Source organism: Sarcophilus harrisii, chromosome 1, assembly GCF_902635505.1.
Source record: "Sarcophilus harrisii chromosome 1, mSarHar1.11, whole genome shotgun sequence".
Taxonomy (NCBI): Eukaryota; Metazoa; Chordata; class Mammalia; order Dasyuromorphia; family Dasyuridae; genus Sarcophilus; species Sarcophilus harrisii.
The window spans coordinates 503,479,976-503,619,537 of record NC_045426.1 but is presented as its reverse complement, the minus strand read 5'-3'; the positions used below and the strand labels follow the sequence as shown (position 1 = coordinate 503,619,537).

Genomic DNA, 139,562 nt, shown 5'->3' with positions numbered 1-139,562 from the left:
AAGGGCTGCCACAAACATTCTTGCACATACAGGTCCCTTTCCCTTCTTTAAGATCTCTTTGGGGTATAAGCCCAGTAGTAATACTGCTGGATCAAAGAATATGCACAATTCCAGATTGCTCTCCAGAATGGCTGAATCAGTTCACAACTCCACCAACAATGTATTAGTGTTCCAGTTTTCCTACATCTCTTCCAACATTTGTCACTGTCTTTTCCTGTCATCTTAGCCAAGCTGAGAGGTGTACAGTGGCACCTCAGAGTTGTCTCAATCTGCATTTTCTGATCAATAGTGATTTTGAGCATCTTTTCATATGACTAGAAATGGTTTCAATTTCTTCATCTGAAAATTATTCCATATCTTATAAATTTGAGTCAATTCTCTCTATATTTTAGAAACGAGGCCTTAATCAGAACCCTTGAAAGTAAAAAAAAAACTGCACTTTTATTTTTTCCTGTCCTACAATGTATTTGCAAATGCTACTAATATCTATGTAAGTGGTAATTAATCTTAGATTGCATTCATTATTATTACAAGCAGCACCACAAGCCAATATTTATTAGCTGTTTTAGTAGTTAGGGTATGAGGGTCTATAAAGACCATGATACAGAGTTCCTTCCTTCAAAGGACTTACAGTCTAGCTGAATTTATCTCACAGAAGAAGCAAACAATGAACTTTACAGACAACAAGTGTAATAGAAGCTACAAGAGAGCAGATAGCTGGCTGAAAGGAAAAAGGGTAGATAGATGCAAAAAGGAGAAAGGGCTCCCCAATAGCTAAATTGTAGCTCAGTCCTGCCCTGGTTTCTCAAAGCAAGACATTTCTCTAAAGGACAAGTCATTTTATAACTTTATAAACGGACAGGGTAGTAGGCTTCTGTCTGATCAACATAAATGTTACAGTCAAGTGCTTTATTGCTTTTGAAGCTACTGTCACAACAGGACTGATATATTGGAAGCTGATAATGTCACTGTATTCTTCCTTCTTCTTATCCTCTTTGTCGGGATTAGTTCCTCAAATATATAACAGTGGTTCTCAAAGTGTAGTCCAAAGAATTGTTGGGGTCTCTGAAACCCTTTCAGAGGATCTACAAATTCAAAATTAGTTTTTATTTCTAATATAGTAAATAGCTATAAATATAACTCATGTGAACAAAAACTCTTTGAACAGATCGGCGATAGTTTTTTTTTTTTTTTTTAACACTATGAAGATATTGAGAACAAAGGTTTGAGAACCACTGCATTAGGCTCTTCAACCAACTAAAGTCTGAGATCCTTTGTTAAATAAAAGGGGCCTGAACCCTTTTTGGAGCCTTTTCAGGTTTATATCCACACCAGGTTCTACTAAACTATTGAAGAGAGCCTTTCTTGGGATTCCATAAAGACTTTTTTTTTCAAGGTGGAAGATCTTTAAATCTTCCCTGTTCTTTTGAGAGTGGTAGGATGTCGGGTTAATAGGGAAAACAGTTTCTTGCGAATGTATTCATAGTTACCATTTTTCATTCATGTTTGAGTCTTTGTGACCCTGTGGGTTATAATTTGCCAATGCGGTCCATGGGATTTTCTTGGCAAAGACACTGGAGTGTTTTGTCATTTTCTTCTCTAGCGGATTAAGGCAAACAGAAATTAAATGATTTGTCTCAAGTTATATAGCTAGTAAGAGTACTAGACCACATTTAAATTCAAGTCTTCCTAATTCTAGGCCCAGTACTCTATCCCTTAAATCATCTATCTTCCCAGTGTATTGGAAGAATTGACTCATGATAATAAGCTAGAATTTATATAGCATTTTAAAATTTGCAAAGTGACTTACAAATATCATCATTTTTTTATTAAAGCTTTTTATTTTCAAAACATAGCATGGATAATTTTTCAACACTGACCCTTGCAAAACCTTGTGTTCCAATTCTCCCCCTCTCCCCTTCCCTAGATGGCAAGTAATCCAATATATGTTAAACATATCATCACATTTTTAATCTTCAAAATAACCCTGGGAAAAGTACTATTATCATCCCCATTTTACAGATAAGAAAATTGAGAAAAATAGAAGGTTAATTGATACCCAGGATTACACAGTTAGCCATTGAGGCTAGATTTGAACTTAAGGTTTCTTAAGTCAAAGCTCTGTGCTCCCTCTATCCATCCACTGCACCACCTATCTGCCTGTGAGGGTCTTTTCTGTAGAGTATGTGAAATAAGATCTACCTAATACAAATTCACGTGGAGGCTTGTTGAGCCTATTTCTGGAAATACACAAGGGAAGGACCCTTTCCCTCTAATTCAGAGTATGAGCAGGTACTTTGTAGTGATTTCCTGCATTGTGGTGAAAAGCCTTTTGATTGGCATCTGAGCCAGAATGGACTATGCATACAAAAGCATCTGAACAAATAAGTTCTCTGTCTCTGTCTGAAACTGTCTCTCTGTCTTTGGCTCTATTTCTCTCTGTATGTCTTTCTCTGTCTTTGTCTCTATGTTTCTGTTTCTGTCTGTTTCTATCTTTCTGTCTGTCTCTTTCTCTTCTCTCGGTGTCTCTCTGTCTCTGTGTCTTTGTCTTTGTCCCTGTGTGTGTGTGTGTCTCTCTCTCTGTGTGTCTGTCTTTCTGTCTGTCTCTCTCCTCTCTCCTGTTTGTCTGCCTCATTCTGTCTATCTCTGTCTCTCATTTCTCTGTCTCTCTCTTTCTGTCTCTGTCTCTCTCTCTGTACTCTCACTACTCACTCCTCCCTCTCTCTCCCTCACCCCCTCTTTCCCTTTCCCCCTCCCTCTCCCCTCCCCTCTGTTTTCTTCTTTCTCTCCTTCCTTTTCTTCCTCCCTCTCTTCCTCTCTCTATTTCTCTCCCTCTGTCTCTCTCTCTATCCTCTCCCCAGCAAACAATGTTGGAAGAAAAAGAAGAAGCAGCAACATCAGAAGTGTGAGCCACTGACTGCCATACCTCCTAACCCAGACATCATGTGCCTATAAAATCAAAGTGCCTCTATTTGTTTGTTTCTGTTGTGTTTCATTCCCTTTTTACTGGAGGTGAAGAAATATAAGGAGATGGAGTAATCAAAGTTGTGACCTTGTGAGCTTCAAAGTGCTATTATGGATCAGTCTTTTCTGCAACCAGAGCCAGGACTGGCTTGACCCAATTGTGAAGTGACTCAACCTAGAAAACCAAGACACAGAGTCATATGAGCAAGGGGGCAACTATAGTCCATCAGCTATACTACTCCTGAAGTGAAGGAAGTGGCAATGTTTTCCAGCAACCACTTTAGGTTTGAGCCTACTCCTTCAGAGACTATGATGGTGGAAGATAGTACATGTCATTTTTGTCATCCTTGGATTTCTACTTTATCATCTTAGTAAACATTCCTCTGCAAAAGTTTATTCTTTTTTATTGTTTAAATGATATTGGAGAGATATTTCCTGTTGATTGATATTGGGTGGGGGATATCAGATAATTTATGATAATATTGATACTAATAGTCCCCTTCTCACAGCCCCTTGGGATTGCTCCTAGAGCCCAAGGAGAGAACAATAGCTAACCTTGCTCTGGAGACTGTACTTGCTAATCCAAATATGGGATGGGAAAATGAGCCCAAAGTACATGCCATTCAAGCAAAATAATAGCTATTGGTTTGGGTTTTTTTCAGATTCAAAAGCTTCCCGTTTCTTTATTTTTTCTTTCCCTATCTCCAGTCTCCAGAGAAGAATGTCAAGTGGGAAACAGATATTAAATAGCCTCTCTTTTTGCTGATTATATTCTGGAGGCAGGACACTGAGTCTTCTGGATGATAAACATTTTTCACCTTAATCCCACACATTTAAAAAAAATATGTTTTTTAAGACTAGCAGAGATAAAAGGGAATACAATGGTGCAATATGGTATAGTGAATAGAACTATTTCTTCTCAACCAGGAAAATTTGTGTTCAATCCTAACACTTAATGGTTATGTGAGCCTCAGCAAGCCATTTGTCTCCTTAGAGCTTTAAACCAGAAACATAAAATACAGGGCTGGGGATAACATGCAAGTATGTAATACCTCTGAGTGCTGCCAATCCAGATGAAAATGTAACTGGGAAATATTTAACAAAATAAATTAAAATATAACTAAAATGGATAATACTAATATCTGACTTTCTAAATCCTCTTCCTAAGTTTGAATCCGGCCTTACACTTGTGTGTTCCTGGGCATGCTATTTGACCCTGTTTGCCTCAGTTCCTCATCTCAAAAATAAGCTTTAATGACTCCAGGATTTTTATCAAGAAAACCTCAAATGGGATCACGAAGAGTTGGACATGCATGAAAAACAATGAAACCGTAACAATAGCACACAATTAACTATGTTTCAAGGAAGTACAAAGAAGGGTACTTTCAAGAGAAAGTTCTATGAGAAATTTGAATTTTGAGGAAGTTTGAGGCCAAGATAATTTGTAAATAGAGGTGGAATCAGACTTCACAGAGGTGATGGCACCCATGAAACACTGTGCACTGTGAAACACATCACCCCTCCTCCAGAAACCGCTTTCTCCCCCAAATCCCCAAAGTCGCATTAGGGGGTCTCATTAGGTGACCTTACTTACTTACTTTCTCTGCCATTAGCTCAATCAGGTACCTGTTACCTTATAATAGTTCTTGATCCTCTTGGACTGGAGGAATTGATCACTCCTTCAATCTTATTTTGCAGAGGTTTGAAAGATCATGAGAATGGTAAAGATAGGAGAAAATGTTTAGTTCTTCACCCTGGTCACATTGCATATGTTTTGTACCCAAATAAATGTAAATTCCTTGAAGGCAGCTGTTTCATTTCTGTGTTGAATTCCCAGTGCCCTGCACATAGTAGGCATTTAATAAATACTTGTTGCTAATGAGGAGGGGTGTTTTTACTGGATTTAACCATTAAGAAGATCATTAATGAATTTCCTGAGGGTTAACTCTTTCATGGGAATTACTGTCTTGTCCCACATCATCACCTAAATTAATTACTCTTTATGAAGGCACACCAGAAAAGGGATCTGGTGAAATCTCCCTAGTTGGCCCTGTAATGGGGGCTTCTCCAGGGACCAAAAGCTTGCTAAATGTTGTTTCCATCTCACTGCAACACAAAGGAAGGGTCAGCTGTCTGTACCAGCACCGGCGACTGGCCACATTACCCGGGCAACATGACACAGAGCAGGCTGGCTCGGTACTCCCCTAGGCCAGACTGCCAGTTTCCATAGCAACATGACACTTAGCCTTCCAACGCAGGCAGAATCTGGGCCTGCTTTCTAGATTGCCTTAATGGGGAGGGAGGGTCAAGCAGCTGCAAGGGCTGCAGTAGGGGATGGGCTGAATGCAAGAAAGGGATACTGGGCAAAATGACGTCACTAAGCACTTTGGGAAGGGGTTAGAGGATAGGAAGCAGGTGTGGGAGTCATGAGAGAAAAGGAATTTTAAAGAAGAGAAAAAATTATAATGTTGAAGAGAAATTGATTTTTATGTTATTTTGGAACCTGCATTGACTGAGATTTTTCTTTATTCCAAGAGGAAAATTCTGGTAATTCTCCTGTTCAAAATCCTCAATAACTCACCCTTTTCTCCTTGTTGAAGTACCTGATAATCACATACTGCTGTAATATTTGCAAAGGGTTTTATATATGTTATTTTATTTGAGCCTCATAATAAGCATTTGAAGTGGGTGCTATAGATACTGTAACCCTTTTTTCATAGATGAGAAAACTGAAGCACAAAGCACCCCATAAAGACATGTGTATAGCTACACAACTGATAAGAATCAGGAGCCAGGTTTAAACTAGGAATTAACAACCCCCAGTCTTGAATTCTGTTATTCCAAGCTACTTCTCATCCATCTTAGCACCTTGCACTTGACTGAATTGAGTTGAACAAAAAAAGAATGAATGAATGAATGATTGAATGAATGAATGAAGGAAGGAAGGAAGCAAGGAAGCAAGGAAAGAAGGAAGGAAAGAAGGAAGGAATGAATGAAGGAAGGAAGGAAGGAAGGAAGGAAAGAAGGAAGGAAGGAAAGGAAAGGAAAGAATAGTCATCAAAGCCTTTTAAAAAAATTCTTAGAGGAGACAAAAAGTCAGAAAGAATCACATATTAGTAGGACAGCTTTAAAAGACACATGTTGAATTTATGTATTTTAAGGGCACATGTTGAATTTATTATGTATTTTAAATGAAGAAAAGAAGAAAGAAAAATAGGAAGAAAGAAAGGAAGGAAAAAAGAAAGGAAGGGAGGAAGGAAAGAAGCAAAGAAATAAGAAGGTATAAATAAATAAAAGGAAGAAAAAAAGAAAAATGATCAAATTAAGTAAGCATTATACACAGAAGAGCTTGTTTTCAGGTGTCAGCTAGAGGTAACAATTGAGTGGAAAGCAGTCTAGATTTTAAAGAGAGTGCTGAATTTGATTAGAAAATCTGGGTTCAAATCATGACTTGTCATTTAACTACTTGTGTATTCAGGCAAATTATCACTTAACCTCTTTGGCATTTAATTTCCTCATCTGTAAAAAGAGAAGATGGACTCTAATTTCCTCTCCATTTCTAAATCTATAATCTTACAGCAATTCTGAGCCCCAAGACCTTATCATGGAGAAGCCAGGAAAAAACTATAATATAACTCATTCACAGTAGACCGGAGAAATAAGGTGGGAGTCTCAACTGATTAGGAAGCAAATAAGAGGAGTCTTGGACAAAACTAGGATTGTATTTGAAATTGAACCTTGCTAACATTGCTCTGTGGCAAAGGAGAATAAGAAAACTAAAAATTTTATATCAAAAGACAAACTGAACGAGAGATTTCTACATAGCTTGAAATTAGGATAATAGAATCATATTTTCCCCCTCTTTTTACCATGTATAATAATGAATTTTATTTAAATGGATATTGACAATAGCCAACAAATGTTTTATTAAAAAAAGATATAAATAGGAAAACTATGAAATAGTCTTAATTTTAGAAAAAATTAAGAAATAGAGGGGAGATATTAGATTCTTCAGATTGTCTTGGTTTTATTAAATTTTACCCTTTGTGGCAAGATTGTCTGTGACTTTCTTCAATGTTTAGCTCAGTTATCTTTTTTTTTTTCCTACAAGGAGTCTTTTATGATCCTCTTAATTGTTAGCTTTCTCCCTTCTAAAATCGTTTTATATTTATTTATCTCTTTATAAATATGCCCCAAAAGGATGTAAGTTTCTTAACAGCAAGACTGTTCAGGGTTTTTTTTCTTGTACATCCAATTTCTTGAACATAGAAGAAAGTGTTTAATAAATGCTTACTGAGTAGGATTGATTACGCGCTGGAAATTCTAATGAGTTTAGGGATCACACATATCTTTAGGTAACTGACAAAAGAATTCAGGAGACAATTAAAAAATAAGAGCACTATCCACTTGTAGGCCTTCTAGTCTTACAAATATGACTACTTAGAGTACAAAGGGATGATAAGAGTCAGCAGTTAGTGTAATCTAATAGCTGCCATACAATATCAAGAAGATAAAGGAAGAAAGGCCCCTAGTATTTTGGTAGAATATATTGGAAAACAGAACAAGTGCTATTCCAGATGAGAGGGCATGGACTAGTTTCTCATCTGGACTACTGGAGAAAATACATACTTGAAGGTGATCACAGATATATCCAAGTACTTAAAGTACAGGTGGTGACATTCATCAGTCATTCTAATAGAAATTTCAGCTGACCTGGAAGGTCTCATCTATACGTCACAAAGGATCATATTTAAAAAAAAAAGCTCTGGAGAAAAGTAGAGTCAACTCTTGACTAAGTATCAGTTAATATTTGATTTGAGTACAAATATATCTCTTTTAAATTCAATAAATTAAATTAATTTTAAGTATATATATATATATATATACATATATGTATATATATATATACCCATACTCCCCATCCCCAATGCTAGAACTCTTCTTTTCTGTTTACATTTTTAATTTACAAAAATCTATTTTCTCTCGTTCTCTTTCTTAATTAAAAGAAAAAGAAAATTCTTATAATAAATTTGTATGATCAAGCAAAACAAATTTTCTCATCAGCCATGATGAAAAAAAAAAGTTTCATTGTATGCTTTGAGTCCATCATCTCTTTAAGAAGAGATGGTAGTTTATATCAGGTCTCTGGAATCATGGTTGATCTTTCCATTAATCAGACTGTTAAAATCTTTCAAATGGGTGTTATCATCGCATATATTAGAACTCTCCCTTGGTGTTTTTTTCTGATATAGGTTATACATGTACAATAATTTAAAAAATCTTTCCATATTAGTCATGTTGTGAAAAAAAATCAGAAAAGAGGAAAACCACAAGAAAAAACAAAGTTAAAGTAGTATGTTTCAATCTCCATTCAGTCTTCATAGTTCTTTCTCTGAATGCAGATGACATTTTCTATCCCATCTATTGGAACTGTCTTGGTCACTGTATTGCTGAAAAGAGCTAAGTCTATCACAGTTGATCATCACATAATCTTGCTGTTACTATATACAATTTTCTCCTGTTTCTGTCACTCCACATCAGTTCATGTAGGTTTTTCCAGTTTTTTCCTTAAATCAGCCTCCTTATCATTTTTTAAAGAACAATAGTATTCCATTATAATTCCTATACCATAACTTATTCAGCCATTACCCAATTGATGGGCATTCACTCAATTTCCAATTTCTTGACACTACAAAAAAGAGCTGCTATAAATGTTTTTGCATATATAAGTCCCTTTCCCTTCTTTAAAATCTCTTTGAGATACAGACCCAGTAACAACACTACTGGATCAAAGGGTATGCACAGATTTATAGAGCTTTGGGTATAGTAGAACTCTTCTTTGTAACAAAGAAAAATAGTCAAGAATACCAACTAGAAACTTCCCATCTAACATATCTGGCATTTATACTAGATTAAAAAGGGTCTTTATATTTATTTTGTCTTTTCGCATTGTGTATTTACATATTGTCGTCAGCATATTCTTTATTCTTCTGGTTCTGCTTTAATCTGCACTGGTTCATGAAGTGTTTTTTTTTTTTTTTCTGAATTCTTCATTTCTTACAGGACAAAAATTTTCAATTATATTCCCATGACACAATTTGCCAAATTATTTCCTAATTCATGGATGTAAATTATTTTTCTAATGAGCTGAATTAAAAAAAAAAAAGCTCATACTGTATATTCTTTCCAGAGCAGTATGAGTGTTATTGTTTGCAAAATCCTGAACTAATACAAATAAATTCTTATTGCCAGATTGGACCAACTAGGGAAGCCATTAACCATATATGACTCTTCTAAAGAGTTCTGTTGAATCTTATTGACCATAATATAAAAACATTGCCTTTGAGTTCCTCTAGGACTTACAAAAATCAGTGATAACTAAAGGGAGGTAGAGTTTGTGCCTTTATTCAAACAGATTTTACAAATATCCTCAGAAATGTTACTAGAGATTTTGCAGTGACTGTGCAATAATAGACATTTAGGAATGTAGAAGGCATCCTTACCTTTCAGAACTGACTCTCCCCAAACTCTTTGAGATTAGTATAAAATACAGGGGGAGGGAGGGGAGAGGAAACACTAGTTTGGGGGTCAGAAACACTACTTTAAAAGATTTAGAATTGGAAGATATCTCAAGTGCAGCTAAATGATGCAGTAGATAGAATGTCTCTGGAGTCAGGAGACCCTGAGTTCAAATCCACCCTCAGATATTTAACACTTCCCAACTGTGTGATCCTGGGTAAATCACTTCACCCCTATTGCACCACAAAAGGAAAAAAATATATAAAAAAGAAAAAAAAAAAGAAGATAAAGATTTACCCAAAGAAAGTCAGAATTTACATTCAGTTTCTCTGACAATGACACTATCATTCTACAAAATAGGGATAGTACTACTGGCTTTAACCCCCTCATAGATCCATTGGAAGGAAAGAGCTCTGAAATACTCTATGCAAATAGTGGCTTTTATTATAATACTTAAAAGCAGCAGCCAGATATTTTCACGAAATAAAATTATTTCCTAAGTGGTGCTTAGGCATTAATAAAACGGTACAACATAGCTGATTGATTTTTTTTTTTTTTTATCAAATGTTATTATTAAAGACAGCATGGAGTCCTAGAAAGGGCACTCACCATTCTGGGAATAAAGAGACCTGAATCCTATGAAGCAAGTAATAACATTCATTAAATGTCTGCCATGTGCCAGTCACTGTACTCGGCACTAGGGATACAAAGATAGCAGTTATGTAGTTTCTACTGTAAAGAAACTTACTGTCTTTCAGGGGAGAGAGTATATACATATATAGACATATGCAAAAAAATCCCAAAATAAATACTAGGAACTTCTGAAGGAAGGCACCAGCAGCTGCGGGGAATGGAAGAGTTTCATATAAAAGGCAGTGCCTCAACTCTGCCTGTGGCAGAGATGTCTGATGCAGTCCTTTTTCGTTTCTTTTAATATCTCAAGGGAGCCAATTTGACAATCAGCTTCTTGTGTGTTAATCCTCATTCTCACTGTTTTCCATTAAATATGATGCTCTGGATGGCTCCTGAGGTCCCTTTCTTCTCTAAAATTTTATGATTCTGCAATTGTACTGCTAGTCTAGTTCCTTTCTCATCTTCTAAATTGCTTTTACAGAACTTTTTTGTTTATTAGTAATCATTGATAAAACACTACAACCAACCTAACCCCAAAATTCATCTTTCCACTGCTCAATGAGTTAATTATAATTCTTCAGTAAAGTTCAACCTTTTATTTACATTGATGGAATGAATGTAAGTTTCATAAGCCTAGTTAAGTCCGGCTCTTCAGAATCAATACCTGATTCAATACCAATATAGGTATTCAATAGCAATACAGATTGAATGCCAATCAGGTATTGATGCTAGAAATGTTGAAAGTATGTTTGAAATTTTATATATTCTAAAAATATCTAAAAATACTATTTATATGGACTATGCCTTTGACCATGCATTATTTATCATATTAGTTGAAAAAAAATTTCATTAAAAATTTATAATAGCTTTTTTTTTTTCAAAATACATGCAAAGATAATTTTCAACATTCATCCTTGAAAAAACTGTTCCAATTTTTTCTTGCTCCCTCTCCACCTCTCCCCTCCTGGCAACACGCAATCCAATATTGATAGGTTAAACATGTTCAATTCCTCTAAATAAAAACCATTTTTAAATTTCAAAGATCTTAATGTATAAATAATTTAGAAAAGATTCTAAAATGAATACACATGAACTGCAGTGAACAGGACGGCCTAATATTTTCATTAGTACTATAGCACCATCTAATGGACAGCTGATTTATCACATGTTTAAGACAAGATTTTCCCCTTATTATTATGACATTTCAAATATAATTCTTTCAAAATTTAAAAAGTAAAATAGATATTCTTGGACCAGATAATACTGCCTTGGTCTCTTTATTATTTTAAAGGTAATTTTAATTTACAAATTCATTACCTAAAACTTTTATTAGCTATTTTTAAATATTCTTGACTATATATTGTATACCCAAATATATTTTTAGGAACAACTATAGAAATTTAAAATATAATCAGTTATGTCTATATAAAGCTGTACTAATGGTTTATTTGGTTATATAAGGTAAAAATTTTAATAATTTAATTTTTAAAGTACAGTAATAGCTTTTAGAATTGTATGTGGTACAGCTAGAACACTATCAGGACTCAGGAAAACCCAGCTTCAAATCCTGCCTCAGGATTTACTTACTAAGTTAAGAATAACTTAGCCTCTGATGCTTTAAGTTTCTCCACTTAGAAAAATAAGAATAACAAATATCACTGACTTCCCAAGGTTGTTATAAAGTTAAAAATCAGATAATATTTGCAAATATATATTTGTCAGCCTCAAAGCACTACAAAAATGAGGTGTCAATGTAACTGGGAAATATTTAACACAATAAATAAAAATACAATAAAATACCAATATTATTAATAGGGATCTCTCATTCCTATTAGAATAATTGTCACAATGGATAAAATATTGGAGTTGGAATCAGGAAAATGTGGGTTCAAATGCCATGTCTGAGATTTTGTACCAGTGTGAAGCCAGGCAAGAAACTTTTAGGAGATCCAAAGCTAACCTCATCGATTCCCATCCTCACCAAACTTTTCCTTACCTTAACTACTCTATTTTGTTTGTGGTACCAACCATTCTCTAAGTTTTAAACCTTGAAATCAGTTTTTATACTTTCCTCACATCTACTACATTCAATTTGTTGCTCTCAGAACCTCTTCTCTGAACTCTTAATTCCTGATTTCTATTTCTATTTCTCTTCCTCTTTTTGCTTTTTCTCCATCCTATTTTACTTATTGTAATCCTCTTCAGTGTCTTCTCATATGATCACGGCATTCAAAATCATCTGAACTGGCCATCTCTTTTTTTTAAAGAGAGAAAACGTTTTGTAATGTTAACTGATCTATTAAGAAAGTCTAACATTATATGCTGTGTTCCACTCTCTTAAGCCCTCGCCTTTGCCAAGGTTGGGGAGAGGGAGGTCTCTTTTTACCAAACTACTTTTCAAGACCCAGCTGAAAACTTGCTTCCTATATGAAGTATGGTGTGTTTTATCAGAAGTAATGAATTTGGACTCTGCTCAGCTTACAACAAACATGACTTTAAGTCATTTCTTTTCTTTAGACCTCAGTTTCCTCATCTGTAAAAGAAGGGATTGATCTATGTAGACATTTCCAGCTCTAAATCTAGTCTGCAATAATTTATCTCCAAATTCTTGCCTCTTTAAGATTTAAAATGAATTTGAGAATCCCTTTCAGCTCAGAATCCTATAGTCCTTATTGACAATTCTACTCAATGGATTTATTACTCTACCAAATACTGCCTCACATCCCAGAAAGCTTAGAGTGATATATTCCTTTATTAAAAAATCTCCTGGGAATGAAACTCCTTTATATGGAGTAGAACTATCTGTGATGTGCAGCCACATTAAAAAAAGAAATCCTTTAGGTACCCAAAGCTCCAAATCCATCTTTCCTTCTTCTGTAACACCCATACAAAGTAACAAAGATGGAATAACTGGTTATTCTTTACCTGAAATTTGTAGAATAATTATATATGTACATATATGTGTGTATACATAGGCCTTTATACTCTGCAAAGTGTTTCCCTAGCAATATTACCTTGAGATAGCTAGTGCAAGCATTATTATTTTCAATTTACAGATGAAGAAACTAAAGTGCCTAGAAGGTAAATGATTTGCCCATGATAACTCGGGAAGAGATAATTGAGGAAGCATTCAAACACCTAACTATTATGGTCTAGTGTCTTTACACTAAAGTGTTATGTCACTAGAAAGTTGGAATTTGGTTCTCTGAACTGTAACTGTGGGATCAAAAGGCCAGATTCAGAGATGTAAGGGACTTTAGAGATCATCATATCTGATCTTTTAATTTTATGGATCAAAAAACTGAGGCCAGAGATTAAGTTATTTGCATATTTAAGTGTCTGAGGGGTGGAACTGGTGTTCTTGTGATCCCAGGATCATAGAATTAAGGATAGACAAGTTCTTGGAGCCACTTCATTTCAGCTCAAGAAATACAATGCTGGACTTCATGACAGGAAGACATCTTCCGAGTTTAAATCTTGCCTCAGACACTTAATATCTGTGTGATCATGGACAAGTCACTTCACCATGTTTGCTTCAATTTCCTCATCTGTAAAAATGAACTGCAGAAGAAAATGGCAAAGCACTCCAGTATCTTTGCCAAGAAAACCCCAAATGGGTTCATAAAGAATTATACTTGACTGAAACAATTGATCATACACTATTAGTATTATTAATAATAATTAGAATGGTGGACTGAGTTAGGGGTCCTATTTTAATTGCTGCCCAACTATTAGTAAAATCCTATCATAATATTTTAGGCCAAAGATATCTTAACCAATTTATACAGTGCTTTTTTGTTTGTTTGCAAATACTTCTTTAAATAATAAAGCTTTTGGATGAGTGGACACAATGGTCATTGTTTTAAAAAAAAAAAAAAACCCAACTTAACAGAAGGAAAAAAAGTGGTAGTTAAACCTCACGTGGTAGGCTTGGGGAACACCAGGCACTTCTCTATTAAACCCTGCTTCACACATTTAACCACTTAAGAAAAATTACTCATCTTCCAAAACTCCAATTGACCAAAACAAAATTATACAAAAATAACCAGAAGTCTAAAGTAAGAAAAGGATTGGGATGTGGAAATTCTAGATTCTCCCTTTCTGTTTCCCTTTTTAAATTTTTTAATTATTATTTTTTTAATCTTGCTAAGTAATTACAGGTACTGAACAGGTAATTTCTTCCCTAGTTCCTTGAATTCAGAATTCCACTCCATTTTGTGTTGCTCTGTCTTGTTTCAATGATATAGAGCAAGATCCCTTCATACAGAGTACTCCATGGTGTACTCCCTTTTCCTGACTCCTTTTGTGTGTCGTCCTCTTCTTTAGATTATTCTAAGCTCTCTGAGAATGGGGGCTTTTATTAACTGTATTCTTATGATTTAGCACAATGCCTGGCAACTTAATGTTTATTGAATTGGATTAGATTGCATTCCCTGGCAGCAAAATGTAATCCAAGGATCCAGTGCTGGTTTCTATTGCATTTTCTGAAATTCTAGTTCCTCCTCTTCACCGAGATAATGAAGAAGTAGCTTCTGCCCACTACATTAGAATTACTGCATGTTTCAATGAGATCATAGTACAGATAATACTAAAAATAAAGTGTAAATTATAAGGTTCTACAAAGTACTTCATATATCTTATTTGAGCTTCACAATGACCTGTAATATTAGCAGTACCTGTGAAAATTCTTGAGAATTATAAATAACTATGTAAGTACAAACTATTGTTATTGTTAAAAGTAAATCTAAAAAAAAAAAAAAAAATCTCCAGAAAAAAAAAAAAAAAACCTTCAAATTTGAGCACATCAAAGAGCAAAACATAAGTAGAAAAAGCACCAGACTGAGTTTCAGTCCTACTTCTGTCATCAATTACTTTTGTTGACCATGGATACATCAGTAGAGTTCTCTGTCATTTTTCTTATATGTAAAATTAAAGGAATGGACTAACAATTCCTGACTTCCCTCCCATCTCAATCATTCTAAAATTTTATAATCTTGTAGTGAGAATTTTTACTTTTTAGCTTGCCATTTTTTTTTTTTTGGAGTTGCCAGTAAGTCAGCAAATAGACAAAAAGCAGAAATACAGACCAAATGATCACAAGCAAAATGAGTAAGTCATATAATTATTTGACGCTTGAATAAAAGGATGGCATTCTATGACTTGCAGCAGTTTGGCACCATTATATTTTCTGTTCTAGACTTTACTGGTGTAGGAAACTTTCAAGAGGAAGCTCTTTTTACTACTGCAAATTAACATATCCTCAACTCTTCTCTCTCCTTACTCCATATATATAATCTGTTGTTAGCGCTTGTCATTACTATCTCTACATCTTTTACAACTGTCCCCTTTTCTTCAGTTACACAATCACTAATGTAGTTCAGGTCCTGCTCAATTGGACTATTGAATTAGCTTCTTAATTAATCTCTTGGTCTTGTCTCCCCCCACTTAAATCCATTCTCAAAACTGCCAAAATGATTTTACTAGAGTTCCAAGTCTGACCACATCACTTCCCTACCCAGTGAACTACAATGACTATTACTTTTAGGATCAAATGTAAACTCTGGCATTAAAAGACTTTTGCAATCTGGTCCCAACTTACCTTTCCAGGCCAATTACATATTATGTTCCTTCATATCCATAAGAGTCTAACCAAACAGCTCACTTTACAGTCCTCTGCATGGCCCCCCTAGTTTTCACCTCTAGACCATCATCCTGTCCTTCATGCTCGGAAAACCCTTCCTCTAAGAATCTCTAGTTTCCTTCGAGGCTCAATTCAAGTGCTGCCTTTGAAATGAAACCTCTCTTGATCTTCCTAACTTATTAAGTGTCTGCTATGTATCAAGCACCATGCAAAGTTCTTGGGATACAAAACTACATATCTATTTACAGTGACTACTACTCAGTAGCATTATAACTGCAACTTATAAAAAAGCTAAGTCACTAAGAAACTAATTTAAAATGATTAGATCAGGGATATGGAGCCAGGATATGTGAGAAATAGGACTTGAATAGGAATTTAGCTGGGAATTGAAAGAATTCAGAAAAGCAAGGAGGCAAAGGTGAGGATTATACTGAATAGGAAAAGGTGACAGGGTCAGATCTGTGCTTTAGGAAAATCTCTTGTCTACAGAGAAGATGACTAGCATGAGAACAGTCTTGTGGAGAGCTGATCTACCAGCAGGCTGCTGCAACAGACCTGGCACAAGGAGATAAGGGCTTGTATTAGGGTGGTAGCAGAACGTGGAGGTGGTACATTATTGGGTGATAGCAAAATCAAGAGTATGACTCTATGTTGAGTAGAATAAATTATGGAAAATGAAGAACTGAAATGTTAAAGTACAGAGGGAGTATTATATACATGTAAGTCCCATAGTATAAGAGTCAGAATTGGAGGATAGAGTGGAGTACTGAATTCATTGAGGAAGGACTTTGAGTGGTAGATGTGAACTGCATGAACCTCAAAGAAAGTAATTGAGTGATGATTGAGGAGAATGAGGAATAAGAAATAGGCAAAGTATTCCAACACCCACCCCTCTCCCCAAGTTGACCTGTGAGTCAAAGTATAATCAATGATAGAGAAGTTGACCAAGGAGGCTGCCATGTCATCAAGAGGAAGCCAGGTCTTCGTGTGAACCAGATGTTAAGAATAGGAAAGAAATAAGAAGAAAGAAACCAGAAGGCACAGCATTTGGTAGATTTTTGACACTCTGGGGAAAGGAAAATTTGAGGGAGATAGGAAAGGAGTCAGTAGTGGGAAGTGAAATTTGGATGCTGGGCCTGCAGGGATTCAGAATCATTGGGATAGGAAAGATATGGCCAGGTAGGAGTTATTAATAATCAAGTGAAAAATTCAAGAAGACCTTCAAAGTCAATAGCATTACCATCTTGGGGTGGACAATTGGCAGGAACAAGAACTTAGAGCATGAGTGGTCATAATTCTTCTTCCCTGAGGAGGGAGACTAGGATGGAAACTGGACAAAAATTGCCCTCTTATCCTTTCTTTGGGAGCAGGAGACAGGTATGATTGAATGACGGTTTTCCACAGGAGACTAGAAATAGGCAAATGTGATGGGACACACGTCTCTCGTTTCTTTGTATTCTGTACAAGATATAATTACCAGGAGCTAGTATCCAAGCCTCAGCTTTGGATTCAGGCTGGTGGTTTGTTACTTAATGGTTATGCAGGGTATTGTTGAAAGGAAGCTGGATGCAGAGGACCTGTGACTGAATTCCAGTTCTGCAAGTTGTGTAACCATGGGCACAAATCACTTCGCTCTGGGTTCGTCTTCTCATAATAAATATGAGTTTTGAATATTGTAAGTTACTATATTGTAGGAGGAAGAGCAAACAGACCAATGTGACTAGCATGTATATTAAGGCTTTAAAATTTGAAAAGTGTGTATTGTTTAATTTAATCCTCACTATAACCCAGTGAGATTGATGTGAGACAGACTTCCCCATTTTACAGATGAGGAAATTTAGGCTGAGAGGTTGTGATTTGCACAGGGTTGGTGTCTGAGACACGATTCAAATTCAGGTCTTCCTTGAAAGTTCAGCACCACACCACCTCCTTCAAGCCCTACAACTGGACCACAATAGACAGGAAGCTGAATAACTTGTAAGAAATGTGTAAAAGTAAGAAATCAGGCTGAGAAGAACTTCCAATACTAGGTAGAAGTTTATAGTTGATCCTAGAGGTAATAGGGAAGCCCTAGATATTTAGAGGGAGGAAGAGATACGAGTCAGGTCAGCCTTTTAGTAAGTCACTTTGAGAGTCATGCATGAGGAGAGTTGAGGTGGGAAGATTAATTAGGAGGAGACTGTTGCAATAGCCCAGGTTATAAGTCAGAAGGGCTGACGTGGCTTAAGTAAAAGGGATAGAAATCTGATCAGTGTTGTGGAGAAGAATGAGACAAAATTTGGCAAATGACTCAAACATGGTTGAGAGTGAAAAGTCAAGGATGACACCAGGATGACACCGAGGTGTCAGTCAACAAGCATTTATTAAGTCCCTATGTACAAGGCAGTTTACTAGCTGGGGTGGGGTCACAAAGACAAATGAAATAGTTCCTGCCCCCAAGAGCTTACATTCTACAGAGAAAGAGGGAGAGGACATGATATGTACACATATAAGAACAGATAAAACACGCAAAATAAATACACGACCTTTTGGGGGAGAAGGCATTGGCAATGGGGTGATGAGAAAAGCCTTAGAGAAGGTGGTACTTGAGATGAGCTTTAAAGGAAATCAGAGATTCTTAAGCACAGAGCTGAAGAGCGAATGCATTCCAGGCACAAGGCAGACAATCTGTGCAAAGGCATAGAAACAGGAAATGGGGTGTTGTGTGTAAGGGCAGCAAGAGTGTACGAAGGGGAGTAATAACTATAATGAGGCTGGGGAAGTGGGTCGGAACTAGAAGAGATGGTTGACCACCAAGGTGATTCCTTTTTCAACCAAAGATTCTCTAAAGTGGCTGTTTGTAAAGTTTATTTATATAGAAAAGGAGTATTCGATGCAATTACAGATATTTGGAAGTATCATACAAACAGAAGAAACATACATCTATATCTTTCCTAGGAATAATATTTTTCTGTATAAAACATTTAAAGTACAAAATCTATTCTTCATAAAGGATATTTTCTTAGCCATCACTATATCTATCTATCTATCTATCTTCTAATAAACACAAATAATGGCAGCAATTCCATTGTCATTCATAAATACAAAATTTTATTTGGACTTCATTAGTTTAGAAAGACCACAATGCTTTTCAATGCCACGACATTCAAGACACTCAAAGTTATTCAAATATGTTACTACTTATTTACTTTAACTAAACAAAGTGCAGCTTAATAAAAGATATACCAAAGATAGAGTTCACAAATTCATTATCAGACTCCCCCACCCTGTTGACTTCCCCCAAAAATAGAGTACAATATATGCTGGACAGAACATAAGCTTCACTTTTTTTTTTTTTTTTTAAAAAAAAGCTTTTTTTATTTATTTGTGTCTACCATTAAAAAGAACCAAGATATCAGGCAAATACATGTATGTTCCTTGATATAAGAAAGGTATCTTCAAAAAATTCCTTTAAACAGGATTTGCTTAGGACAACAGAGTTATTTTAACATCTGTACTAGTTTCAAATACATTTCTTTTTACTTGATTTCTGTGGCGTATAGTGTACAGTCTGTTCATTAAGAAACTATGACAGCAATATTGCTGTCTTAAGTCTAAGTCAAGCCCAATATCTCTAAGTCTAGTGATATACTATCATTATTAACATACTATTAATAAATATTTTTTAAAGGATGGAAATCATATGTATTTTTGCTTTGCTGCAGAACCATTCCAATGCTACAAAGATGCTACAGCTGAAAAAGTCTTTTGAATAAAGGAAAAAAAAAAACATGACTTATGGAAGCTTTATTCAAAAAATTCTTCAGTTTTTACAAATTTATCTTTAAAATAGTTAGCAAAGCACCAAATACTCTCTTCATACCAGAATAATTTCTGCCATTTTAATATAATTGACAATAACTATTAAAACATTTATTTGAAGTATTATAGATTTCACTTCTCCCACTCCTTTATATCAGGAGTACTGCAGTTTCTCCCCAGTGCCTACACAATATTTATAACACTGAGATAATGAAGAAAATATACAAATGTATGTGTGTGTGTGTGAAATGTGTAACATAGTTAAATCCTACACAGGATTAAATATTTGCATATTTACAGATTAGTGTGTAGCTCTGACTTGGATAACAAAGTGCGACACGAAATTGTCAAAATGATTGTAGTGCAGAGTCGAACAGATACTCTTTCCCTTCCCAAAAATCTTTATATTTTATTATGTTCCTAAGAAGCAAATCAACAGCAACGGACATGTGGTCTTGGTGGAGGCAGTTCTGGTGGTATTTCTGGTTCTGGTTGTAAGGAAAGGATACTGTTGGATAATTCATTCCTTAAAACATCCAGAGGCATCTATAAGACCAGAGGAAAAGAATGCTTAAATATTTAAGAAAGTTCTCTTTAAATACAGTTTTTCAAATAGTAGAAATTAAACAGAAGTGAAAATCACTAATTCCCAAATAAATAAGAGCTGCTTTATAACCCCAAACAAGATCTGTTACTCCCACTGACCCTGCCCTTTACAGTGTGCAAAATGACTATGAGAAACTCAGCTTCACAACAAATTAAAGCCCATTTGGTTCATTACTCTGGGGGCAAAAGTTAAGAGCAGCTTCAATTACTTTTTGGATTAACTGAAAAATTTTGTAAAATCATAAAAGAAAGATTATTTGGTACACTGGTAAAGAAAGAAACTACACCGCATTGGTTTGGCTTATAATCGCTACACTTCCACTGTCAATTCCCTGTGGGATGAAAATTACTTTAGGGTCTTGAAGGCCATCCTAGTGTAATGCCCACTCTGATAGTTCCATAGTCATTATTAAATCTGAGCGACAGGCCTGGTCTGTGCTGAGGATAAATCTAGTGACACATGGACAGTGTCATTACCAGGAAATTAACAAAATGAGACACATGAAAAATACACCAACAATGCATTAGTGTCCCAGTTTTCCTACATATCCTCCAACATTTATCATTTCAGATCATATTAACTAATTGAGAAGTATTAAGTAGTACCCTCAGTTGTTTTAATTTGCATTTCTCTAATTAATCAAATTCTCTAATCTAATCTAGTAATTTTTTCATATGATTATAAGATGGCTTTAATTTCATCATCTGAAAATTGTCTATTCATATTCTTTGACCATTTATCAACTGGGGAATGACTTGTATTATTATAAATTTGACACATTTCTTTATATATTTTTAGAAACGAGACCTTTATCAGAAACATTGACTGTAAATTTTTTTCGCAGCTTTGTATTTCCCTTTTAATCTTGCTTGTGTGCATAATATTCTTTAAAAAAAATCAAAAATGATAGAAAGATGAGCATCACTTTATGAAGACTGAATAATTAAGAAATCTAAAGATCATACTTTAATGAGATACTGTGTGATGAATCCTTTTCAATTCAAGTAAGGAAAAAAAGGGAGGATATATAACTTGGTAGCTTTTATCATGTCTGGTTATTCTATTAAAATATCAATATTCCAAGCACTCATAGAAATGTGTTACATATTAATTCTGACCTGCACTGTAAATTCTTATTTGGTCTAAGTGGCTCAAGGGCTACATCTTCAGTGATATTTAAAGTACAGATCAATGACAATAGTTTCATATGATATTTGGTTCTGATCATTGAAAACAACTATGGGAATTTTAATTTTCACATTAAAGTCATGACAAAGAGTAAAGTTAAGGTTTCATATCCAATTGTGAATAACAAAAAACAAATGAACAAACAATAACCAAAAAAACGTACCTTTTTCAGAATATCATCAACAAGTTTTAGAAATATCTCATCCACATTAAAATTATCCTTGGCACTTGCTTCACAGAATCTCATCCCAGTTATCTGTTGTGCAAACTAATGCAAAGAGATTTTTAAAAAACATTAAAAACCTAAATTCTTAATTGTTGGCAGCAACATGATACATTTATGCTTTAACATTAGTTCATGTATTACTTAGCTGCATGATCATGGATACATAATTCATTTAAAGCTTTTATAACTTAATTCCTCATTTGTAAAATAAGGTTAAACTTTTTCTAAAATTTTTACATACTAAGCAAAAACAAATGCTGATATTCTAAAGAGTAAAAATTTTCATTAAATTAAACATAAATATAAAGTCATAAAAGCCCGAATAGCTTAGAATGGGTTAGAAAAGAAGTTTAAGAAAGCATGACCAAAGTAAAATTTCTTCAAAATATGTTAAGGACCTATAAAAATATTTTAAATGAAAGGCCAAGTAATATAAAACTAGTATCATAAATATTCTGTATGCTAAAGCAATATTTTTTCCATCTCTAGATGAATTTAAGTGACTAGATATAAGGGAAAATCAATGATAAAAGCTGAATATAATACTGCTAAATTAAAGCTCCAATTTATTTTAATCCTTTTGAGTTCATGCCCCTGAGAACTTTGCCCATTCTCTTACCTTTTCACCTTGCTGTCTAGTGATTTCTCTATCAGTTTCACAGTCCAACTTATTTCCAACTAATAAGAGTTCTGCATCTTCTGAGGCATACTATAGAATTAAAACAAAATAACTTTTTGTACCTGGAGATATATGACTTTTCTACCAAACAATGGTTAAAATCTTGTAATTTAAATTTTAGAAATGTAAAAAAGTTTTGTTTTGTTTTGTTTTCAGAGAAAAAATTTAAAGTCTATGGATTTAAGTCCTTTGTTATAGAGAGACTTTTTGGTTCTGAAAATTCCAAATATACTGAGCATTTTTCTTTTTTGTTTCGATTATGAAAATGTGTGACTACAGCTAGATTATACAATGATCAATTCTGATGTCTCTGGCTCTTTTCAGCAACGAGGTGATTCCAATAGTCTTTGATGAAGAGCCATCTGTACCCAAAGAGAGGACTGTGGAATCTGAGGGTGGATCACAACATTCACTTTTTTTGTTATTGCTTGCCTGCATTTTGTTTTGTCTCATTTTTTCCTTTTTGATCTAATTTTTCTTTTGTGGCATGATAATTGTAGAAATATGTATATTTATATGTTTAACACATATTGTATATTTATACATATATTGTATATGTTTAACATATACTGGATTACTTGCCATCTAGGGGAAGTGATTGGGGGGGGGGGAAGGAGGGAGAAAAAAAATTTGGAACACAAGGTTTACAAGGGTGAATGTTGAAAATTATCTGTGCATATGTACTGAAAATAAAAACCTTTAATTAAAAAAATACAAATAAAAAATAAAAACGTGTGACTAAGGAACTCTTCCCCAAGTATGTGTGTGTGTGTTGTGGCTTTAGTACAAAACAAAAGCAGCCAATGAAGTGGGTGCATACTAGTCTCCCAGGATAATGACTAACTGCCTAGGTATGCCTAAAGTGACATTACCGACAGACTATTTTGCCAGAGAAGCAGACAGCCAGCTATTTCTGTTGGATACAAGAGGAGAATAAAGAGACTTCTTTTGCTTTGTTTTGTTTTATTTTTAAGAAAGCATATATTAATTAATAGTATGCTCACTAAAATGAACAGGACATGTATTATCTTACTTTACACTACAGGTATGTGTAAAATATGTAGAATGGATGAAAGCTGACCTTAACAGGGTCAGGAACCATGATTTTTTTGGTATTCAGCAACTTTAATCCTACACAGGGGTTTGCTGATCTTCAATAGTGCAGGAAGTACTCACAGAGGAAACCACCTATATTGGTGAAATCACCATTTTGGACTCCCACCACTTCAACTATATTTAGAACACATAATTATAGTTCATTTTTTAAAGAACTCTAAGCATTTTTTTGTGGAGTGATGGTGGCTAAAGGAAATAAGGTAAAAAACCAAACATCAACTTATTATTAAACTTTTATCTTTAGAAAGCTAGAGTTTTTTTGGTGGAGGATAGGGATTATATATAATTATAAAACTTTTTATCTTTAAAGGACAGAGCCACATAGTTAATTTATATTCTTTTATGAGAAATATATAAAACCTACCTTATCAATCATTTTCATCCATTTAGGTAGATCATCAAATGTCTCTTTCTTTGTAATATCGTACACTAATATGATTCCCTTGGCACTTCTGTAATAAGCTGAGGTAATGCTGTTGAATCTCTCCTGACCTGCTGTGTCCCTAGGAAAGAACAATAAAATAGGTACAACGATTCTACAGCTCATAAGGTATGAACAAAATAAGATCCTCTATATTTGGTATAAATTCTATATACCAAAATCTATATGGTGGGAGGGTATATAAAGTGTAACATTTCTTCTTAACAGTTATGGTCAACAAAAAAAGGCAGAAAAGTCCTCAGAAAGTGAGTGATGAAAAGTTATCAACTAAAGTAGAAGAGGCACATTTTAAAAAAAAAGTATATTTAGAATGGGATGATCTATGAACAAAGAGCAACAATATATTTGGAGTGAATTTTTTCTTCTTAAAGGCATAAAATTCAATGATATTGATGCTATGTCACATTGAAACATGAATGCAGGATCAAAGCAAAATTAAATAAATGAATGAAACTTTCACAAAAATATACTGAAAATAAATTTTAAAAAATCAAAACACAGCTTAAGAGACAATGTAAAAATAATAGCACAAGTAATTGAAAACAATGTAATTTGATCACATACAAGGAATACAGGTATATACAAAAAATGTGAATTTCACCGAGTACAAAGAATGCTTCATTTTTATCCCGATATCTCCAGTGTCTGACAGATAACAGAAATGTCATAAATGCTTGTTGACTGATTATTAATTTCCTTTTTACTATCGAGGATTTTTTCAAAAAACTGTTTTAAGATACTGAATGCAGGACCAAAAAATATGTCAGCATGTGTCAACCACCATCAACATAATTACAATAACAGCATATATAATTTAAAATTTTAAAAAATACACTCCCTGTCATCCAGTTGATAGCTTTACAATGCTGTAGGGCCCCTTAATACAAAGGCTAGTTTGTGGTTTCTATGATCTTTCTTAGGCATTTTTGAGGATATTTTTATTTTATTAGAATTTTTGTAATGTCAAGTGTCATACATCCTTCATTGAAAGAGTGTAAATGTAAGGATTTCTCTCTAGAGAATATATTCATGCATTCACAATATATCCTAAACTATTTTAATATCTGAGACCTATTTCCTCTTGTTATGATCTTTGTGTACTGGAAGGTTACTCCCCTCAGCCTTATCGAATCTGAGTTAGGACTTGAAAGTAGAATTCTAAGGAAAAAAGTTGTATATCAGTGCCTCAATCCTCTTTAAACCTCACTTAAAAGAACAACTAATAACCATCCTCTTGGCAATGTGGAAGCAAAGCTCCCTGGGAATACTCATAACCCACAATAATCAATTACTATCCTGTAAACCTAGACCTCAGTTGTCTGTACAGAACATCCTTTAATAAATCTCATTTGAACACCTAGTCTTTCTCTTTTCTCCTTCCCTAGTGAGTCCTTTGCAGAGGCCTTTGCTGCTAAATGAAGGAACTGAAGCGAGTAGGAAAAAATCGATCAGTCTCCTGATTTTAAAATTTCTTAAAAAAAAAAAAAAAAACCACACATTTGAAGGTTTATTTAAAGTGCTTCAGTGACTAATCCCAATTTAAATGTTTTTACTATGAGGATGCAAAATGATGGTTTAACATAGTTATTGACTCAGTTTATATAAAGAGATGCCTAAATGAGTTTTGTTCAGAGGATCACAAACTTTTCTCTAGAAGGCACAAAGGTGATTTACAGAAGGATGGTGAGGAAATGATTAAATTGGTAACTGACTTCAAGACTTATTTTTCTTGAAACCTCAACATAAAAGAAATCTTTCACTTATATTAATGAGTGTTCAATGATCAAGCAAATTGGCTATGCTTCTTGTTCCTTCAAAAGTATCTATTCATGTAAACAAAAAGTGATTTGCTGACATACCTATTTTTGAGTAGAGAAATGGTACTGATCCAAGTGAAGTTATAGATTGGGTGGCCAGAAAAAGCAATCCTAAAATTTCAATCATGTTAACAGAGTCCTTTATTGTGGAAACTGTGCTATAGGAGAGGTTAGTTATTTTTCTCTTATTCCCAAAACACAGAAATGGGGTAAAGGGGAAAAAACAAACAAACAAAAAAACAGCCTGGGAGTAAAGTCTGGAAGCTGCTTGAGCTCTTCCACAATTTCCCTCGAAAACCACAGGAAACCAAGCCTGAACAGGTTGAACTGTTCTGAGTTCAACAGAAACTGAGAGAATGAAACTACTCTCTAGCTCAAGATAGATTGTAAAAACTTCAAGAAAGGTCAGTCTCACTGGGGTAAAAAATATGTTCAGCCCAGCTCAGACAGACTTTGGGAAAGCAAGGGAGAGAGAGTCTTAATGTCAGCAAATCAGCAACTGAGACCCTCAGTCCTGGCTCAGTAGAGGAGCAAATCAGTAGAGCAGCTTCCAGTACCAGCTTAGAAAGCAAAATCTGGAAAACCAGGCTGTTTCCTGAAAAGAACAGGCAAATCTACAACCTGCAAATACAAGGGTCTTCTGTGCTCAAAGCCAAGATTCAGAAGCTTGGGACAGCACTCTATTTACCTCAGGAATGAGCTCCACCATAAAAATAAAGAAAGACAAAATACCAAAAGAAAAGGAAAGAAAATGAGCAAGAAACGAAAACAACCTTAACCATAGAAAACTGTTATAGTGATAGATCAAAACATAAACTGGGAAGAAGACAGAATGTCCACAAAAAAAATCTCCAGGATATGAATTAGTTTCAAGTCCAAAGAGGCTTCTTGGAAGTGCTCATAAAAGACTTTAAAAGGCATATAAGAGAGGTAGAAGAAAAAATGAGAAAAGAATTGAGAGGCATGCATGAGAGAGTCAACAGCTTGGAATAGGAAGAAAAAACCTAACTAAAGAAAACAATTCTTTAAAAAAATACAATTGGCCAAATGAAAAAAAAAAAAAAAAATCCACTGAAGGACTGAAGGAAACAATACCTTCAAAAGTAGAATTAACTAAATAGAAAGAAATATAAAAGGTAAGAAAATCACACATTAAAAACTGGAATGGAGCAAATGGAAGCTATTGATTCTATGAGACAGCAAGGATCAGTTAAACAAACTAAAGAAGAATGAAAAAAAATGAAGAAAATGTGAAATACCTCATGGGAAAAACAGCTGACTTGGAAAATTGAACCAGAAGAAACAATTTAAAAATTATTGGCCTATTTGAAGGCCATGACCGAAAAAACAGTCTAGACAGTATTCTTCAAGAGATCATTAAGTAAAACTGTCCCAATATTCTAGAAACAGAAGGAGAAATACTCATTGAAAGAATCCAGAGATCACCTCTGGAAAGAGATCCCACAAGGAAAACCCCAAGGAACATTGTTATAAAACTCCAAAACTATAATCGCAAGGAAAAAATACTGCAAGCTACCAGACAAAAACAATTCAAATGTCAAAATGCAATAGTCAGGGTTATCCAGGATCTGGCAGCTTCTACAATAAAGAGGGCCTGGAATACCATATTCCGGAAGACAAAGGAGTTAGGGTTACAACTAAGAATTAACTACTAAGTGAGCATCATCTTTTAGGGGAGGCGATGAAGTTTCAATGAAGTAAGAGACTTGCAATCATTTCTATTGAAAAAATGAAAACATAACAGAAAATTTAATCTACAAACATAGGACTCATGAGAAGCATAAAGTTTGTAAAAAAGGGGAAAAAATATATATTATTCAAAAGTTAAATAGTTTACAACCCTAGATGAGAAAATGTTATCTGTAACTCTTGAAAATTGTATCTGTCTCTGGGGCAGAGAGAGAGAGAGAGAGAGAGAGAGAGAGAGTGATTATGAATGGACTATGATGTAATGGCATCCACGAAAAAGATATTAAGGGGTGGAAAAAGGTCTGTACTGGAAAAAGGGGAAAGGGGGAGTGTAACACGACAAATTAAATCACATGAAGAGGTGCAAAAGACCTATTACAATTGAGGGAAAGAAGGGAAGGGGATGGGGGGGGGGGATAAGGGGAGGGAAGCACAAGTTTAAGAATAAAGGAAAAAACGTATACCATAGTTGAAATTTAGCATTGCAATATTTGTGGGCAAAAAAAAAAAAAAATAAAAATTAGAAAAGAAAATAAATAAAGTAGGAAATACTATACTACACGGCCTTATTTTTTGTTTCCAAATAATCACTCTGTGACAAACCAGGGTGTGTCTTTGGTCAAGTCACTTAAATTCAGAACACTAGATAACTAGCATACTAAGACTCTCAGTGTCAGGGGCTTGTGACCCTCATTGACAGATGAAGAACAGGCTACCTTTAAGGACTATCCAACTGTTTCATACAAACGAGGCTCATCTCTTAGTCTGGAAGGTCCCCTAAACTGGGAAAAGGTTATACTTCCTATACAATTCAAAGAACAAAGCAGCTAATCTTTTTAATATATCTTTTAATTCATACTTTTCACTAACTTAGATAAACTGGATGAAAACTAACATTTTTTTCTTCTTGACTAGGCCCTATACTAGTCCTTTAGTCTTTTCAGTAGGGTTTGACTCTGTAATCCCATGTGGGATTTTCTTGGCATTTTCTTCCCTAGTTCATTTTACAGTTGAGGGCACTGAGGCAAACAGTGACTTGCTTGGGGTCACACAGCTAGTAAGTGTGTGAGGCAGGGTTTGAACTCGGGAGGATAAGTCTTCCGGACTCCAGGACTGACACCACCCAAGGGAAAAGCAGAATATGTGCAAATGAGTTTTACCTTACATGAAGAATACCTACATTCAGATAACATAAAAATCACCGAGTAAATGAAAGATGTTAAGTTTTCATTAAAGCTAAAATGGGCTTTAATTTTTGGTGAGGAATTATCCAAATTTTGGTACAAACTGGAAAAATCATTGCTGGCTTGTCAGAAGATCTACTGTGTTCTAGAGTTGTAAGATGATAAATGGTAGAGAAATCCCAGGAAGGGAAGAACTAATGCAGACAATATTTTGATGGACTTCAAAAGGATTAGGAATCTTAAATACAATAAACTAATTTCCTACTTTTTGAATATGAATATCTTATTAATTTCTACTGACATAAGTATTATGTATATTTTTCAATAACAGCTCACCTTTACTACAGAGCTTCTAATTCACAATTCATAGAATATAATTTATCTTGCTCATTATAGCCATAGAAGATAATTCCTGATTTTACAGATAAAAACACCTGATACCCAGAGAGATAAAGTGACTTAAGATCATATTACTAGTCAATGACAAGGCCAGGATTTAAATAAACACAGAACTTCCAAATATCTCAGTGATCTCACTAAAGACAATGTTCTGGACCTACGGTCCACAAACCTCTAAGGAATCTCCGTGGATAAGACTTCAGAAGGTCTACAAATTTGAATAAGAAAAAAATTTTAAAAAAAAAGTTGGGATTTTGTGAATGACCCTATAATAGCAGTGTCTTAAATATCAGTGAGTGCAACAGGCTTTTATTCCAAAATGATTTATCTCCCATAAAATGAAATTCAGTATAAAGGTCTTCTCAGTATCTAGCCAAAGTTTTATTTTACTTTGTAGAGTACCAAAAGATAATCATTAGAAAGTAATCTTACAGAGGTAAGTAATTATAGTGGTAAGTAAATAGTGTTGCCTTAGTACATTGGGACAATTTAAAGGATCTGATTAATATCCACTACGAATTAAAAAAAAAAAAGTTCCTTTTAAAATATTAAGCATATTATGTAATACAAATAGTGTCTTAGGCTGCAGTCACCAAAATAAGGAAGTACCTACAATGATTAATCAAATCAATCTTTAAGATTTATTATAAGAATTCTAATATTCAAAAGATCTTTTCACAAGACTCAAACTCATTCATATCATCAAAAATACTTAAGATACCCATCTGGGTGTTATGTTTTGTAATTGCTGTACAAAATAAGTTTTTAAAACGTAGCCTTTTACTTTAGAAATGCTTATAGAAAAAATAATTGATGCAGGAAAACTATTTTATTTTATTTTTACTGTTTTTGGATTCTTTCATTAAAAAAGTAGAATTTAAATCTTTCCTAGTTTTCCCTCTTAATAAGGTGTTTTTAAAAAATAGTATTTTCAAATATTACTTTTTTTAAAAGAATGATGATTCACAAATCAAAATTTCTTTGGACATGATATAACTCCATAAGATATTTTAAACAAAAATTTGAGGTTTTATAATTTAAAACAACAACAACAATAAAGTGAGCTTGAGATATCTACAAATGACCCTTCCCCCAAGAAAAAGTATTACCTCAGACAACTCCAGGATGCCACTGACAAGCAATGCTGGCTCTGCTGTAGCTATGTCCCAAACAGGGACACAGATGAAGAATGAAGACATGCCACTAACATTCAAGCATTAGGTGACCGATGATGCCAAAGATGAAGCAGCAATTAACGCAGATGGAAGCAAACAAACACATGATGTGACAAACAGAGTTGAGGTTGACCTGCCAAGAGGAGTTAGTAAGCTGAGTATACTGCATCTATGTCATTAAAAATAAAATGGCGTAACAGAAAATCTCAATGGTGTCTTTTTTAAACCACCACTAGATTTCATTTCCCTTTTCTTTTCCACAAAAGAACTTTCAGCGCTAGATGTAATTTCAAATGCCATCTGTGCATCAAGCAATGTTAAAAGTTAAAGAAAAGCCAGTTAGTTGTTTAAAAGATAGCAGGAGAGCTGGTTTATTCTTTCATCATAGGTGCAATTTAAGTTATACTAAAATATTATAATATCAAAGAATATGACATTAAAATTAAAGGGTAAAAAGTTTTCCTGAGACTGGATTCTAGCTGTCTAATCTACACAAATGGGATTTTTAAATACAATGAAGCAACATCAAAATTATGGTCTGAAGGGTTACTTACATATGACTCACTGCAAAACACCCATGCTATATCATTCAAAGGTGCCTCTTCTTCCTAGGGACAATTTTCTCTTTCTTTTTAACTGACCCGATTTGGCTTTAAACATTGGGATTTTCCTTAGAAAGTACTTCAAAATGTTACATAAATACCAAATAAATAACATTTTAAAGGTCAACATTTGAACTATTTTATGGATGGCATTTTTATTATGCATGTCAAAGAAATAAAATAAGGAACTAACAAATGCTGCCTCTTTATTATAGTAGTTTTCACCTTCCTAAATTGCCTTATTCTTACAAATAATTTCCTTACAGAAAGTCAAAAGTGGTGAATGCTGTCTTATCTGACTAAATTATTTTTTTCAAAAGGTTGTCTCATTTTATAATAATGATGATAATGAAGATTATGATGCCTTAATTTGCATGACACTTTACAGTTTAAAGTACTTAACAGAATTTTGTTAAAGAAACTGAACTAAGAGAAATATTGCCGAGTCACATGACTAAATATAACCAGGTAGAATGCTACTTACTCCTGAGTCCAGTACTTTTACTGTCCAGTGCTCTCTAGGTTAATTCTCTATATTTTCACACTTAAAGTATGTTAGGCCACTTTTACAATGTTAGTTATTGCTTCTTATACTTCTAAGGAAGTAAGAAGCAATCTAAATTCTTTATGTTTTGAAATGAGGTAACAAGAAAATGGAAGTACAGAAAACCAGCTTAGAACAGTTTAATTTTATTAGACAAGCATGGATCCATGTTAAAAACAACCATAGCAACAACACACACATATACACAAACATTGCTAGATGCATAGGTGCACACCGTTTTACTTACCAGATTTGTAATCTAATTTTCTTTCCCCTTAACTCTACTGTTTTGATTTTAAAATCAACACCTATAAATAAAACAGAGTAAAGAGGAAAAAATAAGAGGCCAAAACAACAAAAAGAAAACTTAAAATAATAAAAACACCACATTTCTCTATTTTATATGTACAATCCTATTCATAGTAAAATGTGAAAGTCCAATAATCATGTCATTATAATATTAAAGGGAGACAGAGGAATGGTACTGGTCTATAATCTATTTTTCCCCCAACTTTGGTACAAAATTCAGTTGTAAAATTCACCATGCTTGATATCTTATGAATTATTCCTCATTTATTATTCTATATTATATCATTTCCTAGTATCAAAGATGCAGCTTCATTAAAAAATACATATAACATATACCTAAATTAATAAAGTTATGGGCTTATGAAGTATATTATAGAATGTTATTAACTCATGAAAATATTTCCTTCAAGGAACACACCAAGTATACTTGGCTCCATCTAAAGTTAACTGGTTCTTTGAAATTATGGTATCAAATAAAGTGATAGTTCCTCATAAATACTTATATAGATGGGTAGGGGCCAGTCTCTATTGTTATAGAGAATTCCTGATGGAGCTATGTGGCACACTGGACCTGAAGTCAGGAATATCCAAATTCAAATCTAGCCTAAGACATATTTATAGCTGTATGATCCTTATCTTTCTGCCTCAATTTCCTCAACTATAAAACTAGGATTAATAATAGTACCTACCTTCCCAGGGTTACTATAAGGATCAAATGAGATATTAGTAAAGCATTTAGCACATCGAAGGTACTTAATAAATGCTTATTCCTTCCTCTGTCTTCTGGTAAGAAACTTCTACTACTAAAGTAAGTGTGTACTTTCTCTGCAACTGACACTCTTAGTTGTTTAGAGATGTTAAGTGACTTGCCCAGAGTCAAACAGCTAGGAAGTGTTAAGTGTCTGAGAGTGAATTTGAACTCAGATCCTCCTGATTCCAGGGCTGGTGCTATGCCATCTAGCTGGTTTGATTTTTTTTTTTTAATCAACTGTTCAAATACAAGATAAAGGAGTGGCTTGGTCAGTTTAATCTGGAGAAAAAAAAAGATCTAAGTTTTATTGAATTGCAAGTGCCACATGTATCCTCTGTAAGGTGATGCAGTAGCCAAGAAAATAGATGCCACTTTGGTTTTGTTGAATTCAGAGAGAAAGAATGTGCATGGGCAGAAGTTCTATCACATCTGGAATACTGTGCTTAGTTCTGCATGGGGCCTTTTAGGAAAGACATTTATAAACTGGAGAGAATACAGAGAAAGGATACCAGAATGGTTCAAGACCTCAACAAGATGTGGCTCTCTAGGGAAATAGGGACAGTTAGCTTTAAGAAGACAAGGTTAGGACAGTGAGGTAGCACGTTTGATAAAGGCCCTGGAGTCGGGAGAACCTGAATTCAAATCTGAACTCAGACCTTGATTTAGTCCCAGTTGCCTTGGGCGAAAAAAGAACAGACTTAGGGAGAAGACATAACAACTGTCTTCAAAGGCTATACCTTGTGAAAAAAGGTAAAGACTTGTTTTATTTGTCCCCAGAATGTATAGAGAGGGAAAATGGGTGTCAAAGAGCTTGTTGATTTAGGCTTGTTAGCTTTTTGAAAATTAGAACTGTCCAGTGCTCACCACTGTTCTCACTAAAGTTTTCAGATAAAGCTAAGGTGATTATTTGTTAGGTATATTGCAGAATGGAATCTTATTAAGGTACAGGAATGGGCTCTGAAGCCCATTCCAATTCTCAGATTCTGATTTTGTATATATAAAAGATTCAGGATAGAGGTTGCAAATTGACAGACAGATATATGAAAGGAAAGAAAGTTTGTCTGATGTATTGAGATAAGTTTAAAGGAGTAGTCTAATCAAAAAAAAAAAAAAGAGAGAGAGAGAGAGAGGTTGGGAAAGTTTGCTTTAGAAGCCTAGAGAAAAAACTTTACCTCCTTAAGGAAACAATTCGATGTCTAATAGGATAACAGCCCATGGATGAATTTGGCTCAATGCATACTAAGTTCACTAATTCCATTATCCTAGTTCAACAAGAAGGAAAAAATGATTTGTCAGTTCCAACTAAATAGTTTTATGTGGGGAAAAAAACAAACCAAACCAATGTCAATAAAAGAAAGCAGTTAAGCTTAAATATTGAGATATTTAAAAATTAACCTCTATAATTTGTAGAATCAAGTACATTAAAAAAACTGCTCTCAAAACTTATTAATGATTTCTTAACTGCCAAATCTACTGTACTTTTCTCAGTTCTCATTCTTTCTAACCCCTCTGCATCCCCTGAAATTACTGATTACCCTCCCTCTTTTCCTTAATTTCCTTTTCTCTAAATTTTTGTGATTCTACTCTCCTCTGGTTCTCTTCCCATTTGGCTGACCACTCTTCCCCAATCCCCTTTGCTGGATCTTCATCCAGGTTATGCTCATTAATCATGTGTGTCCCTCAAGGCTCTGTCCTGGGTCCTCTTCTTTTCTCTCTTAATATTATGGCACTTGGTGATCTCATTGCTTCACATGTATTCAATTATCATCTCTATTCAAAGAAAGTTGGTATGTAAGTTACTTTTGGGAAATCAGAAAGCACTTTTCTCCAAAAATAAAAAGCAATTAGATTTGTATAATAGTTATTTACCCTAATGGGTCAGATGCAAGATAACATAGTATACATAAAAAGCATAGGAAATTTAAGTATAAGAGTAGAGAATCTAACCAATATGCAAAATGAAGATTCTATAGTAAAATACCTTGAAAAGTCCAATTTAGAATGCCAGAAACTTATCTTTGCTTCCTTTTCGTACCAGAGAGGGGCACAGTGAATAATTCTAGGTTGTCAATCAATAAACATAAATTGAAATAAATTGAAAATAACTAACTCAGAAGAAAGAGTAAGGGGGATTAGGAAAGGATTCCTGTAGAAAGAGGGATTTTAGCTGGGTCTTGAAATAAGCCAGGAGACGGGGACGAAGGAGGACATTCCAGGGATAGGGAGCAGGCAATTGAAGTTGGGAAGAGTAGTGTCTTGTTTGAGGAAGATAAAGGAAGCCAGTATCACTGAACTGAATGTAAGGTGTTTTGAGTGTATGTGGATGTATATGGCATGGGAAGACTAAAAGGTGGGAGGAGGGAGGAAGATTATGAAGGGCTCTGAATAGCAAACAGAAGATTTTATATTGGATCATGGAAGGAAAAGTACAGTTTATTAAACAAGAGAAGTGACATGGTCAGATCTGCCCCTCAATAAGATCAATTTAACAGTTAAGGAGAGGATGAACAAAAGTGAGGAGAGACTAGGCAAACAGACCAACCAGCAGAGAATCTAGGTGGAGGTGATGAAGGCCTGTACCAGGATAGTGACAATGCCAGAGGACAGAAATGGGTGTATTTGTGAGATGTGAAAAATGCAGAAATTACAGGGTTTGACAACATAATAAATATAGGAGATAAGAGAAATGAGTAAAGGGTTACACCTAGGTTATATGAGCCTGGGTGATTGGAAAGATGGTGGTACCCTTAACTATAACAGGTAAATTAAGAAGAGGAAAGGCCTCGGTAAATAACACAAAAGGTTCAGCTCTGGACATGCTGAATTTAAGATGTCTGTAAGACATCTAGTTTGAGATAATCAACAGACAGTTGGAAATTTGAATGTAGAGGTATAGAAAGAGGTTAGGCCATTAGTATAGAGATGATAATTGAATCCAAGGGAGATGATGAGCTCACTAAGTGAAGTGGTATATAGGAAGAAGAGAAAAGGGCTCAGGACACAACACAGGGACTCAGCTACTAGACATGATCTAGACAAATATCCAGCAAATCAGATTGAGAAGAACTGGAGGAGAACCTGCATGGGGAAGAGAGGTAGGAGAAGGAAAACAGTGTCACAAAAACTTAGAGAGAAGAGCATCAAGAAAAGGGTGATGTCTATTAACAAAGGTTACAGAAAGGTCAAGAAGGCTGATAATTAAGAAAAGGTCATTAGAGAACTAGCCTTGGAGAAAGCATTTTAGTTTAAATGATGAGGCTGGAAGGTAAATTGAAGAGATAAAGAGAGAATGACAAGAAAGGAATTAGAGGTAGCAGGTACTGCCTACTTCTCTCCCACCCACTAAGCTTTGTCAAACACTAAAGGATTCTTTGGGTGTGTCAAAGGCCTGTCCTTTGTCAGATCAACATACATCTCTTGCCCAGTCCCCCATCTTTCTCCACACATTCACCTTTAGTGGCTACCTTACTTCTCAAGGTTTCAGCCACCCCAGATGCCCAGACCATGCTTTAATCTTTCTAGTCACATATCAGTGTACTATAATCTCACTAGTGAGGGCTTCTTGTCATTAACCATGATAACAACCCAAACAACCATCTAGTCCTCAGCTCTCTTTAGCTACATTTCTGCATTTCCAGTTGCCTGTTGGATATCATATGCATGGCCCACAGACATTTAAAAAATCAATAAGTCTCAAATACAAATCCCCTAAAACCACTTTCCCTCCTATTTCTTTTATGTCTACCCCCTTCTCTTTATCCATATCACAACCACCCCAAGTTCAGGACCTTGTCATCTTTGTTCTGCCCTGCAGTAACTTCCTAACTGATTTCTCTTCCCCTCACTGATTAGTCCATCTTTCAAATAGTTTTCAAATGTTTCTTCTTAAAGTCTATGTCTAACCATTTTATTCCTCTGATCTAGGAGTTTCACTAGCATTGCATTTTAAATAAAATATGAATCCCTTTGATATTTACAGCCCTTCACAATCTGTCCTCATCTCATCTTTTCAAACTGATAGATAACTAGATGGACTGTGCTCTATGATCTCTACATTCTAGGATGCAAAATAATTGTATAACCATTAAATCCTGACCTCAATTATGCTTAAAAATTGTAATAAATGCCATGTTTTTATTACTAATGAAGATCTATTTCATGCCCTTTATTTGTAATATATATTTACTTATTTATATAATATTCATGGGACTAAATATTTCTTTTTAAAGACTTACTACTTCATAAAGTTTTGTTTGAAAGTGATCTTTAAACCTTCTGTATTCAAGGATATTCTGTTTCTGCAGGTATAGTCCCTGAATCAAAGTATCTTTTGAATTTGAAAAGCAAATCAGATTATTAAACTAAAAATGGAGTGAAAAACAGAACATCAATTCAGTTCTATTTGCTGCTAAAGTAGTAAAGGTCATAACAATTTATAATCCATAAGTGTGTGCTTTTGTTATAGAAATAATTCCATTTGAATTATAGGAAAAACAGGATATTAAAAACCCTATTAAACAAAATGAGTATCCATTGCTGAATAAATTTTGGTACATGTGTATAATGGAATATTATTGTTCAACTAAAAATGACAAAAGATACAGAAAAATAGGAGAAAATAAGTAATACACACACACACACACACACTTATACACATAAGTAAGCAAAGTAAAACCAGGAGAACAATCCTTAAAATTATTTTACAAATAGTATTAAAAAAAAATTAGATGGAGACTAAATTCTGAGTCATATTGATGACTAATTACAATTGCTAGAGAATAGATAACGATGTATTCATTCCACCTCTTAGCAGGAAGGTTGGGGGCTATGGGGCAGAGTATAGCATAAATTGACAGATTAAATCAATTTATAAATTATTTTGGCTGAACTATTTTTCTTTTATACAAGGGTGAGTTCGAGAGAGGGGATAGTATTTATGTAGAAATGACTAGATATAATAACAAAAGACAAATACAACTTTTTAAAAGGAAGTAAAAATCCCTGTTTAAGCTATATGTAATTAATTTTAATGATGCTTGATTTGGAAACTTGAATATTTTGATGGTTTGAATTTGTACCAATGCAACTGATGCATTAGGGAACGATTTCAGGATTCATCCTCAAAAGATAGGGAGACCCCAGAAAATTATACCACTTGATACTAACTCACAAACTGCAATTGTTCCCCTACCATTCTATCTCGTTGGAGCAATGACCCCACAGAAAGACTGTGAGTGGAAGAAGAAAAGCCACCAATATCCCATGGGCTTATAGGAAAGATGCCTGGCTTAAACTTTTGTGCTTGTTAGTAATTAGGGGTTGGGGTATGATCATCTTCTTCAAGAGATGAGAACTACTGGGGCAAAGGGAGGAGGTAGAGTGGAGAAAATTCTGCTCAATCCCCACAAATATAAAGCAAAATCCCAAAGGTGGTAGTTTGGGGGTTTCCCAAAGGATAAAGTTCAGGACCTATTTCCACAAGTATAAGTCAGCTCTTTTTAAAGATAAAATCCACATTTATTGTATTGTATTTTTTTTTTTTTTGGTGCAATAGGAGCTGTGGGTAGAAGAAGGCTGGTTGGCACCCATTCTACAATTTTCCCATGACTGCAGCTCTACTCTGGGAAACCTGAATCTTGGTTCAAGTTGAACAGCAGCCTGAGGCCAAGAGTGTCACCATTATTTATATATAATTATGTATATCTTAACTATTTAACAGGTCTTATACTGTGCTATCATTTTTTTTAAGTTCTTATCTTTTACTGTTCAGTTCTGCATACATATATTATATCTAGGATATACTATGACATTTAGCATGTATAGGACTGCTTGCCATCTGGGAGGAGGGGGTGGAGAGAGGGAGGGAAAAAATCGGAACAGAAGTGAGTGCAAGCGGTAATGTTATAAAAAATTACCCTGGCATGGGTTCTGCCAATAAAAAGTTATAATTATAAAAAAAAAAAAAATGAAAAAAAAAGTTATCTTTTTTTTTTTAAATTACTGATGAAACTTTAGGATCTTGTGTCCTCAATTCCATTTTCCCTTACAAGTCCTGTAGATTTGGGCTTTTGTGGCCTGATTTTGCATAAAAGTGATTGTTAGCATATGTTGAGTTATAAAAAAATAACTGATTACAACTTAAGACATTTCTCAAACTTAGTTCTGTAATCAGCAAAAGTAGAATTATAAATATACATAAAGACATACTTTGCTCTCAAGTATCAATTATACACAATGTGTGCATTCATTTAATTTATCAAGAATAATCACATGACAAAAATAGGTTTCTTTTTCATCTAGAATCATTTACAGAATGGGCCAAATAAGCATATAATTGACTGTTAAGTATACATCCATCTCGACAGAATGTGGGTAAAAAAAGCCACTGTTTATTAGTCTTACTTTTTTTTAAAACTATACATACTTCCTCAGAAAGTAAGTCTGAAGGTGATGATGTACAAGTCTCAGAAAACCAAACAAGTAAAAACTCAGTGTGAAAATCAAATCCAAATAGAGAACTATATAAACAGCAGTCACTATATCCAAATCTAATATATTTAGTTCTAATGATACTGACATATTCCTCAACAGGTACAATATTTATTCCTACCCAATTCCAAGAAATATTCATTCAACTCAGGGCAGACATATTAGTTGAAGAGCCAGTTAATTCTCCTACTCAGCCTCCTATCTCTAGCTTGCGGCAGACCCTTAGGTGGTGCTTCATTCCATATAACTATCATTTTTTCATTTCTGCCTGCTACTACTGTAAACCACTCCCCACCCTGTATCATTGGGCTTTGAAACACAGTGTTCTTGTGCAAGATCCAATTTATGCAACACCAATTTCAAATGACTCCTCCCACAAACTATGGACACTTACTGTCTTTTAAAGAGAGAAATAAATCTTTGGGAAAGTGGGAATTTAACTATCATTGTTTATTCCCTTTTAAAAGTACAATAAAAATATTATCTTTTGGAGGGCTAATAAAGCTGGCATTTTAAATGCACCTCATTAAAATATTTTGTGGTATTTGAGTCATTACTAACAAAAAAAAAAGACACACAAGAAAAAGAATTGAGTGAAGATTTAAAGTGATCAGAACACTTCTGTCTAAGCACTATGGAATATATTTTCTTGGTCTTTGTCCCTTTTCCCCTAATAGCACTCTCTTCCATTATGGCTCATGCTATATCCTCAGAAGATCACAGAATTGTAGACTTAGAGCTCAAAGAATCAAGAATTTAGAGTTCAAAGGATAGAGAGTTCAAAGCATCAAGTCCAACAGATCCTGTTTTTTTGTTGTTTGTTTGCTTGTTTTGTTTTGTTAACAGATGAAGAATCTGAAACCCAGGGAAGTTAAATGACTTGATCAACACATGCTTAAGGAGTGGGACTGGAAACTAGCTCCTCAGACTCAAGATTGAGGGTGTTCCATTAATTCCATACACATACATTCTGTCTTTCCAGATATTTCATGCAATTCCTTCTTTAGAAAGATCACTGTTTCTGCTTTTAAAACTTTAAGATTTATTCGCACACTTACTCTACACTTAGCCTCACCTGGATCTAAAATCACTGGTAACTTAAGCTATATTCCCTTACTGACTTTAATTTTTTCCAACTTCTTGTTGTGTAACCACATCTTAGCCTCCTAAAGGAAGTTATTTCCTCCAACACAGATTTGGATATTATGACTATGTCTTTAAGAAGGAATAACATTAAGGGAAAAAAATAGAAATTGTATCTTGAAAAGTAGCTTTTAATTGTCACTCTAGAGTGAGTTGCTGTCACGGAGAGAGACCACTGAAGAACAGAGAAAAAGGATGAAAAGAACTTCTTTCCCGAGAAACATAGTTTACAAATTGTGTTTGAAGAGGCACTGTAGAGGATCTGCATTTAACTATTATTTTGTAAAAAGACATTACGAAGAAAATTATCATTCTAAGTGAATGACTTCTACAATTCAAGGAATTGATATTGCTGAGAATATTCCACTCTTCTCCCCCCCCCCCCGCTTTTGAAGAGTAAATAAATGACTCTACTATATGAACAATAACACTTATGTTTATCCAAGTCTAAGAGACCAGGGTTTGAAAATGAGAGAGAGATAAGTGAAAACTTACAGAAAAAAAAGATTTGTCTAGAATAGGAAAGAGATTGTACATTTCTATCAATTTATAAGGAACCATCAAGGCATTCTCTCTTTATTCCTTGGAAGCCAAAATAAGAATTAATAAAGAAACAAATTAAAGCAATTAATATAGAGGGTGAAAGTTGATATGATTACTAGGGCTCACAGCAGACACCAGTTTCACAAAAAAGTCAATGTCCTTCAAGTCTTTTACCTTAGCATTTAGTTATTTATCTTTTCAGGACATAGCTCAGAAAGTTTTTAAGGGTTTTATTTTTTCATATCTGAATTCATCCTAGTAACACATACCTTTCCTTTTTTATTAGATAATATAAATTTCCTAATTTCTTCTAAGATGGGCAAAATAGTACTATATCAGTGCTTTTTTTTTTTTTTTGGAGGCAATTGGGGTTAAGTGATTTGCCCAGGGTCACACAGCCAGAAAGTGTTATGTGTGTGAATCCAAGTCCTCCTGAATTCAGGGCCAGTGCTCTATCCACTGCACCAGCTTCCCCTAGATTAGTCTTTATATTTGGCAGAGCCTTATTTCAGATGATAATTCCATGTATTTAAATAGAAACAGAGTATTCTTGTCTTAATATTAACAAATTCAATGTGGAACTTAAATAATTGACTTCTTTAAACTATAAATCAACTTTTTATATTGATTGAAATAATAAGTTAAATAAAACTAAACATAGCAATAAAGCAGAAATAAAAATGAATACTGAAGCAGTCTGGAGTGGGAGAGAATATAGGCTTCAGGGGATTTGGGTTTGAAGCTGGCTCGAGCACATTTTTTACCTAAATAAAACAATCTAACACATTAAATATTTAGAGATCAAATAACTGTTTTAGATCAGAAAAACATATTAATGCATCAAGGATCAATTTGTGAGTTTATCATTAATTCAATAGATTTATCTTGGACAGCTGGCCCAGGACCAAAGAGTTATTAAGTATCAAAGGTAGAATTTGAACTAGAGTCTTCCTAACTCCAACCATCCAATCGTATTACCAAGATTTCTTTCTATCTTGCTATGTATTTGAAAATTGAATGACAGTAAAAACAAATCATTATTTGATCCTTCAAGTGGACTAAAATTTGAAATCCACAAAATGTTCTTACATATAATTCATTGTCAGTGAGTAAGAATAATAAGAACAAAATTTTTAAATGTTTGCCTAGTTTAGGATTTTAGACTAAAAAGTCATTACAAATCAAAGTGTAGGGATCCAAACACATCAGCTGTTGGGGCACTGAATATATTATGCAAAATATTCTATGCAAATAAATACCAAATTTACGCAGGACTATAAGACTTAGAGCTGAAAGGAATCTTTGAGATAATATAGTCCAATCTCACCAGTAGTCATAGGCAAAGAAGTTAAATAATTTTTTCAAGATCAGTATTATCTCCAGCTCTTGCCTTCTCCCAATGTTCCAGACTCATAAATCCATATGTCTAAAGGAAATCTTCAATGAATATTCGTAAACCAATAAAATTCAACATTTTCTACATCTATCTTAATCTCATTGTTTTCTAAAATTTGTTCTTCTTGATTTCACTTTTTTTTAAATAAATGGCATCATTTATAGTCTCCCATGTTCTTTCTCCTTCGTAGCTAATCAGTTATCACTTCCTATTGCTTTACTTTTGTAATCTCCTTCCTTACTTTATATTCCTACTGCCACTTTCCAAGTGCACTTTTCCTCATCAATCTCCTGAACAATTTATCGTAAGTACCCAGGCCAATTCTAATTTCTTCCAAATCAACTATTTTCCACACTACTGTCAGATTAATACTTCCCTATGGAGAGATTTGGTCCTATGACTTCCTCTACTCAAAACCATTTGATAGCCCCTATTACTTACCAATTAGTATTCAAACTTTTTAGAATTCTTACTTCTTTTAGAAACCTTAACATAAGCCCTGTTTATACCTCTCATGAATTTATGTATTAATTCCATGGGAGAGTTGGGCTGGTGTGTTTTTGTTTTGGGGGGAGGGGTGTTATATTCCCTGAAACTTGAAATAAGGTCGACAAGGGCAGGAATCTTATCTAAATTTTACATCTTCCATAGAAGCCAACAGATATTATTAATAGAATATATTTTAAATAAAAGGTATCGTTCAGAACATGAAGGAACCAAGGATTTGCCAGTTCTTCTCCAGACATATTTTTAAATGATTTCATATTTGCTGAATGCTCCGATTTTAATAGTACAGTGCTAAGGATTTCCTCCCAACCTCAAACATTTCTAAGAAATATCATTAAACTATATTAATAATATTTGTTCTCTTGGTAGAATGAACAGATCATAAGAGGAAGAAAAAGTATGTAATAATGTATGTTTTGGTGGAACTACTACTGGAACACTGCTATTAGAATGGAAAAAGTAAGTGGTGTAGGAGTCACACAACTAGAGTTCTCATTCTTATTCTACTACTCACTGGATATATGTAAGACTTTTTTTTTTTTTTTTTTTTTTTTTTTTTTTTACTTTGTAAAATGTAGAACAGTGTGTAAAGCAACTTCCTTCTTATTTTATGGAATATTTGTTAAAATTTTAGGGGAGGGACCCGACTCCTGTTCTATGTTGAAACAAAATTAGGCACTCCTAAGTCGTTCAACTGTTATCAAAAGAAGACATATTAAGCTACTACAGAAGAATATTCAACAAGGATAAGGACTGAATTGGTGTTTAACAAAAAGAGAACTCCAATAGATTTAGTTGAATGAAGCTCTCTTGCACAAGAGCTCTTCATTGCTATTTTGTTCTTAGGAAACTAAGAAGTGATGCTGACATCCTGGGCCTTCCATTCATTTGAGTCAACCAAGTCTTTAGGATAGTGTGAAGGCTATCTCTTAAGAAAAAAGTATCCTAACTTACATGGGAACAGGAATTAAAATTTTGCTCCTAGTACATGGAGTATATGATATTGGGTTATTTAGATGCCAGTAAGAAGCAATTTCTGTCAGTCTATCATGTTGGAAAACCTTCCAGGGACTAGCTTAGCTAAGTATGAAGAGTTCCATCACCAGCAGAAGGGCCACTTGTTGACAAATTCTTTGGCCTTAGCAACCCATAAAACAAAGAAAATGGTCCTTAGTGGTGTATACCCCAGCTTTCACTCCCAAAGTGGCGGTGACAAAGTGGCAGGACATGATGTACAAAAACAAGCAAACAAACTTCTTAACAAAACCTGACAAAGTCCGCACACCGATTATGAACATTAACTCTATCAGCATTTTGTGAAAAAGTAGACATACCAATGTAAGAATTGCATCATATTTTTTATGCAAGATTATAAAGGAAAAAAAAAATAACAGCTAAATGAGAAGCTGGCTTGGAAGGACTCCCTGGAAAGCCAATAAGAAGTTAGGAGCTTGTTTATCCAGAGGCCAGGAGAAGCAATGTTTCACTGGACATTTGATTATCTATCTTATAGTACTCATGACAAGCATTTGCCAAATGAGTACCATAAACATCAAGAATTTTAAGGATTTAAATGTATGTCACCGGACAAGGAGATAAGAGATGTTCTAGGAAGAACTATCAAAAATGTAGATCTGTTTACCTCCAAGGTCATCTGTTCCAACTCCTTATTTCACAGAAGAGAAAACAAGTCTCAGCAAAGTTAGTGATTTTCCCCATTTATCACAAACATAATGAGCATTAAAGGCAGGATCTCTAATTTTAAAGCCAGTACTATTTCTTGCTATTACACTACTTCCTACAAATTAAATCAATATGTATTTTGATAATCAATCATATTTCAGTGTAAAAGGCTATAGAGGATATCATTAAAAAGAGATATGACTACAACTGGAAATTTGCTATCCTTCTAGGAGAGCTACAGATTAGCCGTAAAACCATATTATCTAAAAGGAAAGAATACCGGTTAATAAATTTGTCTGTTTTTCCTTCTTTTTACTAGATTTCACTATGTACACAGGGACAGCATCATAAAATAGTGATAATAGCTTTCTCTTCTTTCAAAGTATTGCATCTTTGGCTTACAATGTCTAGTTTGATAATGTCTTCAAAAAGTCAAAGATGTATGGTAAAGATAAATAAACAAATGTTTTCCTTATAAAACTAGAAAAATACTTAATAAAAGGGTAAAGGTTCTGTAAAGGGTGTATGGGCAAGAAAATCTCTAAAAAGTTTGGTCAATTCAAAGTGTAATGAAATCTTTCTTAAGAAAGCATGGACCCACACTTACCCCATATACCAATATAAGATCAAAATGGGTTCATGATTTAGGCATAAAGAATGAGAGTATAAATAAATTAGAGGAACATAGGATAGTTTACCTCTCAGACTTATGGAGGAGGAAAAAATTTGTGATCAAAGATGAACTAGAGATCATTATTGATCATAAATAGAAAATTTTGATTATATCAAATTAAAAAGCCTTTATAAAAACAAAACTAAATGCAAACAAGATTAGAAGGAAAGCAACAAACTGAGAAAACATTTTCACAGTTAAAGGTTCTGATAAAGGCCTCATTTCCAAAATATATAGAGAATTGACTCTAATTTATAAGAAATCAAGCCATTCTCCAATTGATAAATGGTCAAAGGATATGAACAGACAATTTTCAGATGATGAAATTGAAACTATTTCCATTCACATGAAAGAGTGTTCCAAATCACTATTAATCAGAGAAATGCAAATTAAGACAACTCTGAGATACCACTACACACCTGTCAGATTGACTAAGATGACAGGAAAAAATAATGATGAATGTTGGAGGGGATGTGGGAAAACTAGGATATTGATGCATTGTTGGTGGAGTTGTGAACGAATCCAACCATTCTGGAGAGCAATCTGGAATTGTGCCCAAAAAATTATCAAACTGTACATAACCTTTGACCATCAGTGATTGATACTACCGGGCTTATACCCCAAAGAGATACTAAAGAAGGGAAAGGGACCTGTATATGCCAAAATGTCTGTGGCAGCCCTGTTTGTAGTGGCTAGAAACTGGAAAGCGAGTGGATGCCCATCAATTGGAGAATGGTTGGGTAAATTGTGGTATATAAATATTATGGAATATTATTGTTCTGTAAGAAATGACCAGCAGGATGAATACAGAGAGGCTTGGAGAGACTTACATGAACTGATGCTAACTGAAATGAGCAGAACCAGGAGATCATTATATACATCAACAATGATACTGTATGAGGATGTATTCTGATGGAAGTGGATTTCTTCAACAAAGAGAAGATCTAATTCAGTTTCAATTGATCAATGATAGAAAGAAGCAGCTACACCCAAAGAAAGAACACCAGGAAATGAATGTAAACTGTATGCATTTTTGTTTTTCTTCCCGGGTTATTTTTACCTTCTGAATCCCAATTCTTCCTGTGCAACAAGAGAACTGTTTGGTTCTACACACATATATTGTATCTAGGATATACTGTGGCATATTTAACATGTATAGGACTGCGTGCCATCTGGGGGAGGGAGTGGAGGGAGGGAGGGGAAAAGTCGGAACAGAAGTGAGTGCAAGGGATAATGTTGTAAAAAATTACCCAGGAATGGGCTGTCAATAAAAAGTTATAATTAAAAATAAATAAAAAAAGAAGAAAGGTCTATGAATAGTCAAGACAGGCATTAAATGTTTATGCAGTTGGTCAGGTTTTAAATAGATTTTAATTCTATCTAAAAAACCTGGAACAATTTGTAACATTCTCTGAAAGATGATTTTTATCCTGCTTTGTCACAATTAGTTTGTATAATTCATTAAAGTCAATTACACATTTTATAACATACTGCCTACATTACATAAAAACTCAAATGTGAACTCAAGCAAAAGCAGTTTCTAATTCACATTTGCCTGAGACACCATATTACATCATCTTGGCAATAAGAACTTTATACACACTCCTGGATGGAACAATGTGGAACTGCAAGGTTCTGGATTTTCTGAATACAAATTATGGATTCTTTGACAAAGGGAACCACATTTAAGCACACAGAAAAAGAGGTGGGAGACATGTAAACAAATAAAGATATAGAATATTAAATACTTATCCTGGGTTTATGGGGGAGTGAAAGGAAAGCTAAAATGTTATTCTCAGAACAAGAAATAGATTTTCTCTTTTCTTTGCTGTCAGAATTAATTATCTGTTTCTCTGACTCATTTATATTGCTGCTAGATCATCTGTACATATCAACAGGTATGGACCCTATAGTGATCCTGAAGTCTACCTCTTACGCTCATATTCTTTAAGCTTTATCTCTCTTTATGGTTTCCAATACAGAAACTCAGAGAGGAACTGAACCCAATAGATATGACAAAGAGCCTAAAGCCAAACATAACAGTTATGACCCAGCAATGTCCTAGAATGGCTTATGACTATAGTTAATGTTTATTTTAGATTTAAAGTCTACTTGTAAAAAAGACACAAATTATCGCTCAGTTTCAATGTAAATACTTGTAAAATAATCTATTTCGTTTGAGAACTGTTTTACTAATAATTTAAACTTACTTGTAAATTCCAGTTAAAATTAATTCTTTGCTAGAAGTCCAGGGATATCTAATGTCCATTCCACATAAAATACTTTTTAAGTACTTGAAAACACTTTTTCTCTAATTAAATTTAATTCAACAAGTACTTATTAGGTATTTTCAATGTCATTTTAGGAAGATATTACAAATTCAACCCCCAACTCCAAGAAGTTTTTGCTCTTAAAATCAGATACATTCATAAATAAATACAATGTAACTACTTAGGAGGAACACAAAAATATTAATTTCCTATGAGAGTTCAGGATCTTCAAAGGCAGAGGAGGGAATAAATTCCAGGAACAGAAGACAAGATATAGAAAGTCAAGAAGGTGAGATATGAAATGGAATACTGATTATAGGGAAAATTAAGTAAGCCAGTTTAGCTAGAACAGAATTTGTGAAGGAGTATTATGTGAAATAAAGCTGGAAAAGCCAACTAGAGTTAAACTATAAAAAATCTGATGCCAAGGAAAATAGTTTGTGCTTTAACCTAAACTCAACAAGGTATCATAGAAGCAAATTGAGAACATATTCAAACTTGTGCTTTAGGAATATCAATTTAGCAGCTATGTCAAAGAACAGATAAGATAGGAAGTAGGAATACTCAAGAGGTGGTAAGAGCATGTGGGCTAGGGAGGAGGGGAAGGAGAAAGGAGAAAGGGAAAGTAAAGGAAACGAAAGGATAATACAAAGGTTATAAATCCAGGCAAATGAAAGGTTCTTGTTCTGAAAGAAATAGCAAAGCTTAGAGAAGGGTCAGTGAGGGGATGAGGAAGGGAAAATAATGTGTTCTATTTTTGACATGCTGATTTATCCAGCACTTATCACAATGTCTGGCATAGAACAGGTTCTTGATAAATATTTATTGACTGATTTTTGAAATGCCCACTGGACACATCTATCTAGCAGTGACATGGAAAAGGAACTCTGAAGAGAGTATTTGGGTTGGGCATACAGATTTCAGGCTCATCTTTATTGAGATAATAATGGAAACTTATGATATCTGAAATCACTAAGGGATGATATTAAAAAAAAAAAAAAAAAAAGAATTAGAAGAAGAAGAAGAGCTAGCCAGTCTTAGAAGACAACCATATTTTAATAGGCAAGAGATCTGAAACTGAGGATGTGACACACAAATACACAGGGAAAGGACAATATCATGAAAGTGGAGAGAAGTATATGGGAAGAGGGAGTGACTAACAGTGTCAAAACCTCTAATCCTTTCAATCAACTCTCATATGATATGTTTGATAAAACCATTTTGATCACTTTTTATCCAATATCCACTGACTATAGATAGTGGACTAAAAGTAAAAGGCTTATTATATTAGTCTTTTCTATGCATCCAGTTAATTAAGTCACAGAAGAAATCATGTTACAAAGAGTAAAGGAAGGTTGATTTAATTGATTTGTTACCTGGGTATTTTAAAAGTCAAACTTGGGCTAATCTTCTATTTGTCCAAAGTTTAGAAGGGAAAGCTTACTTTAAATTTTACTTCTCTCCCAAAGAAATAATATATAAATAATTCATATTTAAAAGGTTATTCTAAGATTATTATATTTGTTGATGACATAATGACTTCCCTAGAATATCTTATCAGGAAAGAAACCAGAACAATAGATTCAATAAAGCTGCAGGACACTAAAATAAAACTAAGAGAAATAGACATTTGTGAATGGGCAAAAAGAAAATCCAGAATGGAAAAATCCCATTTAAAACTGAAAAGACCTATATGTTCAAACTAATGCATGAAGGTGAGCAAAATAAGAAGAACAATTAAACTGTAACGCTGTAAAATGAACAACTTTGAAAGACTGATTTGAAAGACTCTGATCAATATAATCAATATAATCAAACATAACTCCAGAGTAGTGATGATAATGAATGCCACCCACCTCCCAAGAAAGAGGTGATGAATTAAATATTCAGAATGATGCCTACAATTTTTTAACATAACCAATAGAGGAATGTGCTTTGCTTATTTATTATTTGTTACAAAGGTTTAGTTTCTTTTTATTTTCTAGAAGGGGAAAATGAGAAAGAATGCTTAAACGAAAAACTTTTTATTTTAAGGCAACCAAAGAACCCTAAAATATATAAATTATCTAGGACATGGCACACTCAATAGCTAGAAACTTCTATGGATAAATTGATCTCAGACACTTACTAACTGTGTGACTGACTCTGGTGCCTCAGTTTCTTTATCTGTAAAATGAGTTGGAAGAAAAAAATAATAAACTCCTCCAGTACACCTTTGCCAAGAAAATCCCAAATGAGGTCAAAAAGAGTCAGACATGACTGAAATGACTGAACAACAAATATTTCCCAAAATCCCGTAAAAAGATTATCATTTTATACACAAGAAAAGTGAGATTCAAAGAAATCAACTGGTTATTGAAGGAAACACATCAAATCAATAGCAGAGCCAGGCTTCAAATTCAAGTCTGACTCCAAACCTAGTGTTCTTTCATATACATGATATAAGCAATCAAGATAATTAACAAGTACACGTAATAATTCTTACATAAAGCTGTGCATGTAACAGATTGGTCTTTTTTTTTAAGGCAAAAAATTTAGTATGCATGTGAAATGGACATTAGGTAAATAAACTCTTCACATTTCAATTTCATCTAAATTCATTTATCTACTCTTGAAAACTTTTCTAGCCAAAGAACAAGAGGAAGCTGAAAAAAAACCGTAAGAGGCCAATAACTTTATAGGAATTGAAAAGGCTGAACACAGGGGGTCCATAGTATCTCTTCAGGAAAGTTCGCAATATAGGCAAAAGGACAGCAAAGTTATATAAGAAAGGCAGTGGAAAGATGCATATTTCTTTGCAAATTGTCTTTCATGACTAATTTTAAACTTGAAAAGCTGCTTCTGTACTTTCCTTACAACAATTTTTTAAATTGCCAAAAAATACTACAGTAAATTTAAAACTAAGTAAACAAGATTATAATTAATTCTTTAAAATCCTATCTTTAAATATCTTATACAAAGGCGATCTTCATTATGTAAATCAATTAATATATTTAAATGTTATTTTTTAAAAGACAATGAAATTTTTACAATATGAGCCTCAATACTAAACAGCGGTATTAGGTAATGTTCTGTTCAATTAAAAATACTATAAAAAGGTGTCTTACCTCATCTAAAATTAAAAAAAATGATTTCTATAATCTTATAAAGTTTAAATTATTCTACAGATAGTTTAATATTAAAATATTTTAATATTTTCCTTTTGATATGTTTAATCCATTTCTTTTTTATTACAAAGCATCCAGTACTGACTCATCAGAAGTCTATCATATATTATGAGGTATTTTTCCTAGAGGAAATCCATAGTCTTGACTGGTTGCATTTGTTACCAAAGGCAAACTCTTATAAGAATGAGATTAAAATTAGGGGTTATAATCTGTCATTCATAGAATAACCTTTCCTCTGTATGAGGTCAGATGAAACAGAAAAGGATCAAATTTCCAAAACTAGCCTTGACTGAGATAAATGTCTTAAACTGCATGTATCTACATTAGGTAATTAAAATATTATGGTACCCCAAGGAATTCCAGGAATAAACTGATCTTTACAACATTCTATCAAGAAAACAAACATAATTATTTCTATTATAAAGGGTGTATCCAAAGGCTTAGTGAAGTTTCACTAATATTAATCTTTAATAACTTAAAACTGCCATGACTTTGGGTATATCCTTTATATAAACAGAAATGGAAATAAGACTTAAAAGGATCCAATAATTCTTAAATTTTTATCATGTCTTCTTAATCCCTATTCATCATTATACTGCCATTATTTATTCCCACTTATAATAACACTGCCACAATAGCCCTTTACTCCTCCAAACTGGCTTTCCTGACTCTACTGGTCCTTTGAGGTTCAGCTTGAAACAATATTCCATAAAAACTTTCCAGACCACTTCAACTGAAATTGATTTCTCTAGAACTGAAGTTTTAAGACCAAGCTTTCCATGTCTGAATCATTTAACTGGAATTTCCTTACCTTTATATGTTTATGTAGTTTCCCTATTAGTATCTGGCACAAAAATAGATACAATATTTACTGTCAATAGAATGTCAACTCTTTTACGGCAAGGGCTATTTTTTTTTTTTATATTAGTATTTGTATTCTCACTGACTGAAATACATTAGACACTTCTTAAATGAATGATCATTCCATATATTGTTTCCCTCCAACAGTTAGGAAGAAAGGTACTTGGTACAGCTGATAGAGGTCTGGCCTTGGAATCAGGAAGACCTTTATTCAAGTTTCTGATACATATGAGAGATATGATCAAGGGCAAATCAGGGCCCCAATTCTCTAAGGTTAATATATATGTTACTTAGTTGCTAATCTGATTTGGTAGATTTTCCACATTTGAGTTCTTCACACAAATGAAAGGGACGTATCATTATTTATCTTAACATGTGTATATGGTCAATCATATTCAAACTATGTGAAAGTAAACTCATCTTTCCCCTAAAATCCACTACCTTCTGCACCTCCTTCTTTTCCTACTGTTTTTACAAAAAGTGTTTTGCAAAACTTAAAGCTTGAGATAAATTAGTTATTATTCTATCATTCTCCTAGTTATCTCAAAAACTTGGAGTCAGCCTTAGAGCCTATCTAGTTCAATTTAAGTCCTGGCATGTTACACACCTTCCTTCCTCTTCCCCTTCCCTTTCAGCCTTCTCCATTCTATAAACTTCAGTGGCTCATGATCACTTCAAAGATCAATATAAAATCTTGGTGTTCAAAAACTCTTCATAATTCGACCCTTCCCTTTCTAATCTTCTTACATTTTATACTCTTTTCCCTTTTACTCTGTCATCCAACAGTTCCTTTGCTAGTCCTTGAAACAACTCCCAACTGCTGATACTTTAACTAGGTGTTCCTCAAGCATAGGATGTTCTCCCTCCTCACTTCAGACTCTTGTCTTCTGTTTTCTTTAAGTCAGCTAGAATACCACTTTCTTCAGCAGAGGTGTCACTCAAAGTCACAACTAGCAGAGAAACTGCCAAGTGAAGTCAGAACCAATTTTTAAAAATTATTATCAAATGTTTAACAAAATAAAAATACAGCATCATGTTTATTTGTGGTTTTCTAAATCGACATGCAGACAGCAGGTATCCTTTTCTATTTCAGTTTGACACGTCTGTTCTACTAGCAGTCTTTTCTAACCCCCATTAATTCTACTGCCTACATTGCATTGATTACTTCCAATTTAACCTATATATAGCTTTTATATTTCCTATACATAGCTGTTTATATAGTTGTTTACGCATTGTCCCTGCCATTCAACTGTGAACTCCTTGAGAGCAGAAATTGTCATTTATCTTTCTTTGTATCCTCATCCTTTAGTCTGTTCCATGGTAAGCATTTAATAAATCTTTAATGACTGATTAGCAACTTTTTTTGAAATTTCTCTCCTATGTATGTTCCTTTCAATTACCACTATTTCCCCCTGGAATTAATATAAATTTCCTAAATATTTTTTCCAACTTTCCTAACACATCATCTTGAAGATCCCTTGACTCCTCAATGCCCACTAGATAAACTCCCAATGCCTTCTCTTAACATGTAAGATGCTACAGTTTCACTTAACAATTACCCTATGGGAGACCTACAATTTAGCTAATCTATTTGTGCAAAGTACTTTCTCTACACCAAATTCCTTCCTTATCATGCTTTAAGTACAACTTCTCTAGCAAAGCCAAGTTCATATTATTTCTCTTCCACAAGTAGTCCTATCCACCCTTCCCTCTAACCTCCAATAGGACTGGTCTGTTGGTTACAATTAGTATATAAGTTTTCCTTCTTGTAAACCTTGAAGCCAAAGTGCCACAGGATCTTTCTGTATACTTAGCAAAAGGCCCCAAGTCATGGTAGGTCTGAATTAATCAGATATCATACTTTGGGGTAACCACAATGCAGGAAGTTCTAGCATAGCAGTAGCATCAAGGTAACTTACTAATAATTGTTGTCTTTATCCAAGTGTACAGGAGTGTAAATTTAAGGATAAAATTATAGGTGCTAAAGCTTTTTATGTATTTAAGGATGACCCTTCAAAATTAAGAAACTTGCCAATTTGTCATTGTTTATTGAACCTCAAAAAAGATTAATAAATCTCATTAGATAATATTTCAATCATTCTTACCAAAAGATCTGGAACTTATTTGCAGCCAAAGCAGACTTTTAAGCAAATAAGTGTCAAAGAAGCTCTTAGAAAGGAAAAAAGATCAAAAAAATCAAAACACTCCTACAAAGATCTGCTTCAAAATAGCAGTAAGGAAAACAAAATTGCAAAATATCTCTATCTATATATGTATGTTCTTTTAAACCAGAAATTTAGATTTTTAAAATATATAAAATATGGGGTCTTATTGGACTGCAAATAAAATCTTAAAATTAACACTCATCTTTAAAATCTGTGTAAATTTACCCTTAACAAAAACTAGCATGAAAAATATTCAGCAATGAAGAACAGCTTTATAATCACAAATTATCTACAACTTCTGTCCTTTAATGTTAGGCACTGATTTTTTTTTTTAAATCATAAACTTCCAAAATAAAATCACAAAAAAGAAATGATATAAGTTTTCAAATGAAATAGGACTTTCAGAATCTTACAACATTGACTTTACAGAAGTAATCTTCTAAAAGTTAAAATCTAATACAACACACTGTTTCCTGGACATTCCTAGAAGATATCTCTAGCAAAAGAGTCAAGGTGATTTCCTTTTTTAAAGAACCACCAGTCCATGACTAATAAAATCCTCTACTATTCCTATTATTCTTTACTTAGATTACATATACACCAGTCCAGGTGCCACCAGATTAGCTTTATCGGATTTTTCACAAAGACAATTATTGATCACCAGATAAAACAAAGTAATTTCTTCAACTACAATATGACAGGTTAGCCTAAATCTTCAAGGTTCTTTCCAGAACTAAGTTACAAATAAAATGCTGTGAACTCCAGAGTATTTTCACTATAAATAAAATTTCCCTTCAATTTCAGTTTTATTGAGGCAGGGCAATTTCACTTTCTGTTTATATATCAGATCCTACTGATACAGTTATATTACCTCTACCTGGGTGGTCATTTACATGTTAATAAATTATCAGAATTCAGTGAGTGAAACAGAATACAACATTTGGTCTTTTATCATGTGTTCTTCAACATATTGTTTATTAACAAACTTGCACTATTATGATATTCTCATCCATTTCCTTAGAGAGTTTTAAAAACCATTTCAAATTTCAGTACATCCTTATCAGTAGCTCATAAGTAGACACCCAGTTTTACCATAATATCGTTCCTTTCAGGGAAGTTCTTTTTTTTTAATCAAATCTGAAGGGGAAATTTTTTTAGAGACAAACTTGATATCCCTTTGTCACTGACAAACTTATGAAAGCCACTGCGCGTGCCCCAGCAGGTGAATGTTATCTTTATCTTCAATTTCACAACATGCCTGCCCGGGTCCCACCCCGAAGTATCAAGTGACTCCCCCCAACACCGCTCCCCCTCCCTCCTCCGAAGTAACATAAGACTGTCAGGAGTTTGCAAAGAGAACGACCCAGGCTACTGCTTGGGACAGCTGAATCCAAACAAATGCAAATGAAGAGGGTCTTAAGGGAGCAAATCACCCGGAGAGGTATCTCTCTCCAAATAAATCAATTTGGATTAGAGTAAAAGAAGGGAGGTATTTTTGTGGAATGATGAAGGTATACAATGATGGAAAAGAACCAAGAGGCAGGTGTGTGGGGAGTATGCAAAAAGAAAAAGAAAAAAGAAAGAAGGGGACCTCACATAGGAAGTAGCGAAGTTTCCAGAGAAGCTCCTCGGCTCAGGGTACCCACTCTCTGTGTTGGGCAGAAGGTAAGGGGCATTCCCCTCGGAAGACTTAGAAAGTGTCGGGGAAGGAGAAAGGCTCAAGGACGCTCGGACAAATGAGGTCAGCTCTAGGAAAGTGGGGAAGGGGCGAGCAGAGGCTGAGGAGGAGCTATGTGGAGAGCGGAGACACAGGGCCGGGGGCGGGACACGAGGCACTCGGGGCCGCCTCCAGGAGCCGGGGTCCCCATCTTCGCCTCCAGGGTGGGGGAAGGGATCCCGGGTCTCCCACGAACAGAGCAGAGAGGACTCTCCTCCATTGCACTCCCTTCCCAAAGGGTGCCCCTCTGCTCGGGGGCCCAGTCCCCTTTCCCGGCCCCTCCCCGCGTCTCCCAGGAGCCCTTAGCCCATGCGCCCTCAGTGCCCCAGCTCCCGAGGCGGGCTCAGCGCTTACCCACGGTGGACTTGCAGGCCTCGCAAAAGGTGTCGTCCGTGAAGCGCTCCATCAGGCTGGTCTTACCTACGCCCCGGGAACCTATGATGATGACCTGCAGCTTAAAATCGGCCGGCCGGGGCGGCTGCTTCCTCCGGCGGGCCTGGCCGCCCGACAGCGCCGGGGAGCCGGCGGCCGAGACGCCCCCGCTCAGGCCTCCGCCTCGCCTCTGCAGCGCGGCCCCCCGATCCATGGACACATACGGCTCCCGCTCCGCCCGCGGCCCGCTCCCTGGGGGAGGCGCCCCTCGGGCCCGGCCCCCGGCCTCCGGCGCCGCCGCCTCCTCCTCCCGCCGCCGCCGCTGGGGCTCGGGCCCCGGCTCGTGGTGCCCGGGCTCGTCCTCCTCCGCCGCCCCGCGGGCTCCGAGCAGCAGCTGCCCCGCCGGCCGGCTCCCTGGCTCCGCGTCGCCGCCGCTGCCGCCGGGAGAGGAAGAAGGGAAGCAGCTATTCCGCAGCAGCGGCAGCAACATCCCGGACGAGGAGGGGCAGGAAGGGGGACGGGCCCGCGGGAGGGGCGCGGGGGGAGGGGGCGGGCCGCTGAGCCGCGGGAGCGGCGGGAGGGGCCGGCCCAGGCGGGGGCCCGGCGAGAGTGGGCGGCTTGCGCCCCCCAGTGGCGGGGAGGACCAGGCTGAACCCGCGCTGGGAGGAGGGCACTAACCCTGAGCGCCGCACACTTTGTAGCGTGCTCTACTTCTTTTTCCCTTCCTTTCTCCTCTTCCATTCTCTTCCTCTGCCTCCTCCTCCTCTTCTATTCTCTTCCTCTTGCTTCTCCTCTTCCTCCTTTCTCTTCCTTCTTCCCTTCATCCCTCCTCCCTTCTCCTCCTCCCTTCTTTTCCTTCTCCTGACTCCTTTTCCTTCTCCTGCCCCTTCCTCCTGGTCACCCTCCTCTTTCCCCTCCTCCTCTCCTTTCTTCTACCCTCTCCTCCTCCTCCCTTTCTCCCCTTCCTCCTTTCCCCCCTTCTCCTCCTCCTTCTTCTTCCCCCTGCTCTTTCCACTGCTCTTCCTCCTCTTCCTCCTCTTCCTTTTCCTCTTCATCCTTCCCTCTTTCCTCCTCTTTCTTCTCTTCTTTTTCCTCCTCCTCCCTCTGGCTCTTTGTTCTCCTCTGCTTCTCTCAGTCTCTTCCTCTCTGTGTGTCTGTCTCTGTTTTCTTCTCTCCCTCTCTACCTCCTCTCTCTCTCTCTATTTACTTTCCCTTTTCTCATCTCTCTTTTTTCTGTTTGATCCTGTTCCTCTCAGTCTTGCAAAATTCTGTCTTTTCTCCTACTTCACCCTCTCCCAAACTGCTACTTCTCCTTCTCTTCCTCTTCCTCCTCCTCCTCCTCTTTCCCTGCTTTTCTTCCTCCTTTTCCTCCTCTTCTTCTTCCTCTTCCTTCTTCTCCTCTTCCTTCTCTTCTTCTCTTCTTTCTCCTCTTTTTCTTCTTCCTCCTTCTTTTTCTCTTCCTTCTCCTCCTCCTCCTCTGTGGTGTTCTCTTTTTTATAATATAATGGTTCTCTAGGAGCAGGTTTCTTGGGGAGGTTTTCTGGAGGCAGCCTTAGTTTCAGTTCCGTGTAATAATCACTTCAAACACAGCCAGAGATTTAAGTACCATCTTTTATTATCTCTTCCAAAATAGCCCAGTTAGTTTTCTTAGAAGCCTGTCTCTCTGCTTGGTTCCAAGAGCCCTTGCAGCTTGTCCTTTGTCACCTCCAGCTCCCTCTGAATCTTGGTTCTATTCCTCCGAAACCTTCGAATCCTTCATTCTGCCCGACTGCAGTCTCTAACTTGTCAATCTCCTGAACTGATTGACTGACTGACTGAAGGTCTAAGAGCTTCTTGTATATGATCTCTTAAAGGTGTGAACTCAAAGGTTGACTCTTCCTCTGAGAGAGTGGGATTGTGGGTTTCTGACTTGTGAATCTCCTGAACTTGCGAACTCCAACGTGTGAGCTAATGTGTGAACTCTCAAAGGTGTGAACTCTAATGTGTGAATTCTCCCAAAGGTGTAAATCCTAAGCACACAAGCATTGTTTCCATCAACTCTAATGAGTTAACATCTTGTTTCAAGTTCTGGCCCATAACACTCCTCCTTCTCCTTCTTCACTTCTTTCCTTCCCTTCCTCCCTTCTCTTTCTCTTCTTCCTCTTTCATTCACTGTCTCTGGTTCTTATATCTCCATCTTTTCATTTCAATTCAGCAATCATTTTTTAGCCACCTATCATGTGCCAAAAAGAAAAGCTTGGCATGCCATCAAACAAGAAACATGTCAAATTCAGGAGGACCTAATTTTTAAGACCTCTGATGAATATAGCACTTTGATGCTAGACAATCTGATGAATACTGCCATTTTGACTTTGGAAACCTTTCAGGGATGGCAAGTAACCTTATAAAACCATGATTTTCAGATATTATTCATTTGTACTGATAGAGAAAATATCCTCATCCAGAAGTTTTCTTTATCCATCAAATCTCATATCTATTCTTTGTCCCTAAGAGCTGAAGCTACAAAGATAAATCTAATATGAATCTAATAGAGACTCATTCTATTGAATCTCTATTGGACTTTGACACTAAGACTTTTGATACACTCTTTGTATATACTTCTGGAAGGTACCAGTTTGATATGAAAGGTAGTTTGTTGATATTAAATCAGATGTCTGGACAGTATAACTCCAATCTTAACATTATTGATTTGATCAAGGACTTAACCTCTCTAGGCCTCATTTTTCTCAGGTATAAAATGAATATAATGTTTATATTACCTACCATACAGCATTGTATTGAGGATCAAATTAGATAATGTTTGTTTTTATCTCCATAAATATCTCACAAATGCTAGCCATTATTATTTGGGAAATATTATGTTAGATGTTATAAAATCAATGATAGTTGTTGAGATACCACAAAAGTTTGAAAATCTTGGGCTAGAATCATATATGTAATTCCTGTTTGAAAATCCTAGGATACAAAAAGACCTTCTTTGTTAATTTATTACCCTGTATCTGTTTAGCAAATTCACTTCATAAACAAAACATTTGAGAACATTGAGTTCTAAATATGATATGACTTGGCACATTTTCGAAGAATGATTAAGTTACCAACAGAATTTCAACTCTTTGGGCTATGTTTAGACTCTGTGTTTGGAAATATAAGGCATATATTTTAAACAAGCTTGATGTATGAAAATATTGATTTATAGGAAAGATAAATTAGGAAACTGATAATTCCCCTTATTGGAGGGTTCCTTTAAATAGTTTTTAAACTATCAGTCCTTTTAATGTTTGCAAATATCTTAAATTTTGTCTCTTAAAGCTCTTTCTAGCTCTTGGGAAGTTTAATTCTATCATTTGTCTTTGTCTCCCAAAAATGAATGCAGAAATTTTCAGGATTTTTATTGACCCAAAAAAGGAAGAAATACAAGTAAAGAAAGTCTTAGACCTTACATTGCATCCATTTAAGTGTATAACAATGACTGTCATAAATAGAAAGCTGCTAAAGGCATGGTTCCAGAACTCAAAGCCTAAAATGTAGCACCCTCCTTATGAGTCAGTAAGTAGAGTCCTAAAGTTGGAGTTAGGAAGACATAAGTTCAAATCTAGCCTCAAACACTTCCTAGTTGTGTGACCCTGAATAAATCACTCAACCTTACCCTCAAATGTAAAATGAAGATAAGATAGTGTACATTTAAATGCTTTTCTCCTTTTTTCTCTATAGATCTTTTTTCTGTTGGGTCTATTCTTCATGACTTTATTTGGAGTTTTTGTTTTGTTTTTGTTTTTTGGTTTCTTTTGGCAAAATGAGTGGTTTGCCATTTCCCTTTCCAGTTCATTTTATGGATGGGGAAACTGAATCAAACAGGGTAAAATGAATTGCCCAGAGTTACATAGCTAATGAGTGTCTGAGACTGAAATTGAACTCAGATTCTCCTGATTCCAGGACTAGCAGTCTATTCACTGAGTAGCTGCTCATTTGAGTCATAGAATGTTAGAAATTAAAGAACCTTAGCAATGATAAAATCCATCATTTCATTTTACAATTGAAGAAACTGAAATCCCACAAGGTTGACTTCACGAAATTGGAATAAATAATAACTAAGAAACTAAGAAAGAAAACTAAGACTCAAACTCAGCTTTTTTGATGCAAAATCTAGCATTTTTGACATTATAACATTTCCACTGATGTGTTTATAACTTTTGCTGTGCTTTTACTCTGAATCCCCCCCCAAGAAATCATGACACTGACTTTGGTATTGGAAAAAAATGTGGCTGACAAATAGAACAGGACTCAATATCAATTTTTCTTCTTCTTTTTTAATAAAAGCTTTTTTATTTTCAAAACATATGCATGGATAATTTTCAACATTCACCCTTGCAAAAGCTTTTGTTCCAAATTTTTTCCTTCCCTTCCCCCATCCCCTTCCCTAGATGACAATCCAAATATGTTAAACATGTGCAGTTTTTCTGTACGTGTTTCCATAATTATTATGCTGCACAAGAAAAATCAGATCAAAAAGGGAAAAAATGAAAAAGAAAATAAAATGCAAGCAAACAACAACAAAAAGAGTGAAAATACTATCTTGTGATCTACACTCAATTCCTACAGTTATCTCTCTGGTTTCAGATGGTTCTCTTCATCACAAGATCATTGGAACTGGCCTCAATCATCTCATTGCTGGAGAGTCATCTCCATCAAAATTGATTATTGTATAATCTTGCTGTTGTCATGTACAATGATCTGGTTCTGCTTATTTCACTTTAACATTAATTCATGTAAGTCTCTTCAGGCTTCTCTGAAATAATCCTGCTGATCATTTCTTATAGAACAATGATATTCCATAACATTTATATACTATAACTTATATAGCTATTCTGCAACTGATGGGCATCCACTTAGTTTCCAGTTTCTTGCCACTACAAAAAGGGCTGTCACAAACATTTTTGCACATGTGGGTCCCTTTCCCTCCTTTATGGTCTCTTTGGGATATAAGTCCAGTAGAGACACTGCTGGATCAAAGGGGATGTACAATTTGATAGCCCTTTGGGCATAGTTCCAAATTGCTCTCCAGAATGTTTGGATCAGTTTACAATTTCACCAACAATGTATTAGTGTCCCAGTTTTCCTACATCCTCTCCAACATTCATAATTATTTTTTTCTGTCATCTTAGCCAATCTAAGAGGTGTGTAGTGGTATCTTAGAATTGTCTTAATTTGCATTTCTCTGATCAATAGTGATTTAAAGCACCTTTTTGTATGATTAGAAATGATTTTAATTTCTTCATCTGAATTGTCTTTTCATAACATTTGATCATTTATCAATTAGAGAATGGCTTGAATTATAAATTTGAGTCAGTTCTCTATATATTGTAGAAATGAAGCCTCGATCAGAACTCTTGAATATAAAAATTTTTTCGTAGTTTATTGTTTCTCTTCTAATCTTGTCTGCGTTGGTTTTGTTTGTACAATAAATAAAAATTTGATAAAATTTAAGTTTGTATACTATGTCAGTATTAAATTTTTTGCAACTTTTTTTGTTTTTTTTTCTTTAAACTTACAAACAGATGAATCTAAGGTTTTGGTTTTAAAGATGGGTATTTGCTTAGTTTATAAAGTTTATAAACCTTTTTTAACATAATATAATAAAAATTATCCATTTTGTATTCAATAATGTATTCCAGTTCTTCTTTGGTCACAGATCTCCATAGATCTGAGAGGTAAACTAACTTTTGTTCTTCTAATTTGCTTATAATATCACTCTTTATGTCTAAAACATGAACCTATTTTTACCTTATCTTGGTATAGGATGTTAGGTATGGGCCAATGCCTAGTTTCTTCCATACTCATTTCCAATTTCCCCAGCAGTTTTTGTCAAATAGTTTTTATCTTAAAAGCTGAGGTCTTTGGGTTAGTCAAATACTAGATTACTATAGTCAATGACTATTTTGTCCTGTGAACCTAACCTATTCCACTGATCGACTATTCTATTTCTTATTCAGTACCAAATGAGTTTTGATGACTGCTGCTCCCCTTGATTCCTGGTCAGTGAACCAAATGATGAGGTTTGGTACAGGGCAGAGAGTTGTGGGAATCCCCTTCTGGTCGGCATGGGTTCTTCATAAATGGATTTACAAACCCCCAAAGTCAGAGAGAGAGAGAGTATTTTGGGGCTCCCCTCATCAGTTTTAGGTTTGGTACAGCTAGGTCACCTTCATTTGCATTTTGTTTCATTAATTCTCTTAAAATACTTGACCTTTTGTTCTTCCAGATAAGCTTTGTTATTATTTTTTCTAGCTCTATAAAATAATTTCTAGGACATTTGATTGGTATTGACGAGGGGAACCCCAAAACACTCTCTCTCTCTCTTGAGCTTTGTGGGGAAAGCTTGGGAAACTCACTCAAAGAAGCTCTTCCTTGAGAGACCCACCCCAGGAAATCAAGAAAAAGTGGTTTCATTCTGTTATCTGGGTGGGACTAGTTGAGTCCAGGACCACTCCTACTTAGCCAGAGCTGGAGACCAAGCTTTCTATCCAACTCTATTGAGTTGGAGATTAGTCCACGGACACTCATACAATTCCAAGATTCTCTATTCTGATTCCAGCTCAAACTGCTCCCAGCTCCCACCAAGACAAGCTTCCTTCAGCTCAATCCCTTGCAGAGAACCTAATTATACCAAAGAACCTCTCTCTCTCTCTCTCCCCTTGCTCCCTCTGCTCACTGAAAAAACATTCTCTTTTCAGTCTTACTCCCTCTTTATCTTTCTCACCTATTTCCCTAACAGGATCCTATTTACTTTCTCTGCTAGAGGATTTCTCTGCTAGGTCTTTACTTCTCTGTAGGGACCTGCCACTAAGGAAGAGAGCCTACAAAAGCTGACCTCTTAGTTGCAATAATAAACTTCTTTTGCCAGTTTAATTTTTCAGATTTGTAAATTCATTTATGAAGGACCTGCGCCAACAGAAGGGGTTTCCCACAGCTCCCTGCCCTGTGCCGAACCTCATCAGTATGGCATCGAATAAGTAGATTAATTTAGGTAGTATTGCCATTTTTATTATATTTGGTTGATCTACCCATGAGTACTTGATATTTTTCCAGTTTATTAGATCTGACTTAATTTATGTGGAAAATGTTTTGTAATTGTGTTCATATAGTTCTTGACTTTGCCTTGGCAGGTAGATTCCCAAATATTTTATCTACAGTTACTTTAAATGGAATTTCTCTTTGTATCTTTTGTTGCTGGACTTTGTTGGTAATATACAAAAATAATGATGATTTATGTAGATTTATTTTGTATCCAGCAACTTTGCTAAAGTTGAGTTGTTTCTAGTAGTTTTTTAGTTGATTCTCTAGGATTCTCTAAGTATACCATCATATCATCTGCAAAGAATAATTTGATTTCCTCAATATCTATCTTTCTTAAGAGTAACTGAACCAAATGGGAAGTAATCTTGGAAAGGTTCAAGGGCAGTATAACCCTCATTTATGAATTCCTTGTTGACATGGGTGGACACCTGGAGCCATGAGCAGTAGCCAGAGATTACTGAAATTCTAGGGGCATTTTTGTGTTAGACTTGATGGCATCTCCTTGCCATCTCCTCTTTGTTTTTAATGGATGTTTAGCCTGAAGCCACCTGTTTTCCATTTAACTGTGGGACAGTTTACTTCCTGATTCCCTTATGCTCAATGAGTGAAGGGGTAGACACCTGTTGTTTGCTAAGAGTAGCAAGCCTCTAAGCCTATATTTCCTTGTTGATCTTTTTCATGTCTATGCTACTGGAATTGTTTGATAAAACTGGTGACCACAAACTCTGACTGATATAAATAGTCAAAAGAGTGGGATGTGTTTGGAAGAGAATGATCATTTGTTTTCTCTTAAAGATATAGATATTTTCTCCTCAAAGAAAACTGGATTGGAGGAGAAGACTGTGTAACCAAAGGAAGAACAAGCATGTGAATCCAGATTCTCTCTTAGATCAAGGATTCTTAACTGGGGGTCTATAGACAGATTAAAGGTAATAGGGTGGTCCATGAAGTTGTGTGGGGGAAAAATTACATCTTTTCCACTAACCAATGGCTTTCCATGTAAGCCTATGTATTTCACTTTTTTCATTTGTAATCAAGTACTCATTGAAATGGGACTCTCTCCTCATTGATGGAGATAATCCTCTCTCCCAGGGTGAGCCATTGATGGGTGGGATAGTCCTAGTAAGTGGGAGAGAGAATAGTTCTTCAGTCTCTTCATTTGCTACATACACTTTTGACGTCCAGCTTCAGGAGAGAGATTGGATGATTCCAACCCTACTCTAAACTGCTAAAGGGAGAATAAGACTCTGGGGAGAAGCTGACATGGGAAAAATTAGTAGTCTTAATCATGTCTCTTTCTACAGAGTACTTATACAAGATACTATAGGGAATTTCCCCATTGGAAGAGATAGAGAACAACCTCATTTCTAATGGAAGAATAAATTCAGTCTTTATTTTCTGATATATTTTTTCATGTTTATGCTTTCTCTGATTTATGTTTTGCTATTGACTTGGAAAATGCAATTCTTTGCTATTTGCTATGTGTATATTCATTATAAAGTTTATATTTGGTGAGAATGGAGTCAAACCTCAGATAAAAATCTCAGGGTCCAATTTTTCCCCATTAATGAAAAGTGATCAGAGGTTTAACTTCAAAACTTTATTCACTAATATATAAGATAGCAGATAAATACAATTCTCCTCTTTCTGAGGAGAGCAGAGTGGCCAAACTTCTGGCCTTAAGCTATTGCTTCTCTTATTGGCAGGAACTGAAGTCTCACTTTGAGACATACAATGATATCTCCATGCTACATATGGAGGAACCTTGTTACATATTTTAAAACATTATTCTGGGAAGGAATCCCAGATTGCCAGGTGGTGCATGTTTATTCATTTTTTGTTCCTGAAGATGACCAATGACATTGTAGGGATGATGTCTTGACTTTCATGTAAATTGAATTTAAATGAGGCAGAGCTGCACAAAGTCATGAGTCTCATTCTTTCCTTCAGTCATCAAAGTCCAGTCAGTCTCAATGTAAAAATCAAGATGAATGGTGATGTCCCAGGATGCCGTGGGTAACCTTGGCCTTTCTAAATTGAGGTCTCCCCCAAGTCTCAGTTTGTCTGAGGCATAACCCATTCAGTGACTAAGGGCTAGGTAAGAATTGAGACAAAAGATGGCCTAGTTTACCATCACAAAAATATCAATCTGGAAAGACCCTCAAAATTTCTGCCTAGAATAGAAAACAATTGCCATTTGTATTCATTCTAAGCCATCAAAACCTAAATAATGAGTCACATTTTATTAGCCATTCAATGAAAGCCAGAGTGATTTGGGTTTGAAAGCATAGTCAAGTAGATTCATTTGAATGATAATTTTTTTTATTATAGCTTTTTATTTACAAGATATATGCATGGGTAATTTTTCATCATTCACCCTTGCAAAACCTTCTGTTCCAACTTTTCCCCTCCTTCCCCAAACCCTCTCCCTTACATGGCAGGTAGACTCATACATGTTAAATATGTTAAAGTATATGTTAAATGCAATATATGTATACATATCCATATAGTTATTTTGCTGCACAAGAAAAATTGGACTTAGACATATGTTATAAATAACCTGAGAAGGAAATCAAAAATGCAAGTGGACAAAAACAGAGGGTTTGGAAATGCTATGTTGTGGTTCACACTCATTTCCCAGAGTTCTTTCACTGGGTGTAGCTGGTTCTCTTCATTATTGAACAAATGGAACTGATTTGGTTCATCTCATTATTGAAGAGAGCCATGTGCATCAGAATTGATCATATATATAATTGATGAGGTGAAGCCTAGTTTTGGGGGCTCCTGGTATGGGAACCAAAAATATGATGAGGTTTAGGTTTTAGGATTCCCTTTAGTAGGGAACCAAATGATAAGGTCTAGATTTAGGGAACCAAAATGAGATTAGGGTTTCTGGTGGTCAGGGAGTTAAATGATAAGGTCTAGTGGCAGGTTTGGGGTTCAGGGAACCAAATGAAGAGGTTTGGCTCCCCTACACCCCCTTGGGATTTGGCACAAGGGTAGAGAGTTTGGGGAACCCCCTTCTGGAGGTGCAGGGGTTCTCTGTAAAGGAATTTACAAACCCGAACAACTAGATTGATAAAAGAGGTTTATTATACGGATTGGGAAGTAAGGTTAGAAATCCTGACAGAGAAGCATAAAGTCTCATTAGGGAAATAGGTGAGAATAAAAAGAAGCTAGCACTGGAAAAGAATATTATTCCAGTGGGCAGAGGCTTCCTTGGCAGAGTATGGCAGAGCCTAGCATAGCTTTGGATGGCATGTTTAGAACCTCTGCCAAGAGAGGATTTGAGATTGGTTCTTTTATAATAGGAGCTTTGGCTACAAACTGAAGGGGGCTAGTGGGTAGAGTCCTAAGTTGGCTCTATCTACAAACTGGGTTTTAGCTTGAGCTGGAATTTGAGTAGAATTGAATGAGTTTCTTTAATTGAATAGGGTTGGAATTCTTTTAGCTCAGGACTAAACCAATTCCCCCTAGATAACAGAATGAAATTGTTTATCTTGTTTCCCTCAGGCAGGGTTCCTCACTGAGGCAGAGTCCAAGAAGAATTTTGAGTTTTGGGGTCCCTTCTTCATAATGTCCCCCTGGTCCTGCTCATTTCACTCAGCATCAGTTCATGTAAGTCTCTCCAGGCCTTTCTGAAATCATCCTGCTGGTCATTTCTTACAGAACAATAAAGTGTTTGTTTGTTTGTTTTTTTAAGTCTTGTTTTTCAGAGCTATATTTCAAGAAATCATAAATGAAAAAAACTACAGGATAAAAAGTAAATGGTCCCAACTTTTTTTGGAAAATAAATGAATAAAAATTTATAAAAAATCTAGTCCCCAAATCCCAAAATCTCATAAAATATAAGCAAACCAGAATTATATTCCTCTGGACAAAGCACTAATATATAAGGGTATAGCACCCCAAGTAGAGAGAGAGGGATCAGAAATGGTGAGGAAAGGAAGAGGAGAAGAAGACAGCAATGATGACAACTTTCACTACTTCTCACAGGTAACATGGTAAATATAGTTAATACAAAATTTAGACCATAATAGTAGTGAGACACATATCTAAGACATATATGTAAAAAAGGTTTAATTCATAACACCTGCTCTAGAAGGCCTTTCTCTTTGTGGAAAAAAAAAAGTTAAGTATATAAAAAAGTTAAGTAACCTAGACTTTTATACATAATTTTGGAGACCCATTAGGAAAAGGGAGCTGAGGAAAATCCTGGGGAACTGGCACTTTAACAGCTGGTCAATTTGTCCTTGGTATTTCTGTGTCTGACCAGCGAGCACAGGATTGCTGATGGCCCTGCCTGATGTAAACAGTTTCCCTAGCATCAAACACAGATACCACCAAGTATGGTAGTTATTTCACCTAGGTTCCACATTACCTGGGGCTTATGTGAATTTGGAAGATAACATATTAGCCTTATTCTTTGTGGGGAAGTATAGGGCACAATGGGCTGCTCAAATGAAAATCTCCCCAAATCACTATAATTCCTCATTCTTTCTCTCTCTCTCTCTCTCTCTCTCTCTCTCTCTCTCTCTCTCTCTCTCTTTCTCTTTCTCTTTCTTTCTTTCTCTCTCTTTTTCTTTTTCTTTCTTTCTTTCCTTCCTTCCTTCTTTCTTTCTTTCTCTCTCTTTCTTTGTTTCTTTCCCTCTCTTTCCTTCTCTCTCCTTCCTTCCTTTCTTTCTTTTTTCTTTCTCTTTCTTTCTTTCTTTCTCTTTCTCTCTTTCTTCCTTTCTTTCTCTCTTTCTTTCTTCCTTTCTTTTTCTCTCTCTCTCTTTCTTTCTTTCTTTCTTTCTTTCTTTCTTTCTTTCTTTCTTTCTTCCTTCCTTCCTTCCTTCCTTCCTTCCTTCTTCTTCCTTCCTTCCTTCCTTCCTTCCTTCCTTCCTTCCTTCCTTCCTTCCTTCTTTCCTTTCTTTCTCTTTCTCTCTCTCTTTTCTTTCTCTCTCTCTTTCTTTCTCTTTCTTTCTTTCTTTCTCTTTCTCTCTTTCTTCCTTTCTTTCTCTCTTTCTTTCTTCCTTTCTTTTTCTCTCTCTCTCTTTCTTTCTTTCTTTCTTTCTTTCTTCCTTCCTTCCTTCCTTCCTTCCTTCCTTCCTTCCTTCCTTCCTTCCTTCCTTCCTATCAGTTCCCACACTGAAATTTTTAGTCATATTTTATTTAACAAAGTTATTGAGAATTTAAGTAAGTACGGTTCTCTCCCATCATCAGACTGCTATTGAACTCCCCTTTTCTGGATGGCCTTGTGCTATTTGCTTTCCTATTGGAGGGAACAGTGTGAAAAGCAAAAGCTGTCACTTTTTTATACTTCTCTCATTATCATCTTATGTCATCTTATGTATAACTTTTTTTTTTTTTTTTTTTTTTAATGTTTGACGGGTACCGAGAAATTAAAGCAAAAATATCAGGAAAAAACCCCCAGATCTGAGCAACCAATAGTCTCTGAAAGGGTTAAACAAATTCTGTAATGGGCTGAAGCTCGAGATGATGCACTGAGGTCCCAAGCACATGAGGTTCAATAGTAATTGGACCATACTCTTATTAATATATATGGTTGGAGAAAGAATGGTCCCCACCCACTCTTTGTGCAAGTCCTGATGTGTTGTATAGGAAATGACGATTATGCTGGGTGGAGGCAGAGAGACAGGAAGAGAAGCGGGGAAAGAAGGCTGGCTAGCTTCTGGTCTGGCTGGCTTCTGGTCTGGCTGACTTCTGGTCAGGCTGGCTTCTTGACTCAGCTGCATACATTGCGATCGTGTACCCCCCTTCACCTCTGATCCCCCTTCACCTTCGATCCCCTTTCACCTCTACTAAGAATAAAGATTGAAGATTTTCCCTTAACCTGAATTCCTGACTCCGGCTGATTTTAAAATACACGGTCATCACAAAATTCTAAAATAGATTTAAAAAAAATGTTGATAATCAATAGATCTGTTAAATTCTCAGAGCTGGAGCAGATACCTCAATGTTTGCTTGATTTATTTTTTTTTCTTCTCTGGGGATGAGAAATGTAATTGGCAGCCAGATACCAAACTCTTTCCATTCTACTCACAACCCTTCCCCATTGTGACAAAAATGCATATCTCTTCAACCACAAAGTGCTTGCTACCACACCCATTGATATGTCATTATAGATTGTCACCAAGGTTTTATTTTCCTTCCTTCCTTTCTTTTTTTCTTTTCTTTTCTTTTCTTTTTTTTAGAATAATATTACCAGAATGAGTTGAACAAAAAGTTCTAATAATAGTATAAAGGGAGATAGGCTTGGAAAGTTGGATAGACAATCAACATAAGCATCCATTCGACTAAAATGCTGTCCATAGACATTGAAATTATATTTTTGCACATTGAGTCAGGTTGATTTTATTAACATCATTCATGTTTCATGGTTATTTTATATAAAATATGCTGTGCTATGTATTTTCTTTAAAATCTGAGAACCTACTTATATGCTCTCAGTATTATTGTCTCAAATAAGAAGTGGTTAGTGCAAGTCACTATTACCAGATCTGCATATCCTGGATCTAAATGTGCACCACATCCTAATTTTTCATATTTCTGCTCCAGGTATTTAACATTTTGCTTATCATAATAGATTTTAAAATATAATTTTCCTAAGTTTCACATACTGTGTTGTGTATTTTTCTCATAATTTGAAATAAAAGATTAGCTATGTTCTTGTTCATATGCCATATGATATTTTTCCCCCTACACAGGTTGCCTTTTTGGAATTTTTAATTTTCATCTTTTATTTTGGCTATGTTCCTAATTTGTTCAGGCAGCTCAACCAAACATTCATTCCTTTTCAAGCCATTATTTTGATACCATGGCACTGAGAGGGATGCTATTTAACACACAGGATTGAACAGCATCTGCCCACATATGACAAAAGAAAGAACGCCAGATTTCTGGGGAGCAGCCCCTGGGATTTCAGATAGCGTACAAGTTAAAGCAAGAAAATGTGTATTTACAAGTACACATACAATATACTAAACATTTATTAAGTGCCTACTATGTGTTGGACACATAAGCACAGGGGACACAAATAAGAAAAAGTCTCTGCCTTCAATTCAATATGTCTACAATACACAAAAGGACGTTGAAAAGGGAAGGGAACATGGAAGCATGATGGTAATGGAGTCAAAATCAAGCAGAGTAGCTATTGGAAAATGAAGGGATGGCTGAGATTTTGAATCTTTATAAAAGGATGGTGTGATAGTGTTGGTGGTAATGATGAAAACAGCCAGAGACACTGGTGGCAAATGAAGAAAAATATCCTAATTTTGATTTGGCTGAACTTATTCAAATGTGGTAGTCTAGCAAAAAGAAATACTGGATTCAATCAAGAGACTGGCAAGCTAGTCATTGGCTTATCATATACCCACAGGCAGATTTCTTAATATCCCTGAACTTCCTTGTCTTTTTCTGTGAAATAGAGATAATCACACCTCTTGTATCTATCTTATAAGATTGTGGAAAGATCAAATGGGATAATATAGACAAATATTATGTACATATCAGCTATTATACTCGGGGGGGGGGTTTGCTATATTCTGTGAGAGGTATTTAAATTTTGCCTTCTAATGTCCTATTCTTTCTCTGGGTTCATGAGGCCTTTGCTAGTGGAGCACATGGAGTAGAAATTACAAAGACTATGTCACAGACTCAGGGAATCAACATAGGCTTGGGGCAGCAAGAGAACAACTTCCATTTCCCAGGACACAAATATTCCAGAGGAAATTTCTTCTCCTCTAAGATGATCTTTTTGGGGGCTGCTGATGAGAAGGAAAAAAAAATTTGCTCCCATGTTTGCATCATATCCATCCATTCAGATATCTACCAAATCCCATACACAATCTCCCACAATCCTATTACCATTATATGTGTCCCTGGACCAGCCTTATTCTATTGGGGTATACTGCTACCTGCCTGCCTATTACCTGGTCTAGGGGCCTGCATACCAACAAGTATGAGATCTAGAATCATTAAATGGCAAAACACTCTATATCCTCAGGTTATCCTAGGGCATCAAACCTTTCCCCAATCTAAATTTGCTCCAATTCAGCATTTCTAATTATTGTTCTTTTAACTAGTTACTTTTGCATGACTTGCTACCTTCTCATTATCTCCCTCCCTTACTTAATATAAGATTATGACTTGAGAAATAAGATTTAGGAAATGCTAAATTCAAAGTGGTCATCAATGGCAATGCTTTTGATGAGAGTCTGAGTACATTGAATGGTGTTTATAACATTCTATATTTCAATGTCTTATGAGGAAGTGATCGAGAATTCAATTACAAGAAGGTATTTGGAAATAGTTGTGGGCGTACAGGTTTAACTTTTACCTCAAATTGTAAGATATTGAGCTCTCTAGTTCATACATTCTGAATGTATGAAGTTGAAACTGACTTAAAGATAATCTAGTCCAATTCCTTTGTTTTATAGATGAAGAAACCAAGCCTCAATTAAATGAAAAGAGTAGCTCAAGAGTGTCAAGGAAGTCTGTGGAAGAACCAAGATTTCCTCAGGTTTCCTAATTCCTACTGTAGTGTTCTTTCCACTGTATCTCACTGTTTTCTATTTCTCTGTCCAACCTACACTGATGCTAATATAGCCTCCCAGGTGGTACTCCAGACTCAAGTTGCTCCAGTTTACTTTCCTTGCATATGAGCTACCAGGATCCAGTGTTTGGATTTATCTAAACAGTTTAGGAGATAGTACGGTAATCCCAGATCTATCACTTTGAACAATTGGGCAGAAATAGAGAGTACTAGTACTGGCTTGGTCCCGGGGCAGGTCCTCAGTGTTTCCTTATTTTCAAAATGATGATCAAATGAAGGATATGTTATTTTTTTCCTCTATGGCCCTACTTGCCATTCCTTTTTTTTTTTTTTTTGGTAATGAAAGTAATTAAAGTTCTAGTCACCATTCCCATAAATGTATTATTTCCCTCATGATCTCCCCTGTGATATCTTTGAAGGCAGAAAATGTCTTTGCTTTTGTACTTGGATCCTCAGCCTTTGGTATAGTGCTTCATACATAATGTTCACTTACAATAATTTTTAAAAAAAATTTTTCATTCATTCCCTTGTAGTACTATTCAAAGCTTCCATCTGATCTAAGGCTATGATTAATTTCCAATAACAATTTATTAAATATTAAATGGTTCTAGCCTACATTCCCATAGAATACTAATCTGCCTTCTAACTTTGTAGTTTCTGGTCAGGGGCTGAAATCATAACTCCTCCCACCCAGTTTTCTGTACCTTGTTGTCATTGGGGCACTTAAAGACTCTATTGGTAGGGGATCATTTTCCCACTTCTTTGCTAAACATATTGGTTTCAAAGGCAAAAATTATGCAATGGACTCTCTTACATTCATCTCTTATAATCTGACGATTGCTATAATGATTATCACTTAAACTACTGTCCAACCAATGGGCAAATCTGATATTAGGGCAAATCAGCTACCTTGGGGAACTTAGATAATATCTTTCTTAATATCACTTCATGATATCCCCAAGAATCCTAGTCAGAGAACATGAATGACTTAAGTATATCTTCTTTCTGTCTTCTCATTGCCTATTAGGTCACCAGTGTGACTCTAATCTGAACACATGTTGCAAGCTCAGATTCTTGGAGGCTAAGGAACGTGAATGATTTACTGCAGAGAGAATACAATCTGACAAGGAGAGAAATGATATCATGAAGTTTTGTTTTTGCCTTTATAAACAAATTATTTTTCCTTCTCATCATTTTAAGATAAAGCAACTTCAAATGCTATTTTAGCCTATTCCCATCATATAACAGATGAGAAAATTGAGACACAGAGATACCAAATGACTTGCTTGAGGTCACATAGATGGTAATTGGCAAAGCAAGGATTTGTCCAAGTCCCCAAACTCAGTGTTTTCTTCAACTGAATTACTCTTCTTCCTTTCCTTTAAATGATCCCTCTCATTCTATTTCTGATAATCCCTTAAAGTTATTTAGGCCTACACTTTCTATTTCTTTTTGGCACCTTCAAGAATAAAAGACTTCAGAGGAATCTTTAAAATGTGCAAAGCAGGAAGCTATCATAGAAAAATCCTCAATAATCCTCAATAATGGTGGTTGCCCAGCATATGCTTTTGAACATTTTTGCTTATCGTAAACTCATTATCTTACAAGATCACTCACCTTAATTTTGGACATACTTAATTGTTACCAAATTTTCCTTTATACTGTTCCTAGCCCATCTCTCATTGAGTTACAAGGGATATGATAAACCCCATTCCACCCTTCTCCATGAAGTTTCATTGACTCCTTCCATTTAGAGATGATCTCTTCTTCCTATAATGCCTTATATTTTTTGATCTCTCTCTCTCTCTCTCTCTCTCTCTCTCTCTCTCTCTCTCTCTCTCATACATATTTACTTTGTCTTTGAATCCCACCCCTTAAAATCTAGTGTGTGCTAGTGATAGTAGTAAGGCAAGAATAAAAAAATTAAAGAATAAATTAAAGCAAAGAAGAAAAAAAAACTATCACATTTTTTTCAGATAGGATGTTTTACATAGAAATCCCAAGAGTGTCAACTAAAAAACTGATGAACATTGTTAATTCATCCATTAATTAATAACAAACAACTTAAACAAAGTTGCAGGAATGCAAAAAAAACTCAAAGTATCAACATTTATGTTTTTAACAACAAAATCTGGCTAGAGGAATATAAAGAGAAATTTCATTTAAAATAAGCCCAGAGAGTATAAAACATATGTGAGTGAAGATATACTCATAAGGACTGTATGAACAGAATTACAAAATGCTCTTCACACAACTAAAGACAAATATAAATAATTAAAGAAATATTAAGTGCTCTTGGGTAGGCCAAGCCAATATGATGAAAATGACAATACCACCTAAATTAGTCTTCTTATTCAGTGTCATACTAATAAAATTACCAAAGAATTACTTTATAAAGCCAAAAAAAATTACAGAAAACTCTGGATTAACAAAAGGTAAGAATTTTCAAGGGAATCAATGAAAAAATAAGAAAGGGCCCTAATGGCAATAGATTTCAAACTCTACTACAAAACTATAATTGTCAAAACAATTTGATCCTGGATAAGAAACAAAGAGGCTGATGAATGGAACAACTCAGGATAAAGTGACCAAAGCACTGAATTTAGAATCAGAGGACCATGGACAAAATCTTTCATTTCATAGGCCTCATTTTCCTTTTCTGTAAAATGAGGAAGATGGGACAGGCAGCTAGATGATACAGTGGATAGACCTGCAGTCAGAAAGACCTTCCTAGTTGTGTGACCCTGAGCAAGTCATTTTATCTCTGTCTCAGTTTCCTCATCTGTAAAGTGGGGACAATAATTACACCAATCTCCCGGGGCTGTTAAGCAGACTAGTAGAGCATGAAAGAAATTATCCATAAGCTCTATGAATAGGGAAAAGCTTTATAATCAAACGAGAGAGAAAGGTTAACGGGAAATAAAATGGATAATTGTGATTATATAAAATTAAAAATAATTTTATCCCCTCCCCAATATAGATAAAATTAAAAGGAAAGTGGGAAGCTGGGGGAAGAAAATCTTTACATCAATTTTTCCTGTATAAAAGTCGGTTTCTAAAATATATAGGGAATTGAGTCAAAATTACAAGAATGGGAGCCATTCTTAATATTCAAATAAACAAAAAGTGTGAATAGGCAATTTTCAAAGAAAGAAATCAAAGCTATACATAGCCTTGTGGAAAAAAGACTCTAAATCACTAATAATAACTATGAAACTAATGAGTATTATTTTCTGTACTAGTTGAGGTGAAGGTTTCTATTATATTGAATCAAATTCCTCTCTATGTAAAAATTCTTAAAATATTTGAAAGTAACTATTACAGAAGACTTTTTTCTTCAGGAAATTAATAATAAGGAAAAGATTTAAAAGGTATAGATTCTTAACATTAGCCTAGAGTCTCTAAGATCAGCTAACTCAATGTCCTCATTTTTTAGATAACGAAGTAGAGAGATAGAAAGTAGGGAGATAAATGTTTGTTTGAATTTAAAAGACCATCAACTTTCCTACTATACTATGGTGATAAAGGTAGAGTGATGAGACATGCCTATGCCCTAGATAGGATGAATCAAGGACTGACTATACTATCATCTGCTTGGCAGCAAATAGTAGCATCTTGGTAGCATCAATTATAGAATAAAGGTGGGAAGGTAAAGGCCTTTCCATGCACTCTCAAATTGTTCTTTTTTTTTGACTTATTTCTCATTTAAAGCTGCCATATGGTTTAATCTTGTTTCACATTTTAAAAAATGGAGAGGTGGGTCAGGAAAGGATGAATGACATTTTGTGTCTTGCCACAATCCTGTACCTCTCTCCCAATGGCCCTGAAGTCAAGGTACCTAAAATTATCTGATACCAGTATTATATTATTACAGGAAAATTTCTCTTACTACTTTATTTTTTAAAGAATTACTTGGGGGTGGGAGAATACATAGAGTTCTTTGGAGGTGTTTTTTTTTTTCTCTCAGCACTACATAACAGTAATTTTAAAAAATCCTTTTTTATTTTAATTGTAAAAAAGTATTATTTCAAAAATTTTACTTTAAAATTATTTTACCATGAGAAAAATAACAAATATGAGATCCTCAGTCCATGACACCTTAAAAAGCAAAAATTAAGAGTTTGTCACATTGATTTATTCCATGTATTTAAAACTATAAGATTCTATTCAAATTAAAAGATATTTGCCAGCTTGTAAAGAATAGCATGTGAATAATGAAAATGGAAGATTCCAAGGTCAGTAAGAAAAAGGTCTTTAACTTCAATGGATTATAGGCTTTGTATACCATACTATAGACTAAGGTAAAATAGGTAGAAAGAATCTTAGAAATCCTTTATTCCAACACCTTACCCTAGAGATAAAGAAATTCAGATCCTCCAAGTTGAAATGCATAATAGATTTGAATCTAAAACCACTGAAATATGTGACATAATTTAAAAAGGAGGAATGCTACATATATAGAATAATTATGATACAAAATAAGACATGATCAGTGAGCTAACAAGGTAAAAAATGAACTACATGGTGTGAAAAAGAAAACTAATTTCTAATGTGGAGATCAGGAAAGATTTCATGGAGGGGATGGCAAAGAAAAGATAGAAGATTCACCATCTAAATTTCAAAATTAACTTCTAAGACTTCTCAGAATAATTAGAAAAATTGGGAGCAATGAAGAAGATATTCTTTAATAAGAATGCAAAAGAAACAAAGCAGTACTGTAGATAATAAGCTTTTAAAATAAATCAGAAAACTTGCATTTATATCAATTTCTATATGTTTCATGATTTATTTCCAGTACTTCCATTTTGCTTTTTGGTAATGGTTGCTATATGGAAAAAACTAATCCATGTTTTATCTTTATTTTTCTCTGAAACAAGGCTCTCCGATTTTGATTAACCCCAGGGATTCTATATTTTAAAAGTGAACATGCTTGCTGGTGTTAATGGTGTGAAATGACTCTTCTCCAGTGTGATACTGTCTCTCAAGTAGAGTTTCACACAGGCAAACCACAAGGCTAAGTGAGATTGTTCAGAGCTGATGTTTATGCAAAATGTTAAACCCAAGATAGTTCATCATATAGATAGTACATATTTCTCTTACTTACTTCCTTAATTTCATTCCCACAGTGTGAAGTTATTGTTTCCTACTGTGACTAGTCACTTATCCATGAATAATATCTCATTAGAGATTAAGCTATTGTTTTTCTACCACAAAAATCTATTTTTCATATTTAACATTTTAAAGGTCTTTTTTGAACCATTTTCCCCAGGTTTGGGCTGGACATGCTTAAATCTGGGCAGTTGCCTAATGTTCTAATCTGGATTTTTTTTCCCTGTGGTAGGAGCTATAATTGGAACTCAGATACCATACTTTGCCTTTATCTTATCCATAATTCTTTCTTAATGTGACATAATAGGACAGATAATACAATATCTCTGGAATCTCTGCCACCCATTGATTTGTCATTATAGGGTTTTATCAAACACTTTGAGGAAGTAGGACAGTGCTATCTTCATACCTCATTACTTCCTCAATTTTTATGGTTTGGTTTGTTTTTTTCTGGACAACCTTAAAAGGAATATAATGGGAAGAAAAATGTTTTTGTCTTTCTTATATAGTATCTTTCCATGAACTCATGATTCTAGGCCTTTCAAGTACGATCATATCTGGGTGACTATTCTTGAGCATATGGCATTATTTTTGTTCCTTCCAAAACTACTTAGGCCAGCAATTCCTAGTCCCCAAGGCAATATGATTTCTGACAAAATTGTTCCTTTTTACATCCTCCATCAAGGTATTAATTACTTAAAAAACTGTTCATTCATTCAATAATATTTTTTTTATCCAACATGGACAAAGCACTGTGCTATGTATTGCAAATAATGCAAAGATGTATAGGACAAAGTCTTAATTTCAAGAAACTTGCAGTTTAATTGGGGACAGTAAGATAACAATCTCAGATAAATACTACAAAACCTTGGTAGAAATAAAGTGCTACATCTGTAACATATCAGATTATTTAACAACTCAAGGAAGGGAGAGAAAAAGAACATTTGGAAACTCTAACTTAAAAAAAACTTAAGGTTTGTTTTTACATGTAATTGGGGAAAATAAGATGTTATTTAAAAAAAAAAAAAACAATGTGCTAGAGGAACTTAAAGGAAGATGATTTCTAGTTGGGCTGATGAGACAAGATTTCACAGGAGAGGTAGCATTTGAGCTAAGCCTTGAAAATTGGGAAAATAATCAATCCAACATCTTGAGGGAATGAATTGTATGGGTAATAGGTATGAGATATGGAAATACAAAGTGTATTTGTGGAAAGTGAGAAGACCAGGTTACACAGAAAAGTAGATGTTAAGGTTGGAATGGTAGGTTGGGTCAAATTGGAGAGACCTCCAAAGTTGAGAAATTTGAATTTTAGTCATAGGAAATAGCTACTGAAAATTTATGAGCCACAAAGTGCTATAATCAAGTCATTTTAGAAAAATAAATCTGCCAGCAACATATAGAATGTATTAGAGGCAGAAGGATATGAATATAGAGGAGTTACTTAGACCATTGCAATAGTAATGTGAGAGACTAGGGCCAGAGCTTTGTTATAGTGATGTTAATAAAAAGGTAGGAAAGAATGTGAGAGATACCTAAAAGTTTCAATACTGGGTCTTTTTTCTCATTTACCTCTTAATTTGAGCTAATGTTAAAATTTATATTTTAAGGTTAGGCTATTGATATTATAGTCTGAGAGAAATTTTTATTTTTCTATTATATTTAATAACTAGTTGAATTAGGACCAACGTTTTTCTCTTTTTCTACCTCCTCATCTAGAAACCAAACAAGGTGAGAAATCTTGGGCAAAGACATATCCAGGCTAAGATCTAATCAAAGACAATAAAGAAATTCTAAGTTTAGGTGAACAAGTGAATTTCTGCTCCTTATTATTTACTCATACAGGTCTGAGAAAATGTGAATTTTCCTTTTTGTCAGACAGGTGATGTGGAAATTGATGTTTCCTTGACCAAGTTTTGGGTACTCATTATCATATACCTCAAGACCCTCAGTGAAATATAGTCCATCTCTTATTATGATATTCATTTTCTCATTTTCTGTTAATCAATTAGAGTTGATTGGCCATTCTCAGAAACACCCACTCTTCTGAAGGCATATAAACTGTGAGTCTACTACCATGAGGGGTCTTTGAGATTTGATAGTGTCATTGACCCTTTTATTAATAAAATCATTAGTTATCCAGAAACTGTTTCTTGAACTTTTTAAATGATACAAGCCTGATTATAAAACAGTAGAAACGATCTTTTTTTGTGACCCATAAATCTTTCTAAGTGGAATAGATTGAAAATATTTCTTTGGTTCATTGGTTGAATTTGTTTCTTTTAGCATTTGCCACTGTAGGTGAGTCTGCCTTCTTGACTGACAGAAGGTATAAAATTTCTATTCAAGCGGTCATCCTCATCTTTGCTCTCTTTGCTCCTAATCCATGAGAATGGGCAGTGTTATCACTCTGCCTGTTTCCCAATTATTGATAACTTTGTGAGGGTAAAGCCTCAGTTATTGATAGTCCCTAAGGGGAGATGTGGAGGTTATCACTCTAGAACTACACTTTCTTAAATTTGGAAATGACTTTGGAGATTATATGGTTTAGCATTTCCTGAATTGTTTCCCACAGAACCTTCTTCAATTAGTCAACTAAAAAAGCATTTATTAAACATCTGCTATTGTGTTAGGCACTGGGAATAAAAAGCCAAAAAGCCAAAATAATCTCTTTCTTCAAGAAGTTTGGAGCATAGCTGGAGGAAATACTATAAACAAAAAAAAAATTACTATATCTGGGGGAGAAAACAGTATCTAAGAGGAGGAATCAGGACAAGCTTCAAGAAAAAGGTGACTTGGTAACTGAGAGGGGATTCTAAGAAATGGAAATGAGAGGAAATATATTCCAGACATGAAGATTAGCTAGTACAAAAATTTGGAGGCAGTCAATAGTCAATAAACAATAAGTACCTATTATATGCACTGTGCAAATGCAAATATGAAAAAGAAAGATAGTCACTGCCCTTTTTTTTTTTTTATTTAATAGCCTTTTATTTACAGGATATATACATGGGTAACTTTACAGCATTAACAATTGCCAAACCTCTTGTTCCAATTTTTCACCTCTTACCCCCCCCACCCCCTCCCCTAGATGGCAGGATGACCAGTAGATGTTAAATATATTAAAATATAAATTAGATACACAATAAGTATACATGACCAACGTTATTTTGCTGTACAAAAAGAATCAGACTCTGAAATATTGTACAATTAGCTTGTGAAGGAAATCAAAAATGCAGGTGTGCATAAATATAGGGATTGGGAATTCAATGTAATGGTTTTTAGTCATCTCCCAGAGTTCTTTTTCTGGGCATAGCTAGTTCAGTTCATTACTGCTCCATTAGAAATGATTTGGTTGATCTCGTTGCTGAGGATGGCCAGGTCCATCAGAACTGGTCATCATAGAGTATTGTTGTTGAAGTATATAATGATCTCCTGGTCCTGCTCATTTCACTCAGCATCAGTTCGTGTAAGTCTCTCCAGGCCTTTCTGAAATCATCCTGTTGGTCATTTCTTACAGAACAGTAATATTCCATAATTTTCATATACCACAATTTATTCAGCCATTCTCCAACTGATGGACATCCATTCAGTTTCCAGTTTCTAGCCACTACAAAAAGGGCTGCCACAAACATTCGTGCACATACAGGTCCCTTTCCCTTCTTTATAATCTCTTTGGGATATAATCCCAGTAGTAACACTGCTGGATCAAAGGGTATGCACAGTTTGATAACTTTTTGAGCATAGTTCCAAACTACTCTCCAAAATGGTTGGATTCGTTCACAACTCCACCAACAATGCATCAATGTCCCAGTTTTCCCGCATCCCCTCCAACAATCATCATTATTTTTTCCTGTCATCTTAGCCAATCTGACAGGTGTGTAGTGGTATCTTAGAGTTGTCTTAATTTGCATTTCTCTGATTAATAATGGATAGTCACTGCCTTTAAGGAGCTTATGACCTAGTAAAGGAAGACAACACAAAAAAAGGAAACTAAGAAGGAAGAAGGAAAAGAGGCCCTCATTGTAGGAGGAGAAATGTGGAGAAGCCAAAGAAGTCCAAAATCATTGCAGCCAGGTGGGAAATAGAGTATCATGTATGAGGAAGGAAAAAAAAAAGGTTAGCTAGATGTTGATGTATATGGAAAGGAATAATAAAACTAAAAAGGTAGGTTGGGGACAGGTTTAAATGCGCTTAAAATGTCAAATAGAAGAGTTAATTTTAGACAGAGGCAATAAGAGGAAGTCTTAGGAATTGTTGAATAGAGTAGTGAAGTAAATTCTCACTTTAGGAAAAAAAAAGTTTTGACAACTGAGATGTATTGGATTGGGAATGATTGGAGGCAAAAAGACTAATTAGGAGAATCCTACAGTAGTGCAGATGAAAGATGATTCTGACATAGGCATCTAGGGGATAGCATAGATAAGAGTTCTGGACCTGGAATCAGGAAGACTCAAGTTCAAATATTGTCTCAGATACTTACCAACTCTGTGTCTGCAGAAAAATCATTTAACCTCTCTGTGTTTAATTTCTTTCATTAGTAAAAATAGGGATAATAACAGCACCTTCTTCCTAGAGTGGTGGAAGGGATCAAATGAGATAATATTTGTAGTTATTTATAATTTTTTCTAGCCTAAATTTAAAAATTTTTCCAAATTATTTATGATGCTAATTTTCCATTTAATTTTCATTTTATTTTTTGTCACTTAAGTGTGAACAATAATTTAAACATTAATTTTTCAAAAATTGAATTTCAAGTTCTCTTCCTCCCTCCACACCCTTTTAAGAAGGGGAGAAATATGATGCCAATTTTACATGTGAAGTCATGCAAAATATATTTCCATATCAGCCATATTTTTTAAAGCAAAAAAAAAAAGTGAAAAAGTATGCTTCAGTTCACAGTCAGAGTTCATCAATTCTGTGGATGTGGGTAACATTTTTCATTATGAATGAATTGGAATTGTCATAGATCATTAAGTTGATCAGAGTAGCTAAGTCTATCACAATTGATTATCACCATATTATTGCTGTTACTGTAGCATCCTAATAGTTCTGCTTCACTTTGACTTACTTCATATACATATTTCTAGTTTTTTCTGAAACCATTCCTATTGTCATTTCTTATAGCACAGTAATGTCCCATTCACAATCACATACCACTTTTCTCAATTCATAGGCATTTCTCAATGTCCAATTCTTTGCTACCACAAAAAAGAGATTGATATAAATATTTTTTACAATCCTTTAATTTTTTTCTTTATTCTCTTTGGATTACAGACCTAGTAGTTAACAGCATTGCTTGGCCAAAGGGTATGCACAGTTTTATAGTCCTTTGGGCATAATACTAAATTGTTTTCTAAAAGTTTTTTCCAGTAGTTTACAACTCTACTTGTATTAATTAACCTGTTTTCCACATCCCCTCTAGAATTTGTCACTTTTTGGTCACATTAGCCAATCATATAGATTTGACATGAAACTTTAGTTATTTTAATTGGTATTTCTCTATTCAATAGTGATTTAGCTATAAATTTTGAAGTATCTTTTCGTATGTCTATACATGGGTTTGATTTCTTCTTCTGAAAACTGACTATTTTATATTCTCTGACTATCAATTGGTGAATGGCTCTTATTTTTATAAATTTGATTCAGTTTCTTATATATTTAAGAAATAAGTGCTTTATAAGAGAAACTTGCTATAAAAACTCCTCTCCCCAGTTTCCCTTTTTCCTTCTAATTTTGGTTGCATTAGTTTTGTTTATGCAAAACCTTGTCATTTTATGTAATCAAAATTATCCTGATCCTCCCATTACTCCTTTGTTCATCAATCTTTCCATAGTCCATAGACAGGTAAAAATTTTCATGCTCTTCTAATTTGCTTATGATATCACCCTTTACGTCTAAATCATGTATCTATTTTGACCTTATCTTAGTATGTATTATGAAATATTGGTATATGCCCAGTTCCTGCCAAACTGCTTTCCAGATTTCCCAGAAAATTTTGTCAAATAGTGATCTCTTGCCCACAAAAGTTATAATTTTAGGTTTATCAAATACTAGATTACTATGATCATTTATTATATATATATATATATATATATATATATATTTTTTTTTTTTTTTTTGCTAAAGCAATTGGGCTTAAGTGACTTGCCCAGGGTCACACAGCTAGGAAGTGTTAAGTGTCTGAGGCCAGATTTGAACTCAGGTCCTCCTGATTTCTGGGCTGGTGCTCTATCCACTGCACCACTTAGGTGCCCCTATTATTACATATTCTATCCTTAATCTATTACACTGATTCATTATTCTATTTCTTAGCCACTATTAGATAAATTTGATGATCATCAATTTATAATATAATTTGATTATATTATTGGTTATATATTATATATAATTGAAATATAACACTAAACTGCCTTACTTCACATCTTTTTGCATTGATTTCTTTGATATGTTTGATCTTTTGCTTTTCCAAATGAATGTTGTTTTTATTTTTCCTACAAAATAATTCTTTGGTAGTTTGATTGGCCTGGCACTAAGTAAGTAAATTAATTTAGGTAAAATTGTCATCTTTATTATATTGATTTGGCCTATCCATGAGCAATTAATATTTCTCCATTTGCTTAAGTTTACCTTTATTTGTGTGAAAGTGTTTTCTAATTGTGCTCATATAGTTCCCATGTTTGTCTTGGCAGGTGGATTCCCAAATATTTTATATTGTCTGTAGTTATTTTAAATGAAATTTCTTTTTCTATCCCTTCCTAGTAAGGTTTTTTTTGTAATACATAGAAAAATGGTGACAGTTTATGTGAGTTATTTGTAAACTTTATAGCATATGTAGGTATTAACTATTATTAGGATAATAATGAACAACTAGCAGTATAAATGGAGAAAAGAAGAGAAATTGAGAGATGTGTTAAAGTAGGATAGATGAGATTAAGCAACTCAGTGGTGATGTGGGGTGAGTGAGAATGAGGAATTCAGGATTATATCAAGATGGAGAAAATGAGTGACTAGAATGATGAGTATGCTCTTATCAGGAATAGTTAAGCCCAGAAAAGAGGTGGTTTTCTGCCTTTAGTAATATTTCTGAGCATAAAGCCATCAAAAAATAGCATTCATTGAATCTAAGGGAATAGTAAAGTGTATTATAATGCAAGGGAATATGCAGAGGACCAAAGTGAGAAGACCCAAGAAAACAATTTATATAGTAACTATAACACTGTAAAGAAAAACAACTTTGAAATACTTGATAACTCTGATTAACAGAAGCAACTAATGATAATTCTGAGGACTGATAAAATGTGTATCTACCCATTTACTGATAGAGATGTGGGATTGAAGATGAAAGCAAAACATACTTATTTGAACATAGCTAATGTAGGAATTTGTTTTGCTTGATTACACAAATTGCTATATTTTTCTTTCTTTTCTTTTCAATGTTAGGGAGGTAGAAATAAGAGAAATGGAATTTTGCTAATTAAAATTTTAAGTTCATAAAAACAAAAATCCTATACGTTAGTTTTTACTATGGAATAGTAATCCTAAAGATGTAATTCATATAACATAGATGGTATTAGATTGGCATACTAGAATCTCAATTCCAGACATAGAAATTCATTTATTTGAAAATAAAAGGGGATAGGAGTAATGTGATGTGGAAAAGAGAGCAGACATGTTGGCAAGGTATGAAGACTAAGTTAGCACCCTGGATACCTTAGAATCAGCCGGAGTCAGGATAAGCAAAAGTCCTTGGTCTTTATTCTTGGTCTTTAAAGGTAGAAGTGAATTGGATGGATGCAGAATCTCCATGATCTCCTTCTTCCTCGTCTACCATCAGAGTGACCCTCTCTAGTCTTACTCCACCCCCTAGTCCCTCCTACAATTCTCTGTATTCACCAATTATGGAGCCAGCACAGGATAATGGGAAGGGCCATTTTCCAAGCATATTCCCATAGAGTATTGGCCAATCAATAGTTAGCCTTAGGTTGGTTGTCTGACTTCAGTGCATCAACTCAAGAATTTCAGCCCTTTACATCTCCCGCTTTCTTTTGTTTTAGAACACAGGTGGTCATGCCTTCCCTAACTTCTCAGGGAGGTGAGAACCCCTAAAAAGGAGGTGATTACACCTTCTCTGACTTCTCAGGAAGGGAGATGAAAAGCACCAAAGGGAAGTGGGGATTGCTAGCAGGTTTCTGGGCTGAAGGGTCTTATTAGAAACAGGTATGCACAAACCCATCAGCATGGGAGGTATTACACAAGCACATAGCGATAACGCAGAGGCTTTTAGTGATAACTCTCCCCACAGCCAGTGCAGGCTCGATGTGGTGTGACAAACATGAATTGTACATGTGAATAGTGATATAACAAACAATATAAATCAACATAGTGTTGTAAAAGACTTCCAGAAGTCCTAGAAGGAGGGTATGTAAACAACAGTCACACATACGTTTCTTCAGCAGCCAAGAGATAGTCCAAAACCAATCTATTGTCCATTGCTTCACGTGTCAGGGAATCCAATGATCCCCGCAAGTTTTTGAAGTCCTACAACCGTCTTTTTATGTGTTAGGGAATCCAATGATTCCAGTAGATGTTGAAGTCCTGCAACAGTCTTATCATTTCTCAGAAAATCCAATGATTCCCGAGGGTTTTGAAGTCCTACAACAGTCTTATATCATGTCTCAGAGAATCCAATGATTCCTGAGGGTTTTGAAGTCCTACAACAGTCTTATCATGTCTCAGAGAATCCAATGATTCCTGAGGGTTTTGAAGTCCTACAACAATCTTTTTATGTCTCATGGATTCCAATGATTCCTGAGGATTTTGAAATCTAACAAAACCAAAAAAAATCCACCTCTCTTACTAATTTCTCTAAAGCTTTCTCCTCAGTTCCTCTTAGAGCTTATAACCCTTTTCATGGTCTAATCTTTAAAGAGACTTAGTCAAAACATGAAATATTAGAAGGGTTGTACAAATTTATAAATCCTGGATGAGTAAGAAATAAACATTTTTGTTTCTAACCAGGTTGTTTCCTCTCACAATTAGTTATTCTGGTGACAAAATCTCATCCCTCCTACTTAGATTTTTTTTTTTCTGGAGGTAGGAGTTTTTAAAAATGGCCATGGGGGCAAAGCAAAGTTCAGACATAGCCAAGCACCAGAGTTAACTACAGAGAACTTTACCTAAACCTTTTAAAAGAAAGGCTTGGATATTTCCACTAATTTTGCACAATATTCAGTAAAATATATCCTGATCAGATCTGTCCAACTTTGAGAGAAAATCAGTCCAACATGTAGAAGAGGGCTAAAAGTATTTTAAAAATGTGTGGCAGCTCAGTTGTGGTAATCCTGGTTTTACCTTCTCCTCTCCCTCATGGTTATTATATATTCTTACAGAAGGAAATCAGTCCTTGTGACATATCTGTTTGTTGTTGTTCAGTCATTTCAGTTGTCTAACTTTCTGTGAGCCTGTTTGAGATTTTCTTGGCCAAGATACCAGATTATCTTTCAGTTTTCTTTTCTAGTTCATCTTACAGATGAGAAATTGAAGCAAAGTTAAATGATTTGCCCAGGGTAACATAGCTAGTAATCATCTGAGAGCATATTTAAACTCAGGAAGATGAGTCTTCTTGGTTTCCATCCTAGTGGTCAGGCCTTGTATTATTGTAATGCTAAGATATCTAAGTATAACTAAGAGGGGATCTGAGTTCTGTGTCCTGCAGATATAGTCAAAATATCACATAGCTGGTTCTTGAAAATTAAGATCAATTGTCCATCAATGGAGTACATTCTGGAGTAGTGAGCATCATTGCTAAGAAGGGAAATTTTTTTTAGTTTATATCATGTGTCTTTGTAAACTAGCTTTTAGGAGACAATGAGGTATCTATTAATAATTATAATATTAACATTGATATCTCAGTGGAAAGGTTCTCAACAACCTACAAAGAGAACAGACTCTCTGAGAAAATTTAAACAAAAATGAATCATTTAGAAATATTACTATATCCTTCTAATTTAAGCCCCTAACTGAAGGAACCTTCTGATTGTACAAGATTGTTGTACAAGATTTTCCCTTTTTTCTTCAACCTCGATCATAATTCAGAAATCCATAGGATTTATGAGAAGGCATAAGAGATGAACTTTGAACACTTCTCTGAATTATAGAAACCACTTTCCCTCTTTTTCCTCCCACTTACTCCCCAAAATGTACATTTTTTTCTCTAATAAGGAGAAAGATGCTATATCTTTGACCTCCTTCCTGAAGATTGCTTTCACAAATACCTAACTTATATCCTATTTCTAATCCTGGATAATTCACCTACTCTCAGTCTCACTAAATTATCATAGAATCCTTCATTTCTGAGTACTATTAATAAATTTTAGTTCCAAAGTATTCTATTATTTCACTATAATAATAAAACTGTAATTATTCTATTGAATAATGGTGTTTAGAACAATTGGTTTAGCATTAAAGTGATAGCACCAAACCCTTCCCAGGTGAATAACATAGGCAACTTGGTGTTTAGGAATGGAAAGTAATGTTATTGATAATATTTAAGGATGAGAAAGCTTGATGAATGGGCCTATTTCTTTAATCATCCTGGCCCACTATTGTGTTCTTTGGTGGTCTGTATGATTCACTCAGAAAGAGTAAGGATTTCAGAGGATCTAATGTGTGAATTTTGTCATTAGCTATCTTATTTTTCTCAAAGGACTGTTTTGCTAATTTCTAATATTCAACTATATTCTAGATAGATGGATTGCTAGATAAATTCAAAATAGTTGAGGTATTAATGTTTATAAGAATTTCAGGTTGCACTTCAGTGACTTATTTATTTTGATATCCGTCTCATAATGTCAAACAAATAATGCCTTATTTTCTGTCTTTTATCCTATCCATACATTGAACCTGTAAGAATTATGGTGGGTGTAGTTTTGATATGAAAGGATAGTCTACTTCATGGCCTTATCAAGTGTAATTGTTTCACTCTTGAGGCAATATATGGTCTATTTAATGAAGTTTTTCCAAAGAGGAAGTTGATTAGTGTCACAAGTTTAAATACCTAAATCCTCAGCAAAATTGAGAGAAGTTCTCTATCCATTCTACTTCCACCATTCTCTCTAGTCTCCTAAGCCCCACTCTATTCGAAAACAATAACCTTGTGCTTTACTCTGTAAATCTCTTTTATTTTGCTTGTAATCAAATGTTATATAGAGGCTAGTTGGATTATGGCTACAGACCATCTACAGCAAGCTCAGGCCTGGTGAAGGAAACACTTTTATATTGTATACCTTTAGACTGTATGGTTTAAATTACAACTTTAGAACTGTATGGTTTAAATGGCTACCTTTTATGTTTCCAGGTAAGTTAATGACAATTCAACAGGTTGCTTTTGAATACAAAACTGACAAACAAAATTTATCTGAAAACATACAAGGGTGTATGTCACTATAATGTTTCTGTTGTAACTTAAACTTATATAATAACTATTTTCCTCCCTTGGATAATATGGCAGCAATGAACATCAACTTGAAAGGACTTTGAGAGATTGTGGAGGATGGAAGGGACAGATGTACTGGTCCGTCACGTCACCAAGAGTAGGACAAAACTGAACATATTTTTTGCTGCGATGAGATACTTGCCACTAGGTGGTAGTAGTGCTTCATTCAGGTAGTCCATGGTTCAAACTTACATGGCATATATTTTAACTAAAATGCAGATTTGAACCATGTATTTTTCAATCAATATCTATAAAATTATGTCTATTTTTTAAAAATCTCAATTTACAAGACTGTATTTTAAGCACATCTCTAGATCAACAGAGAACAAAATTTAAAGGAAAACAAAATCTGAGGCTCAATTCAATATTCATCTCATTAATCTTTGTTAGGGGTCTTAGTCTTATCTCTTTTTTGCCTTTTTTTTTTTTTTTTTTTTTTTTTTTTTTGCTACAGAGAAAGAACTTGTTAATTTTTTTCTCCCTACTTATTCCAGTCATTCTCTCAAACTTGTCTAGAGTTCCAGAACTCTAACTTCACCAGATGTCAGCCTTTCTCTTATTTCTCTGTATAGCCAGTGATGTTGCTTTAAATAAAATAAAATAATTTTTTGATGACTGCTCCCAAAAGAATCTAAGGAAACACTACCTTTTTAGCTTTCCTATTCTTACACCCTTCTTTCATCCCGGCAACCTAGTAAGAAACTAAGAAAGAGATTAAATCAAGGGAAAGAACCTAAAACTAGGAAAACCCCTTATGATTTTTTACCCCCTTCCTCTACTGTATTAAACAGTTTCTTAGGCATCTTGCTTTTGTGATTTTATGAGTCATTAATTTCCCCCAATTATCTTTATTTTAGTCATAAAGCATTTACATTAAGTGGTGTTTCAGATATCTCAGGGTAGCCCACACTAACAGCAGGCCTCCCAAGTTTTATAGACTATGGCTGATGCAGCTTCAACTTCAAACTATTTTGTTTTAGCATCTTTTCCCCAGTGTATTTTGAGCATACTTTAAACAAAGTTTTTGAACAAAGATTTAAATCAAGATAACCACAAATGTGGAATTATATAATGCAAAATATACCTGTGAAGGCTAGTTTCTGAGGAAAGAAGCTGCTAATTATGATTCTCTATCTCATTTTTCCAATTTTGTTCAGAATCAAAACCTTTTTAATATTTAACTTTCTTCTTGGTCATTACGGTGAATAAAAGGCATGAGAAGTAAAATGAGAGGAAGTAAAGAGAAATAAAGAGGAAATAATAAAGGATGCTAACTTTCTCTCTCTTTCCTCCCTTTATGGAATCATAGAATTTTAAAGTTGGAAGTGGTCACCTACCATAATTCATCCTGGAAAGGAGTCCTCTATTATAATATACCCCCAAAGTGGCCATCTAGCCTTTACCACTCCCTCCAATGAAGGAGAACTCCATACCTCCCAAGAGAGCCAATTCCACTTTGGGACAGTTCTATTATAATAATTATTAGAATGTTTTTCCTGACAGAAAGTCTGAATTTGTCTCTATCTCTTCTACCAATTATTCTTGGTTCTATCCTCTAGGTCAGTTAGAAAAAGTCTTGAACACAGCTATTACTACTTCCCCTTTGAGCTTTTGCTTCTCCAAGCTAAATACTTTTAGCTCTTTTACTTGTTATATGAAACAAACTCAAATGAAGGTACCCTCCAGTTTATATATGTCCTTTTAAATTATAGTACCAAGGAATAAACACAATAACCCAGATCTGGTCCAACCATGCTATAGTACAGTGTTACCATGTCACCTCCTCATGCTGGAAGCTATGCCTCCATAATATCTACTATGTGTCTGCCACTGTGCAAAGCACTTTACAAATATTTTCTAACTTGATGTTCACACCATCTTTACAAAATAAATGCTGTTATTATCCCCATTTTATAGATGAGAAAACTGAGGTTAAATGCCTTGCTTAGGATCATTAAAGTTGAATTTGAACTCACCGTTGCTTGGCTCTAGACTTGAAATTTTATCCACTAATCAGCCTAGGTACCTCAAATACACACACACACACACACACACACACACACACACACACATACACACACACACACACATAATACTATAGTTATAGCATTATCCTAATGTACTAGTTTAGAACCATCTCAAAAAGCAAATAAAATAAGTCTGCCATGATCTGGTCTTGAAAAAACTATGCTGGTTCTAAATCCTTATTTCTTCATCACTATTTCTTTAAAACTCTGTTCTAGGAATTTCTTAGGAATCAAAGTCAAATACACTTACCTCTGGTTCTCTTCCTTTTAAAAATTTTCAAAATACCTGCTCTTTTCCACTTCTGTAGCATCTCTTTTGTTTTCCTGACATGAGTCAGAGGCACATTTGAATCCAGGTCTTCCTGATATGAGGACAGCTCCCTATCCACAATAATCCACAGCATGACGCTGCTTTCCTAGTAAGTGTGTATCTGTGTGTGTGTTTGTACATGTGTGTGCATTTGACATATTATTTATGTAAATCTTTCATTACTTTAGGCCAGTGGTGTCAAACTCAAATAGAAATAGGGACAGTTATCTGTATATAAGGTTTCTTGTGGCAGCATATATTATCTTTGTTATTACTGCATTTTAATGTATTTTCTTAAATATTTCATAATTAAATTTTAATGTAGTTCTAGTTTACTAGGGATTGCACATGGCTCCTAGGCAGGGCAGAGTGTTTTATACCTTTGCTCCAGGCAATTCTATGCCAATGAAATCACAAGTCCAGTCCCTTTCCCAATCTTCACTGTTCATAAGGCATTATGGTAAATGCTGGGGAGATAAGAAGGAAAACAAGACATAGTCTACTGTGTCTCACCTGATGTCAGCTTTTGGATCTTGGGCTAGTTCATGGACATAAAGTATTGGACAATCAATCATCTCAATGCAGGTGAGAGAGGGCAACTCAGTAAGGAATTCATGCATTATCAAATAGAGTCAGCAATGCCAAATCAAAGTTTTCATAACTGTAATATTTTATATCTGGAAAGGGAGACAAAAATCAAAGGCAAAACAAAGTATTCATTAATGGGAAGAAAAAAAACCAAACACAATGCCTAGATGCACTCATAGCAACAAAATTTAAAGTGAAATGAAGCTTAATTACTAAGTTGCCAGATATGGAGTTGAATTGGTCTGAAGCAAAATCAATGTCCAAAGAAGAATCAAGGTTGAAATCAGGAGCTTAACTAAACCCATCAGATGAGCTTGAGAAAAGTTCCAGGGTTCAAGAATTGAGTTCAAATAGAAAGTAAACAAGACATTGATCTAGATAGAAAAAAATTTCAAATTTACATTTTGTGAGTTTATGAACTTGCTCTCACAGACCCTATTCTCTGGCTTCCTCTGGAACCCATTCACCTGGAGAATTCATGCTGTTACTACTTCTGTCATTATCTTTCTTAGTGGTAGTTGATAGAAGCGAGAACTGGGCTCAATGATTACTTTGTTCAGGTTGAGAAAATCGTTGATAGAAACCTATTAGTAAGTCAGCAGGAGTCCACTCAAGGAATTCAAAACAAAATTTATAAAATAAATAAATATAACCATCTGTTGGGTAAATATAATCCCTCAAGACCAAAAACCAAAACAACATAAACAAAAAGCCCCAAACCCTGTAAGGTATTAGGATCTGGATGTCAGAAAAATATTAGCAATAACTCCACTTCACTTATTTTTGAAGGAAATACTTCTTTAGGGGAGAAACAGTTGAAGAATGATAACCAGGAGAGTTTGGGAAGTTGTAATTATTTTGTATAGCCATAATTATTATGGAGGTGGAGTAGAGTGGGAGATGGCCTTGGAAGAAGGAAACCCTAATTTCATATCCTGCCTCTGACACATATGTCACCTTTGGGGTAGTCATTTACCTTTTCCGTGCTTAAGACCAGTAGTGTCGGACTCAAATAGAAGCAGAGTATCCTCAGGAACTCCTATTAACTTAGAAAATCATATTTATATATACATATATATTATTTATTTTCTCTTTAGTTTTATTTATTTGGTTAAATATTTCTTAATTAAATTTTAATCTGGTTTTTGGCCACAGTAGGGAGTGTTGCAATCTGCCACACATGGCAAATTAAGCCAATTAGAAAGAGCTGTTTAAATTCATCTCCTTTTACACCCTCCCAAGAAATGCCCTTAACTTCAGAAGAGTCTGAAGGGTCAATTCAGGTATAGGCTGCTGAATAACAGGCAAGTGAGAATTTTCTATGTGTGCTGGAGAAATATGTCACTGATGAAACAAATTGCTTAACTTTAAAACTTTGTGTCCAAGATTGCTTAGCGAGACTTAAGTGAAATGGAAGTTGTGTTTTGGACACATTAAGTTTGAGATGTTTATGGAACAGCTAGGTACAGATGTCTAGTAGGTAGTTGGTGATGTGTGACAAGAGCTCAGGAAAGAGAAACTAGGATTGCAAATGGAGATCTGGGATTCATATTCAGAGATGATAGTTGAATCCATGGGAGCCAATGAGATTACTAAAGGTCCTCAAATGCCCTCATAATCAAAAAATGTCCTTTCTTTTTCTAAGAGACAACCAAATGGCCAGTTACTACCTCAATAAGCAAATTGAAATCTTGTTACAATTGAGTCTCTAAAGAGTGGGAAAACATATCCTGAATCACCTTGCTGGATGGGTAGAAGGAAGAAGGCAGAACAGGATATACAGGAAGAAAACTGTGAGCCAAAGTTCACAGTTAAAGAGGAATAAGTAATATGAATGGGTTGGTTTTCCATCTATATTAAACAGTGGCCATAGGAGATATTGTATCAATAAGGATTGGAGAAAAGTCAATAGAAAATGGAAAGAGAGATTTGAGCTAATGAGAGAATAAAAAAAATTAGAGGAATGTGAGCCAAAAAAGGAATAAAGGAATAAGTCCTGATGACAGACCACTAGGAAGAACAACAACTGTAAAATCATTTTGCATAACAATGCTTATTTTACTTTTAAAGAAGAGAACTCTGATTATATTTTTAAAAATTATGATGCTTATTTAAATATCCAAATAAACATAAAATAATTAACATAATAATGGACTAGTTCTTGCAGGTGTTCCTGTAAAAACAGAAATTTATGCATCTGATTTCAATACAGCTGCTTAGTAGCCACAGTCAATTTCATAATGGAGAAAAAAGATTGAGCTAAGTGATTCTTTGTTTATTATGTTGATATTCAACTATAATCATATACTGGTTTGGACAAATTTCTTGTTCTCCAGCAAGCTGAACTAGTGACTTCATTTTGTATCATCATCAGCATAATGCCTCATATTTCTATACTATATTACAATTAATAAAGTGCTTTCCTTACAACATCTGAGTGAGGTAGGTAAAGAAAGAATTATTATTACTATTTCACAGATGAGGACCCTGAGGATTATAGAGATTAAGTAATTTGATCAGAAGATCACATAGCTAGTAAGTGACAACTGTTACATGAGAAATAAAGGTAAATTGGAGCATAAAGTTCCAAGCACAATCAATTTTTTTTTTTTTTTTTTTTTAGCAAACCTAGCAATTGCCAATAAATTGGAAGTAAAATCCCTCAGTAGCCAGGACCAAATTGAGGGGTTTACAGAGAGCATTTTTAGGAACAAGAAGGAACTAATCTAAGTACATGTTCATGAGATTCATAGATGTTCAGGATATTAACACATTTATGGGATTTACAGGAATAAAGAAGTATAATAGGTGTAGGGAAATAAGTTGATTTGTAACATCGAGACTAGGTATTCCCAATTCTTTGTAATTTTAAATAAATCAAAGTTCAGCTTTCTCATTGCCTCAAGGTGTCTATTATTAATGAAACAAACCATGACATACTATGAGATCATCATGGAGTGTTTTTGTAAGTTTTCACGACTTTAAATGAGGAATGAACTTACAAAAAGGGGAACTTTAACTCACACAGTAAAGGAGAAGTGTTACAAAACATAGGGCTTAGGCTCACAAGAGTGGGAAACAATACTCTTAACAATTTGCTATAAAAGCTATCTGAATTTAAATTTAATACTTCATAGCAGCCCTTAGCTAAAAATGAAGTCAGGTTATACTGATTGACCAGAATTCAATTTAAATTTCTCAATTCTCCCTTTTGATTCTTGGGAGACCAATTCCCATAAATCATCTATTTTCTATACAATTCTATGTAATCTATATAATTATCCCTTCCATGTCACAACTTTCTCTATTGTGGTTTCAATATATAATGGCTTGGCATAAGAAGTTAAATGGCCCTTTGGGGGGAATTTTGGGGAAACCACAAATGAAGGCCACCAGATGACACAGGAAAAGTTTAGAAACTCAGAGATGTATAAAATCCATGTGGTATTATATAATATCAAAGCAAATTTTACAATAAGGTACTATAAATACCCGATAAAACAAGCAAAAAAAAAAAAAAAAGATTTCAGACTTCTCTGGTATGAAAGGAGAACCAAAAATTTTAGATGGATTTTCCAGTCACATGGTAACTGTATATTCCTAACCCCTGCAATGTGGAAGAGATAACTATATTGGCAGAAACCATAATTACAGAAGTAAGAAAAAAGGGTTAAGGTACCAGGAAGTTCATTAAAACATTAAACATTAAAACAACCTTAATTAATGGATTCATACCACCTTAATATGCTTTGTCTAAAGGATGATATAATTCATTTAAGGAGAAAAGGTCAGATTAATGACACATTTTTCCTTTATCTCATAACTTAATACTAGTGAATTTTGACCTTAATTATCACAAGTCATCATTATCATAGGATAAGAGCCTATTTGATTATGATTTTCAATAAACTTAATAAACATGAAACAGAATAGCCAAAGCAAAATGATAACATTCAATAGTCCAATCATCAATGCCCGTTCAATCTCAATGTCCATTTAATCAACATATAAGTCCTACATATCTCTGATGGTTTTCTGGTCTCTGGAGACGTCTTCTCCCTATTCTGGGATCAACCTTATTTTCAAGGCTTCTCGGAAGAATGTCCTCCTTCCAGACCTGCTTCTTCGTTTCTGAGTGCACATACAAAGACTCAATGCAATTTAATACAACCTTCTAGTTCAATAATTATGGTGCTGATTTTATTAATGAAACTATAAGAAGATATAAAATTAAGAAACATAATTTAACTTCAACTTTAGAGAATTTCAATTGTTATATCATGAGGGCCTGAATTGGAAAATGAATCTTTCTTTTCCTGAAAACGATCAGATAGTTGCTTTAAAGAGAGAAATAATTTCATTCTCTTGACAATTATCAATATAATTTTACATATAAAATCATTAATCCAATTTTGAAAACTGTGTGTAATATCTCCCTCTAATTCATTCCTTATGAGGATATTATTTCTCTTTTATATAAACAAATAAAACTGCAAGTAGAGGAAAATCACAGAAGATATTTCATATTTACATTCTATTAAGATAATTCAGATGTTTCATTACCATAATTGATCACTTGCTCTCAATCTTTAGATTGTAGTTCCATTTTATAATGTAATGCTTTATAGGTAGTGCTTTAATGGTTATGACAATATGGAGAAGCCATAACAGGGGATAAACTCCCCTACCTGCATTTCGATTCTAAGCAAAAGGGATTGTTTTTGTTGTTCAGTTGTTTTAATAGTAGCCCACTATTTTAGGGTTTTCTTGGCAAAGAATCTGATTAGGCTGGATTTAAACTAAATTCTTCCTGATTCTAGGGCTAGTACTTTATTCACTGAGCCATCTCATAACAGTCAACAAAAGTGCCACATTATTCAAATGGTATCAAAAGCCAGGCTCAAAATGATTTCAGTGGACAAATTTCTTGTTGAGAAATGAAGTAGCTATATGGGCAATCAAGTAAAGAGGATTCTACCTTTACCTTTAAAAGGTCATTCTTTAAACTTTCTTCCAAGGGCAAACATCCAGTTATACAGTCTTCAGATCACAGGGCATGGTAGCCCCAGGAATGCTGGATTATTAGCTTTTCCATTTGATGAGTAAACCTGAAATAAACTGAGAACTACATTAAATTAAAGTCCCACAAGATACTACCTTAAATAAGCAAACTTAAATAGCAAAACTTCATTAATTATATGTTAAGGCAGAATATAAGTATTATGTTCATGTGATAATAATCACTAACAGCAATGGTTCAAATTTAGACAATATTCATTAACAGATAAAATTTCATATATTCAGTTTGGTTGTTAGAGGTAAGAAAAATCACCACATGTACATAATGTTCTAAAGCACATCTAAATAAATAGGTTTTTAATATTTAGATGTACAACTCCCACAATGATCCGCTGTGTAGATAGCATAAAGGAAGGGGAAGAACATCTGGCCACTCTAAAGAGTATACCTTGCCAATAGGAGATTTAAATTCTAGAAAAAGTTTTAATGCATCAAGTAAGTTGAAGGAGACTTTATAGTGATTAGACTTAGGCATATATATGAAATGATGCTATAGATGTTCACACGGGGTATAAGGTGAAAGATGGTTACCACAGAGAAAAAGTAGAGAAGCAAATTAGCTGAATGTTTGATAAGTTGGTCTATCAATACAAATACCATATTATGGGGATTTTGCAGGTGAATTCCTGATAGTCTATTCAAAACCCTTAGAAAATGGTTGGCTACTAGTATTGTCTAGTAATTTACTAATCCTTAACTTTAATAAATACAATTCTATAATTTTTAGAAATAACAGCCAAATAACTTCAGATGAATATATTAATATGAACAAATTCATAATTCTTCTACACAGTGAGTGGGAAAAGATCATATTTATTAAAACTGTAATACATCAGAATTTCATAAGAATTTTTAAAAATTCACATAAACAGTATATAATTGAAAGTATATTTTTATAATTTAAAAGAATTCATATTTCTAATAACATGTTTGATATGATAGTCTTCTAAATTCTCTAACAATAAAAAATTAGATATAATTTAAAAAAAATCCATAACACCAGACTTCTCAAGTTCTTCTCAAGTCAAATTTCATCTATGCAGTTGGAAGAAATCTTACTCCTTTTGAAAAAAATGTTATTTAATACAAAGGCCAATAATAAACCAACATTTATACAATGCTCATTTTGCTAAGCACTTTAGAATTATTTCTTCCAACAACCCTAGGGAATTGGATATTATTATTTATTTTTTCATTTACATAAAAGAAGACTGAAATGAAGTAAGTTATTCATTTGTAGTAACATAACTAATAAATTCCACAGGATAAAATTTAACTCAGATATACTTGATTCTTGAATTTTTCAGCATTATTGCATTTATTAATTGCAAATGCCATTAACCTCTCTCTTATACCATAATTATAATTTACTTTTAGAACAATATTTAAACAAGATCCAGATTTACAATCCTTATGATAATATTTAAATTTCAAATTTTCGAGAGTCTATTGCTTTCAGCTAATATATGCTTTAAGCTTCTAAAATTCAATGGTTTAAATATACTGCAAGGTTTCTTAACCCCACAAATTGAAAAGTGATGCTGAATTTATAATTGATGAGATTAAATAATAATAAACACCAAATTTATTTTAATTAAAATAATCAAATGTAAATTAAATGACAATACCTTTGACTTAACTTATATTATTTACTTATGTTACTTTTTTGATGTTTTAAAAGAAAAGTTATTTGATTCTGAATATCTGACTTCCTTAAAAACACAATTTTGGCTTCAAAAATTAATTAGCATCAATAGGAACTGAAAAACAGCATCTGATGGAGATAAAATGTAAGACAATACTTCCAAGCAGTGAAAAATTACTTTAAATTAAAAGTTTACTGATTTCATCCTGTAAAAATTCTATTTGTTTTTAGTTCCCAAGACAAAAACAAGGAATATTCAGAAATAATTTGCAAATTTTGTTTTGCTCTCTCAAAACTTGCATATTTTATACTAATATTTGTAAGTCCCATGCTCCTTTTAATTTTCTCTTTTGTTATTGGAGCACCCTCCATATTAGATATCCACATACTTAATTTACTCCTATTTGATGGAGAAGAAAATAGCAAAGCAGTCTACTACCTCTGCCAAGAAAACCTCATGGACTATATTAAAAAGCTAAAAGATATTACATTGGAATGGGATGCTATTGTTCTTGGGGTCACAAAGAGTTGGATACAACTGAATGACTGAACAACAATAACATTTTCTTATAATATGTTCTTATTTAATTCTGTCCTTAGTAATTGTTAATGTAACATAGCTTTAATCATTTTAATTCTACTAAAATACAATTTTGAACTTTTTTTTCACTTCCATTGATTTCAAATTCTGTTTTTCATTTAAACAATTGATATAATCTATAGTGGTATCATTAAATTTCAATTACTTTTAGTTGCTCCTCCCCCTCTTCCCCCCTTTTCATTCCCCCTCCACTGGGGTCAAACTACAAACTGAGAGTACTTTGAATTGTACTATTTCCAGTTTCCTTTTCTCTAATTAATGAAATCACCTCCCCTTTGTACTTTGAATGTCCCTGTAAAATTTCTTTTATCACTCTTTCTAGAAATATTCAAATTTCAATTTGCAGATTTATAGTGGAAGAAAACAATTTTTCATCTCCAGTTAGTTTATAATATGATTAAGTTTCTGTAGATTGGGAATTAAATTTCTGTCTTTTTTATTTTTCTCTTTTATCTACTCCTTCAACTTGGCCAGAGTCAGAAAGGCAGAATGAAGGATTTTTCCTTTTTTTAAAGACCTTTTAAAGTTCTGAAGAAACTTTTTTATTTTCTATACCATGTTCCTTTTGGTTTTTCAGACCTTAGGAAAAAAGATTGGTTTAAGTATCAAGGATAAAAATAGATAAACAGAAACACCTATTAACAGATTCTGATCCCCTAACTTTCACTAAAAATGAAAGTTAAGTCCCTCTTAGCTAAGAAAGTGATTTTAACTACACTCTCTTTTAGACTTTCTGCCTGGACAACTTCCTTAAAACAAACTATACATAGACAATTTTGCAATAATTGAGATCTTCTTTGATGCCTGACTAGAGGATAACAAATTCTACTAAATAGAAATAATTTGAAAATGAACTTTTATTTTATTTTAGAGCTCTATTTATAGAGATCTCCGGGCAAAAAACTTTTTATTTAGTATCTGGCCAGTTCTTAAATCGGGGACTCTATTTCTTTCTGGAGAAGCTTCATTTGATGTCAGACCAAGATAAAAGTAAAGCCTTTCTGAGGGACACAAGGAATTTTTCTGCTTATGGTTGCCAATAAGCCCTTCTGAAAAAACTCATTGGGTCTACCTGTCCTCCCTCGAAAATCTGCTGAATCTTAGGTCTGAATCCAGTTTTAGAAAGAAAACCTTAGTATCAATAGGGTCCACCTAATTGCAGATTTTAACTTGGCTCAGAAGATTCCAAGTTGGATTGGAGGAGGTCTCCACTTTCTGTGTCGGTCTCTTGTGCAAAAAGCCCATTGGTGACATCAACTGAAGTACACATTAGAAGTTTTTTATTTGTTGGTTTGTTTGTTTTCCCAAAGGGCTCTCCTGGTAGCTGAAATCCTTCACTTAAAATGGTACCATGATTGCCAATTGTTTCATGAAAAGTAAAAGTAAATTGACGCACAAAGTTCCAATTACAAAAAAATTATCACAAAGCTAGCAATTGTCAATAAATTGGGTTCAAGGCTCCTCAGTAGCCAAGGACAAACTGAAGGGTTTACAGTGATATTTTTATGGTCAACAAGGAGGAACTAAAAGAAAAAAGTAAGGAAGAACTAATCAAAGTATATATTCATGAGTTTAATGCATTTTCAGGATATTAATCCATATTCATAGGATTTACAGGAATAGAGAAGTATAACAGGTATAAGGAAGTAGGTCAATTTGTAATATTGGGACTGAAGGCGTTCCCAATTCCTTGTGACTTTGATTAAATCAAAGTTTAGCTTTCTCATTAGCTCATATGTCTATGATTAATGAGGCAACCCACTAATATAGTTTGAAAGTCTCATGTAGTATTTTGTAAATTTTCATGAGTTTCAATAAAGAATGGACTTATATACAAAAAGGTAAACTTTAACTCCCACAGAAATGGGGAAGTCTTATAAAACAAGCCTCATAAAAGTAGCAAAGTTAACTTGGTAATAAAAGCTAGCTTAATTTAAATTTAATAATTCATAGCAGGCCTTAGCTAAAAATCATGTCAGATTGTATTGATTTATCATAATTCAAAATTTTCATTTCTCACAAATCCAGGCTATAAATCTAGGTCTTGTGTCTTCACATATCTATGCTTCTTTCCATGATACTTACCCATTACAGAGTTTAAAGTCCAAGTTATATTCCTTATTCAGAAAATAAGCAAAAGGTGGAATTATCATTTTCCTCTTTTTTGCCACACTTTTGATTTTGGGGAGCAGAATGGTGGGCTAAGTGCAAAATTTTAGTTATTGAAAGTCAGACATTCCATTCTTGATACCTCTTCTAAACTGTATAGAGGAAAGATACTCATATTCATTACTTCCTGTTCCTATCTCCTCTTCCACTAGGAGCACCTCCAACCTTGTTTGCTCAATATATATTTCAAAGATGTCTTTTGAAGACCCTAGATGCTTAGCTACTGGCCATTGTGTATGGATGATATTTTCAATTCTTATCTACTCTATTCCATGAAGAGGGTCTTTTGCCAGGGAAGGATCTGAACTGACCACTTATATGTGACAAGGTAAGGTTTTTTTTTTTTTTTTTAATTTCATACAACTTACCAGGGGCTAGTTCTGCAGGAATATCAAGTGGGGACCCCTTGGGCTAGCTGGGTGTAGCTGGAGCCTCAGCATGAACCACAGAGACTTTTATCTTCTGTACTGTTTGTGAAGTAAGAGTTTGAGTTTGGGAAGACTGAGTGAACCTCAGCTGATTGGGAACACCAGGCCCAGTTATGCTACCAAGACGCAGTCCTAGGTGAAAAGGAAAGAGCATCTGGTGAGTGCAGAGACAGCCAGACAAGTATGCTGCTGGCTGTGGTCACTTGCAGAAGAGTGGAGCTCTTGTTTTGGGGTTCCTGGTTAGAGCGAAGAGCTGAAGGGAAACTTGAGGCCCATCCCCTCACTCTAAGACTAGAGGTGCTTACACTAATACCTCTTATTAAAAATGAATTGGTAAAGAAGAAAGAATCCCACCATTCAAACATATGGGAAAAGGGGAAAATAGGGTTCATCTTCAGAGGAGGACACTTTAGTTAAAAAAAAAAAAAACTTCTACCCCAAAGATGAATGTGAAATGGCTCCCTGCCCAAAGAGAATTTATAAAAAAAACTCAAATAAAAATCAAATAGACATTCAGGAAAAACTAAAACAACAACAACAACAACAGCAACAACAACAACAACACCATTCAAGAAAAATAAGAAGCTTATGAAAAAAGTTAACCAACTAGAAAAGGAGGTACAGAGTCTCAAAGATGAAAATTAGAATTGGGCAAGTGAGCAAGGAATAACAAAACAAATTATAAAGAATAAGAAAATAGAATAGAATGTGAAACATAAGAAAAATGACATCGATAGTTTAGAGTAGGACTGGAGTTTCAATTATGTTGTCTTCTCTTCTCATTGTTACCTTTTTCCTGCCCTGCTGTTTGTCCTTTCTGGTTATTCCCCAAAATGCTGTTGATGATTTGAACTTCTTTAAGAATTACTTCCATCAATTCTTTTTCACCAAAGAAGAATCCCAGCACTATTCTCTGGGGTCTCAATTGCACTTCTAGCAGCATTTCTTCAAATTAGAAGAAATTGGCTGGTTAGATGAGCCTACAAGGACCTTCATCCGGGGGCTTTAATGTGGGGTTCGAGATATTGCTGATTACTCCTTTTTTCCTGGGATGCCAGAATTGAAAATAACCCCATAACATATAGAATCACTAACTATTCAAAGGGCATGAAGCCTAGGAGAGTTGAAATAATCATAGCAAAGGCAGTGCAAGTCTGGAGCAGTGTGACCCCCTTAAAATTCCAAAGAGTACATAAACAAGATGTTGACATTGAGATTTCTTTCTTTTCTAGAGGTCGTGGTGACTTCTACCCCTTTGATGGAAAAGGAAACATTTTAGCTCATGCTTTTCCTCCACATTCTGACTACCCAGGAGCTGTCCACTTTGACAATGATGAAGAATGGTCACATTCTGAGAAGGGGATCAACCTCTTCCTGGTAGCTATTCATGAGATAGGCCATGCTCTGGGTCTAAGACACTCTCAGGATCCAAACGCCATCATGTTCCCCCCCTATAAATACTGGAATCCAGAACATTTCAGACTCGGTGATGATGGGATCCAGATCCTTTATTCAAGCCCAAAAGACCAGCAAATATCCCGAAGTTCTAGACTTGGTGCAGATGAATCCTCTTCCAAAGAAAGTAAAATTTCCTTGACTCAGGAAGCAAACCAGTAATCTATGGAGAATTCCTATGTTCCCTGTGAGGTTTGCTGGGAGCAGGGGGAAAAGGAATGGGTTTCAAACACAAATGAGTATTTTAAATGTGAAACTAAATGTCCATTTTCCCACTGCCTTTTATGTAAATAAATTGTAAAAACTTATGTAATATAAAGCTTAAAAAAAAAGAAAGAAAGAAAAATGACATCACTGGAGAACATATCAAGAAGAAAAAAACATAAAAATAATTGGACTGCCAGAAAGTTGTGACCAAAAAGAGAGCCTTGAAACTATAATGCAGGAAATAATCCAAAAATATTGTTCTGGAGTGATAGAACCTGAGGGGAAAGTAAAAATAGAAAAATAAATCCACTGATCACCACCTCAAAGAGATACTTTGAGGAAAACACACAGGGTATTATTGCCAAATTTCAAAACCCTCAGATCAAAGAGAAAATTTTGCAAGAAACAAGAAAAAAGCAATTCAAATATGCTAGAGCTACAATTAGAATTACACAAGACTTATCAGCAGTTACAATAAAAGACCACAAGTCCTGGAATCATTTCTACAGACAATCAAAAGAACTAGCCAAAAATATCATATCCAGCAAAATTATTTATAATTGTGAATAAGATAAAATGGACATTCAACAAACTTGCAAATTTTCAGGACGTTCTATCAACAAAAACTGAACTTAACAGAAAATTTAACATATAAGATTCAATATGAAAGATAAATTTTAAGGAACTTAACATGGACAAACTGTTTAAACATGGAGAAATTGTTTTTTTTTACATGGGAAAATGTATACTTCATGTTTATGAAGCAATCAGGTTACACAAATGAGATGGAGAGGAACAATAGACAAAGGCATTGGGTGGGTGGGAAGAGGACTCTTAATTCTGAAAACCTACTCACATAAGGGATGAGTTCAATGGGTAATACTATATATATGTATATATACACCATGAAGTGTAAGACACCCTCCAAAACATATTAAAAAAATTAAGGGGAAGGGATGGGCAGATGGGGGAGCAAATAGTGAGGCATCTTTGGGTGAGAGATTAAATAATAGCAAGGCAAGTTATGGAGCAGAATTTAATTAAAAAGGAAGCAGAGATAGGAAAGACGTGTGTGTGTATGTGGAGTGTATGTGGGTGTGAATGTATGTATGTATATAACTACATATGTATATATAAATATATCTTTTCTTAACTGTACCTTTTATGGGGGTGAGGAGGAAGAAAAGGAGAAAAAAAGAATTAAGTAGATAAGGTGCACAGCAGAGAATCAAAGAACAATTTATAAGAAAGTAAAGAAAAAATGGACATTCATGAATATAATTTCCTCTACTAACATATACTTTCTTGATCTGGTAATCTTGTTACATATTTTGAATCTTCCCTGATGTTTTGCTGGTCCCCTGACAATGTTCTCTTTTGTTTTACTTTATTTTGTTTTGTATTTTTTTTTACTGTTTTTCAAATAGAATAAAATAAAGAAACTCCCCCCAAAATAAAAAGAAATAAGGAAAAAAATGACACTGATAAGAATAGGGAATAAGAAAATGCTAGTTGTTTTTTTTTTTTTTTTTTTTTTTTTTTTTTTACCCTTGAGAAAATTCTGAAGCAATTCATTTCTTTAGTTCTTTTTTCCCTGAGGATTTCTCAACACTGCCCACCTTATAATGGAAGCATTTCCTTCTTCCTTCTTGTTTTAATTTCTGTAGCATCAGTACCAAAAGTTTTATCTATTAATAATTTGTGCAGTTTCCATAGATTCACACTTCTTCCTTGAGCCTAAAACATCAACTACAGGTATGTAAAAATAATCATTCTTTTATTAATGAGTCAACTTAAATAGAGACAGTTGGTATGATATAGAACAGATAACATAATAATGCTTTAAATCAAACAATTTTGATTTTATTAAGCATTTATTAAATACTTATTATATCCCAGACAAGATTTATCTACTCAAAAAGATTTAAGAATCTAGAATTGTTCATGTTCTTAAGACTCAAACCCAGTTGATAGAGAAAATAAACTCTCCAATGGTCATAACACAATTTATATAATTAGAATTTCATCTCCTATAATAATTCCACATTATTCAGATTTCTTAAGGCATAATACAAAGACTGACAAGCTAGGTTGCTATGTTTACTAGTATTATTACTAAGCAGGAATGCTAAGCCTGAGGGAGATAAGAATAAAAAAAAAATGAAACAATCCCTATTCCAAAAAAGGCTTCTTTTTTTTTTCTTTTTTTAAAATAGCTTTTTATTTACAAGTTATATGCATGGGTAATTTTACAGGATTGACAATTGCCAAACCTTTTGTTCCAATTTTTGCCCTCCTTCTCCCCACCCCCTCCCCTAGATGGCAGGTTGATCAATACATGTTAAATATGTTAAAATATAAATTAAATACAAAATAAGAATACATGTCCAAACTGTTATTTTGTTGTACAAAAAGAATTGGACTCTGAAATTGTGTACAATTAGCCTGTGAAGGAAATAAAAAATGCAGGTGGACAAAAATATAGGGATTGGGAATTCTATGTAATGATTCTTAGTCATCTCCCAGAGTTTTTTTGCTGGGGATAGCTGGTTCACTTCATTACTTCTCCATTGAAACTGATTTGGTTCATCTCATTGCTGAAGATGGCCAGGTCCATCAGAATTGATCATCATATAGTATTATTGTTGAAGTATATAATAATCTCCTAGTCCTGCTCATTTTACTCAGCATCAGTTCATGTAAATCTCTCCAGGCCTTTCTGAAATTATCCTGTTGGTCATTTCATACCGAACAATAATATTCCATAATATTCATATACCACAATTTATTCAGCCATTCTCCAATTGATTGGCATCCACTCAGTTTCCAGTTTCTGGCCACTACAAAGAGGGTTGCCACAAACATTATTGCACATACAGGTCCCTTTCCCTTCTTTAGTATCTCTTTGGGGTATAAGCCCAGTAGAAACACTGCTGGATCAAAGGGTATGCACAGTTTGATAACTTTTTGAGCATAGTTCCAAATTGCTCTCCAGAATGACTGGATGTATTCACAATTCCACCAACAATGTATTAATGTCCCTGTTTCCCACATCCCCTCCAACATTCCGCATTATCTTTCCCTGTCATTCTAGCCAGTCTGACAGGTGTGTAGTGGTATCTCAGAGTTGTTTTAACTTGCATTTCTCTGATTAATAATGACTTGGAGCATCCTTTCATATGGCTAGAAATAGTTCAAATTTAAACCTCTGAACTGGTTTTGAAATGACAAAACCTACAAATATTTGGAGTATAACAAATTTCCAGCAGAAGATATTTTGGAAGAACCTCAGAAAAGTTCTGTTTCAGTCAGGCATGGAGAGAAGTGGCCAAGTGTAGATTCAGTGCAGGGAACTACGGCTGTGTGAAATCTACTGGGAGGGTCTTAATCAAAATACAGCAGTGTTGGCTACTCTGATCTGGCTGGAAACCAGTGGATCAGCAGATTAGCTATGAGATATCCAATGCAAATATAAAAGGCAAATAGTGAGCCTCTGAACCCAGAATAATGTGAGACTTGGCCATTACCATCCAGGACCAAAAGGAAGTCAGTATAAAGCTGCTGGATTATAGAGAATAATAACTTCTCTGCCCTAACAGTAGACCTAAATCTATTAAAAAATGAGCAAAAAAGCAAAAAGAACTCTGACCATAAATAGCTTTTATGGAGAAAAAGAACAAACCTCAAACCTTAAGGATTATAAAAACAAATAATCTCCAGATGAAGCCTAAAAGGTGATATGAACTGGTCTCCATCTCACAAGGCTCTTTTGGAAGAATTCAAAAAGCATCTTAAAAGAGAGTGAGAAGAAAAATAGGGAAAGGAATTGAGAACTTTGCAAGAGAGTTTGGGAAAAGAAACACAGAAATTATCTGAAGAAAACTTAAAAATAGATTGAATAAAATGGAAAAATCATGTAACTACTTACAAAATAGATTTGACAAAATGGAAAAAGCATATAACTCCTTACAAAATAGATTTGAAAAATAAATCAATTCATTGAAAAATAGAATTTGTGAAATGAAAAATAATCCAATGAATAAAACACCTCATTAACAGTTCAATCAGCCAAATGTGAAAGGAGATAAAAAAGCTAATTGAAGAAAATAATTCACTAAAAATTAGAACTGAACAAATGGAAGTGAATGACTAATAAGACTTTAAGAACCAGTCAAACAAAACAAAAAAATGAAAAAAAATGAAGAAAGTGTAAAATACTTCATTGGAAAAACAACTCAACTAGAAAATAGATGCAGGAGAGACAATCTAAGAATTATTAGACTATCTGAAAACTGATTTAAAAAAGAGCCTAGATATCATCTTTCAGGAAAACATCAAGGAAAACTGTCCTGATATCCTAGAACCAGAGGGTAAAATAGCCATTGAAAGAATTCAGTGATCACTTCCTGAAAGAGATCCTGAAATGAAAACTCCAAGGAATATCATAGCTAAATTTCAGAATTATTAGATCAAGGAGAAAATATTGCAAGTAGACAGAAAGAAACAATTGAAATATCGAGGAGCCACAATCAGGATTACTCAAGATGTAGCAACTTCTACTTTAAAGAACTGGAGGACTTGGAATCTGATATTCTGAAAGTCAAAGGAACTTGGATTACAGCCAAAAATCAACTATTCAGCAAAATTAAGCATTGTCTTTCAGGAGATTCAATGAAACAGGTGAATTTCATTTATTTCTGATGAAAATTCCAGAGTTGAACAGAAAATTTGATTTTCAAATACAGAACTCAAGACAAGCATAAAAAAAGTAAAAAAAAAAAAAAAAAAAAAAAAAAAGTATTTTGAGCAAAAGTTATTGGAATCCACTTGTGTGCCAGGAAACAGAATTATATTTTCTATGATGATTGAGTCTATGATAAATTGATTCTGGTGCTATTACTCTCTGCATGATAGAAAACTACAAAGGAGAAACAGCTTTGAGTAAGAAAGGGAAAGTTTGAATTGTTACATATATAGAAGACAATTTAGATCTGGCCCATTTGCCAATCTCTCTTTACTCTTTTTTTTTATCTTTCATTATAATGGAATTATGAGAGAGATAGGATTTGAATTATAAGAATTATGATATGACAAGTGAGGAGAATATTTTCTTCACTACTTGGGTTTGAATTTTAAGAACATAGAAAAATCTAGATTCTCAAGTTCTTTAGAGCAGATAAATCTTGGAGGCCAAGCAGGAAAGGAAGCAAGAATTCAAGACTTTGAACTATGCTAACATGACATATATGAGTGATTTTAAAGGGTAGAAGATATCATTATGTGTCTGTCAGTTAATAAATATGTGCATATATACACAAATATATCTATAGCTATATTATATATATATGCTTCTACACACATATATTCACCTAAGACTCTGGAATTTATACATAGGCTGATAGATTTGGATCTGGAAGCCATCTTATTGTTCACCACTTTATTTTACAGCATGACAAAATTAAGAACAAAGAGAATTAATTACATCTAATAAACATTTGAGGCAAAATTCATACTCAACATCTTCCTGATTCCAAGCCCAACACCCTATCCATTATGCTAAATGCATCTCATAAATAGATCACTTTTGGACTAGAGCTGCCTTGAGGCCAGTCATGATTGGGGCAATATAGTCCCAGCCAGTCGCATTACTTATAGAAAGAGAAAGTTTCTGAAATCTAAAAATAATAATAACTGCTCCCTTTTTCCTCCCTCTCCTTCTTCATCTTCTTTTTTCTTCTTGCTCTCACAAGTGGAACATAAGGGAGAAGGTAGAGATGAGACACTTAGAAATTATTTTAAGATAAATGAGTAGTCCTAAATGACATCAAATTCCATCATTAAATATTCTAAAGAATGAAATTGTAGGTAACAGACTATCATATTTTCTGTAGATGAGATAGTGGCATTGAAACATGAAACATAAATGAATTAAAAAATCTTTTTTTTATATCCCTTGTAAAAGTTCAGTGTCTGAGTTTTTTCCATTTCAATTTTAATTATGAGAGGGAGGAAGGAAAGGAAAAGTAGCTTATGTTTATTTAGCACTTGCCATTTGTTGCTCACTGATACTATATAGCCAACTTGTGAGGAGGCATTCCAAGTAATATTATCTCCATTTTATCAATGACAATATTGAGGGAAGTGAAGTGACTTGTCATAGTCACATGAATAGTAAGCAGGAGAGCTGGACCTCACATCCAGATGTTCTGACTTTGCATAGTCCAGAAGTCTTCTATAACATCCCAGTTGCTTTGCTAAGGAAGAAGAGCTAAGGTCCTGGGTTAAATATGATTTTTGTTTGAGGTGCTTGTGAACTCTGCTTTTGACCTTTTCGTCATTTTTCTTGTTCAGCTCTCTTTTATTTCCATAGGACTCATTCATCATTCTTGATCTCAGCTCCTCCCATTCCTTATCAGGGAGTTCCTCTGCTATTCTTTCAGCTCATTTTATCTGCCGAAGTAAAGCTGCTTTTGCTGTGATGTGGGAAGGAACATCATTTTGGAGAATTCAAGCTTATGCTTGGTCTTTAGAGATCAGTCTAGTAGAGATGCCTTAGCCAGAAAAAAGCAGCATAAGGAGATACTGAGAATATATGAAAGATACTCTGAGTTTCCCCTCTATACAAATTCCCCACATCTGGTGAATGCAGATATACTTAATTATGCTCCATATATTTGTGAGAGAGTATACCCCAGGTTTGGGGAGTAGTCTTTGTTGCTATTTTTCTTACCATGACATTTCAATAAATGCCTTTTCCTCCCTAATTGTGTTCTTTGGTTGATTACTGAAAGATAAATGTATTGATGGGAGCTCACAGAATATAGTTTTAGGAATATATACCCATAAAATACCTTGAACATAAGATACTCATCTTCTGGGAGGATATTAGGGTGCTCCATACATTTATGTGATTTGCTTTTTATTTTGATATTTTGAAATTAGGACATGAATTATGTTGAGTTAGTCCATTAATGTGTAATTCTCAGACAAGTACTTTAGGTGGACAGTTCTTTCAAATGGAAGCATTTTGTATTTCTAATGCATAGGATAACACATGACACCTAACATCTAATAAGCATTTAATAAATAATTTTTCCAACCTTGCTTGATTGATTGAAAAATGAGCTGGACTCAGAGCTGAGGATGTGATTGGGATAGATGGAATTTGAGAAGTTATATAATATCTTCAACTGCTTCATACTGCAAAAATCCATTTTAAATAAGTATTTTCCTTTTAATCCTACATGGTTTCAAATACTATCTTGACCTGAGATGACTGCAAGTGTAGCCCAAATATAAGTACACATTCAATATGCTATCTTAAATCTCTATTCTTAGTTTTCATTAGCAATAAGAGAGATGTATCTGACCTTGAGGCTAGAATACGCTATTTAGTACATTTCTTGATAGCTCACACATTGAATGCAAACTGAAACTTAAGAATAGATAAGAAGAGAAAAGGAGAAATTTTTCAAAGGATTAGGATAAGTGAAAGAAATAAGACTAAAAATACTTATTTTTCTCTGTAAAAGGTTTCAGGATGGCTTGGTAGAGATACTTCAAGATCCAGTTGTTTATGCTGGTTAGCTGTACACCAATTAAAAAAATTAGGACTCACTTTTAATGGTTATGGATCTTTTTTGTGATGATGACAAATAGCTATTATAATAGTATTTAACTAAAACATATGAGGGACTTGGACTTTTTAAAATGGGTAAGTATTTTTGGAAAATGATAGAGTAAAACACTACTGATACTCTGATCTTCCTAAAATACAAATATTCCTAAAATACAATTACCCTACTAAATTTTTTTCAGTGACTCTGTTACCTCAAGAATAAAATTCAAAATTCTCAACTTGAATTTGAAAGTTCCAAACTCTATTCTTCTGTCCTGTATTTTACAAACATTATCTCAGTCAATCTTCACAACAATCCTTTGAGATGTTGTTATTCCCCATTTACAGTTGTGAAAACTGAGGCAAATCAATGTTAAGTGGTCATACACCTTGTAAGTATTGGAGAATGGATTTAAACACAAATCTTCCTGACTCTAGGCCTAGTGCTTTATCCTCTATTTTACTTAGCTGCCCTTTATTACCATGAAAGAAGACAATGCTGTTTTTTATGCTTTTTATGCTATATTTATAGTCATTCAACACTACTGATCTGGTAGAAATGTCTTCATTACAAAATGGAGGAACAGAATTAGATATTCTGAAATTTAGAAGACTATATTTGGCTAAATAAGTGCAGAGAATGAGATCCTACTGTTTGTATCTTACATTTCCTCCCCATCAGTAATTTCCACTTCACAGTTGTGCCAAATCTATATAGCTGATCATCCTGACACTCCTGAAACGTACCTGGGCAGGAGAATGGTATAGGTTGGCATCTTCTTTTGGAGCAAACATTTTAGAAATCTTGTCCCTTCTAAATCTTCAGAGACAATTTAAAAGAGGTTTTTATTTTTTTCTGAATCATCAGTGGTGATCTTGGAATGGAAATGGGGGTCAAGTTCTGGAAACAGAAAGAACTCCCTTAACTGTTAATCCTCTGGATTAATCTGACAGATTGGAACAAATTTGAAATTATTTTAAAAGGAACAGAATCTGAAACCAAGTGGAATTTATCTTCAGAGAAAACAGTAGAGATTTTAATCCCATTCAAAAGAATCTCAGTAAGATGTATTTTAAAATTCCATTTTATAGGTTAATAATTTTTTAAGTTAATACAGAATAATTAAATTAGTTAATATAGCAAATAAATACTGAGGGTCTCCTACATTTAAGTCACCATGCTGTTTAAAAAGAGGAATATAAAGATAAATAAATCCATATCCTTGGCTTTGAGAAGTTTTTTTTAGTATAGAAGAGTAGATAAGACATGGTTACAAATAAAAATAGCAGACAATATAGACCCCAAAGAATTCAGAAAGCCCTTTCTATAATGAGAGAAAAGTAAGTCCAAAGATGCATCAATAAAGAGCTAGAATAGGGAGTTCTGGAGGACAGTTGCCATCACAAAGGCATAGCTGGGTTTAGGGATATCATGACTGCAGGAGGAAGCCTAGGATGCCTAGCAGGAGGTAAAGAGCAATACTGAGAGACAGGGACCCCAGAAACAGGAATCAGAAAAAGAAGTGAAGGGAACCTTTAACCACACAGAAAGATGAAAATTGGAGGAAGCTATGATAAGTCATTGTTGCTACATCAGTTCATTAAATTACAGGCTAACACATTGACAGAAAATTGAAACTCTTGACCTGCACAAAAATTATATCTTATTAATACTCTGAATTTGTGAGTCTGTGAATTAACATCTGGGAGAGAAGAAACTAACCCAGGAATAAGGGGGTGGGGGTTAGGTTAGGGTTAGGGTTAGGACTGAGGTTTGAGTTGAGCACTGAGGTCCCAAGTACGTGAGGCTAAATAGTAATTGGACTATACATGATTGGATAAAGAATGGCCCCCGCCCATTCTCTGTGCAAGTCCTGATGTGTTGTAGAGGAAATGACGATTTTGGTGGGTGGAGGCAGAGAAAGACAGGAAGAGAGACTGGGAGAGATTGAGCCTGGGTTCCATGCTAGCAGCTACTGGTCATGTGGCTTCTGGTCTAGCTAGCTTCTTGACTCAGCTACACACATTGCTATTGCCCATTCCCTTCCACCTCCAATCTTTCTTCACTGAGAATAAAGAGTGACGATTTTCCCCTAACCTGAATTCCTGACTCCAGCTGATTTTAAAATACTCGGTCTTCACAGTTAAAGAAGTCATTTGTGATTCCTTTTTCAGAATCACAGAATCTCAGGTAGAATGGACTTTGTATGGCAAAACAAAACAAAACAAAAACTGTCTACAACTCTCTCTCCCCCAATTCATATATAATTTGAAAAACTGTAATAGGGATAGATCTAATATGTCTCGTGGCCATCCATTCTGTTTTTGGATAAATCTGAAGGGATTTCTAGACTTAAGAGTATGTGTAGCCCTTTCATTATACTATTAGTTAAGGAACATTTACTCATCTGTTTTGCTTGGTTTGAATTGCACTAAACATTAAGTCTCATATAAGAAAAGCTAATCACTTGAAATCATAGGACCATACTGATGGACTAAGTCTAACACTAAACTAATCCTATCCCCCAATGTTCAACACCTTCTCAACTGTATAGTAGCCTATTCTATTCCAAACTATTAATAGCCCTATGGGAAAAAAATGCTCTAGATCTCTAATAATTGAAGAAATGCAAATTAAATAGACTTTGAGGTAATACTTCACATCATAAGGTTTGCAAAGATGACAAAAAACGGAAAATGACAGATGCTGAAAAGGATGTGAAAAAACAGGTATATTAGTACTTGATTGGTGGAATTGCAAATTGGTCTAGACATTTTGCAAAACAATTTAAAATTATGCCCAATATTATTAAACTATGTATATCCTTTGATTCAGTGATAACCCCACTAGGTGTATAGCACAACAAACCAAAGAGAGGGAAAAGAACTCACATATATAACTATATTTGGACTCATTCTTTTTGCAATGGCAAAGAATTGGAACCTGAGGAGGAGCCTATCAATTAGAAAATGACTGAATAAATCATGACATATGAATGTGATATATTATTATTGTGCTGTAAGAAATGATGAAGGAGATGATTTCAGAGAAAGCTGGGAAGACTTTTTTTTTTTTTTTTTTATTTAATAGCCTTTTATTTACAGGATATATACATGGGTAACTTTACAGCATTAACAATTGCCAAACCTCTTGTTCCAATTTTTCACCTCTTCCCCCACCCCTCCCTAAATGGCAGGATGACCAGTAGATGTTAAATATATTAAAATATAACTTAGATACACAATAAGTATACATGACCAAAACATTATTTTGCTGTACAAAAGAATCAGACTCTGAATTATTGTACAATTAGCTTGTGAAGGAAATCAAAAATGCAGGTGTGCATAAATATAGGGATTAGGAATTCAATGTAATGGTTTTAGTCATCTCCCAGAGTTCTTTTTCTGGGGTATAGCTAGTTCAGTTCATTACTGCTCCATTAGAAATGATTTGGTTGATCTTGTTGCTGAGGATGGCCTGATCCATCAGAACTGGTCATCATCTAGTATTGTTGTTGAAGTATATAATGATCTCCTGGTCCTGCTCATTTCACTCAGCATCAGTTCATGTAAGTCTCTCCAGGCCTTTCTGAAATCATCCTGTTGGTCATTTCTTACAGAACAGTAATATTCCATAATTTTCATATACCACAATTTATTCAGCCATTCTCCAACTGATGGACATCCATTCAGTTTCCAGTTTCTAGCCACTACAAAAAGGGCTGCCACAAACATTCGTGCACATACAGGTCCCTTTCCCTTCTTTATAATCTCTTTGGGATATAATCCCAGTAGTAACACTGCTGGATCGAAAGCTGGGAAGACTTGTATGAACTAAAACTGTGAAGTGAATAGAACAAGGAAAATAATTTATACTATAAGAACAACAGTGTAGAAATAAACAACTTGGAAAGATGTTTAAACTCTGATCAATGCAATGACCAACCACAATTCCAGAAGACATAAAATAAAACACATTTCACACCTCCTGGAAGAAAAGTGACCAAGTCAGATTGAAATATATACCTATGTACGCATATACACGTGTGTGTATATGTAGATATGTATATGACATGAACAACATGGGAAATTGTTTTGTTTGATTATAATGTTTGTAATAAGAGTTTTGCTTTTCTTTTTTCTCATGAGATTGAGTGGTGAAAAGGAGAAAGAGTGGAGTTTCATTTATTGACATTTTTTTAAAGACATCAATGAAAGTTAAATATTGTTTACCTCAAAAAGGAATGAAATACTAACTTGATTGTTCAATTCTGGAATGTTAATTCAGATGTTTTTTAAGATATGTTTTTCTTGCATTTATATATATATAATATTACCTGAAATTGTCTTCTTCAGCACCCATATATTTTTCTAGCATGTTCTCAATGTTAAGTGTGGAAAATTAGCACAATTCCTTTGACTATTAAAGGATTTGCCTACAATTGCTATTACTCTTTTGTAGTAAAATAGGCCCTTTCTTCCTTCCTTCCTTTCCTCCTTTCCTCCTTCCTTCCTTCCTTCCTTCCTTCCTTCCTTCCTTCCTTCCTTCCTTCCTTCCTTCCTTCCTTCCTTTCCTCCTTTCTTCCTTTCCTCCTTCCTTCCTTCCTTCTTTCCTTCCTTCCTTCCTTCCTTTCTTTCTTTCTTTCTTTCTTTCTTTCTTTCTTTCTTTCTTTCTTTCTTTCTTTCTTTCTTTCTTTCCTCCTCTCTTTCTTTCTCTTTCCTTCTTTCTTTCTTTCTTTCTTTCTTTCTTTCTTTCTTTCTTTCTTTCTTTCTTTCTTTCTTTCTTTCTTTCTTTTTTTCTTTCTTCCTCTCTTCCTTCCTTCCTTCTTTCCTTCCTTCCTTGAGGCAATTGAAGTTAAATGACTTGCCCAGGGTCACACAGCCAGGAAGTGTTAAGTGTCTAAGGCTAGATTTAAACTCGGGTCCTTCTTACTTCAGGGCTGATGCTCTATCCATTATACCAACTAGCAGCCCTGGCAAAGGCACTTTCTTTACCTTTTTATTATTATTGTAAACCAACCTGAATAAAGCTTGAATGTTCATTAATAATCATGAAAAAAGTCCAAATAAAGCCATGATGGGCATTAAACTAACCTAGACATTCCTATTGGAGTGAGTGTTGAACATTTATATGAAGCTTGGCTTAAATTTGGATTTCCACTCTAACTTTTCTCCCCCTTAAGTTTTCCCACAAATTTTCAGTTGCTTTATCTCAGTTATTTTGTCACTATTGTTCAAAAATAAGTTTCTAGAAACACTCTTTGATGACAGACGCAGTACTATAAATGTCTATGGCTTCTGGAAGACTTTAAAAAATTAATCAGGAAACAAAAATTTATAGCAAGAGATAGTCAGAATCACTTTAAGCAATTTTAGACCTATTAGATTGGTTAATATGACAGAAGAGGAAAATGACAAATGCTGAAGAGGATGTGGAAAAAGAAATTTCACTAAAAAATTAGGTTTCATGTGGGAGGCAGCCAGATGGCACAGTGGATAAAGTGCTTGGTCTGGAGTCAAGAAGACTCATCTTTTAAAAAAAATTAATTATTTTATTTAAAACTTAAATACAAAAAGAAAAAGAAAACATTACCATGTACATAGCAGAACATGACAGAATTCAAAATATAAAACATTAAATTTGTTTCAAGAAAATGTATATAATAAATACTATATATTGTGTTCAGAGCTGTTCATATTTTCTTTGCTTCTTTTTAAGTTTTCTTTTTGTTCTCTGCTGGGCACTTTAAATGTTTTTCCTCCCGCCAATCTCCTCAAGAAGACTACAATTAATCATTTATATATACATATATATGTACATACATATACACATACATATATAGATATCAATAATCATACACATATATACACACATATTTATATACATTTGTGTAAGACCATACTATGCTTGTTTGTCCTCTGTTTCTCTGAAAGTAAATATTCTTTACAAGTCTTTTCATACTTTTCTAAATCTACCAACTTATCATTTTCTACATTATAGCAATATTCCAATCTTGTAACGTCTAATTATTTTAAATAGTGTAAAGCAATATTGATTAATATGACTGACATAGTGTTGTTTTACTATTTTTTTCTTTTAACTAAATCTATTTTAGCTTTGACTAATCATTATCAATATATTTGTGTGTATCTCTTATTTCCTATCTCTGTTGATTTCTTTATTTTACTTCTACCCACTATTTTGCTTTGCTTTTACTTAACTTATCCCCCCTCCAAGGAATCCTCCCTTGTTCTCTCCCTCTACATTCTTTTTCTCTACATCCCATTTCCATTAATTTACATGCTCTTTTATACCTGTTATACCTTTTATATCTTTTATGCTTGTGGTCTCTTAATATAATTGATGATAGATCTCATGTGATTCTAATTGTGATTCCACTATATCAGATTTTTTTCTATTTCTAGCTCATGTTCTAACACTTTAGGACAATTTTCTTTAAATATTTTTTGATTTATTATATCAAAATTCTTTTTTGATTGTAGATTTTATTCTTATGTTTTCTCTTCTTGATCTGTTTTTCAGATAAGTTGTTTTTTATGAGATGTCTGATTTTCTCTTCTATTTTTTCATTCTTTACATTTTGTTTTATCATTCTTGGCCTCTTATGATTTTTCTGACTTCTCCTTGCCCAATTCTAGTTTTCAAGGAATTATTTTCTCCCTTAAGATTCTCAGATCTCCTTTTGGAGTTAGTTGGCTTTCTTATTTTTTCCTTGTTTTGGGGGAAGGGTTGTTCTTTTTCTGTTTTTCTTTAGTCTTTCTCATTTTATTTTTAGTCTTTTTTTTTGAGTTCTGTAAATTCTTTTTGGACAGGTGATTATTTAATGTTATCCTTTAAAGAAGAAAATGATTTTTTGGCTTCAATATTGTGCACTTAAAATAAACCCCAGTCTTTGCTATTCCTAGAATAACTTTCTATGGTAGGATTCTTTTTCTTTTGCCTGCTATTTAAAAAAAATAGAGCAGATTGTTTGTGTGATCACCTTTAGTCCTAGGGTATGGAGGATGGTGCCTCTGGCCTAAAGTTCTTCTTCAGTTCTCTCCTCTGACCTGGAAGCAGAAACTAAGAACTTCACCATCCTGTAAGTTGTCACAGCAGCTTGCCTTACTGTCTCTACACTTACTGGCTGTGCACTGGTTCCTTCTTGCTCAGGGTAATGTCTCTGCCAGTATATTTGGGCACGGCCTTCCTTATCAGTAGAGGTACTCTTGGTCTTCCCCTATTCAGAAAGCAGACTTTTCACAGTCTTGGAGATGAAAATTCCTTTGGCTGGGGCCAAGGTTACTTCACAATCCAGCTAGCCCTAAAGCTTTCTGCCTGTTTGTTTAAACTAGCTGGAGATGTTTATACTCCACACAGGTCAAATCTCTGTTCTGGGATCTTTTTTTGCTTGTCTCCAATTGTCACAGAAGGACACTATTTTGCTCCAACTCTTACTTGTTTTTAACCACTCTATGTTCACCCTGAGATCCATTTTGTCTTTTTGTGGAGGAAATCTGGAGAGTTTCAAATTTTCTAACCTACTTTTCCATCTTCCTAGAATCCACTCTGGCTCATATTCTTAAGTACAAATCTGACTTCAAACACTTACTAGTTGTGTGACCTAATAAAGTCACTTAATCTTGTTTGTCTGTTTCCTTATCTATAAAATGAGCTACAAAAGGAATTGATAAACCACTCTAGTATCTCTACCAAGAAACCAATGGTGAGATGAAAAGTTGGACACAAGTAAAAATGACTGAATAATAACAATGCACAGAGAGTTGGGAACTGGTTTAATCATTCTGGAGAATAACTTAGAATTATGCTCAAAGGGCTACAAAACTACATATCCTTGCATCCACCAATGCTGCTAATATTTCTGTATCCAAGGAGATCCAAGAAAAGGAAAAGGGCACATATGAACAAAAATATTTATAGCAACTCTTTTTAGTGATGGCAAAGAATCAGAGATTATGAAGATATTCATTAATTGATGAATGGCTGAATAAATTGTGCTGTATGATTGTGATGAAATGCTTTTGTGCTATAAGAAATGATAAAGAGGATGGCTTCAGAAAAATCTGGGGAGAGTTATTTGAACTGATACAAAGTGAAGTGAGCAGAACTAAAAGAACATTATATGTATTAACAACAATATTGTACCAATAAGCAGCTATGAAAGATTTAGCTACTTATTAGTACAAGGTTATTAGACATTTCCCAAGGATTCATGATGAAAAATGGTGTCTAAGGGCAGCTAGGTGGCTCAGTGGATAGAGCACCAGTCCTGAAGTCAGGAGGACCTGAGTAAAAATTTAGCCTCAGTTACTTAATATGTCTTAGCTGTGTGACCCTGGGCAAGTCACTTAACCCTAATTGCCTCAGCAAAAAAAAGAAAAAAAAAAAAAGAAAAAAGAAAGAAAGAAAAATGTTGTCTATACTCAGAGAAAGAATTGACAAACTCTGAATGCAGACTGAAGCATATTTTTAAATTGTTGCTTGTTCTTGTGTTTAGATTTTTTTTTGCAATATGACAATTGTGAAAATATGTTTTATATGACTTCATACATATACAATGCATATCATATTTCTTGTCTTCTCAATGGATGGGGGAAGGATAGAGGGAGAAAAGGATTTGGAAAGCAAAATAAAAATTTTTAAAAAAGTAGTAAGCAGTACACATTTATTAAACCTTTGCTTAAATGGAGATTTAATTTAGTCATAGGGAGAGGATGCAAGAGCAAAGATTAGTAGAAATAAGTTTGCATAAATAAATAGAAGACCAGAAGTTGTGAAAAGCCCAATTGCATAATAAGTAGCATATCACTGAATTTTAAATAGGGATTAAGTATAAAAGGAATGTCAAATGACTATAATAAGTACAATACCCTTTAGAGCTCATTTGCAACACATTGATACAAAGATTCTCCTCTTGGGATGTGTAGAAAATAAATCCTTTTAAAGCTGTATGAATTCCAGCACAAAATTATTTTATTTGTGTTTGGTCTTGGACAAGAATCACATAAGATTAGGAGGTATAGATGGGTTGCTGATTTATACCCAGGGTTCTAAGTGCCTAAGGAAGAATCATTGAATTTATATAAGACTTTACTTTGGAAATTGTACAAACATTTTATGCTTTTATTATTATTAGATCAGAAATTCAGACCTAGAGTGGACTTAAAGATAATTTAATCAAATCAAGCTCTCTCATTTTATAGATGAGAAAACTGAAGCCAAATGAATAAATAAATGAATGAAAAAAATTTAATAAGTGCTTATTATATGCAAAGCATTATACTAATTGTTGGAGATTTAAATAGAAAAACAAGACAAATGTCTATCTCAAGGAGTTCACATTATAAAAGGAGGGGAAATACAACATATCTATACATATCAACATAAAAACACATATGTGTGTATATACATATAATATACACACCTTATACACCATAGAGAGTTTCCCACTGATTGGACTAAACTTCCATTTAAGCAAAGGCTTAATAGAAATGCTTTTTATTACTGACTGACTACCTCCCTCTTTTTATTTTAAATTTTTATTTTCAGTTCCTAATTCTCTCCCTCACCCATCCATTGCAGAGGCAAGAAAGACAGTACCTATTATACATATGAAGTTATATTTTTACATGAGCCATGTTTTATATATATATATATATATATATATATATATATATATATATATATATATGCAACTAGATGGCATAGTAGATAGAACATCAGGTCTGGAATCAGCAAGACCTGAGTTCAAATCTGGCCTCTGACATTTACTATCTGTGTGACTCTGGGCAAGTCACTTAGCCCCATTTCTTTCAGTTGTTCATCTGTAAAATGAGCTGGAGAAGGAAATGTAAACCACTCTTCTATCTTTGCCAAGAAAATCTCAAATGATTACAAAGAATGGTACACAATTGAAATGACTAAAGAACAATATATGTGAGGTTTCAGCTTCCAGTCAAATGAAAAACTCCCATAGTTAAACGCATTAGCCAGTCATACAGCTAGTAAGTAGAAAAGACAGAATTTGAACAAAGGTTTCTGAATCCAAATTTACTGTTCTTTCCACTAGTTCAAACTGTCACCTTGATAAACAGTTATCATGCCACTGAAAAGAGTCTAATTTGAATCTGGATCTATAACTTTTTATCTTCAACTTGAATGAATTTCTTGAAGTAGTGTCATGAATTAAGATTCTATTTGGGAATTATAATATTTTATTTTTTCACTTTTTCCTCTTTGAATAAAACCCATTCTTTAGTATAACATGGCAGTAACAAGGATAGGGACAGGTTGAAGAGCTGATATTCCCAGAAATTCTTATCACATATGGTCTTCCTGTGACTGAAGATAAGGGGTTAGCTAGCACTCAAAGCTGCCAGAGATCTCAACGGTCCCTTAAGCAAACAGGTCCATCTTTGGAACAGGAAACCTTCATGTACATGTCTCTCTCTGTGTATATATATATATACACATATATTTATATGTATATTTGTATATACAAACATGTCTGTAAAATATAAGGTATCTGACTTTTATCTTGGGCAAGTCTCTTTACTTTTTAAAGAAATAAAGGTGGTATTATATATTGTCAAACTTGCAGGTGGCTAAAGGAAAAGAATAATACTGTTATCCTTTCTCTGTTCAAATTGTATTTGCAACTTGGTCATGGGAAAGACAATTGAACAAGAAAGCAAATCTAAGGCAGAGACAAATTATGGGATGACAAGGCTTTGCAGGACATTTGAAAACAGCTGAGTAAAGAGACAGGTCTGGCACTCAAAAGGTTCCTTATCTCAGAAACCCAGAGGGCCATAATTCAGATTACAAAATGAGAATACAGTACTCATTACTAAAGAAAAAATGAAAAGCATAAATACTGAGGTTACAGTAAAAGCAAACTTAAGGTATCAATCAGTCTCAGAGAAAGGATGGAGCTTTCTAGAGCCTTGAAAGGCAAAAAGGGCTTGTTTTCTAGTTTTTATCTGTTCTTTGTCTGTTATCATTTCTGAGCCTTCTTTTACCCTTTTGAAACCTTATTGGAAAGATATATTATAGATACATGCATATGTATATATATGCTATATACACACACACTATATATATATGTGTATATACACATACATTATACACACAGGCACATATGGAACTCTTCACTGAGTTGGGATCTCAGGCAACTTTGGTTGTGAAATTCCTCTCTTCAGTTATAGGTAGACTATCTGGGGTGGGAATTTCCAGAAATATTAGTTCTTCAGCCTGTCCATATCCTTGTTGCTATCACTATCAATGAATGAATTTTATTCAAAGAAGAAATAGTGAGAAAAGATAAAAATATTATGATTCCCAAACGCAGTCATGATTCATGATACTACCTTGAGAAATTTATTCCAGATGAAGCCAAGATGAATTTTTTAATCTCCAAGGTTTCTGCTACTTTGGTTCTATGATTCACCTAGTTCTAACATCACAAAGAATTAAGGTACACCTTTTTCCTCCCTCCTGGTACTTTTCCCTCCTAAAACTTCAGAAGGTCAGTTTTATGTCTTAGTCTAAAAGGTAAGGATTTCACCAATTATTTTTAAAGCATATTTTCTCATTACATATATGTGTGTGTGAATATAAGATTTAAAATGATCTATACACATATATACATGTACATCCATGTAATGTTAAACATTTATATATGTAAAGCAAATGTATATTGTATATAGCATTATATATAATAAGCAATACACTACATATTATACATGTATATTACATATATTATATACACATATATGTATACACACACTTAAATATGTACACACACATACATATAACCTTACTTCCATTTCTGAATTAGTCCTATCAGTCTCCCCTCCTCAGTAAGCTATCTCTTGTAGCAAAGATTCAGAAAAGAGAAAGGGAAAGTCAAGTTAACAAGCATTTATTAAGCATTTACCATGAGCCTGGAAGTTTTCACCTCTTATTTCCTCTTAATTCCAGGGTCTTCCTTTTAAAAATTATTTCCTATTTTCCTGTATATAGTTTGCTCTATATGTACTTATTTGCGTGTCTCCCCCATTAAATATAAGCTCCCTGATTGCAAGGATTATATTTTATCTCTTTTTTGTAGCACCAGCATTTAGCACGATATTTATTGACTGATTATGGTTAAAAAGGCTATTGAGACATGGTAGTCTTCCTATTTTACCCATAGTCCAATGGAAAAAAAAGTTTTATTGATAATTAAGATAAGTAACATTAAGGTATTACTACACCAGCAGAAATATTTATATTTCAAATCAAGACTCTTAAAAGTAAAAAACTTTACAGATCCAAAGAATACTTTATAGCCAACTCCTCATTATTTTGACTATGCTCTGGCCATCATTTTTATTTTGCTCTTCCCCATTCCCATCCATGGATCATATTCCTGTTAAGTGAATTTTCCTTTTATCTCAGAAGAAACCAGATCTTGAATTACTTTTTTGTCAACTCAACACTATGCCATAGTGAGTGTATCCCTGCCCTATCCCCTGCTTTCCAGATTCCCTTAATGTGTTGTCTTCTTCCATTAGGATATATTTCTTAAAATTGTTTATATTTGTATTCTCAGTGTTTAGTTTATATTAAAATAGAAGCATCATTCTTGCTTCCTTTAATTTATATTTCTGATGCCTAGCATGGTGCCTGGCTTATAGTTAGTGCTTAATAAGTGCTTCATCTGTCTATATTTAATTACTATCTTTTCATCAACCTGTTACCTGTTTCCCCTGTCTGTCACTATCATCATCAATGTTTTTGTGAAGATTAGTATTCTAAACTGGATGCCTCCATTTATTCATTAGTCTTTTACATTGTCTTTAGGTCTCTGGCCCTATCAATCTATCGAAAATATTCTCACAAAGGTTACCAATGACTTCTGAATTGACATGTTGTCAACATCCTTTCTCATTCTACATCTCTCTTGACCTCTTTGAAACATTCAACATTAGTAATCACTTCTTATTCTTGAAATTCTCTCCCATGATACTGTACTCTTTTGATTAATCTAATATCACTGTTTGTGTATTTCCTTCAATTAATTCAAAACGATTTGTTCAATAATCATTTATTATCCACATACCCTATACCAAGTGCTGATGGAAATACAAAAGTAATTAGGGCATTGTCTCTGTTCTCAAGGAGCTTATAATCTAATTAGGATGATGCAAAAGTCTCAATAAATACTTTTTATATGACTATTATATATGCAGCATTGCAATACACACAGAGAGAGATACAAAAATTAAATAAGATACAGACGTTGCTCTTGTTGAACTCCCAGTCTAATGGGGAAATTGACAGATTTAGAGACACACATATAAAGTAAAATTTAAAGTAGTATGTGCTAAACAGTGAGACAAATGAAAATAATATGTTTTTGAATGTTTCAGGGGTCCTCAAACTACGGCCGTGGACCAGATGCGGCAGTTGAGGACAATTATCCCCCTCACCCAGGGCTATGAAGTTTCTTTATTTAAAGGCCCACAAAACAAAGTTTTTGTTTTTACTATAGTCCGGCCCTCCAACAGTCTGAGGGACAGTGAACTGGCCCCCTATTTAAAAAGTTTGAGGATCCCTGATTTAGATGATGAAGGAGGGATTACTTTCAGCCTTCATGGAGGAAAGGCATTTGAGCTAGGTAATGAAGGATATGTTGAGTTTCAATAGGTGGCTCTTAGGATCACAGATTTAGAGCTTGGGATTTCAGAGGCAGAATAACATAGTGGATTGAGAAAGAGTTGGGTTCAAAACATGCCTTAGATAGTTAATATAATTAATAGTTGCATGATGTCAGTTCTCTGAGTTTCAGTTTTCTCAATTATATTACAAGGATGTTGGATGTGATAATTTCCAAAGTTTCTTCTAGCTTTAAATTTATTAGCCTATGAATGCCATTATTTTGTAAATAATAAAACAAGTACCAGAGAGGTTACAATGGTGCTCTTCATGACATTCCAAAACATTTCTGCACATTCTAAGGATTGTGAATGGCATGAACAAATACTGTATAAGACATGTTTGGGAATTAGAAAACATTTCATCAGGACTGGAATATACAGAAGGGAATAGTGGGAAGTAAAGATGGAAAAATGGAATGCTTCACAATTATTGAGGTCCCTGAATGCCAAATTAAGTTGTAATTTTATTCAGCAGTCAAAAGAGTTCTATTAAAAAAAATTCCAAGCTGTGGAGTAAAATAGCATGACCAAATCTGTGCATATGGAAGATGAATCTGAAAATGGCACCCAAGCTACATCAGAAGGAGATGAGATGGGTTAGTGCTATTGAAATATTAAATGAGAGATAACAAAAGTCTGTATTGCTGTAGTAAGAACGAAAATGGAGATTGATGAGGTATTTTTAGTAGAATTTGGAAACTGATTGAATATTAAAGGAGATCCTAACTCCAAATTAACACCAACTATAGGGACAGATAGGTGGTGCAGTAGATAGAATACTAAGCCTCTTTTTCCTGAGTGTAAATCTGACTTCAAAACTTATTAGCTATGTGACCCTGGGCAAGTTACTTAACCTTGTTTGCCTCAGTTTCCCTATCTATAAAATGAGCTGAAAAAGGAAATGTCAATCATTCCAGTATCTTTACCAAGAAAATCCCAGATGGGGTCATAAAGAATCAAATGACTGAAAAACAGTAACATTAATGTTTTCAAAAGATGATAAAATGGAAACACATTATAAAGCAACACTACATGGAAGAGTTTCCTTTAATATGATTACTTTGTATACCATCATCATAGAAGTGATTCCTAAAGCAATGGGAACAGATGAGATCTTTGATTAAGAGTTGGAAATCTCTAAAGAGGAGTTTAAAGAGAAAAATAGAAAGCTGAGGAGAAAACATTGAGGAATACCTATGTTGTGGGACAAGGAAGATGAACCAGAAAGGGAGCCAGGAAAAATATTGTTAGGAAGAAAAAGGATATCATGGTACCAGGGAAGTCAAGAGAACAAGCAGGAGGTAGTGATCAATAGTAGGATATACCAGAAAGGTCAAGGAGTATGAAAATTGAAACAAAGCCACTAGAATTAATATAAAGGTTTATAAAATACTTTCTTCATGACAACCTTGTGAGGTAGATTGTTCAGTTGTTATCTTCATTTTATGGATATGGAAACTGGGGCTCAAAGGCAATGTGACCTTTTTATGTTGAACTTGCACAGTCAGAGCCAGGACAAGCCCAGCACTCTTCCCATTAAACCACACAGGTCTTAAAGTTATTGTTACATCTGTCATAGACTTGTATAATTTTATATGGTGGGAAACATCATATGGAGAATAGAGTATTGAATTTTGTTGTGCAAGTAAAGTGCTTTTTTTTTTTTTTAAATAAAGCCCAGCAAAAATATTCCAATCAACTTTTATATTCTTATCTACTGACCTTTCAGTCAGTTGGATACCCATAAAAAAGAAATAGATAATAACTTCTGTAGAAGTTTAGAAAAGGCTATTTGTTCTTTTTCATTTTCATTGACCATGTCTTCAAAACACAGGTATTTTCATGCAGATTTTGTACTGATGTTGGCATATGGATGATTGTTGATGTCATCAACTCTCCTTTTTAAAATTGAAGTGTCATGCTGGATCTTTTCCATTCTTTGGGGATCTCTTATCCTCCTACCCCCCTCACTTTTTTTTAAAGGTATTTTGAAACTAGATTTCTGATAACTCTTGAAATTGAATCATCACCAGCAGTGATTTTTTCTATCCTTCAGTTATTTAGAGACATTTTGTCTGAGAAAAGCTCCATACTGAATTGTCAGTGATCCAGGATATAAAAAAGTTTAAAAGACATCAAGTAACATATTCAAGGTCACAGAGGTAGTTGAGTGACAAAGTCCAGATTCCACCAATTCTAAATCCAAAGCCAGAATTTGTTTTTTTAAATTGTAGTCTGATGTTTTATACTGTTACGGAAATAATGATGCTTGTAATTTTTCACCATTGTTCTTTGTCATGTTTTGCAAATTATTTGTACTCTAAATTGTCCTTGACTTCCAGGTTTCTCTGTTATACAAGAGTTCAAGTATTTGCTGATTGAGAACAATTGCTAGTCTTACTATATTTCCTCATGAAGTTATTTTATATCACTTTAACTTCTCTAAGAAATTATGATTTTTACAGTTAGCCTTTTTTCCAATTGATCTTTTTTTTTTTAAGCTGACATTTCATTTGAGTAATATTTAGCCAATTTAGCCAATATGAAAGCTTAGAAGTAAGTTTCATTGAAATATTTGTTTTTGAATTAATTTTGAGTAAAAATAATGATTTAGATATTTAAAAGAGCTGCACTAAAAATATGTTCTACAATTATTTCATGCAGATTTAATAGACAATTGAAGACTTGAAATTACATTCATATAATTTATGTACTTTTTAAGAAAATTGCAGAACTTCTTAAAATGCAAAATTTAAGTATGATTTGACTTCTTACTCAATTCCTTTTTTAAAAAAGAAATCATTGTTCCTCTTCAAATGTATATAAATCTCTATAAAAATTCTCCTTAAGCCAATTAGTTTTTGAGTTAAACAAAGATATAAATTATATTAATAAGTTTGCACAATATATTAAATCTTATCAGGGATTAAAGTGAAGCCATAGAAGATAGAAAGATTGGTTCAGAAAGAAGGGAGATATCCACTAATTAAAAAAATATGTATTTTGTTAAATTAAAATTTTGCTTTTCTATCTACACTGACTACTTTTCATTTATATTTGAATGTTGAATGATCACTAAGCTCATTTCTCTTTTCCCACCACTCCTTTTTTTGGGGGGAGGGAGGAGAGGAAGGAAAATTTTAGATTTGTGTGTGAGTGTATGTGTGTATGTGTGTGTGCCTGAGGTCATATTTGAACAGCACTTAGCTGTAGTCTCTGAAACACTAATCCTCATCAGAACACTTTGTTTTTCAGTATAGCCTGGCATAGTTGAATCACATTGAGATGACTATCCTAAGTAAAGAGCTAATAGGGGAGATTTTTTTCTAAATTACATTATTGGAAAATTAATATGTGCTTGCTCATTTTAGTTTAGGTGGCAGTTTAGGAAGTAAAATTGCTTAAGATGAAAGTGCATAAGCAAGTACCTTCCCTTTTAAAATTTTTAATCCTATTGTGGTTTCTATATTTATTTCTAATACACCAAGGGACTAGAAATTAGCTTGATAACCAATGGTGCATAACACCTACTTATCTTGATGAAAGGAAAATTCTGAGAAGTCAGACAATTTCACAAACAAAATGACAGCCGCTCTTGTTCAAACTGCTTGCTTGTGTAAATTACTTAATTTGCATCTGCAGATCTTGGGCTGGCTCTCTTTCTTCTTTCTTTCCATTTTTCATGGACATATGGGCAGACAGCTGACGTTTGATACTCTTTATAGGATTACTCAAGTAAAACAAAATTTTTCTTATTTTCATTTTACAATAAATATTCTTGTATTTTCTACTTCAACTGCTTTCTCATGCCACTTTGAAATTAAACTTTGAACTATTAAAAGAATTAACATCTCATGGACTTCTACTGAATTAGAGAAAATTTTTTTATTTATTATCCCCAGTGTGCAAGTTTTAATTATTCTTGCAAAATAAGGGGAGTGGGACGGAAAAGAAGCAATTATTAAATTAATTCAAGTTAAAATACTGATAAGTCATATATTTATTATGTGTTGATTTGTAATATATATTCTTCCCACCAGTCCAGTGAATAGTATAAGTATTCTTATTCCCATTTTGCTGATGATGAAACTGAAGTCCATAGACATAGCTTCATAAATTTTGAGCTGGAAAGAATCTCAAGGGTCAAAGAGTAAGAAAGCTCAAATTGGAAAGGCCATTACAAACTACCTAGTTGAGTCCCATCATATTGCAGAAGACAAAATTGAGGGTTAAAGAGATAAATGTTTTGCTGAAAATTATAGGGGCAGTAAACAGCACAGTGGTTATTCAAATTCAAGTTGTCAGAATCCAAATAAAACATTTTTTTCTATTGTATCCCTACTGCTTAATGACTCAGGTTAAATGACTTTTCCTGGTTCAAACAGCTACTTATGTATTATCTATTTCCTGTATATGTGTATAAGCCATGTAATCTCCCTCATTATGAGACTGTTTCCTCACCTTTAGAATGAGGGGTTAGATTCCTTTCTGCCTCTCAATCTATGGGCCCTATACACAGTTATTTTAAGAGAATATAAGCTCCTTAAGAATAGGTACTGCTTTAATTTTGTCTTTGCATCTCCAGTACCTAGCCTAGAGAGCCTATCTCACAAGAGTTCCATAAATGTTTGCTAAAGTGTCAAAGTTGAGAGTAAAGTCCTGGTTTCCTGATTTTATGTCTTAGTATCTTTTCTTTACTTTTTTTTCTCAATAGTATTTTATTTTTCCAAATACATGTAAAGATACTTTTCAACATTAACTTTTAAAAGACTTTTTTTCCAAATTTTTGTCCCTCTCATCCTTACCTCACCCCTCCCCAAGAGAGTAAACAGCCTGATATATATTGAATATGTGCAATCCTTTTAAACATATTTCCATATTTGTCCTGTTATGCAAGAAAAATCATACCAAAAGGGGGAAAAAACAAAAAGAAAAAGCAAACAAACAATTTTTAAAAGATGAAAATTCACATTCAATCTTCATCATTCTCTTTCTGGATGTGGATGGCATTTTCCATACTAAATTTCTTAGAATTATCTTGAATCACCACATTGTTGAGGAGTCAAGTCCATCACAGTTGATCATACATAATCTTGTTACTGCATACAATGTTCTCTTGCTTCTGCCCATTTTACTTAGCATCAGTTCCTGTCTGTCTTTTCAGGCTTTTCTGAAATCATCTTGCCCATAATTTCTTATAGAACAATATATTATATACATATACAATAAGCTATTTAGCCCTTCCCCCACTGATAGGCATCACTCAATTTCCAGTTCTTTTCCACTACAAAAAGCTACTACAAACATTTTTGGATATATGTTACCATCTTTTCCTTAAAATAATTTTTAAAAAATATTTTTATTTAAAGCTTTTATTTAAATTTTTAATATTTAATTAAGTTTAATTAATATATTAATTAAATTAATTAATTTATAATTAATTAATATTTAATTCTATTTCTTCCTTTCACTCTTCTCTCTCCCTTTCCTGTAACAGTAAGCAATCACATAGAAGTATAGACATGGAATTATGTACATCACTTCTATATTAGTGATTTGGTACAAGAAGATTTGAATAAAAAAAGAAAGAAAGAAAGTGAAAATAGCACACTTCACTCTGTAGTCAATCAATATCAGTTCATTCTCTGGAGGTAGATTATATTCTCCATAATTAGCCCTTTGGAATTGTATTGGATCATTGAATTGCAAAGAATAATTAATCATTTACAATTCTCCATATCATTGTGTACAATGTTCTGTTTCTGTTCACTTCACTATGTATCATTTCATGTAGGTCTTTCCGGGCTTTTCTGAAATCACACTGCTTGTCCTTGATTTTTTTTTTTTGGTTATGGGTTAGAATAAATGTCTTTTCTTTTTTTAAAAGAATTTTTTGGTTATACATACGTATAACTTTTAAATACACATTTTTTATGAATCGTGTTGGAAGAGAAAAAGGGAAAACCATGAGAGAAAACAACGGAAAAAAAATGAACCTAGTATTTGTTGATTTACATTCAATCTCCATAGTTCTCTTTCTGGATGCAGATGGCGTTTTCTATCCAAAGTTTATTTGGATTGCCTTGAATCATTGAATCACTGAGAAGAACCAAACCTTTCATAATTGATCATTGCACATTCTTCTTGTTACTGTGTACAATGTATTCCAGGTTCTGCTTGTTTTTCTCAGCATCAGTTCATGTAAAAGTTTTCAGGCCTTTCTAAAATCAACTTGTCCATCATTTTTTATAGAACAATAATATTCCATTATTTTCATATACCATAACTTTTTCATCCATTGTCCAATTGATGGGAATCTACTCATTTTCCAATTCTTTGCTATCACCAAAAAAAAAAAAAAAAAAAAAAAAAAAAAAAAAAAAAAAAAAAAAAAAAAAAACCCTGCTACAAATATTTTTGTACATGTGGGTCCTTTTGTTTCCTTTAAGATTTCCTTGGGATACAGACTAAGCAATGGCACTGCTGGGTCAAAGAGTATGCACAGTTTGATAGCCCTTTGGGCACAGTAGCAGATTGCTCTTCAGAATGGTTGGATCATTTCACAACTCCACCAACAATGCATTAGTGTCCCAGTTTTCCAACTAGGACATTCCCTTCAACATTTATCATTATGTTTTCTTGTCATCTTAGTCAGTCTGAGAGGTATGAGGTCATATCTCAGAATTGTTTTAATTTGCATTTCTCCAATCAATAATGATTTAGAACATTTAATATGATTATAGATAGATTTAACTTCATAATTTGAAAATTGTCTGTTCATATCCTTTGATCATTTATTAATTGGGAAATGACATATTCTTATCAGTTGGGGAATGACTGGTATTTTAAAAATAAATTTACTTAGTTCTCTACATATTTCAGAAATAGGCTTTGATTAAGAGATAATTGTTGCAAAAATTTTGAATTGTAGATAATCAAAATTATCTATTTTATATTCTGTAATGTTCTCTGTATCTTCTTTTGTCCTACATTCTTCCCTTATTCCTAAATATGACAGATAAACTATTGTATGCTCTCTTAATTTGCTTATAGCATCAAATTTTATGTATAAATCATGTACTCATTTTGACCTTATCTTGGCATATGGTATAAGATTTTGATTTATACTTAGTTTCTGCCATACTGTTTTCCAGTTTTCCCAGAAGTTTTTGTTAAATGATGAGTTTTTGTTTCAAAAGCTTGAGTTTATCATGTTCTAGATTACTAGGGTCATTTACCTCTTTCTTGGCTTTATCAGAAGCATAATAGAATCTACTCTAGACCCTTACCTTTACTCTGTGTGTATTATACACTTGCTTCAAGTGTATTTCTTATAAATAACATATTATAGGATCATAATTTTTAATCTATTCTGCTTTTTACTTCCATTTTCTGGGTGAGTTCATCTCATTCAGATTTATAGTGATGAATATAGCTATAGATATAATTACAGTTATGTGTATTTCTCTGCATGTCATTTTTTGCTTGTTTATATTCCCCTCTCTCTTATATCTTGTTTCCCTTCTCACAAGTGTTTTACTTCTGACCACCCTTTTTCCTAGTATTTTCTCCCTTTTATCAATCCTCCCTCCCCTTTGTATTATTGCCATCCCTTTTTTACTTCCACATGAAGTAAGATAGATTTCTATATCCAACTAAGTGTGTTTTATTCCCTTTTTCAATCAATTTTTTATGAGGCTAAGGTTAAACTTTATCTGTTCCCTCCCTCCTTATTTTCCCCTCCATTATAATAGCTCATTTATGCCTCTTTTATGTGGAATAATTTTTACCCCATTCATTCTCCCCCCTACTTCTTCTTCCAGTGCAATTTTCCTTCTCATTCTTTTATTTATCTTAATTTTTGTAGTATCATCATGTCAAAGTCACTTTCTATCCAAACCCTCTGATTACATATACTCTTTATAATTGCTTTTTTAGTAATAAAATTGTTAAGAGTTACAGATATTCTCTCACCATATAGAAATATAAAGTTTAACTTTATTGAATTTTTAATATTTTTCTCTTTCTTGCTTCTTTTTTACCTTATGTTCCCCTTCAGTTTTATATTTGGAGGTCAATTTCTTTTATTTAGTTCTGATCTTTTCATTAGAAATGCTTGAAAGTTGTCTATTTCATTAAATATCCATCCCCCCGAAAGATTTCATTTAATTTTGCTGGGTTGATGATACTTGGTTGTAATCCTAACTTTACCTTCCAATATATCATATTCCAACTTCTCTCATTATTTGATGTGAAGGCTGCCAACCCAGTATTATCCTAAATGCTAATCTATGATATTTGAATTGTTTCTTTTTTTGGCTGCTTGCAATATTCTCTCCTTGTTCTGCAAGCTCTCAAATTTGCCTATGATTTATCTGGTTGTTTTCATTTTGGGATGCCTTTTAAGTTTTGATTGATGGATTCTTTCAATTCCTATTTTGTCCTCTGTTTCTAATACATCAGGATAGTTTTTTTTTTGATGATATCTTTCAAGATCTATGCTTTGTTTCTTTTTTCTCTTCTGATTATGATTTTCTGTAGTGTGATAATTCTTTTATTATCTCTCCTGGATCTATTTTCTATGTCAGTTGTTTTTCCAAACAGAAATTTCACATTTTCTTCTCTCTATATATTTTTTGTTGTTTAGATTTTGTTTTTTATTCTATTTAGTCTCATAGAATCATAAGTTTCTTTTTCAAATTCAATCTTTAAGGAATTCTTTTCAATTCAAATTGTTAAGGAATTCTTTTCTTCAGTAAGCTCTTGTATTTCCTTTTCTATTTGGCCAATTCTATTTTTTTGGCTTGTTTTTTGTTTCTTGGGTTTTTTTTTTTCTGAGGCAATTGGTAATAAATAACTTGCCCAGGTCACATAGCTAGGAAGTGTTAAGTGTCTGAGTCCAGATTTGAACCCAGGTCCTCTGGTCTTCAGGACTGGTGACCTATCCACTACATCATCTACCTGCCCCCACTGTTCCACCTAGCTGCCCAGCCAATTCTATTTTTCACAGAGGTATTTTCCTTTGTCAATTTTTGTGTATCTTTTCTCAACTATTAACACTTTTTTTCATGATTCTCTTGAACCAATCTCATTTCTTTCCCCATTCTTTTCTTCTATGTCTCTAATTTACTTTTAAAAAAAGTCTAAAGCTCTTCCAGGAATTCTTTTGGGGCCTAAGGTCAAATTACATTTTTCACTGAGACTTCATTTAGCCATTTAGACACTATTGTTTGTTTCTAAGTTTATGCTCCTTATCACTATAGTAACTTTCTATATTCAAGTTCTTTTTACCCTAATTTTTCTGCTTTTTTCTGTGACTTGGTGTCTTTATGTGGCAGTTGAACTCTGGTTCTTCACTGTTCATGTTTTATGTACTGAATTGTTTTAACCTCAGTAATGCATTGAATCATGTACTAAGGCATGGAAGAGTTCCATTTTGCATTGATACAAGGGAGGAACTCAAGAATATCTGAACTACAGGAGTATCTGGAAAATGCTTTTAAAAGTAATTGTTTCCCCAGAATGAAATAATATCAATTTTAGTATCAGATGATAGTGTCCAAGTTACCATCCATAAGAAGTAATATTTATTATATAATTTGTCTTCAAGATTTTTATAAGATCGGTACACTAATAATGGTTTTATAAAGTAGTAGGTGGTGTGTACTAAATGAATAGCCTAACCAATAGATTTTTATGTAGCCTTGTATTCCCCACCAGTTTTCCAGTTTGAATAATCTATTTAAGAGTTTTCACAGAGGCTGAGGAGTGGCTTAAGATAAAATAGTGAAGCAGGTAAAGCTTGCCTTTGGAATTTTTAAATTTCTTCTTCATCCTTTGTCTTCTTCCTGGGGTTCCTCCCACTCACCTATCCGATTCCCACTTTCTGAAAGCATGACTAGCCAGATCTTTCTACTTTGCTATAATGCTGGTCTCCCTAGGGAATAGCTGCTTCGTAAACCTATCCTTTCAGTCTACTTCTTCTTACCTCTCATCAAAACATTCCTACTTGCCCAAAATAAAATGTAATCTTTTTATTTTCAACTAAGTGGCACTGTGCAGGACAAGATAATTTCTAAGAAAGTAGATAAAGAAATGAAAAATATGTATCCCAAAAGGAGTACTTTACTTCTTGAGGTATAATCCAAGAGATTCAGAAGAATATATCATTGAAAAGGATGGGGACAAGATAAGAACAAAAATGTCTTTATGACATCCCTAGGAAGTCATCATCCAATTTGTGCTTGAAGATACTTAAGAGGACAGATTCATGACAAGGAAGGACAATGCATTTATAAATTTTTTTGGATTCTTATATCTTTATATTCCACATTACAATTTCACATTCCCACAGTGTGAGTTCTGTTGTATTACATAAGATGAGAGTTTCAAACAAACCATTTTTTTACATGCAGTATATTTGTAGAGTTCCTTCTTTATGTGGATTTTCTGATGCTGAATAAAGTCTCATTTTCCACCAACATATTTCCTATACGTTATATTTAAATAGTTTCTCTACAGGGCACATTTTCTTATATTGAATAGGGTTTCCATTGAGACTGAAACTTTCCCCATATTCATTAAATTGATAAGATCTCTGTCTAGTGAGAAATATTTGGTATAGAAAGAGACTTGAGTGAAAATTTAAACTTTCTTCACAGTCATCACATTTATAAAGTTTTACTTTTTTCCCCATTGGAAGACTAGTGTAGTTCTTCTTGAAAAGGAGGAAAAGGGAAGGCTTCCTACTGTCTTTTATATATATTTTCTGTCAAGACTTTTATTTATACATTTTTGGACTTTTGTGAAAATGTTTTATGGGGTTTTATTTCTCTAAAATTTATTTGAATGTGCTTTTTCTTTCTCACTTTGAGCTTTACCAAACCGATATCAGAAAGCATTTGATCAAATAACTTGGAGCAAAGTAATAGCAGGAGATTTGGAATGTCAGACAGCACCATTATGTCAGTTTATTTTGCCTAATTGCACTTTGTTATTACAAGGGAGGTTATTATTGGGTGAGAATATTGGGAAGTGACAGATAAAAACAAAAACACATTTTAAAAGCAAACTAATTTTCAAGAAGAAAATGTCATCAACTGATAATTTATGATGAAATGACACTTATTAAATACTTTTTATGTTACAGGTATTTGCTAAACTACTGGAGATACAAATATGAAAAGAAAAGACAGCCCCTGCCCTCTAAGACCTTACAATTAAATGCAGGAAGACAATGCACAAAAGGAAATTGAAAAGAAGGTAAAGAGGGTGCCAGAGGGCATCAAGGAGAAGGGCATGATGATTGAACAGAAGAACTACTGGCAAATGAAAAGATGGAAGTATGGGAGGTTTTTTGGGGTTTTTTTGCTTTGCCCTCTACTCTTCCAATCAGAAGAAAAAGGATAAGTCATTGACAAGGATGGTGGGAGAAAGACTTGCTCGTTTGTCATACAGCCAATGTTTGAATACTTCTAGTGGGGGGGGTCCACTATCTCCAAAGATATTCCATTCCACTTTGGGGCTGCTATAATAATTATGAAATTGTCCTTTTATCAGGTTTAAATCTGCCTCTTAGTAATTTGGGATCATACCCTGACAGCTGGAAGATTCCCTAGAAATGATGTCGAACTATTTCAGTTATGCCCAATACTTCTCACTCTGCCCACTGGGAATAAACAGAAAAAAAAATTACTGTCTCTGCTAGAAGATAACCCTTCCAATACTTGAACAAAGGGCTCCTGCTCCCCACCCTTCAAATCTTCTCTTCTTCAGAAAAAACATCCCTAATTCCTCCAACTGATCTTAGCATATAGAAAGATCTTGAAGCCTCCTACTATTTCAGTGGCTCTTCTCTGGATGTTATCTGGTTTACTAATATCCTTCCTACAATGTGAGATCTGGAAATGAATACAATGCTCCAGATGTGATTAGACCAAAATAGAGAACAGAGATACTATCATCTCATTTGTGATTGTGATTTCATTTCTATTAAGGCAATTAAAGATTGAACTCATTTTTTTTGTGGTCATAGGATATTGTTGACTTACATTAAACCTGAAGTCCACTAAAACTTCCAAACCTCTTTTCAGACAATTGCTACCAGTCATGTCTCCCTGAACTATAACTGGTAAAATGGATTTTTTGAAGGCTTTATTTTTATCCTTATCAAATTCTCTTTATATTTGTCACAACATTCTATCATGTTGAAATATTTTTGGATTCTGTCACCTAATATGTTAGCTACCCCTCTTAATTTTACATCAAATGTAAATTTGATAAGTATGATATTTACTCTTTTATCCAAATTATTGATCAAAATGTTAAATTGCAAAAGACTAAAGACAGATCTCTGGAGAACTCTCCTAGAAACTTCCTTGAAAGTTGACACTGAACTAGCATATTTAAGGCCATTTGACTAGTTCTAAATTTTTCTAATTATTAGTTTGCTTACATTTTTCCATCTTAATAGTATGAGACACTCTGCCAACTGATTTGCTAAAATTTGGGTAAATTATAGTTACTGAATTCCCCTGACCAGTCTGGTAATTATAGCAAAAAATGAAATTAGTCAGCCATGACCTGCTCTTGATTAAGCCATATATGTCTCTTTGCAACCACCATTTGCTTTATAAAGATGTTCATTAACCAGATGGAGTGTAATAAAGGTAAAAGATAGATACAATGTCCAGTTAGAAAATTTGAAAGGCAGGAGAATACCTTCAGCTTCAGGCTTCAGGAAGAAAGTGGTCATTGAGTTGAACCTCAAAAGCAGAGAAAGTTTTCAAAAGATGCAGATGAGAAAGGAGTATATTCTAGATCCTAGAAAATTCATGGAAGCAGGAGTAAAAGGATAAGGTGAATTAATTACATTTATCCTTTTTATTTCATGACTTTTCCTGTCAATTCCCATGTGCTGTGGCTTAGCATAAAAAATTTGATGGTAATTTTTTGGGGTATTTTGCAGAAGCTGCAGATGACATGGGAAGTTCACCAGATGACAGAGAATCTACAAACAAATACTTAACCCAAATTTTACAGTAAGATATTACAAACACTCCATAAAAGAAAAAAATTCTTACTTTCTATCTGGTATGAGTGGAGGGCCAAAAACTTTTATGATGCTTTTTCAGATCATGAGAACATTGTGCCCCTAACACCTGCAATGTATGAAGGGATAGCTTATAGTCCAGTTCATCAGGAAGGTAGAAATCATGAAAATCATGTAAAATAAGTCTGAAAGAGAGGTTGAAGTCAGTATAGGGTTGTAATTCCCAGGCTAAGGAAATGATATTCATTTTAAAGATAGATAAAGCACCAGACTCATAGGTGTAGACTGGGGATGTCACATTGTCATACTTATTCATTTGAAAAAACTATTTTTCGCAGCTGAAGGATAAACTAGAAGGGAAAGGATTAGAAGCAAGACCATCTAGGAGGCTGTTACAGTAGTCCAGATAAAGAGAGTCCAGGATAAAGGAACTGGGATGAGAATGTCTGTTCTGTGAATGGAAAGAATTGAGTAGGTAGCAGAGATGGAATGAAAGAATAATGATTAGAATTTGGCAACAGAGTTGGATCACTCAAGGATTTCAAGGCTAGTTAACTAGGGAATGATTTAATTACCAATTGAAATAGGAAAGTGAATAGGAGAATCAAACTTAGAGAAGAGTTTTAATTCCTTTTTGAACAAGCTAAAAATGAGATGCTAGTGTAACATCCAAATGGAGGGATTTGGAGATGGAGGACCATAACTCAAGGGAGAGATTGAGGAATTTTCTAACTTTCCTTGGCATATTTGTCCCTATCCAGAAACATCAAAAAATCTATGCATAGTATGTCTAAGAACACGAAAACATTCCCCAGGTGTAAAAACACCGTTTATAATTTTAAATTAAATTAAAAAGACATATATTAAACACCCACTGTGTGTAGACCATTGTGCTAAGTGCAAAAGAAAGTTGTTTTTTTTTAAAGAAAGAAAACTAAACAAAGGCCTAGAATGAGTCTATTGGTCACAAAAATCTATAAAATTCCTAGTCACCTATAGGACTCAATTCAATTTAAACCAATTTAATGCACACTTATAAAGACTTATAAAAACTTCTCTGCTAATCAGATCAAAGGAAAAATAAATCCAAAAGAGTATTTGCCCACAAGGAACTGACAAATTGGAGCTTTACTCATTTTTCTTATAGAAAGGGAGAACTGAAGTAGGAGAGAGGATTCTGCTTTCAATTTCCTGCCATTTCTCATGATTCTCTTTTGCTTCCTGACATAATACACACAGTTTCTCAGTTAAGATAAAGACTAATTCCTAGAATTTTCTATCTTACTAATTTTCCTTTTCAAGATAATGTCAACATTTCCAACTTCTTCATTCTCTATTACCAAGACTTTCCTTTCTCTGTTTTTTTCCCATCTCTTTTCTTCCAAGTTTCTGCTAGTTTCCAAGTCTATTCATCTACACACATTCCTCAGTGTGGGATTGGTGTCAAGTCCAATAAACATTCAGTAAGTATCTACTAAGTCCAGGCAGTATTACATATGGGATATAAAAAGAGGCAAAATAAAAAGAGATGATCTCTGCTCTCAAATAGCTACAACTTAATGGAATTCAAATTCTGTTTCAGCTACTTCTTACCTGCATAATTTTGGAAAATGCATTCAACCTCTCTGAACCTATTTATCATCTGCAAAAGGAGGAGGTAAGGCCATGGCTTCTTAGGTTCCTTCCAACTCTAAATATGTGATTATCTAAAATGTTTATAGTCACTGCCATGGATGAGAGTGAAAGGAGAAAAACAGAGCAATCTTAGCTAGGCTTCACAAATTGAACAATAAAAGAATAAAACAAGAACTCCTATAGTTTTAATTGTTAAATAGTGTTTTATCAACTCTAAACATCATGAGTTCAAAGGCAAGGTCACTAAGAACTAAAACATGTAATAAGAAAGGTTTTCAGGTAAGATTTGTTGTAGTTTGACCTTCATTCCAAAGAGGACCATGATACCATAGGTGATGCTATGACATGCAAGTGAATTGGATTTAAGTGAGGGAGGGCAATGGGATTTGAAGTGCATCTTGATGGATTAAGAAGCAACATAGTGGATAAATCACCTCAGAGGCAGGAAGACCTGACACTTAGTGTTTGATTATGTGATTTAGGACAATATACTTTCTTAAAGAGTATGAGAGGTAGAAAAAATTCCTCACTGGGAGCTCCCTGCACCAATTAAATCACAGATCTATACCTTGATCCTATCTTTGTTGAAGGATGGGTAGGGTTTGATGACTAAACTCTTTGTGGGGAGAGAGGCCCCAGACTTTTAATTCTCTGCTGAGGCTATATGGTTCTTAAATCCTGGCCCCTGGCATGACTTCTGACTATTAAAGCTCAAAAGTCACAGTGTTTATTTTTACTATGACTTTTGAACTTTAAGAGGGTAGGAAAGTGATCCACCAAAACTCTGAGAGCTGGAGTACATGTCAGGATTTGCTAGAATTCAGATGATAATGATTAGGAGAGTCCTAAGGAACTGTCCAGCTCAATCCAACAATAATTATACTGCATTTAATTGAAAGTGAGCTTGGCATGATGAATGTGACAGATTAGAGAATACTCTAAGTTCAAGTCCATTCTCTGAAGAGACTGGGGTGATATAAGAGAGAATATATAGCTCCAGGTGTTGGGAAAAAATGATTATCCTTGCTGTATCTATAGAATAAAAATTATCCCTTTGTAAAAACTAATTGATGCTAATTGTCACTAGGGCTGCAGATAAAGATGCACGTGAGAAACACACTGGAAGACAGGGTCAAGATGGTATTAGAGAAGATATATCTGATCCCTCAAGAAGTCCCTTACAACACTGAAAGAAAGACTTTTGCAGTGGATATTCACATCCATAAAGTTCAAAAGTGCAGTCTATCCACTGTACTACCTAGACTTTCTAAGAGAATGAGACTAGAGCCTGCATAATGATATTTAATTGGCATGGTAAGAATAATGGTCAATTCTGAATTTTGTCCTAATTGCTACAACTTAGGCTGATTTGTTACAGATTATTTAATTCTCACAGTTTCCACAAAACACATTTTAAAACATTCTGTGATAGTACTGAGCTGTTTAAAATCAACTTCAGATATTTTGTTTCCATAATAAAATTTCTAGCTTCAC

The 139,562-nt window shown here is 34.3% G+C and overlaps 1 protein-coding gene and 1 pseudogene across 1 annotated transcript; one reads left to right on the top strand and one right to left on the bottom strand.

Moving 5' to 3' along the window:
• Positions 1 to 18,819: 18,819 nt before the first annotated feature.
• On the bottom strand, positions 18,820 to 95,149 carry RAB12 (RAB12, member RAS oncogene family). Its single transcript, XM_031946791.1, has 7 exons — positions 95,144 to 95,149; positions 55,276 to 55,966; positions 31,495 to 31,555; positions 23,739 to 23,877; positions 22,199 to 22,288; positions 21,517 to 21,621; positions 18,820 to 20,104 (listed from the first exon to the last, which is right to left on the bottom strand). Exons 1-7 carry the CDS (start codon positions 95,147 to 95,149, stop codon positions 19,991 to 19,993), a joined length of 1,206 nt encoding a protein of 401 aa, XP_031802651.1. The 3' UTR covers positions 18,820 to 19,990.
• Positions 95,150 to 101,140: 5,991 nt separating this feature from the next.
• LOC100930164 lies at positions 101,141 to 102,144 on the top strand (annotated as a pseudogene).
• The last annotated feature ends 37,418 nt before the right edge of the window (positions 102,145 to 139,562 follow it).

What these genes read in the sequence shown, in the direction of transcription:
- RAB12 (XM_031946791.1), bottom strand. An exon ending in AAAATTAGATTACAAATCTG is followed by an intron (nt 23,878 to 31,494) that starts GTAAGTAAAACG and finishes GTTCTTTCCTAG; the next exon opens with GGACACAGCAGGTCAGGAGA. An exon ending in GGATGAAAATGATTGATAAG is followed by an intron (nt 22,289 to 23,738) that starts GTAGGTTTTATA and finishes TTAATTCTATAG; the next exon opens with TATGCCTCAGAAGATGCAGA.